Source organism: Pyrgilauda ruficollis, unplaced genomic scaffold (assembly GCF_017590135.1).
Source record: "Pyrgilauda ruficollis isolate IOZ18807 unplaced genomic scaffold, ASM1759013v1 scaffold158, whole genome shotgun sequence".
Lineage (NCBI taxonomy): Eukaryota > Metazoa > Chordata > Aves > Passeriformes > Passeridae > Pyrgilauda > Pyrgilauda ruficollis.
This window is the reverse complement of record NW_024514543.1, coordinates 749,303-877,909: the sequence shown is the minus strand read 5'-3', so window position 1 is coordinate 877,909 and position 128,607 is coordinate 749,303. Positions and strand designations below refer to the sequence as shown.

Below are 128,607 nucleotides of genomic sequence, written 5' to 3'. Positions count from 1 at the left end.
GATGGAGGCACCAGCCTTCTCTGCGGGTCTGGGAAAAGCATCTCTGTGGCACCCATTCCTCTGCCAGCAGTGCCGGGGATCATGACAGCTCACTCTCCCTTCCCTTCTGTTTTCCAGATGAGTTTGCCACACAGGAATACAGTGCTCCCTGCACCACAGGTAGGTGCACATGAACGACTGACATGCTTCAGCAGGGACTCTTGCAAGTTGTCTTGAACTAGAGTCTTTGCATACCTTGTGTTTTCTTGGCCTGTGTCTACTCTCTGCATTTTCCTCACTGTGCCTTCTGCAGTCCCCATGCCAGTACAGAGACCAAAAGCAATGCCACCCAACTTCCTCTTTAAGATCAGATACAGCTTTCACTTTCCTTCCCTGCATACAGCAGTCTCACTGTTTCTGCCTTTGTTTGTACAGTGGCAATTGTCTTTTCCTCTGTGTTAGTGTCACTGTATGCAAATAAGATTCAGGTCTCCCTTGGGATGGAACATCACACTCAGCCTTTTGTGTCTCTGCCCTTTTTAGGGCCACATCTGCTATGCTGCAGACACTGAAAGGTACTGAGGAATTGTCTCCCAAATACCTTGGTGAAATGTTAATGTTATTCACATCTCTTTAATGATGTTATTCACATCTCTTTCAAACTCTTCCCTGGGTTAATTTGCTTTCCCATGGGAAATGCAGCTGCTGAGAGAGAATGTGTGTTTGGATAGCTCATGTATCTTCAGGATGAATCTGCCTCCCCTCTCTGTAGCATAGATATTTTGAATGTGTCCAGTCATTCCCATTCTGTTATCTGTCTGCAACTGTGCATTTTTAGGTGAAGCAGTTTCTCATAGTTTAACAGGCTTGAACTCACATAGCCACCAGAACACAGAGATATCCAGGGCTCTGGGTACCACTCACCAGAATATTTATCTCACTTGTCCTTTTCCCACCTCCAGTTGAGGAAGAACAAGGAAATTCCTGAAGAATGCATCTTGTCGGAGCCTTGCTGTATCACTCATGTGTTTCTGCTCCTAGAAGATCTTGTTAAGGGAGTGGTATTGAAAAGTTAGAGGAGGACACCTCAAAAGCAAAAAGGAAGCAACACTTTAAATAAATTAATTCTTGATTCTCATCAGATATCTCTGACCTTGTTTTCTGTTACTGTTATGCTTCTGTTATGCTCTTCCTATCCATGTCATGGCCTGAGATTTCAATCCAGAGCCATCCATGGCAAGGTGGTGTTTGGGAACTCCTCAGGAATACCAGAAGGCAGACAGCTTTTGGTAGTTGGGAGATTTTTCTCCATACTTGCCAGTTGTTTAAGGAGAGAGGACATCGTATCTCATTCATTATGCACTGGGAGTTTGTCACTCTGCCTTTACAGAGGGTGTTTTCTGCAAGGTGATCCTTGGAAGTAAACCTCTAATCACATATTGCCTTTGACTGCACTGTGAAATCACTGCTGGGAGGTGCAAGGACGCTGTGAACCTGTCCAATCTGATCTTTTGCAGCAGCCCAGATAGAAGTGAAGACCTGTGGACTTTCCCATTCTAGCAGGTTCTGCTTGTTTCTAAACAGCTAAAGTAAAATCAGAGAGGGACTGGGACCTTAAATATGTCATTCATAGAATTTTTTAGGTTGGAGAAGGCTTTAAGGTCAAGTCCTACCATAAACCCAGCATTGCTCAGTCCACTGCTAAACCACGTAGGGTTGCATGGGGTTGTTGTGACCCAAGTGTAGGCCCCAGCACTTGGCCTCACACCACTGACCTTGATCCATGCATCCAGCTGGTCCAGATCCCTCTGCAGAGCCCTCCTGCCCTCCAGCAGATCCACACTCCCACCCAGCTTGATGTTTCCTTCAAACTTACTGAGGGTGCCCTTGATCCCCTCAGGTCATTGATAATTAAGCAGGAGTGGTCCCAACACTGATCCCTGGGGACCCCACTGGGGACCAGCTGGATGTAGCTCCATTCACCACCTGGGCCTGGCTATCCGGTTTTTTACCCAGCAAACAGTGCACCTGTCTGAGCCATGAGCAGCCAGATTCTCCAGGAGAATGCTGTGGGAAATTGTGTCAAAGGCTTTGCTGAAGTCTGGGTAACCTACATCCACAGCCTTTCCCTTATCCATTGAGTGGGTCACCTTGTCGTGGAAGGAGATGAGACTGGTCAAGCAGGACCTGCCTTTCCCAAACCTCTGCTAGCTGGGTCTGACCACCTGGTTCTCCTGTATGTGACACATGATGGCACTCATTTTGCCAAGCTTGGGCAAAAATTCAACCAAGAGCCACTTTATGAGCAAAAACCCCTTGCATTTTTCATAAGAACTTTATAATCTTTCTCTCAGTGGAGGTCCATAGATCTCCTCTGGGTTGTCTGAGTAATTTTTAAAACTTTTTTTTTCTCCTTCACAAGTAGGCTTACAATGCTTCAGCAGATTTCAGTGGGGAGGATCTGGATTCACATCTCGTAATTTGGGCTAAACATTTTTCATGTACATTTTCCAAATGATTATATTTTCTCTGGTCTAGATGTCTCACATGGATGCAGAGGCAGTCAGCCTCAGTTCAAGAGGTCCTATGGCACCATGTGTGTTTTACTTACATATTTCTATGTACAGAGATGCTTTTCACCCTGCCAATGTAAGCTTAAGCAAAAACACCTATAGGAGTCCCTCTTGTAGCTTATTTCACAGATACAGACCATCCTTTCTCTGGAAAAGAAATTGCCTTATGGTAGAAAAAATAGATGGTTATATTATTTCTAATTCAAAACAAAAGGCAATTTAGTTGTATTATAAATTTTGCTCAGCTGCCACTGAAGCTGGTTCATTCCACAGTCTCCTCTGAATATGAGGTGTCAAAAGGCCTTGAGTGTGTAAAGCCCAAACATAACAGAAGACAAAGTGACATAATATTAATATCTACCAAAATAGATGAAGAATTTTATTTGTTCTCAATGACACTGTTTGTGCAGGTACACTAAACCAAAAATTGGATGAAACAGCCAACTGTGCATACTTTGGATGCACAACATGCCATGATACCTAACAGTAAGCATTTAATGAGAATAAACAGGCTCATAAGATTTTTTGCATTCAAAAGTTAAAACCACAAATTCTTGAGACAAAACGAAGAAAGGGGGATCATTCCTGGGGGTGCCTAAGAGGCCTATAGACAGTTTCATCAAGGGAGCTATGTGATTTAAATGAATGTACCATTTAAACTAGGCTTAGGCAGGTAGGTTAGTGGCAAATGCCATTAGCTTCTCCTTGGGAATCTCCCAGAAGTAGCAGACATGAGACAATGGAAACTTCCACAAGGAGGAACAAGCATTGTAAGGCAGCAGCTGAAGGCATAATGCAGGCACACATCCCTCCTGTCCCCCTGGCACTCTCTAATCATTGAGGAGTGCAGACTCTGTCTCCTTCCACTCTTCTACAAACAAGAAACCATCCCAGGAGGGGTGTCTACAGGGGAGATAACAGAGGCTGAATTTCATGTAACATTAGTTGATCTTCCAGGCTGCCTAATGGCAGGAGGCATGGATAGGCCTCTGCAGAGACCAATTCAATGGAGGATATGGTTTGTAAGCCAGGGGAGAGAAATTGTTCCCAAGAACTACCTGTCCTTCTCCATTGATTAGACTGCATACAGATGATAACTTCAGAGATCATAACACAGAGACAGATACATTAGAAAGGCTGACCCCCACTTAGATAATTCTGTCCTCTTTTTTTCCCCCTCACTTGTTAGCCTTATTTCCCTGCACACAGGCATTGTTAGATGGGTTACTCTTTAACCTAAGAAGCCAGGGAAATTAAAGCTGTGACAGAAAAACGAGCAGGAAAAATCAGAATGGGGAACAAACTGTTCAAAAATCATTGGTGAGTACAGTTAATTTATTTGTAAAGTTCACTTTCCATTCCATGCAGGCATTATTAATGTCATGCTGTGGTGGTGGTGGTGGTGAGGCAGGCAGGTTCCAGCATCTGGGAGTGTTCTTCAGTCATTTCCCTGGTCTGCTTCCTCTGCAAGGATGAAAGAAGGTGGGAGGGAACAGGAGTCAGAGGGATATGTCTATCTGCTTTCTAAGGTTGAGAGACAGAGGGAGCAAGATGTGGATGTGGAAGCCAGGTTGTGTGTGAAGCACAGTACAGGAGAGAGAGCTGCTGTTTTACCAGGGGGGAGGGTCATCCACAGCACTCACTACTTGTGTCACCTTCAAGGCAGTGTGAGGTTGAGAGAGGCTGAAATTCCCCCTGACCCACCGGGAGAGATAAGCAGAGGGATTTGTCACAACTGAGATGTGCACAGGAGCAAACAGGAAAAGCTGGTCAGTGTAGCACTGAGACACATTCTGTTTATTTCTCTGCAAAGAGTGGAAGAAATCTACTGCACTCTACTGCTCTGCTATACAGGGCAGGGAAGGAAGCTTGGCAACTGAGATCTGCCTTCTAGTCAGTGCAGGCCACCTCTGTACATTTAGACTAGTGGACGAGCCTCTTAAGTAGCAATTCCCCATCACGTTTTCCAAGGAAGATAAAATCTCTGCCTTCTAACAGAACTGGGGAAAAGTAGCCTAAAATCTAAGGTCTCCCCATGAGTCTCACACTGGACAGCCAGACCACACTAAAACACCTTTTGGAAATGTTTTACTGTGCACTCAGTGTTTGGACTTAGGCACATTTTTCCATGAAGGGAGACTGTAGGTCCGGAATCAGCAGAAAACAGCCGTACCTATGGACACAGCTCAGATTAACAAACACTATGGAATATCAGTGTGGGAGTTCAGACTCTTCTGCTTTTTCAGTTAGAAACACTAAATGAGATAAATGCCACCATTTACCACCAGCAGAAGGCAAAGCTTTTGCCTTCTCCAAGTCCAAATCACTTTTTCTCTGTTTTCAGTTGTCACAGTCAGGTCCTGCAAAAAAACATTTCCCAGGAATTCTGCTTTCCAGAAGCCTCCATATTCCAAACACCTGAAAATGGGCAATGGATGGGAAGCAAGACCTGCCAGTCTTCATATTGGAAGACTCCATATAGGAGAGGAGAAATAGCCTTGGCCAGAGCTTTTTACAGAAGCTCCTAAATTACCTGGCTCCTAAGCCTTGCATTGCAGAGAATCCCCCAAAGATGACAGTATTCTGTCCCGACAGCTCAGCCTCCAAGTGGATACTGAGGGCTGCCTGCCGTGGGTTATGAGGCACAGCTTTCTCCTGAGAGGCCCTGGGGCAGCAGGAACCTGAGCAGGAAGCAGCTGTTCCTCCAGACAGTAGAAACCAAAGGCAAACTTGCCATCTCTGTAACACCTATGCTCTTTGTTTTACATGCCAGATCTGTGCCTGTAAGTTGGGCCAACATCATCCAAATTCAAACAGGAAGAGACAAGTGCTGGTTGGAAGACCAAAAATATAATGAAGAAGATGCAGAGAGCAGTGAGGGAAGCAGCACCCTACCTGTGGTGCAGGGAGCACTGTATTCCTGTGTGGCAAACTCATCTAGAAACAGAAGGATAGGGAGAGTGAGCTGTCATGATCCCCGGCACTGCTGGCAGAGGAATGGGTGCCACAGACATGCTTTTCCCAGACCCGCAGAGAAGGCTGGTGCCTCCATCCCCAGTTTCCCCAGAGATCCCAGTTGGGGTGGGGGCAGCCCCAGTCCCAGCCCTGTCTGGGGGCAGTGGCAGCAAGGCAGAGCCACCCGCACAGGCAGCTCCAGCAGGTCTCCTTGCCAGCGTAGCCAAGGGCTGCTCAGACACCTCCTCCCAGCACACAGGGCTGAGGTGGACACAAAGAGCTCTGTCACTGCCACCCTGGCACAGCAGCCAGGACAGCAGAGGCACAAGGAGCAGCAGGTCTGCCTGGAAGCACAGGCACAGCCACACTGCAGGGCCAGAAATGAACACGGGACCCCCAGCATCCATGGCTCTGTCCCAGCACCTGAGCACTCCCAGTTTCAGGGCAGGGCTGGGGTGGCAGTGCCAGGCTGGGGCAGCTGCGGGTCCCCACAGCTCCCGTGGCCCTCCCTGTGTCCCCCTGCCCAGCCTCACCCACTAGCACCACTGAGTGCTGGAAGGAGAGAGACCGATCTAGAGGTGATTGTACCGAGCTCCCTCTTGGAACAATAGGCACAGGATGGTACCCGTGTGGATCCTTAGCATCCCACTCTCTGGCCTAACAACGGTTTTACCATTGTGTATCCCTTCCCTCCAGGCCTAATAATTCCCAGGACAAATGGGCAGCCAAAGGCTGTTCCTTATCTTGAATCTCCTTTTCTTTTACATGTCTTGTTGTAATGGTTTTTCCCAGTTTGATTTAAAGACTGTGAAGCAAGGCTCCAATTCTTTTTCCATGAGAAAAATTCCTGGCCTGATTGTGTTCTGGGGTAAGAGGACCTCTCTGAAATACTTCCTTGCTTTAGGTGTACTGAATACTTGCTTTCCTCTCCAGCTATCACCCTGAGACTGTTCCGTGCTTTCACACTCTCCTCTATCCTTTCCTTTTTGTTTGTTTCCCCTTTTCCAGGGCACTTTCAAAAAAATTTCACTTGCTGAAAGTAATATAGATTCTAGTTTGCTGATGAAGTCTATCTCTGCACAAGAAAAAAAAAAAAGTGTGGTTTTTTGTATTTTCTGGATTTTTTTTGGTGATATTCACATTTGCAATGCATGTATTGGTCTAAGAGTCCAGCCACTACAGCGAAGTAAAATGTAGCTACTTTACATGCTGTTATGACTTACAGACATTCTTACACCACAAACTTTCAGCAAGACACGACTACTCCTCATTTGTGATAGAAAAGCTGTCATATAATTGAAAAAGTAGCTCTGCAGGGAGAGCATGCCATGACCTGAAAGCTAACAGCACATTTACAGCTTAATAAAGGGTCTAGAAGGAAAATACATGCTTTTCTGTTGCTTTGTGCTTTGAATTTCACTGTGTGTGTGCTGGAAGATGAAATCTTCTGTGATCCCCATTGGAGAAGCAGTTCAGCTGGTTTTAAGAAAGCAAAGAATAAAACCTAAATTGGTTGTGTCTATGTCTACTACTGTTTGTAAGGTAAATGTTGGGGAGGAGTGCAGTCTAATGACAGGAGGTCACAGTAGTGACACACATGCTAAGGACAGTGCTATTAAGGTTTTTATCAGGGTTTAATATGGTTTATTTTATAGAAATACTCTGTATGAGCCTTAATTACTTAAGGACTGTGCTAATCTTTGTTCATGCACCTTGACCTGAAATGCCCCCATACCCCACTCAGATTGTGACAAACCTCTTCCTTCACATTCAGTGGCAGTTTTGGTCTCAGACAGGGAGCTGGAAAAAATCCTAGTTATCCAGTATGGTTCTGCCTGAGAGCTTGGCTTCTAAACACAACACATGACAAAGAAAGGATGCTCTTCTGGTGAAGTTAGTGCCATCCATGTCACCTTACTGACAAAATAATGCCTTCTGCTTATTCTTGCTACAAAGGAAAAAACTTTGGACACAGAACATTCCCTACTACATTTGGAGCAGAGGGATTGCAACAGCCTGGCAACCACTCTGGCTCAGCAGTCCTTCATTCACAAGTTTTACCTGCACCACCACCAATTTGGAGCAGAGGGATTGCAACAGCCTGGCAACCACACTGGCTCAGCAGTCCTTCTGCTGCGATTCATTCCCCAGTTTTACCTGCACCACCACCGTTCTCCTCTATGAAGATGTGAGGCCGGGCCTGGGCAAAGGACTTGAGGACAAAGGCTGTGAGCCTGAAAGTGATAGAGGGAGCCAAGACATCCTGAGTAAGCCCTGTACCCATCAGAGATCATAAGGCCCATTTAACTTCATCTCCACCTCCATTCCAAACTCCAAATGGCCAAGTACAACAGAACACCGAGGAATAAGAGGGCATGAAAAACAGAACTGAAAAGCCAGAGGTACCGAAGTCTTACCAGGTATTTCCAACTTGCCCATAACGTGGCCCAAATGTGCTATAAGAACCATCCTGATGTTTGTACTTCAATTGCCTTTGATACCCTGAAATGAAGAGTGAAAATATATTTCAGTTGCCACAGTGCTTTTCAAGGGAAATGCAGCAGACATGGGACACACTGATCCCCTTGGCTATGGCACAGATGTGACCTGTGCTGCTCAGTATTACAAAGGAAGTTCAGAGAAACACCCAGCTTTGACTATCTCTATTCTTGTGCTCTTCCTGTCTCCAAAAACACCTGGAAGCTGCCTATCTGTGGTCACTGCTTCTCTCTGCCCAAGACTTAGGAGGAGAGATAAATGCATCCCAGACTTGAGAGAAATGGGAGAATGGTTCCCAAAGGAGAACTGATTAAAAATGTGAGTCCTACATAGGATAGGAATGCAGAAAACAGGGTAATTTTCTTTGGAGAAAATACAATATTCCTGCAAAAATAACTGAGTCACAACCATCCCTTGCTAATCAGCAGATGCCCATCCTGTGCCTATGTACTGATGTTGTGTCTGTCATCATGCCCTAGCTAATGTGGTAAAATTTTGCCCTGGTCAAAGGTGAGCAATACTTTCACACCTCAATCCCAAGGAGAATTCAAGATCTACATGAGCAGCTGCCATGATTAATGGTTATAGTCTGATTTATGTAGTTCATACAACCCTTTTCTTATGGAGGGAAATCCTGAGTTATTGCCAGCCCTGGACTTTTTCTGTGTTCCTGTTTGGATGCTGCTGTCTATCACCCTGTACCTCCAACTGAGCACAGGATTCCTTCTTACAGATACTGTATTGTACACCCCTAACCTGCCAGTACCCTGTTCCTTTCTAGAGACAGCCTCCAACAGATCATCCAGGCCAGTGGCCAACAGTGTCCTTATCCAGTAGCCAAGGGAAGGGATGAACAAAAGCAAAACTCACCGCTCACTAAGTATCCAGTGGCCTTGGATTTGATCTCCTCACTCAGCTGCCCTGTCTTGTTCAGATAGTCCAGGACATAGATGTTGGGTGCAAACAGGACCATGTTCTGCTCCCCACAGCCAAAGGGCATCTGGAGGAGCTGGTGCAGGTTCTGCATGGCAGTGCCCATGATGTCACCTGAGCAGTGGGACAATTCACAGCGTAAATTGGCCATTAGACTGAGCACAGCCTGAAAGTGGCAGTGTTTCAAAACAGCATGAGACACTTTGAGGAGGTTTCACTTACCTAACACTGAGAAATATGCTCTGGCTGAGCCATCCACCACAGTCTCTGGGAGAGCCAAGGAGACTGTCTGTGACACCGACTCTTCTGAGATAAAAAGCAGATTAATTTGGTTACAATTCCAGATGTATCTACAATGCATGGGTAGCAGCTATCCATGGATGAGACACTATCCCCTGAAGAGGGGTTTCCTGACTTCAACAAATCCTTTCATCTGTAATTTTGTTGAAGTTTCCCATCCTGCAAATTTTGTATTGGGCCTGCATCATCCTCACACACAGATTGTCATGGACTTCTACATGGCACCATCAACCAGTTTTGACTGACAAAGACACCTTTTCCCTCTTCCAGACTATGTTTCTGGCCTTTTCTGCTTTGGTGGGCAGACCTGGCTTACCACAGAGTACGGTTTGTCCAGATTTTACATCTGTCAGATGAAAGGCATTAGAGATAACCATATCAAATCCCAAATACTCTCTCCTTGCATTGACCTGGCCAGCCTCATTTCTTAAAAGATGTGCTTCTGCCTCTCTAATTGTAAACATTGTTACATTCTCAGCTCTTCTCCTACAGGAAGAACTGTTTTCACTAACAGTTGAACGAATATCTAGTTTGTTAAATTTTATCAGATCCCTACACCTTTCTTCTCACAGTGGAGCACTCACAAACCTTTTATTCCACCTTTGTCTTTAGTTTCTACCTTAGCAAAGAAAGTTTTGGAAAACAAATGGCTCTTACCAGATGCACAGAGCACAGAGTTATATGTGGTTTCCACTTCAGTCCCTTCCGGCTTGGGGAAAAGGGCAAGGAAAAAAAAAGGCAAAAAATAAGAAACAATAGCAACAAAGAAAAGGAAGAAAAATCAAAAGGGAAAGTAAAAGGCACTCTTTGAAAATTGCCTAGAAATTTTTCTCCTCCATGTGTGAAACTGAGGATAATTGAGAAATGTAACATACTGGCTAATTACAAGTATGAAATGTAATACATTTTGTTTTCTTTTCTTTCTTATTACTGAGAGAGGCTCTGCAGCTTCACAGGTTGTGATGGAGATAACATGCAAAGTGGTGTTACCAAGAGGGGCATGGGACCTGGTCATCTGAGTTGCCACTCACTGTGGTGATGGCTGAGTGCCTGGCACACGGGGAGAACATGTATGCAAGAACTTTGACTGGGGGCAGCCAGAGCACTCCAATGCACCTACAACTGACATGCTACAACAACCAAAATTTAAATGTGTGCCACAGTTAACCAGTTTATAAGTTCTAGTCTAGTCTTTGAAGTCAGAAAAGAATCCTTCTTTTCTGTTGAGATGGGTGACAATATTTTGCAGAAAACTCAGGAATCAAATGTTTACTAGAAAACTGGTTTTTGTCAGAATTTGTTTTAGTGAGGTGCCTGCACCCATTTTTTAACCTCTAAATAGGAGAGTTCCCATTGCTTCACTACTGGTTTCCAGCTTTTACCAGCTGATTTTTTTTTCCCCAGCATGTAAACAATGGTGCTATTGTCTTCACTTTCTCACAATCAGAATACATTGCCTCTTGTTCTTCAGTATGAAAAGACAGAAAAGTATTAAAAGAAGAGGAAAAAAAAAAAAAGAAAAAAGAACAAGTTTTTGGGATAAACTGTGACAGAGCTAAATGCTTTTGTTTGAAAAAGCACCATCTTGTTTGTTTCAGTATGTCATTCTGATATGCAACTAAATGAGAAATCCATTGTTTTGTTTGATTTCCAACAGGAAATGAAAACATACAAACTGTAATTGTTTGGAAGATTTTCCTTTCCAGATGAGAAATTCCTGGGTGAAAAAAATCCCTTTTCCCAAAGAGCTCTCAATGAGGCTTGGTTTCTTGAGGGGCAGGAAGATGCCCTGGGGCCTCTGGCACACTCCTCTCTCCCTCTGGGATACAGTGCCTGCTGCAGGGAATATTGCCATCCATGTGCTCAAGACAATGCAGCTTCACCCCAAGCACGTTGCACTGTATCCACCCCTGCTAATTAATTGTTCAGCCTTGGATGCTAATCTCCAATTCCATCCTGTCAGGGCTTGCTGTAGATTAATTGCCACATTACAATAACAGGACAGGATGAGCAATCTCTCAGACACCCTGACAGAAGTAACTCTAATGCTTGTTCAGTAATTTACATTCCCCTGACATCTGTGAGAAAAGACTTTACAGTGCTCTATCTTCCTGTATCTTCAAACAACTAAACAAACAGTCTTTTTCCTGAAGGGGTATGTGAATTTAGGAAAATTTCCTGAAATGTTAAACAGTTGTTCATGTATTATAGATTCAAATCCATTTGTTAAAAAAACAAAAAAGCCTAGCAGATAGGACTGTTGTTCCATCATTACATTCCAGTTAGCAAAACATTTCCTGAAGCTACATTAATCCTAGCTCTGCCTTACTGAAAACTGGAATGTCTACAATGTAAGGAGGACTTATTATTATATAAATTTCCCTATACAACAAGCTGGTACTTTTCATTTGCTAATAGCATTGCAGGAAATCTTATACTGAGGATTAATTTTATGACTGGCAACTTACCATGTGAAAAGCTATGTTTTTATCATTGCAAAACACTGCTTAAGAAGGAAGCATACAAAAGAATGTAAAAATAAAAGGTTAGTTACACTGTTTTGAACATTCTTAGAGGTGTAATAAAAACAATTCAATGATGGTAGTCATGATGGTAAAATGATGGTCAATGATGGTAAAAAAATTCAGTGATGGTAGTTTTGTTTAGAAATATTTGCAGATTGTAGTGACTTTTCCACATTCCAGAGTATTGGCCATGGGCTGGAGGAGAAGCATAAGTTTTCTGTCTAGTGTTCTATTCACAGCCTTTCCCTGTGATTTATTACAGGCAAACACAAGGATTTCTCATTTATCTCTGATATGATATGTCTCAGAAAAACCTGTCATTATTGCCTGCCTTATTATTCCTGTCCCTCCATGTAATGTAAGACCCTGCTTTGACTGTGAGATGGCAGCATTATGAGTTATGGGCTCTATTGGCCTGTGTTACATTTGTCAGCACTTCTTTTGTTACAGCTTGCAGAATAAGAGTCCCACAAGCCATTATTGCTGCTCTCATGGCTAAACCAGAAAACCTTTATCACACAGCAGCTCTGGCTGTCACTATTGCTACTTTTCTGTGCCACCAGAAGGAGCAGCCCACGTACCTCCACCAGCAGCTGTCTGATGACCGTGTCCTTACGCCCTTTCTCAGGGGTCTCCACAATGTAGTTCCCACAGGGCTGCTGGTTCTCTACGGCCTCGGTGGTCACTGAGAGCTCCACCTGCCCTGGAGGAAACAGGGGTCAGTCAGCCCTGCCAGGCAGAGCCAGGGAAAGACAGGTTTGTGTTTCTGCTGGGAACTCCATCATGCATTACAGAGAAGTTTTTCCAAGAGGAGACCTAAATCTGAGACAGGGTTTTATCTTGATGCAGATGCAGCCTTCCAGATCATCTCCTTTGTGATGGGCACCCAAGCAGGTGTTAGTCCATCAGCAGGAAGAGCAGTGAAGGGGAAGGTCTCATAAATCAAATGGTCTTTTTCTGGGAAGCTTCAGACAAAGCAAGCTTTGATTAAAAAATTTCAGATCCAAACACATTAAGACAGGACATTCTCAGCTCCACAGTTGGAATGTCTGAGTTCTTTGCATGCCTTAAGGGAATTTGTGATTTCTATAAAAATGTTGGGAAAGCCGTGTCCTGTAACATATAGTTTGTTTAGGACCTGGGAACACTACACCCAGAGTAGTGTCTGAACCTCAGGGCTGGACTTCTGACATTGAGAAGATCCTTCCAAACAGGTTTGGAGTCACCTAGCTCCTCACACCTGAGATCTGGTGCCATGCACTGCTATCCAATCCCAGTATCTTCTCGTCACCTGGTCTCTTACCTAGAGATCTTGGTGTTACTGCCCAAGCAACAGTTTTTCTTTCATTCACACAGATGCAGTAGGATTCCTCCTGTTTCCCCACAGGTACAGCCAGGAAATCAGCAGATTCAGCCAGAGACACACTGACCTGCCAGTTGTACAGAGAGGCGTTGTGAGGTCTGGACTTGAAGAGAAGCTGGAGTTATTGCAGACAATGCAGTACATGGAAATGGGTAGTGGAGCTACCTGTTATGGGTATTGCAGAGCAAGAGCTGCCTGATAAAGGAGGAAATGACTGAAATTTGTACAATTGTAGGAGATCAGGGAGGTAACTGTAGAGAACAGCATCTTTGGAAAGGAAATCGATTCTCGGAAAATGAATAGCACAGACCAGTTGTGCCATGAATTAAAGATCTCCCTCATGATTAGTTAGGTGAAGAAATAAAACACCAGCAGTGAGAAAGCTAGTAAGGGAACAAAGAAAAGTGGAATAAAGGGAACAAGGAAAAGTGGAATAAAGACCCTGAAAATAGCAAACAAAATAGGAAATACAGGGACATAAGTGAGAATGCATTGGAATGACTGGGTAAGCGCCCCTCCTTGTTTCAGCTTCATTCCTTTTAGAATAAAAATCTGTATTTATAAAAAACTAAGCAAAGGTGGTTGAGATTATGTACTAATCCCTTCCCAAATTTTCTCTTGTCTTTTTATGTTAGGAAAAAAATGCAGGTAAGAGTGGTGAAGCCATATATCTCTCCTCAGTGTTTTAGGGACAGACGCAACAAATTACAGGAAGTCTGCACATTCCAGCAAATCTTCTGTCAAATTTTGTGAGATGAGACTAAAGGCTGAACATAAATATCCACCCTGGTGAACCTGGAGTTTCTGTTTGGGTATGCAATGATTCTGTGATCTGTGAAGAACCCAGGTTCCCTATTTCTGTACAACAGTGACATAAATTTGTGATGACAAGGCTGGGGATCTCAGTAGCAGACCTTCAGGCTCTGAATAAAATGCAGCTTTCAAAACTTCAAAAGGAAAACACATTCCCTGTTCATTGAATGCAACAAGGATTTGTACGTACATACACCTATATGAAATTACATTTGCAGATCTGTCATCTGGCTTGGAACACCTGGTTACAAAAGGCCCCCTGCAGTCTCCCCATGGCTGTTAGGCTGAGCAAAGCTGTGAACATCCCTTACCCTGATGCAGGCAGGCAGGTAGTTGAAAACGGTGGCTTTGAGCGTGAAGGACTCCCCACGCACCACAGAGTAGGGCATGGTGAGCTCGACAAAGAAGGGCTGGAAGGCTCTGAGGGACACTGTCGGGGACAGGCCAAAGCCCGTGTCTGCTGAAGTGCAGAATGCATTGGCTTTCCACTCGGTGATGGTGTCAGGGATGGTCACTTCTAGATCAGCTTTTCCCTCAGAGCTGGTGAGGGACAGAGAACAAGATTTCAGTTGTATTCTGGTGTTCATCTATTCTCCTACTGAGCAACATCTGCTGACAGCAAACCCCTGCCCATCTGGGATATAGGCACTGGCTTTTGCATGTTCCTCTAAAGCATCCTGCACTTAATGTGCTTAAAAAATCCCTTTGTCTGCTAGAAATACTCCTCTCACTGAAATACCGATACATCCACCCAGGCTTTAACCTAGTCCAAGGTTTTGTTCTAGTGACCACACTCTACGTTCTCTTGAACACTTACTTCACTGAAACTATGTCCCAGATCCATGTCTCAGGGAAGTACTTCCGGACAGTCTCCATCGGATTGCCATCAACCATATCTTCCATCATGCTATAACTCAATTCTCCATGCAGATTCATTGCAGAGACTAGCAAATTTATTCAAGGACAGGAAGAAAGGAAAAGATGTGTCAAACTCCATTCTTAACCAAGACAACTACTTTCCCTCCAGGCAGTCGCTATTCTTAGGTCAAATTTTAAAATTGAAAGAACAGCTTTGACATCTTGGCCACTGGAAACATAAATTTCTCTGTTGTCATCTCAGTATTTAATTTTTCTTAATTTTGCTACTCTTCTTACAGAGACTGGACGGAGTTGAGCATTCTTCCCACACTGCCAGCAAACCCCTCAGTGCCAAAAGAACCATGCATGATGATATGAGGGTATATTTCTATAGCAATACAGAATTAAATATGAAGCTTATTGTCCCCAAATATTATCATGGCATACAGTTTAATAATCTGGTTGAAGAATTGGTTGCATTTATACATGACCAGAAACAGAAGCCACACTTAGCCCTCCATCTAGGAAATTTAAAAAAATGAACATGGGTCTTTAGATCTCTGGCCATCTCACAGTGTTGCATACTGTTACGCCTTATGAAAGGGTTTTCCAGCAGGCCTAGAAGACTTTACATCTTCTCAAAGCAGACAGCTGTCTTGAGCCATACTCTGATGACAAATCCTCCACTTCAAAACCAAAGATCTGATCCTTATGAGTAGGAGTCTAGAAGCTGTCACTGGATTAAAAGCTACAGTTGTTTAATTAGAGCTGGAGTACTGCACCATAAAAGTCAATAACTGGAAGTGATATAGGTGAGTCTTTTATATAGTCTTTCTAATCTCAGATTTGTTTAAGAAAGCAAGCAAAAAAAAAACCAAAAAAAACAAAGCAATATCATTCTCTCTATCTTCACAGTCACTGACCCTGCAGAGAAGTGACATGACCTACCTAGCCCCTTATAGTCATGTAAATGGGGAAACTCGGAACAGAACCAAATTTCTCAGCCCTCAGTGGTAAAATATCGACCCATGGGATTGTACTGCCTTCTCATTTGTCTTGGCCCACTTTTGCCCTAGCTGTTCCTCTAGCTATTGTTAGAATGTGGCTGCCTAGAAGCAGATGCTCCTTTTTTAGGTTTTCATAGCTGGACTCAGATCTGATGATGAAAAAACCCGTTTACTTTGTGCTGAAAAACTCCTTTAGTGCCTATAATCCCTCTGCTGCTGTAGGGGCTGGCATGGGAGTCACCAAGCACACACAGTTCTAGCCAGGCACATCTGGCTGCCTGGGAAGATGCAGTCAGAGGTGAATCAGTTTCATATTTCAGGACTAGGTCCAGAAGGGAGGGATCCTGAATTAGGTCAACATATCTGAAGACAATCAGATCTGCCTGTGTAATTAATATTCAAAGATTCAAAGAGGGAAGGAAAGAGACAGGGTGGTAAATTTTAGGAGGCTGTGTGAGAGGTAAAACCAAGAAGGTACTAGAACCACTGTAACTCCTTTCCATCATGTGTTCTGGGTAATGCTCGCAGAGTTCAGGCTTATGGATCTTGCTGCTAGTGAAGACTTTTAAGCCCAATTCCTAGTAAACAAAGAGAAAGAAGAACAAAAATATATGCAAAAAATTGTTTAAAATAAACTTTTTTTAGTGTGTCAAGAATGGATGTACCTAAGTCTGGTATAGATCAGAATAACAAAGGCTTGTGCGTAAATTCCAGATAGGCTGGTTTGACACAGATGTGGAGTCTCTATCATGTTATTCTCATACTAAGGCTAAATCCTGGCATAATCAGATGGAAAGGTAAGGCTACAGGCCTACCTAGGGAACAGCTGCCTGCATGAAAATGGTCTGTGTGAAATGCACTGGAGGGAGGGTACCCAAAAAACTTTGTTCAGGACACTTTGGGGGGATATGTGTGGATTTGTGGGTTATCAAATTAACTGACACTTTAATAAACACCTATTTAAACCAGAGAAAGAAAACATGATTGAATGAGGAGTTTCTAATATTATGGCACTAGAGGTAATTTCTCAGGACTGTTTCCTTATCCAAGCCCATTTGCAGCTGTCTGTACTATGGGGAGACATTTCAAAGCTTTAATGGTTTAGAGAAGGACTCAGTTGCTGTTTATGGGCTAAGTAGATGTGGGAACTGAGCCTGGTTATTTTCTTGCATACAAATATGAGCAAGTTTACAGCAAATGAGCTTATTTTTTTATTAAAAAGCCCTTCAGGGCAGGTGGGAAGAAGAGAGGAGACTGAATTAAAAAAGGGAACAAAAGAGAAAAGGAAAAGGCCGGTGCTTACTTTGAGAATGTCGTAGGCATCCCCTTCGCCATCAGAAGAAATGGGTATGTAGAGAAATCCATTTAATGACAGATTGTCAAGCGACACACATGGATTGACATTGTCTTCTTCCAAGTAGTATTCCCTGAAGCTGTAACCCTGGCTCTCCTTCAGTGGGAGAAGATTATACACCTGGGGAAATGCAAACAACAGGGAACAATGCAGCAGGTCACCACTTACAGGGACAGACACAACCTAACGCTCCACTGGTAAATGCCAGCTTCTAAAAAGCAAGAGTAAGGAATGCAACTGTAAAAATACATAGCCTCATGTCTATAGTGCTGTTAGTGAGTACTTGCTTGGTTCTTGTACTTGCTCATTACCAAAAGTAGCCAAGACTCACAGAGCTGGGAGAAAGCTCATTTTCAGGCTTCATAAGGAGAACACTCTTGTCCACTGCACGAAGGGCACACAGCGATCTTGGAGAGGTGTGGAGTTGCAGATGTGTGTTGGAAGAAGGAAGACCTTCCTTGGGTGCAAAACTCAATCTCACCTGCAAATCCAAAAGGAAGTTCAAGCATCCACTTTTCCAGACACTGTTACATTATTATTCTGACACTTCTAGCTGTGTGAACTGAAGTCGGCTTGTGTCTAATGGATATTCATCTTTGATCAATGTAATTAAGAAATGTAATTAATAGGGATGAATGATTCTTTTTTTGTTTCTGTCTTACTCCACTTTTTTTTTTATTTTTGTAGCTTTGTGGTTTATTTTGGTCACCAATCCTCAGTCAACATCTGGTCAGAACATTTCATGAACCCATTGCGAATTCTGCCTTCATTCTGGAAATCTAAACTGAGCTGCTGTCCACAAGACAAACATGGGTTGCATAAACCATGACTTGTACTCACTTTATTGGGGAGGCACATTTCCACCTGGAAATCCTGTGAACTGGCAATGACTTCCCCACTGGGTGAAGTGGTGTACACAAGCATCTGTGCCACGGGAGCAATTGCTGCCTCAACAGAGAAGCTCAACCGAAATGTCCCGTAAGCTGACGGAGAGAGAAAAAGGCTAATCAATATGCAAGGGGTTCCAATATATGCATTTGCCTTCCCCAGATAAAAAAAGTCATGTTCACTCCTGATGAACATTTTTAGTTATCAGGGGCTGGCAAACTGACACATGACTAAAACGTATGGCCGCTACTGAAGACACCTGCATTCAAAGACTGATTGTGAATTGACAAAGCACATGAGTTTGGAGGGCCTCTCCCTGCCTTCTAGATTCTCCCCAGTTAACATGTGGCATAATTTCTTGATGCTCCCAAACCTTTTTTTTCCTCAAAGGCTCCAAGATCTAAAAAAAAATAGTTGAGGCAAAAAAAAGTAACATGACTGTTGCAAAGGGTGACAGTAGTCAGGGTTGCAGAATGGCTGAAAGAATAACTTGGCAAAGTTACTGCTAAGCAAACACCTATCGGGAACACCAAACTATTGCTCCAAACACCATAGAAAATGTCCCTCTGTACTGGAAAACTCTATCAGGGCCTGAGCTTTATGTCACAATCTAGACAAGGTGACTTGGTACCAGCCCGGGTGGGAGTTCAGTCACTGCTCTTAGTGAGGATACAGAACTTTGTACAGCACATGAGATCTTTTACTGCCATAATCTGTTTATATCCACTGCAGTGCAAGTCCTTCTCACAGACTTAAAAAATGCCTCCCTCTTCTCATTTTCAAAAGACATTTAAAGTTGCACCAGAGCCTGTCTCTGGCACTGTAATCCTCTAACATCTATGTGAATAAATTTAAATGTGTTGATTGGAATACAGATATGCATGTGTTTGCATGCTTACAAGGCAGGAACAATACAAAAAAACAGGGGAAATGAGAGAGACAAAGAAATGGAGGCACGCTCTTCCTACTTGTTGTACACATGAGTCTCACAGCACTGGTAAGCATCCACAATCAGAATAGGGTAGAGTGGCCATCATAAAGTGCTGGTTTTAGGAAATGGCCAAAACATTCTACTTTTTTTTGGTTGAATTTTCTAAGAATTTGTCATTAAAAAAATAGCACCTGTTGGAACTCAGAGAAAACAAAACTAACCAAAGCCACGTCATCTAAAAAGGCTTAATTTTGAAAATTTAAACATTACGTACAAAGTTTGAATGAAATGCTAAATTCAGTGCTTGAATTGAAGTAATTTATCTATATTCCCCCTGCCCCAAATTACCATCAGAAATGCTAAAAAGGCATAGATTGCTCACCATCTCCAGGATTCACATTCAGATCATGGGTGTCAGCTAATACGATTTGTCCCTTGGCCATCACCTGTGTAACAGAGAAATCTTCCTGGAATTGTTGTCACAGTGTTGAAAGGCAGGAGAAGAAATCTTCACTGAATTAATTGTAAGAGTGTGAGCACTACCAAGAAAATGCTAAAGAAGTGCCAGGCTGGAATATACTGGGTATTTAGAGACAGAAATATTTGCTCCTAGAAGGACCACATTGATCATACTTATCTTTGCTTTTGTACATATTACATACACAGATCAGATTCAAATGCATTTTGCCTCTAACCACACATAAATCTGGGAGTCATCTGCACATTTCTAACAATTTGGAACAGACTGGAGGTCAAAAAGTCTCATTCCTCTCTCAGTTGCATTATGAAACAGTATGAAGAAAAATTTCACCAGGATTAGTTTTACAACTGCACAAAGCTGGGACAGAAGACCACAGGATGCAAAGAATAAGAGCTTGAACAAGGTACCTGTAGTCAGGTAGTAAGCAATAGCCTAAATGCTTCCTGTAGTTCCCTCATTCTAGAACAAGATTCCTTTTGCACTGTCAAAAATGTTTTTTATTCAGTTACTTTTGATATGGAATATTTTTCCATAATACCATATTTGAATTTCAAGATGTGGGATCCACGTCTGTAAAACTGGAGATTCTCTCTCTTTGTTTACCCGCTGTATGTACATCTTAAAATCAATTTTCCCAGGCAACTGAGATAAATAGGTATCTTGTCCTTCCATGAATTGTTAGAAGTCTTGAAAAGAAGCACATAGACATCTCTAGAACAGGTTTCTATTTCCATTTTTGACTATCAACCTAAGTCCCCTGATGGTCTGTGCAGTCCACCAGAAATGAAGTGTCTGTTCTACTGATATTTTTATTGTTCTCCAAAGCTACTCTCATCTTCTCTGCTAGTGTCATTAAATAGGATAACCAGAAAAACAAATTTAGGGAGAAAGACATTTGGATATTCATTTGAATCTTTCTGTTCTCCCAAGAGAGACTGACATGTCATTGTTTGGTCACAGTTCAATTAGTCTCTCTTCTCTGATCCCCAAAATGAACAAATTCATCGTTCTTAATGCCAGCATGTTACAGTCTGTTCCAATTACTGTGGTCTCCCAAAATTCTGCACACAGAAGACAGAGAAAAGAGAAATACTAGCGAAGTGCATTTAGATTGCACTGTTGCAGGCCACGCTTTCCATTTCAAGTGCTCTCCATCATTACTGGCAATCTAGTAGTGCTCTGGTTCCTCACCATGGAACACAGTTAGAGGTTACACAGTACTTTCTGTGGCCGTAGATCAAAGTAACCCCAAATATGTCTTACCAAATAATAAATGACAATTTTCTTCTGGTCCCCTATGGCCTCTGGTGTGAAGATATAGTGCACCTGGACCTCTGCTGAGGAGCCACAACTTAATGTCTCAGGCTTTGGCTCAATTTTGAGGAAGCTCTTACTGAGGGAGTAAGAGCGAGTTATTCTGCGCGTGGTATGCTCATAGGACGGTGTCATCCAGTCGCTGTCATAGCAGTTCAGCTCAGGTTTATGATCTGCCTGAGAAGGAAGAATAAAAGGTTCATAGCCAAACCAAATCAGGTATAAAGTCACATAAAAGTCCACACAAAAACTCTGGATATGTTCTGTATTTTGCATTCTTAGGCGATTGTGAATAACATGCAGAGAAGACACAGAGAAGTGAGGTGACCCACCAAGAAACTTGCCTTACTTTCCACTTGTCAGAAAAGACTGATAATCCATGGACAGACATTTCCCCTGTTGAAGAGAAAGACAGAGGCTTACCCCTGTCTCTGCCACTCACTCGGATTTCCAGGGAGAGTTCTGTGAAGCTGGTAGTGTCTATGGAAAACCAGGATTGTCCCTGCTCATCTGTAGTGTAATTCCCTTTGTATTTGTTTCCACCCACAGTAATCGTAATGGTTTCATTGGCAAGTGGAGCATCAGTACCATCGACCAGCTTCACCTAACAAAACAATAACAGGTTTTAGACTAGCAAGAAAAAACAATTCCCAAGTAATACATCCTCTTCCCTCTTTTCCTCCTTGCCAGGCAGGATATTTCTTGATAGAGAAGAACAAAGGAAAAGAATGTGGAAATATGTGAAGCATGCCCTGATGTGTCTGAGGGAATAACAGAAAATTCTCAGCAAAACAACCTGATCAGCCCATGGAAATTATCTATTAGGATCCTAAGTTCCTCAGCAGTTTTAACTCCCTTGGCCAGCTTCATTTGGGACCTCCACCACGTATCACCTGCATCTTGAACCATGTAACCCACACACCCCACGACTCCACCTGATGGGACTGTGCACTTGTGTGTTTGCTGTGCCACTCATTGCCCAGGGTCTCAGAAGTTCCCTACCGTCCCAAAGAGTGGGATCCCTGGTTTGTACATATAGTCCAACAGGTCAAAGCGGATTTTGCTCATGGTGGATGTGATACCACAGGAGCCTGTTCCAGTCATCTCTATTCCTGAGACAGAGCACAGTAAAGAGGGATTATTAATGAATTTCTAGTCATATTATTCCACCTTCCACATGTTTGCCAGTGCCTCCTGTTATGGCCTGCCATCACTTTGCCTTCTTCATGTCCTACGTACCTGTGCCATCTTCTGTGATTTTGCCTTGTACCTCAATGCTCATCTCATATCCCTTGCGTAGGAGCTGAAACACCTTGGTCCTCACCACACCAGAAACACATCCACGAGCATCTGCCTAAGCGAGGGATTGGAGAGAAAATTGAAATTCTGTGAAAAAAGTCTGTACATTGAGGAATGAGAATAGATACCCAGACCCAACATGATTGACTTCTGTTTATGAAATTCCAGAATTTTTTCAAGGGTTGTCTCCAAGAACTTATGTTCAGCCTGTTTCCTAGTGTTTCATCCACATATTTTCTGCGTTCTGTGAGGTACCTGACACACAGTTTTCCAAGGGCCACACTGGTTTCCTTGTTAATTCCCTCCTGCCTTAGTTCTGTTTTTCCTCCTGTTTCTTCCATTGTCTTCTCTCTTTATCATGTTGCTCTTTCTCCTGTACTTGACCCATATACAATACCACCTCATCTTTGTTCCTTGTTCTCTATACAGCCTTCTTGTTTTCTCCTCATCTGTGCTCCTTGCTCACAGTCAGTCCCTCTCACAGTTAGAAAATTCCTTCAAAGATTCTTTTCTTTCTGTGGAACAATGCCAAAGACCTCATGGCTGGCAGCTGGGGGTTTGTCACTAGCTTCAATGGGCTCAGGTTTTCGTAATCAGTTCTGTTTCCAGTTTAATGATCCCTCTGTTAGGAATGCCTTCCTCTGAGATTCTCTGCTTCTCCCTGGAGAGAACGCTATCTCGGATGCCCTACTCTCTCCCAACATATGTGATCTTTCTTGAGACAACATTGCCCATTAACCTTCAGAAAAACCTCCACATTTTGATCTTGGGACTCACCCGCCTAGTGAATTCTTCACACACAGATTCTGTTTCTTTTCCGTAACAACTTGAAGCAGACTGGGAAAATTTCCGGCATACTTGGACTTTCACCAAACCAGGAACAGGCTTCCCATAGGTGTACCTAATCACAGTGTGTTAAACAGTGTATCAGGTAGGGAGACAGTCAGTCACAGTCACAAAAACACATCTCCTTAAAGACCTCTGTGGATAATTTCCTAATACTTCTGAAAGGATGACTAATCTGACATTTCAATGATTTCCATCACTTCCATAGTGAGATTCTTCCATTATCCATGGAAGATATACTCATCCTGTTCTAGGTGGGACATCTCTGCAGAAAAAGGTTGAGTTTAGAAAAGTATTTCAGCCAGGAGTATGTGTATTACAAACTGCTCAGGGTTCAATGAAGAAATGGAAAGACAACCAGTACTCAGAAGGAGAGATTTATGAGTTAAAAATGAGAACACTGGGTTACCATCACCAATTTAAATGATGTCTGATCTGGCATCTTGGAGTATTTGAGGGTTCAGCAATGGCAGAGAAGCTCTAAAGCTCTAACTGAAGAAATGTAAAGACAGAAAGAGAAAATGTGAAATAAACTGGGAAGATAAAGATGCAGATTTGTTTGACAAAACCTTTTAAGGAACACAAGGAAGTCCCTTCACTTTGACTGTTCAGGCCAAGCAGCAGGTTCAGGACTGACAGAATGAAATGAGTGTTCACTATATGCCTGGGAAAAGTTTAAACACCCTTCCCGAGCACTTCTTTTGGTCCTTAGCAAAAAGGACCAAGAGTGAAGGAGAAGCAAGAGAGATTTACTGGAGCTCTGTGACTCACAGACCACAGACAGACACAGGAAGCTCGTTGTCCTTAATTGTGATCATCTCTGGGACCTTCACCAGGACCTCGAACCTGGGCAGCACTAGATGGGAGAGAGAAAGTCTGGTATGAGAAGAGTGAGTAAGAGCTGCTTACTACACAGCAGCCCAAGCATAGAGCCAGGATCATCTTCATATGAACCTCTCTGTGGTCTTCAGTATAGATCCCTACCCCTTCCATAGGTTTTCTCAGCCTTCACCACTCTTGGGTTCAAAGGCAATTAAGAAAATTTGTAGCTCATACCTTGCCCTATTGGCAGCACAGGCTTATGTGGCTCCAGACAGCTGAGCAGATCCCTCACCTGTGTCCATTCACAAGGACACACTGGTCCTGTGTCATGTCTTCACAATGCATAATTTGCAGGGTGGGACTTGGAGCAGTACAATCACCCCCTTTGTAATTTACCACATTGAAATGCCCCAGATCACTGATTCCCTTGGCTGATTCTTACTGTTCTGGAGATCCAGAGTTGCTCCTAGGCTCACTAAGATGCACTGTGGGATATTATCCTGCATACCCAGAGAGTTCAAGTGAATCTAGCCACAGACTCTCAGATCTATATTTTGAAGTGGAAAAGGCAGCACTAAAGCCCAATATAAAGGGGCACAATTAAAATACATATTTTTCTCCTGAGCATTAAGTTGCATCCCTCTTCCCATATTGCATCCTGCAGCCCTACACCTCCACCTCCTCATGCCGAGGACTGGACTGAAGCATGTCATGTCTGCTTCCAAATGGTGCAGCTGAGGGTTTTTCACAGTGCAAGGAAATAACAGCAGAGTGGGTGCACATCCAGGAAAGTGAAAACAACCCTGGGTTATACAGTTTAGACATAAATTTGCCTCTAAGATGGGAGACAAGGCTCAATGTTTCAACCCCAGGGCGCATTTCCTCAAAAGACTGTAAGAGAAATAGCAATAGGAGAGATTCATAAGAAAAATACTAAAGGACAAAGGAAAGAAAAATCAGGTTAGGAGGAAGCTAACAACGGGACTTAACATCTTTGATTTTATGGGGCATTCAGAATGGTCTTTGTGGGAGAAGGAACAGGCCATCTGCCACCATGACAGATTGAAGGCTATAGCCTGGTTTGTGGTCAAATTATTTACCATGCCTGACTCAAAGCCAAATAAGCCATCTCCCATGGACTTCAATGGCAATCTATGGGCTGCATATTCCAGAAATGGCAGGTCTTGATCAATGGATCTGCTGTTTCTAGAATAAACATCTGGTCTTCATGCAGAGGTAGTGGAGAGCCTGGGAGTGTGAAGCACTGGCCAATCAGCCTTCTCAAATGTTCACTATGTCAGAATACACATCTACACCTATGGCCAGAGTACACATCTATGGCCAGAATACACATCTATGGTCAGAATACACACCTCTGGTCAGAATACACATCTATGATCACCCAAGAAGCTTTGTTAGAGAGCTGAGGGTTAAAAGGCTCCCTGCAGCAGCATATTTCTTCTTACTCAGTCTCTCCTAGTGATCTTTTTGTAACATTCATGGATTGTTCTTCAATCACAAGTTTTCTATCAAACATGTTTTCTAAGCTTTCACAGAAACAAGGAGGAGCAAAAATAGAGAGGACTATGAATGGAGAAAGAAACCTTATGCAGATGATGAGAAAAGCAAAATAGAGCCACCAAAATAGTGTAATCTCTTACATTCATATCTAGTGCTACTTGCAACAAGCTGCTGGACTGGAATCAACTGAGACAAAGCCACTGAATTTGGTGCCACAAGCCATACATAGGAATTCTGGTATGTCCTGTGCTCCCCAGAGCACTCTGAGCAAATGCAAACTTGGGCAGGTTGCAGAGATGCCATAAAGTCAGCAATCACTTCTGATACTTAGCGCTTTCTGGCTCAGCCCCTATGAACCTCATTGCCTGTTATATTCCGTCCATCCCTTCTCCATGTTTTTCCCAGGAAATTCCAATTTGAGTGGCCACAGTAAAAGGCATTACTGTCAAATTCCTCTCCTTACCGAATTCCTCCACGTTGAAGGAGTGCTCCACATGGGATGAGAAGCTCTTCTGCACAACTATTTTGTAGAAGCCTTGGATGGGATCCGAGGTGAGGGGGAAGGAGAGCTGTGTAAAGCCTGTTTCTAGTTCCACCCCTTGCCACTGGTACACACGGTTCCTCTGGGGATCCTGCAGGTGAGGGTAACAGTGTCACAAGACAGTACAGGAGAGTGCCAGGGACAGAGCAGTGCAGTGCCCAGTGCAGGCACATCCCAGATGGGAAATACCTATCTGCAATTATTTAACAATCTGTGAGGTTCTGAAAGTACTTACCTGCCAATTCTGCATAACTTGCATGCAAGAAAGCTTTTAAACACTTTTGTGTTGTCTCCCCCTCAGCTGTACCTGCAAAGGATGGGGCCAGGAAGCTAGGCAAGACAGACTGGCAGGGTAACAGAAGGGAACAGAACTGGTATCAGAAGTGAAGCACATGGAGAATAGGGGGAAGTTTCAACTTCCTTGACTGGCCATACAGCATGCAAAAGTTTTGGTTTTCCCCTGGCTGGAATGAAGACTGCTGAAGTACCAGTATGCAATCTGCTGAGGAGTCAGACACCTGACCTATCTGTGGGACTGAGAAATGTACAAGTATAAGACTCCTAAGCCAGTGGTTGGGTGGGGGAATGGTGACAGCAACAGAGGAAAGTATACTTCCACATACAGGCATCCAGCTGAGACCCTCCCTTGTGTCTCCATGCTCCTAATGCTGGAGCTGAAGTCTCACCACTACTACTACATTGGTGTATTGCTCATTATTAACTGACCACCAATAATTAATCCACTCAGCCCCAAATTTCTTGTAGAAGTCACTGAAACAGCACAGTGGTTCTGCATAGTTTAATGCATCCTTGTACCTTGGCTGTCACCAAAAGTTTATTTACTCTAGATAGGTGTGTGACTCAAGGTATGTGACTATGTGCATTTACTTCACTGAGATATTATCTCAGGGCTTAGGGAAAATGGAGACGTGAGAGACATTCTCCAAGCTGGAGGTCATCAGTCAGGGGGCAGAAGAGGGGGCCGTGTTCCCAAGAAGCCACCTGGGAGGGTGGCACAGTCAGTAAAATGCATCCCATGACTCTGACAAATCCTCTTCATCATCACATTTCAACCCTGCTGAAAAGCTCACCACTTATTGTGAGGGACACCACTGGGCTTCCTCAGAAGAGGAATTCAAGAAAATGTTTACAATGAATGTTTACATTTCCAGCTGGGCTTGTGAACTTGTTGCTGTTTCTGTGATATATTTATAGGGAAGTCCTGAAAACCAGTTTGTTTTCTTCCTCAGAAAGGTGCTCTAATTTTTTTTTTTAATTACATAAGCAATAGGTCAGGATAATAGTTCAGAAGTAGCAGACTCATACTAATGTCTGCCTTTGTACTTTGTAAGGTAAATTAGTGACATCCAGGGTGTAGATTGATGGACATTTATTTCCTTAGAAGTGCTGACACTTAGGCTGTTACCTTTCTTCACTCCTGCCACTTTTTCCTTTGGTCCAGTCCAAATTTCACACAATCATGTGGTAAAGGGCACTGACTGGCCTGATCTGGCTGAAGAAAGTACTCTAGAGTAATCCAGTGAATTTTCTGCCCCAGCAGTTTCCCACTCTACAAGAGTGCCTTGTAGACAGCTGTGAAATCCAAACAAATGGCAGTACTGGGCTGAGAAGGAGGAAGGAAGGATGAGGAAGGGAGAGGGGATGGTGAAGATGAAGGACAAGACCTACCTAAGCTGGCTTAAACAGCACGGACAAACACCATGCTTTACAGACTAGAGCTGAAAACACAGATGGCCTTCCTATGGATTTAAAAGTGAAGGCTTTCATGGTATTGACACATGGTATACACACAAAGGTTATTAAATTATTCAGCTTGCTAGACAAGGACGTATTTCTGGAAGATGTATTTGTTCTTGCTCCTTTAAATGCTCCTTGCTCATTAAATTTCTGCACTCAGTAAAGTATCATTTCATTGAAAGGGAAGGGACCCCATGGGACTGCACCTATGGCTCTAGCAAAAGGTAGTTCTGGGATGCTCCCCTCGGCCTGCTAATCCACACCTCCCACTCTCTTATTCTTCTTTCTCCAATATTCACAGATCATCAGTGGCCCACCAGCTCTGCAGCTCTTTTTTGGAAGTTTGTTGATGGGAAGGGGGAATGACAACACTCTGAAAAGGGGATACAAAAAAGCAGCACGGCCTGGTTTTGGCCTACCTTATGCCTCCTCTGTTGTGATGACTGTCCAGCTCTAGACAGAGATGGTGCAGAATGGAGACAGCAACCCCACGCAGCAAGGAGCAGTAAAAGAACTGACTACACAGGACTCATTAATTGCATAAACCAAAATAAATTTTGTGCACACTAATTTCAGGGTCTGTCCATGAGCTCTCACCATAAGTTTTTTCAAAAGAAGATATCCCAAATAATAATTGTAAATTTTGTGTTCTCATCTGAAAAAGTGAGAGCTTGAATCATTGAAACATCCTTCCTATTAACTTTTCCTGCCACTGAAGTTCAACCATTAAAAAAAAAAAGCCAGACAAAAAAAAACATGCTTGGGAGGACGGGGATGTCTACGTACCTAATTTTGTTTCTTTGGTTTTGATAGCTTATTTAACACTGCTCTTTAATTTCAACCACACTTGGCAGACAGAGACCCAGTATTGACTGGGAAGAGGAATAAGAGATTTTGATGACCTCTAGCCAAGTGTAGTTCTGTTCACAGCATGGCTTGTAATGGTTAATTAGTTTCCTCCACAGCTCGTTCTGTGATCAAAGAACCATTATTGGAACTTATTTTGATTCCCAGCTACTCAGCCTTCCTTTAACCAAAGGGAAAAGGTCACAGGCCTGTGATTTTTCCCTTGCCCTTCAATCTGAAAACACCACTGCTGGGGACTGGTAGCTCTGTGCCTGCACATTCTTCTGAAATAATAATGTAGTTATCCACTCACCTCAACGTAGACAAAGGGAAACTGTGGGGAAAGAGCAAAAGAAAATCAGTGTTAGAAATATTAATCACAGGGGAGTAATTTCCAAATTTGGACTGAAGGGCAGAAGAAACTTCTAGGAAGACCTTTGAGTTGTTCCCTTTCTGTACTTGCTCTTTTAACCTTGGTTCTTGACGGCTAAGGGAATCTTTTCTATAATATTTTAGGGCCCTGACCTTTTGTCTTACCACTGTATGAAGATGTGATGAAGCACAAGTTTTCAAATAACTTGTCTGCATGAGGAACTGATTGTCAAATAAAACAAAAGGTGGGCTTGCACCCCTGACCAGTTCCATAAAAGCAAGTTCTTGTTATGCTTCTCTCTAAGTGTGGGATTGCACCCACTGCCAGAAACAACTGCACACCTGTCACTACCCATGGAAACTTGTCCCACACATTTTTCAGGAATGAGATCCCTGCCCACATGCTTAGCACATACATTGATTTTCAAATCTGGCTTTAAACATCTATATGCTTCTGAAAAGGGGGATTTTTTTCAGCCATTAGAGACAGGTGGAATGTGTCCTAGGACAGAACATGGAACAGGTAAAGCATGGTGTGAGAGAGTATCATATGCTTTAAAGGTTGTCTTCAGTGGTTCTGTGTGATGACAACAATGGTGTTAATTTAAAAATTAAATGGCCTGGCTAACAACAAGGAATTAAGGCTCTACCTTCTCATTCAGTGGGTAGAAGTCTTTGTCCAGAGAGACGATCCGAAACTGAACTGAAGAATGCAACAGAAAAAAAGGAAATTCCACTGTTAAATTTGTAGCCATCACCAGGAAATGATAATGTTTCAGTAATTTATAACTCAAATTCATTCCACAGATCAACAGGCTCTGAATTGAGATCTCTAAGTAATAGAAGCAATTACTTCAAGCTCTTTCTCTTGCAGATAGTGAGGGGCAGATAAATTTAGAAGGATAATCAGGTCTTGGCTGAATTGAATTATCTCTTGGGAGTGCCTGTCCTGCTTTGTTGATTCTGGTGCAGCCAAGGGAGACTATGCTTTGCAGTCATCCCAGCTTTGTGCCTCTACTTGAATAGAATTAATTGGAGCCTGTGTCTACATCTGGCTGAGATGCTGTGCCTGGAGAATGAGGACTAGGAATGATGAAAGTGCTGTGGACTAGACCTCAGCTGACAGAAATAAGATTTACTTAGATTCCACCACGAAGAAACCTGAAAACTTCAGCACAAGTATGGCACCTCTGTAGAATGGAGCCTTAAGATGTTTTGCTGTCAGAGTCAATACCAGCCCAGTTCCTGGTACCTGTCTGTCCGGGCTTGTAGATGGGTTTGTCTGTCTGGACGAAGACCAAGCTTTCGGAATTCTTGACCAGCACTGACTTGCGGCTCTTGAAGTGCAGTGTGTCCCCTGTCACCGTCACAGTGAGAAACGCCACTGATGTGCTATTGGATTTTGGAAGCTAAGGAGAATGAAGAGGATAACTGCTTTATTGATTCACCCCACTGCACTGAGAGTTGAAGGAAGAAGTGCTAGCTGGGTCAGAAAGTTCCCTAAAGGGACAAAAAGACTCAGTGCAAGGAGCAAGAAAAAAAACTATTACCTTCCTTCATTTATATACTTTTCTTAGAGAAATACTGAACCTGATCTTATTCCGTCACATGATTTATCAAAAATAAAATTAACCCAGATTCCTTAATTAGGGTACGGAACCTGTTGCTTACATTACTCACCAACCAGCCTTCTGCAGTAAAAACTGGGAATATGCTCCAGAAGCAGCCATATGACTTCATGGACCTAATTGTCTTTAACAAGCCCCCAGCTTCTACAGTTTTCAGTCCATGCTGGCATTTTTCATCTCAGGCTTACACATATCAAACAAACATGGGGCACATTCTGTCAGTCAAAGTTGCAAAAGGCTTCTCGAACATGTGTGCAGAGAAGTATCATGTGGGACACAGAATTTGGTAATGGGGGAAAATTGGTCCTTGAAAGACTACCACAGTCAGTCATCCACATTGAGTTAATTCTTTTGTTTGACTTAGCTTAGGGGTCTCTGATTGCAGTGTGTCTTATTTCTCATTTTTGGACTATTTGGATCTACTATGCCACGTCAATAAACACAAGAGACCATCCCGTGAGGATGAGATACTCACAGAGAAAGGGATGCAGGTGAATATGTCTTTCTCTGACACCACATCATCAATCAAGCTCCTGTTCTCCCCTAGGTACTCGAGTGTGGCACTCAGCGTCACAGACTCGTTCAGGTAGGTCAGCTGAACGCAGACTTTCTCTTGAGAATTTGTGTGGATCAGAAAGGGCACTAGCACCATGTACTGCCTGTGAAGGGAGGGAAGCAAGAAAGATCAGAAATGTGAAACACTTTTAAGGCAACAATATTAAGTGAAGGGAAATTAACAAATCAGCATGCCTAATCCATTGCCATCCCTGCGAATTGCAGCGCATATAACATGAGCATTCATTTTATTTTGGGGTTATACATATTAAACGGTCTAACTAATTAGCCTAAAAGCAGGAAAACGCTTGCAGTAGAAGGAACAATTTCTATGCTAATGGGGAGTGCTTTACAAAGGATGTTTTGTTTGGCTTCACAGCAGGGAGTAAGGATGGTTTGAAAGGTTTCAGGCTGTTAATTGAATTTTCTATATCCCACAATCTCCTTTTGACACTCAAAGGCATTAGCTAAAAACAGCTGAGGAAAAAACCCACCCACTTGTCTGACTCCTCCAGTCTTTGCCTATCCAGGTTTCCAAATCCTTCACATGCTGAGCAAAGATGTGAGTGCTTGCAGTTTGGGACCTTACTAAGATGAGCACACATAGGATTTCAGGGTGTAGTGTTTTATTGCACCCCAAGTGTACTTGCATCTTCAAAGAGCTTTTGAGAAAGGTCCCTCACAGAGGACCCTTAAACTAAGCTGCCATTCAATAAAAGGGATCATTTTACTAATAAATAAAATTATTAATTCTGTAATAGATTAATTGGTTGAAAGATAGGACAGAAAGGGTAGGAACCAGTGAAAACCTCCACAGTTTGTGTTGAGACCCCTATTCTTCAGTACATACCTTGATGATCTTGAAAGTACATTTTTCTCCTAACTGTGCAGGATAAGAAAATTCTAAAAATGGACTTAGATATTTGTGGAAAAGATTTTTTGTATGATAGAACTGAGTAGCAAAAATAACAAATGAACTGTTCATAAAGGGAAAATAATAAGTGAGCGCCTACCACTCAGACTTGAGCACTGTTGGTCAGCCTTGGAAAAGACTCAATCAGTAATAAGTAACAAACAGACTGTCGGGAAGTGTTCAGAAAAGAATAGAGGACAAATACAGATGCATCCATCCAGAGCTACATTTTTGCTTGGGCTCTGAGCTTTCTGGGGAGTCCTAAAGCTATTGTGGAGGCAGTGGGATCCCAGCAGCTCCTGCATTTCCTTCACCATGAGGCAGCACTGTAGTGAAATGTAGTTGCCTGCTGGCAACTCTGCTCAGCCAGCACTGCTGCAGAAGCTGTGAAACGAGGGAACTCCCAGACTGTCAGCCTCCCACAGACTGAGCTACAACTTGTGACTCTCTGCTTTCTCCAGCGTTTCCTTTCTTCCACAACCTTCTTACCATGGCTTCAGCCCATGCTGCTTCCCCCAATTCCATTCCCCCTGTCCCCTGTCAGTGGCACTGGCAATGTGACAATAACATCCAGTCTACAGAAAGGACAGCATGACCTAGTTTGTGGGGAATTTGGCCTCATTTCTCTTCCTGTTCACTGTTCTGCTGAAATTTTGGCCAACTTGCAGAGCTTCCCCTTAGGCTAGCTTCCCTGCCTTTGAAACAAAGATATAAACCATGCTGTTTATAGACCCCTCTTTAGGTGTTTGGGGATGTGTTGTTTAGAAGAGACAGATGAATTAAATTACCATGAGTGTTTTAAGCAACTGTGGTCACAAAACCCATGTATACACATTCCAGGACAAAAAGCATCTGGGCTGACAAAAGAGACCTCAGCACGCAAGGAGATGCTCTGACAGGAGAGGCAGTGACTCCGACAGAGGCACACATCAAGGAGGAATAGGAGACCCTAGAGATGGTGGTTGAGGCAAAAATGGCGAGTTTGTCTATACAGAGAAGGTAATACTGTAGCCTGAGGTGGAATGATATCTGTCTGTGTATTGACTCTCAGCTACTTACTAGAACAAGCACCCAGCCAAAGAAGGCAGTGAACTTCATCAGCCTAAATCCATACCTGCCAATTCTAGTGTCATTATGGCCTCACACTTAGGACCAAATGCAGAGTACTCCCAAGCATGTCCACTGCATTGTGAAACAGCTTACATGTACAACCAGAGCAGGAGAGCAATACCTTTGGCTGCATTCTTCCAAAATCCTTGAAGTTTTGGTTACAAAGGACCTCTGGATATCTCAAGCCCACTTTCCCTCCTGGAACAGGACTTTTGCAAAGGACACCAGAGATGAAGTTTCTACCATCTAGCTGGGTCACCTGTTCCAGTGCTGCACTAACTTGATTAATATGGATTTTTGTAGCATGCAATCTGAGCCTTAATTGTGTCTCCTGCCCAGCTGGTCACCTCTGAAACAGTAATAGCAGCAGCTATTCCTGCCCAAATAAGTGATACTCCTACTTGCACAGGGCACAGTAAGCAAGTCTTGGTTGGAAGTTTAATTTTTGTCTTCATTTCAAGGGTTGTTTCCTTTCTGTGTTGTATACAGCATCTGATCTATCCTGCACCCACAGCAAAACCACTACCCTTGTGCTACCTAGCAGTTCACTGCTCAGAACTGCCTCCCTACTGGGTTCCTGTCTTCCTTCTGGGCACCCCAACAGCACCCCTCTCTGTCCCACCTCTCAGCCTTTCTTTGTTCTTCCCTCCCAGAATGGGACTCGGTTAAGGGACAAAAAGCAGCCTACAAGAAAGATGGAGAGAGACTATTGCCAAAGACAGGACAAGGGGGAATGGATTCAAACTGAAAGAGAGTAAGTTTAGAGTAAATAGTAAGAAAGAGAGTAAGCTTAGATTAGGTAGAAAATTTCTTCACTGTGAGGGTGGTGAGGCACTGGCACAGACTGCCCAGTCAAGCTGTGGATACCCCGTCTTGAGATGCTTAAAGGCAGGTTGAATGGAGCTCTGGTCCAGAGAAAGGTGTCCCTGTCCATGGCAGGGGGTTTGGAGTGATTGTTAAGGTCCCTTCCAGCCCAGGCCATTCTACAATTCTATGTTGCCCATAGGTCTGAGCAGAATGGTTTCATTCCCTTTCCCCCTGATGTTGGGCAAGAATGAATTAAGATTACTTAGTTACATCAGATTACTGTAGGGGGACCAGAGAGCTCTGCCTGACCCCAAAGCACACTTGCCTGGCTGATCTGCCCCAGAAGCACCCAAACAGGGCAGACAAATGAGGGACTGACGGTACAGCGTGAGTCAAAGGTCCTTCAGGCTGACCCAGTTACAGCTTTAGCTCTGACCACACAGCAAGGGGCAGCAGCAGTGCTGCACCTTCTGCCAGCGCTGTGGCAGCGCTCGTGGGCACGAAATCTCTGCAGCAAGCATTACTGCACCCGTGCTGGTCAGCACAGCAAGAGGAACACAGCCAAGCTCCGAAGAGGGAGGCTGCTCCCACCCGGACAAGAGGCTTCAGAGCAGCACAGTCTGGCGGGCAAGGCTGGGGTGGGCATGCCAGGCTGCAGCCTGCCCGTGCCATGCCGGGCTGCCCCTCTCCCGGGCACCGGCCGAGCTCAAGCTGCAGCCGTGCTGCCGGGCCGCACGGCCGGGCCTGGCCGTCCCGGGAGCGCTGGCACCGGCCTGCGCGCCGCAGGAAGAGAATCTAGGTCACAGATCCTCTCTGAGAACAAGCACATCTGAGGCTGCCAAGGGAAACAAACTGGCAGCAGAAAGGGGAGCAAACTGGTTTGAAAAGCAACAGGAGAATGGGGAGAAGTAACTCAGTGATTGAAAGGAGGACACTCTGGGAAAGGTAAGCACCTGGATCCCGGCATCGTACCCACAACATCCCAGGCCCTGAGAGGTTTCGAGGCAGAAACATACTTGGGCAAAGATGTTGTGAGGATCCAGGTTTGGACTATCAGGCAGCCGCAGGGCAGGACTGTGGGCAGAGACTGGGGGAAGGATGGAAGCAATCCACTGGCAGAGATAGTGGTGGGGAGGGGTCCCAGGGCTGGACAGCCTGAGGATTACAGGATGGGAGCAGGGAGCACTGTCAGAGCTGTGCAGGAAACTCAGGAATTGGTTATTAGTGGGAAGGAAACTGCAGGAAAAAGGGAGCGAAACTGCAGGAAAAAGCCCTCCGCACGTGTAGCTTACGGTTCTGTGTTGAGAGGAGTATTTCCAGGAAGGAAGAAGAGAAGAAGAAGGAAGATGTTTGGTTTGCTGGGCAGCTTGTCCTTCCCCATGGCAGAGCAGGTCGTGCTGAGCCAAGCAGTGCTGCTGTTTTCCTGCACCTTGTAATTCTCCTCCACTCCGTGCTCTGTCGGCCTCTTTATAAGTGCTCTCTGCAAACAGCCCAGGGGCTGGAGGAGATAAGGGCTGGGGGCCAGGGCCCATCCGGAAACAGGGAGAGGCAGCAAGGAGGAGCTGGAACAGAGGGACAGTATTTGGCCAGAGACTCTGCAAGTGGGGGAAGGGTATTTATTTGGGTAATGCTTATATTAGAAATCTTTGAATGATTCATACCCTGTTTTCCTTAACCCATCAGAAATCTGCAGTGTTGGGGATATGAACTGTGTTCAGCACATGGTAATATTCCCTGTGGGCAGCATCCAATCACAGCAATCTGATTTAAATTTCCACAATATTTCCTTCACAGTTCCTCTTCATCCGCACTTTAAAAGATATTGTTTTGAGTTGGAATGACTGACACAGAAGATGAAATTAATAAGTTAATCCAGGCCATCATGAATATTGATAAATTTCAGTCACAGCGTGCCCCATTCTGCAAAGTTTCCACCGAGCCTTACAGTCCTCACTGCTTTGCCTGGCAAGGATGACACAAAAATTTGATGTGTCCTACACCTCCAAGTTTATGACCACTATAGAAAACACATTTTCCCTTGAAAACAAAGATATTGAGCTGTGTAATCTTAATCACTTTAACCCAATTCTGATATAGTTTCCTCTGATTTCTTTTCAGTTTCTATTTTTCAGCTTTGTAGGTGACTGCCAATTGTCCAAAAGAAGAGTGGCTCACTGATGACTGCAATTGCAGGAAGAAAAGGCACCTGTGTTTGGGTGTAAATACTCTTTGTACTATCACAACAGTAGTATATGTGGGAATCCTTGTCTGCCCCAGAAGTCTTAAGCTATTTTGGAACCTCTCCCACCAAAGGTAAATAATCCTAAGAAAAACACTTATTTCTCTAGTATGATCCTGTTCAGTCTCCTCAAGGACTGTAGGACAATGCTCGACCCTCAAGGCCAAAGTCAATAAACAAAATGAACTTTAACCTTTGGCTTTGAAGGACAGGCATGTGTGAAAAGAAAAAGCTGTGGAAATGTTTCTTGAAGACGCTGGTATCATACCTAAGGTGGTCCATGTACTTTCACCCAAGAACTCCTGCTGGAAACTAGCAGCTCTAGCAAAGGAATGTCTCTCCTTAATGCCTATATCAGCTTTGTGTGGTGACAGATGAGAAAAAACCCACTGTAAAACCCAGGACTTATATGAACAGCTCCAGTTAACAAATTGTATTAGCTCTTCAGCTAAAGACAGAAAAAAATACTACAGAAGAAAAAAACCCAAACATCGATATTGTTATTTTAAAGGAAATCAAAATTATGATATTCGTTTTCCCAGCCTGAGAAAAAGCAAAAGCAAACAAACCCAAAGCAATTTATTTCATATAACAAAAATGTATGACAGGAAAAAGTACTTAGATAAATCAATAGGAATAATAGCAACACCCAAAGACATAAAAAGGGGTTTCTCATTGTACAGGAGACAAAATGCTTCACAAACCACAGTGAAGGGAAGGTCATCTATTAAAAAACCTCAGACAATATGAACATTTTGCAAGTTGTACCAAGCAGGAACAGGAAGATACACAATGAAATGAAGCATCATAAAACAGCTTCATCAGCTACACTTCAAATGAAACTGGAAATGCCAGAATGAATAAAGATTATCCACTTTAGTTGCTTGTTGAATAATTTAACCTGAGAGAAGGGCCTGACAGCAGATGAACTGCCTTTCCCAGGCGTGGACAGCTGGGCTGTCAAATATAACTCATATTTCTGAGGTGTCATATGAACAAATGACTAAATTCAGGCATGGCAAAACCACCAATGAATTATTTTCATTTTAATGCACTTTGTAGATTAAATTGCAAACCAGATTAGTAGCTGAATTTTATAAATGGTCCTGTGACCATATTTTGTGTGATGTGAGGTGGCCACCTGTAGGGTAAGCCATATACAAGGCATAGAGAGGTTTTCTGCCTTTCTCAGCTATGTTATAACAAACATCCACAGTATGTATAAATTTGGTCTTGCCTTAGAAGAAATGTATATTGTATGCTGTAAAAAAGGCTATAAATAAGGTTGTTTACCCTCAGGCATGAGAAATCCAGTGTGTGTGTTTGATACTTACAGTACATAGCACACACAGAGTAGGATAAATTGCTGAAATCCCATTATAAAATCCATCTAAGGTAACTAGTGAACAATCCCTAATAATTTTAAAATGTGTAAACAGAAAACTGCTTGCATGCTAGCAGATATTTTTTGATATTACAGAGAATTGAAGATAATCCCTGATGCAGTAACAAATGACAAGCTATTTTAATTTATGCTTTTGTACTATTCAAAATTTTACCAAGCAGGTGGGTAGAAAAAGCCAAAACATTTACAAATGTGTCTCTGACCAGCACTCAGGACAATCAATTATGCTTTTTTTGAGTCATATGACTCTTCAGATAAAAATTTACCATATAAAAAGATACATTAAATGCATATAGACTTTCTGTTTAGCTTTGGCTGCTAAGTTATTGTCAGGACTACCTCTCTCCTCAGCTACAGGCATCTTATGAAGGTTCTCCTGCTGGCCCTGAGGTTATGTTCAAGTCAGGTTGAACAGTGTTGGAGCCAAGGCTTTCCTCAGAGGTGCACAGTGGCAGGAGCAAAGGTAAAGAGGCCAAGATTCATACAGAGAAACAATGAGCACATGGAAGGAAAAAAAGTGTTTCTCCCAAGGGTTATGTAACATCAGAACAGGTGCCATGAGGCATCCATCCCCAGAGACCATCCACACTTCATTGCACAAGGCCATGAACAGAAGTGCTAGTGTAGAAAAAACCCCGAACTCATAGTAGGCATTTCAGAGATTTCTCCCATTTAGATTTAAAGTTCACTTAGCTATAAAACAGCAAAACTCCAAATCACTGCCTCCCTCTGGCAGGCTGCTCAAAGAAGGCAGCAGAAGGCTGTGCCAATGCCACCTCCCTGTACCTATGCTGCACCCACCTGGTGTAGCACCCACTTGGTGTAACACCCACCTGCTGCAGAGGAATGCAGGGGCTCTCGCTCCTCTCCTGTCTCCCAGAGCCTTCTGAGTGAGCTGAGGTGGCCAAGGGGAAGGGCTTTGTGCTTAGCTGGGTTCCTGCCTTGCTGGGTAACCTGATGCAAGGCCATTGGGCTCTCTCTGTGCTAAGCCAAATGTTTGATACCCAAGACATGAGTTTTTTCCCAGTGCAGACAGGAGCTGGGGCTCAGCTGGTGTGTTTGTCCAGGTTTTTTGAGAGTGAGGATGCTATAGGAAAGTGAAACAAGAAAGTCCTAGTGGAGCATGAGGCAAGGAGATCAGATATTGTTGCATTTAATCCTTTCCCCTGCACCTCTGCTTTGTTCTGTTCCAACTTGTTAGGCAGGGCAGGGCTGACGTTTCAGTCAGGGGAAGGTGTGTGAGCCATGACAGTGTAACACAGCTGGAGAACACATTTATCAGGAGCCTTTTAAACACAGTGTGCTGCTACAGAGCCTGTCCTGGGAACAGGACAGGACCTCTCCTAAGCAGCCATGGGCTCTGAAGAGAGAGCCAGCTGTGCATCCCAAATCAATGCACAGGACTTCCCAGATGTGCTTTACCTTGCACATACCTTGGGGACACACCTTGCCTTGACAGCAAGGACAGCAAAGGGAACTGGTGGGACCTAGATCTTATCACTTCTAGAGAAGTGAAGTAGAAAACATCTGGCACAGTTATGCAATTGCTTCCAGTAATAACCCAGCCTTAGCCTCCCTATGGGCATTGAGTCAAAGGGTAGGAGGCTGAAAAAATGTGTGAGGTTAGCACTTTAGCAGCATGCACAGAGTCCTGTCATTGCCAGTGGTGATTTTTATTCCCTTCACCTCTGACTGTCTTGTTCATATGTCTCTCTTCCCTCTCAAACAGGAATTTTTAAATCACCCAGCTGCCAGGTTTAACACACACAGTGTGACAACATGGGGTTCAGAAGCCCTGCTGAAATCATGTTCTTAAGGGAGATCCTGGTTTGCCCAGCCGGAATAGTGGTGTGCCAGAAAGGATATCAGTGTGCTGAGCTGCAGGAGGAGAGTGAGACATTCCCTTGAAGGAGGCCATTAGGTCCTGTATTCAATGTAATGCCTTGCTTTTAGGATTTTCTTCACCCTCGAAAGGCGACCCTTTACTAGGTCAAGCAGAAAGAAGCTTTTTATTGTTGTGAGCTAGAGGATTATTTTGCACTGTGTTGCGTTCCCACTTGAAAAATCCTTGAGGAACCATTTCATTGTTGCTCTGAATAAAAAAATCCAATGTATGAATGATGTTCCTCAGGAAGCCCTTCTCTGATGCTCGGTGTTTCACAGCCAGTGGTGCCAGAGATGTGACCACGCTTCTGTGTCACCTGGCTGATGAATCAGATGGTGGGGGTCACTTTAGTGCAGACAAAGCCCTACCTCCCTAATTGTCCCTCAGGTACAAATGAACTCAACAAAGAAATAATCAGAGAACAAGGCTGAGTTGTTTCCTCAGGTCAATTTGACATCATCATTTGTTGGCTGAAGGGTCTTCTGACATATTTCTGGTCTTCTCTGATCATTGAATTGTGGTCATTACTCACACTCTATGTTTGACACAGCTGCTGAGAAGAAGACCTGAACAGCTAAATCATACAGGTGGGGTCTTGCTGTGCCTTGTGTTGTCTAATAGCTTGGGACTATTACCTGTGACACTGGAGGGATCACAGAGGATTTTAGTCAAAAGATGGAGCAACCAAACTCCCTGGACTGAGGATTCCTTTGTCTGACCCTAGCTAAGCATTTGAGGGGCCTAAGCAAGAGAATGCTTCTACACTAGAGCTTATTTTTCTGGAGAGACCCATTTTTTTCCTCTATATTTTGCATCCTGCTGCCTGCACTGTAGATGACACTCATCTTCTACTGTCAAAATGTTTATGTTCACTTTTCAAAGCAGATATGATCATTTTAGGTCTTCTTAACTAGGCCATAACATCAGTCTTTTGCAGATCCTTGAGTGTGGACTCCACGTGAGCAGCAAATCAATTCCCACGGTACAATTAAACTCTACAAAGAATTACTTAATACCAAAAGGAAGTAACCTTACAGAGCACTTCAGTCAAAGACACTATGACATGATTAACACTTTTTTATCAATAAAGTTTGCATTTCAGGACAGCTTTTTATGTACTTCTAGCAGAGCCATGCATGGACCCACAGGACATCCAGAGCAGGTACAAGGGCACTGGCCAATACCCACAGTGAAGCTGGGAGTTTCCCATTTATTGCAGTGTTGCTGACTCAGTCCAATATCCTGCACAACAATTTCAGCTTTTTTAAACTGAGATGTGCAATACCAAGCACAGTAGGCCAGTGCATGTCCCTTTGAGTTGGCAGCAGTATGGTACCTCGTAGCAGCTCTTGGGCCAGTGAGTCTGATTTTATCATGTTTGGACAACATGGTTTGCTTAGTCTGTTTGTCTAAAAAATTACAGTAATTCTGCCTTCTGAGGCCTGGAACACTCCCCAGATACCTGGCACCTCAGGATTATCAGATGACAGAGGAAGAAATGACATTCAATCTGGTGGGTGTCCCTGGCTTGTTCAGCCCACAATTAATATACTTGCTTCAGTTTCAGGTGTGTGGCAAAAAACCTAGAGCTGAAACATGACACCAAGGTTCCAGACATCTTGGAAGTGTTGGAATGTGTTTTAAAAATCTTGCTGTTCCCTGTGGGAGTGGAAGCCAGGGAGACATGATCTAGATGTAAAAATCTGGAGGGAGAGTGTGAGCATGGAATATTTATTAGATGTGACTGCAACCAGCAATTATCTGTTTGAGTTGAAGGATAAATCTGGGTAACAAACATTTCATTTTCAGCGTGCAAAGGAAGAGAGTGCGGTGGGAAATGAGCATTTCATGTTTTAATAGTCAGGTTTGACCTAGCAGGAAGATAAGATTTCAAAAGTATGATAAAAATGCATTTTATTTTTTTTTTCCAGGACCTGGTTTCTTCCCAGGAAACTATGTTCAGCAGAACAGAATAACATATTTGGCCAGACCTGAGGGGATTTTTATGAGTTCCATGTGAGATGCTGAAGCCTTAACTTAATTTGCCTTACATTCCTCAGGAATATATACATCCCATATCCACATCCACTCGGTCTGCTCTCCTTTTCAACCTTGTTACCGTAACTATTGATTTCTCTTGCTGTAGTCCAGCTCCAATGCTCATGTAAATCAAGTCAGTTGCTACAACCTGGGCTGTGTCAGGAATGCAAAATTCACAGCCTTTCTTGCTTTTCTCCTTTTCCTCCCACGGCCAGTGATGTTTTAATTTTGACATTCTGCATGGAGATCAGAAATGTACCCAAAGCTATTTCATGTCCCACAAATTTCTTGTCTGTGGAACTTAAGAAAGTGGCTTTTTATAACATCAATATCATGAGTATCCTGCATAGCAAGCCCTGTGGAGCTCTAAAACTCAAATTTTTTAGTTCACTTTGAAAAAAAAAAAATTGTTTTGGGGAGAGGAATAACCTCCGTTGGCCTGATGATTAATTTTCACTGGGAAAAAAATGCAAGCCTGCGTGCAGCTATTAGCAAATGTCCTGGTGGAATGGATCCTGGCGAAACACACCCTAGCCCTGAGCTGGATGTTAGCCCTCGGCACCTGAGCAGTTTGCACTTAAATTCCTGCTGGGACCCCTGCTCGGCGGGTCCCGTTGTCCCCCGGCTGCACACCCTGTGCCTGCCTGGCCCCATGCCAGCTCCCGGGATGCGGTGGAGCGGAGCAAGCACTGGGAGCCCTGCGGGATGGGCCAGGGCTGCCGGCGCCGCTGCTGCTCCCGGGAAAGAGGAGCAGCGTCCGTGTTTCTTTCCCCAGCCCTCCCAATGCTGCTCTGCTAGTGTGTTAGTGTTTGCAGGAACCACCACGACTCCAAGTGTGATGAGGTAGGGGATGAGCAGAGGTGCGGGAAAACGGGGAGGCTCGCTGCTGGTGCGCACCATGATCCATCCTGGACTGGTTTGGACAAACTCTGGACGGACTTGTGAACTGGAGGACCTGGCAAGGTGAGATGGAGGATGTGGGTCCAGGCACTCACAGGTCCGGACTGCAAGCTGTCCCTTTCCTCACCCTGTCCCCTGCTGAGCATCGCTCTGTGATGTCCACACCTAAACACTTACTCTTATGCCACAGGGGCAAAGGCAGTGCTGTCTCAGGCCTGGGGAAAGGTGAGGGGCTGTCCAGCAGCCATGAGCACTGGGTGCCATCTCTGGATGTGGGGGCACTGAACACCATGTGTATTGCAGTAGTGGCCAGTGGTTGTCAGCTGTAGCTGAGGGACGAGGCAAATGCTGCAGGCAAGACAAGCGTATTCCTCTCCTCATCCTCCCCCAGCCAGCAGTCATGACATGTGGACTATCATCAAAATGCCTGTTCTGTGACAGTAAAAAAAAGCCAGTGCCCAATGTAAAAGAGGTTTATTGGTGGAAAGGTATACATGATTGTGCTACAGAGCTGGAGAGATGTGCTGTGAAAGGAAACAGAGAGTCAGACTAGCTCAATCAACGTCACGGAGTCCCATTGTGAGTCCTAAGTCCCACTGTGATGTTATGGCTCTTTCCAGGTCTTCATGACAGAAGAAAATAGGGTGCTTGACCACTTGTTCAACATTTGTGGTGCTCCTGAAGGTGAAAATCCAAAAGAAAATAACCTCAGTGAGAACCAATAGTTGCAGGTTGCAAAACACAGGCATTTTTTTCAAGATACAGGGTAGTCAGTTCTTTCTGTGTGAAACAGACAAAAGCAGGACCAAGGTCTTGCAGCAAGCTGTGCCTGGGCTCCTGAGAAACTGCTCATGAGACAGCAGCCAGCAGAACTGCTGTGCTGAGCAGGATGCAGACCTGACCTGTACAGCCAGGCAGCATCATACCCCTGACTAGTTAATACACTGCCTCCATGATTCATGTCACCTCGTGCTCTCCTCAGATAATGTATGTACTGTCCCAGAAAAAGTTTCTCTTAGTCCATGTGGAAAACCCTGCTGGAGCCTGGGAAGCATAGACTCCAGAGGGAAGACTTTCAAGGATGGCCATAGGTAAATGGTTCTTTGGTATGTATCTGTGTTTTTGAGGAAGCTTTGAAGGTATTTCCCAGTCTTTCCGTTATTCTGCACTTCGGTTTTCATTCTAGATGCTAATCTCTCCCCATGAACAGCAACGTGGTCCCTACTTCTGGATTCCACCGGTGTCATGGGATAGGATCTGGCCAGGCTCTCTCATCTCTCTGAGAAGCCTCATGGAGACTTCATTTCTTCGAGAATGGTTACTGTTCTACTCGCTCTGCTTTTGCTGCTTTATAGTTGGCTTTCTTATCTGCCCATTTGGTTATTTTCTGGCTTTCACTTACCTTTTTGAACCCTTAGTTCATTTCTGCAACAACCTCTTTGCAAGGTGATGAGTATTGAGCAACAGCATACTCTTCTGGAGAAGAAGAATAGAAACGTTCTTGTTACCCTGGAGAACACTTGTGCCTTTCCCTGGAGGTGGATATAACCTATGCATGCTTAAACTGGAGATTCTTGAAATATTCTTTATTCTGGTGCATATATTTTCATAATTTCTAGTCATGCCTATTGATCACCTTGCGCATGAGACCAAGGTGAATAAAGTGAAATGAGTCTCTCCCCTGGCCCTAGATTCGGGTGCTGATGGAGTCCAGAGGGGTGCTGGTTGCAGCAGGGCTGGTACAGGCTCTCCCTTAAGGTACTGTTTCTGCTGTCCCTGTCCTCCCCTACACTTCACACTGGTTAAAATCAAAGACATACCTGTTTCATAGTAGTCATAGATCTGCACGGGTGCTGGCTTGGGGTGGGTCACTACAAAGTCCTGCTCAACTGAGAAAGTGATTTCTTTCCTTTTCTTCTGTGAGATCTGGAACGGAAGGTCAGAGATCACATTAGTTTTTTTATTTGTACATTACCATCTAGAGGGACAAGGGTGGTAACTGACAGGCTGCATATTCCAAATCCCACTGATGCCATACCTACAGATATGGGACAGCTGTTATCCAAATATGTGGAGAGTCCAAAGTGAAACTGAACTGAAAAGTTAATAGATTTTCTGTCCTGCTCGTATCACCTGATTCTGTAATTATTGCATATCCTATTGCCAGAGGTGGGAAAATTGTCCAAAGGACTGAGTTAAATTTTCCAGGATTTCCCAGTGGTCAGGATGATAAAATCTGGTATTTCAGTCCCTCCCATTTCAGACATGAACATTATGTGCCACCAAGAAACTGTGAATCAATTTACAGTGTACATCACTGGGTTATTAGCTTCTGTTAGTTTTGCAGTGTCCTGAGCAAATTATTTACTAAGTAAATTCTGATTCAGGGATTAGATTACAAGTAAAATTTTGCAATGATCTAATGTAAGAGAAACAAAGAAAATCTTTCCAGGGGAAAATGAAAGCAGTGTTTCCTGTCATGTTGGAAAGACCAAGGTTTATAAGAAGCCTACCAAAGAGGCATGCACACAAGGGAACCTCTTTTCTGGTGTTTGTCTGCATTTTACTGAAAGGAGAAAGAATTTTGATTAATTTCAATGTGATTTTTTAAAAAAAACTTTTTTTGATTTTTGATTTGCTGGTAGGACAGGTGTCAGTTTGAAGCTGTTTGGAAGGTTGGGAAGTTACAAGCAGTTTGGGAAGTAAGCAGCTTAGTGATAACAGTAGAAAATTGTTGAGGAAGAGAACATGATAAATGCACCACATAGGGTATATCCATACTGTGGTTATACCTATTGCATGCTGTTTCCATCCTTTGTGAAAATCAAATAGACAGTGACCAGAACTTACATTTTGCAGATAAAGGAGGACGTGATTTTTCTTGCTGTCTACTTGCATCACTGTTCGACTGTCAACGAGCTTTGAAACAAGAAAATGGAGATAAATATATTTGTAAAACATTACAAAACAAGTGCTGCCTCAGACCCTACTGCTGCATGTCTGTGGTATTCATTCTCCTCCTAGTCAAGTTGCAAGAGCTGGTAGTTGATTTTTAGAGTCCAAATATTGCTGAATAGATTGAAAGGATGGACAAAAACCTACCCCTTGACTCAGCTGGGGGTATGAGCTCTTTCCAAATGCACAAGTCACTGCAATTTACTTGGGGGATTCTGCGGACTCTGGTGTGATCTGAGAGGTTTCCCACCCTTTCCCTACCTGGACAGGGCCAGCTCCCAGTTGCAGCTGCCAGCTGCTCAGGCTTGAGCTGATACCCTTCCTAGTTTTAAACATGGGAGGGTCTGTGTGTTTGAAGCTCCCTGGAGGGCATTCCCTCCACCCAGTAATGAACAGTGCAGCCACGCGAACACCTCACAGGGTCTGTGACTGAATGGTTCTTAACCATGCCTCTGGTAATTTCACCTTGCTCCTCTAGGTTTACCTTATCCAGGGAAGACTTAACAGGAACAAAGCCAGAGAGCATCTTCACATCAATAATGATCATGTTGGAGCTGTTGCGTTTCCCCGTGTAACTGAAACAACAGAGGGCCCTGTCAGTGGTCTTTGGGGACACTGTGTCTTACAGGCTGATACCATCAGCATATTGATCAGCCTGGGGCTCTTGACTTCATAAACTGAAGTGAAAACACACAGCAGTGTTCTCTGCGTGCCTTGTCATCTGTGCAGCTGGTTTGCTGGTGGCACATTACCTGCTTTTGAGGACAATATCAAATTTTGCTGGTCTGTCCTGTGGGCAGGAAGCATTTGATGTCTGTACTGAAAGCAGAAATCCAGAGGACCCCTCTGGAAGGTGAATGTTGTATCTCAGTGCTGTCTGGAAGAGGAAAAAAACCCTTTTGTTCAAGAATGCCAAAGATTTTCTTTGCATTCCAAAAAAAAAAAACAGACTCAGTGAACTTTTCTGGCAATGTTGCACTTGGTTTTATGAGGAAGATGCTTGTTTATATCAATGATGAACACATAAGATTTCTATGCTTTAGCAATGAAGGTGCTTGTACCCAGAGTCACCACCCAGAAAGAAACCAGATGTTGATCAGAAAGGACTCTTTCTCCATGCCAGAACTCCCCAGGAGTCAGAATGTGGGATGGGACAAAGAGTGTTTAAATGGTTTAGGAAAATCAAGCAATTAGGAAAAATAAAGAGGAGACAGCTAGAAAATCATCAAAACAGTGGCTATCTTGTATGCAAAATGTGAGACACAATGAAGAAGAAAGCAGACATTTACTTGCATAAATACACATCCACTGCCATTCACTGTCAGGCTGTATTTCCCAGGGACCTCTGGAAGGGGAGTCTGTTGCACCAGGAGCCTGTTCTCATTATTGACAAAAAATACCTTCTCAAAAGGCTTTTTGGAAGTGATCTTGACTTCGTTTTGTGAAGCAGAGTTGTAAGTAGCCTCACCATAAGCAGCGAGTGCTTGAAGGGCAATGACCGTGTCCTGAAGAAAAAGAAAATAATAAAAGACAATTGGCTACACAGCATGACCAGTGCAGAGGAGATCAAAGTCACTGCTGCAATGCCCATCACAGTTGTTTCTTCCTAAATTTATGTATAATTCCAGGGTTCTCATACAAAAGGAGACATTTCATTCTCTCATGTATGCTTTAGGGTAGGAGAATGACTCTCCTGACAAAAGGGTCTCAGAACATAAAATCTGAGAAGCAGAGTGCACTTCTAGAGTTTTTCATAGTGGTGAAGCCTATGTTTTCTGGGGAGCTACACAGAACTCATGGTCATCTGACAGATGGGACTTGGTGTTTTCTAGGCTCATCCCTGACACAAATATCTGTATTTATTGCTAGTCAAATTACTCTTTCTATAGTTAAGAAGAGGTTGGGCATGGGGGGGAAAGTATTTTGGTCTCCTAATATAAAGGTTTGGTTTCTCTCAGGGACAGCAATTAGAAAAGAGAAATAGGACTAGGTAGTCAGAGCCCTGCTGGAACCCTGAAACAGTGCCCTGATTCCTAGGACTAGCTGTGGAGTGGAAGGCACTTTTGGCACCTGGGTAGACGAGAAACCTCCATAGGGATTCTGCTGCCTGATGATCCACTGCACAATCCCTGAGGCCTTTGTGAGATCCTCTTTACTCCGGTTGGGTTTGTAGAGCAATGCCAACAACACGTAACTGGTGATCTCAACATCAGCTGAAGGGGCATGGTCAAGGAAGGAGGGAGATTTGTCTGATGGAGACCTCTCCTCCTGCTCCCAGTGCTGTGAGCCATCTGAATAAACAAAGAGAGGAACCAGTATTGATTACAAGTGTCACTGCTCTGTATTGCCTTGGAGTCTCACTGCATCCAGGCCTCTCTCTCAAAAGGACTCCCTGCACATCAATGAATGCACTGCAGATTAACTCCAATGTGGTTTGGCTCATGTGCCCACTCGCTCAATATTGTCAAGGTTAGATCATCAGTAAGATCTGTTCCATCTTCCCATTTCCCAAATTCCCCAAGTGACTGAAACTCACCAACTTCCTTTGCTGATTTCTGTAACTCTTCAAGGAATGATTCACATTTTTCTGCCTTGCCAGCTAAGCAGAAAGCATAGGCCATGAGTGCCTGAGTGTAAACTTCCCTGATACTCTTCTCAGATGCAGTCTCCAGACAAAAAATGGCATTTCGGATTACAGGGTACTTAAAAACAAAAAAGCATATGGGTTTAATTCAGGACGGTAGTCTTCACCTGCTCAAAAATTTATTTTCTTTAAACTTGTTCCTCATCCTGTCACTATCACAGCAATGAGAGTGGGACTTTACCTTGTATAATGAGTTCAGGAGAGAGAATACAGAATTATTCTAGGAGCGATTTCACAGGAAACACCAAACAAATCAAGTAGCTTTTAATGGTGTTCTTGACAAGGTTGGTCTGCAGATTTCACAGATAATTCCTTCTGCTTACCTCCATGATAGTTATTTGCTCTGCATTTCTATAGTCAAGAGTTTGTTGTCTTGAACAAATCTAACTTAGTGGTTTCTATCCTCACTGACATTGGTGTCACTTTAATTCTACGATGTTGTACTAGGTTTACACCCACAAAAAGTTTACTATTTTACTCCATGTCCCCAGAAAGAATACGAAAAAGTGGAGATTAACTCATGTATTGAAGTCTAACATCTCCTCTCTAGTCACCTTTGTACTGCCAACTTTTTGAAAAGGACAGATCAGCTTTTGCTGTGACAGACATTTGTTTTTCCCACATACCTTCTAGTTCCATTTGTAGATTTTATAGATTTACCTGCAACAACTTACTTTCTTGACTGAGCTGTCTTTGAGGATAAGCGAAAGTGTGTGGGTTACTACCTGTCATGTGTAGGTTTCTACCTGTCAAGTCTATTTATTGGAAACTAAAGGACATCACTGAATGCTTTGTGTCTCACAAATAGAAGATGTAATCCCATGGAGGTTTGTACAGTTTCTGCTCAAAGACTGGTGGTCTAAGAGGTGTAGAGATGGGGACTTTCTCTATCACAGCAACCAGTGCAGATACAGAGCATGGTCACCTACTCCGGAAGCTCTCTCCCTCTCTTTGTCTCTCTTTACTACCTAGACAATTTAGCAGATGCTGGACCCAAGGCAACAACTGGGGACCAGTTCCATCTGAGTATCAGGCAAGTCTCCTTACCGAACTGGAGTGCCCAGCTTCCAGCATGGCAATGGTGGTGTAGGCAGAAAGAGACAGCTCGTCATCTACTCCTCCCTGGAAACAACATGGAGAGAGGAATAATCTGTAAATGCCACAGATGAGAGACTTTAAATATCAATTGTTATGTCCCAGCTGAGACAGTATGGACAGTTCTGGAGGCAGCCCAGAGGGAAAGAGAGCATTCACATAGCTCTTGAATAGCTCACAAATCCAGAGAAGCCCTTTGCCATTAAATCCAAAAACATCACTCCTTCAAGCTTACAGTCCTGTAATCCTATCTCAACTGCACATAACATGTAAAGTAGGTGTACAAAAGCTGACTGAGCTGAAAATACTAATTATAAGATGCGGAGAATTAGTCCTTGGAAGAAGGCAGGCATTTGGAGTGAAATATAGTTTTTGGCAGTAATAGAAGAATATATTCTTAATGAAAAAGTATAAATTTGACCAAGTAGTAATTCTCTGCTACCTTCAAGGCATTGTTGAAGAGTGTCCCCACACTCCGGAAACAGCCATCTAGCTTCTGTTTGCTGGACAGCCACATCAGGGTTTGAGACTGGACACGCTCATCAATGTAGATGAAATGACCAGCTTGTGCAAATGATCTGTACACAAAGGCAGTGAGCCTGCAAGGGAAAGATGGAGCTGTGAGATGAGCATTGGAAGAAACAGAAGAAATCAGCCCTCCCATTCATGCTGCTGAAGAGCATGAAGAGTTGCAGCCAGCGTGTTGGTGGCTTGCTTTCTCTTTGTGTGCTCCTCAGAGAGAGAATAGCTAAAGGAGTAGTAGCTAGATGGGACACAGGAGGATGTCTGGCACACTCTGTGGCTGGTCCTGTCTGCAGAGCACCACAGTGCAATGGCTTTCATAGCAGACAGCAGGAGAATGAATCAGAAAGGCAGCTGGGTCTTTAGGGATCAACTTCTTTGCATGCACCCAACCTGGCAGAGGATGGAGAGACATTTCCTTTAGTACTTCCCAACGCCCAGTCCTAGACAGCTCTGTACATCTGATTCAGCCAGTAAAGCTGCCTCTTACCTGCACCATAATAATTGAATGTAAATTAATCTCTGAGCCAATTCTGCTCCCAGTCACTCACCAGGTGTTCCCTTCCCTGTCTCTGGTGCCAAAGATGCTGTAGGACCCATCAGGACGTTTGTATGACAGCTGCTTCTGGTAGCCTGCAAGAACATGGAAAAGGAAGTGTTCTTGGATGTAAAAGCAAAACCCTATTTTGTTTGCTGACTTATTTGTCTGGGAAAGAATAGAAAGGCAATGTATATCTAAGAAGCAGGAAGGGAGCTCTGAGGGATCCTATGAATGGGAGCATGGAATATCTTGTTTGGCAGAAACACTGAGAGAATAAGCAGAGCTCTATCAGCTCTATGCTCCAACTAAACATACAGGATCAGGATACATGCTGTGCCTGAGTGGGAAAAGAGAAGGGGACTGGAAGACAAAACCTCAAAGGAAACGTGGCAGTTGAATGTCAGCAAAAAGGCATAAGATAAGAAGATAAAGGAAAATAAAATGTCTTGTTCAGGGCAAATCCTTGGGTCTCTGGGCAGTGCTACATCTGTGATGCCATCTGCCAGGGTAGCCATGCTGCTGCTGCTGCTTCTGTTCTTCTTGCCCTCAACAGGAATTTCAGCACACATTGTAAGGGAACCACGAAGCTCTCACCGCTCACTAAGTATCCAGTGGCCCTGGATTTGACCTCCCTGCTCAGCTGCCCTGTCTTGTTCAGATAGTCCAGGACGTAGATGTTGGGTGCAAAGAGGGCCATGTTCTGCTCCCCACAGCCAAAGGGCATCTGGAGGAGCTGGTGCAGGTTCTGCATGGCAGTGCCCATGATGTCACCTGGGGAAGAGGAGATGAGAGTGGGGGCATCAGCACAACTCATGGCCACTGAAATTACCAGTAATTTCCATCCCACAGCCAGAGTCATAAAAGCCTAGCAGGGGTTGGGAACCTTCTGAACAGAACTTTGTTCTGCTTTGCAGCCAACAAAGAATCCTTTCCCTGCCTCTCCTTTCATAGTCTAAATTGCCCTTACCAGAAACACTCCTTGTTTTGCTGACACTTCAAGCAAATACTTCTTGTTGGAAATGAAAGGAACTTACAGGAAACTTCTGTTTCCAGAGGATGGAAGGGAATAGCCAGAGCTATTTATTGCAAACATTTATTGCAAAATTAACAGCTAATGCTGAAAAGGGATGTTGATAATGCAGATGTATCACAACCCACTTCTTAGCTGTTATTTCTAGGAAAGGTAGCACAGACCCAGCAAAGAATTTCTGGAAAGAGCTTCTAAAAGTCACCAGCATTACCAAGCAAGGATTTTATGGCTAGTGAGTCATGTAACCAAATCCCTGTCCTGAAAAGACTGAATAGACTCTACTGGCATCTCTGATTTGTAGGTGGGTAAGTAGAAAAATGCCATAGTGATATGAATCTGGCTGAGATCATAAGTCAGAACTGTGCTGCTGCTTCAGAGAAAGACTTTCAAATGAGCTAAATTTAAACAGAATAGTGAAGAGTGATGCAACTGATATTTAAACTTCATCTTGCTGATGCACAGCGTTGCTGGACAAGATGAGAATCAGTCTCTTTTCTCAAAAGTTTCCCACACTAGGAGTGGAAACTCACATTTTGAATCCTAAAAGAGCTTTCATGTTACATTTTCTATATCTTCTTTTTTTAAAAGTGTTTTATTAATTATATATTTACCAACAACAGAAAAGGAGGCTCTGGCTGATCCTTCAAAGACATTTGTAGGTAGCTCTAGAGATATATCTTGAATAACTACATCATCTGTGGAGAAAAATATTTGACATTTGTATAGGAATACTAATTATAACAGTGAAATGCTTGTGTACAAAATTGCACACAAGTGACAGCAATAAAGTGAAACAGCATTCACCAAGAACACGAAGAGAGAAGGGGACACAGCAAAATCAAAATTGTGAAAAAAAGATCAAGTGGTGTAGTCACTGTCATTGCTCAATAGAAACCAGTAAAACAGGCTAAGGTTGGTGCTCACAGGTTGTAGTTTCTGTGACCCTTGGGGATTCCCTCAGTGGCACAACTGGTAGAGCTTGTTGGTGAGTGTCAGAACAGATTTTTTGCCTCTTTCAGGTGAGTCAGGAAACCTTAGGTGCTGTTTGCTGTCAGCACTGAGATAGTGTGGAAAGAAACATTACATTCCCTCTCCCACTCCCACCAGAGGTGGAAAGCTGTAAGCTACAGGTGTCCATGGAATAGAGGACAGCACTCAACATAAGTGAAAGAAACACAGAACATAATTTGCACAGAAAGGTTGTCTCCCTTTGAGAGCTTCATAGCAGCCTTCCTGCAGCACCTGAGCACATCTGGGCAAGGCACAGATGCTGCCTCAGTGATATGCACCAGACGACACAGGAATTTGGTAGCAGGGAACTGAACTATTACACTCATACTAGCTGTCCTATGGACAACTCTGGGAAAAAGGGAAGGGAAAGCATCAATAAATACTGCAGGAAAGACTCCAAACTTCCTTTCAGTTCTTCTCAAGACAGTGATATATAAGACCCTTACCTTCTGTACAAATTAAAGAGTTTTGAGTCTTTTCCCTTCTGATTCCTTCAGGCTGCAAGGAGATGGAAAGAAGATACACGCAGTGGATGAGACAAAAGTATGTAGAAGAAATTCGGTGTCAAAATGCCACCGCTTCCCTAACCTCCTACATCACAAACAGGTGGATTGAAGCAATAGTTTACAAGACCATGTATGATGTGGCTGCTCCTAAAAGGGACATCTCATCAGATGGAGCCCCTCATTTCCAGCTTCTCCTCTGCACGAGGGAGACATGTCACTGATCCTTATGGAAGAGGACATCTCATGGGAGTGGACTTGGTCTTCGATTGAACAGCCATACCCTGTCCCAGCCAAATGAATGTGGACCCACACCAGGAGTTCTTTAGGGACCCTGAAAAACTTTTACTTGCTTTTGATACTTCTGATGTGTTTTAGTTTCCTCATGAAAGGGAATGCAGGACAAACAATAGGAGCTGCCAGCAGTACCTCAACCAGCAGTGTTCTGATCTGGGTATCCCTGTAGCCAATACTGATGTTCCTGGGAGCTTTGTGTCCACAAGCTTCATCATCCTTGGCCTCTGCAGTAATGCTGAACACCACATTACCTTAAATAACAGCAAAAAAAGGAAAGGAATGGACCTCTGCCATGCAGGATGATTGACAAAGTAAGAAATTTCATCTGATGAATAAGATGAAGTAGTTCCACATAATGAATGGTCAGTCACTGAAGGTGAGACATATGGGAAGAGAACTGATCTCTAAAAATGGCAATGATAAACACACTGAAGCTGTGGAGAAGCTCTTTAACCCAGAGAACTGGAAAGAACAGTGGTAGACCAAGCTCTCTGGGCTGGAAAAGGATTAAGTTTTTTCAGGTGAGATATAAATTAGTATAAATCTTGGAACATAAAACCAAGTAGATTCAAAACACTTACCGATTTCTTTGGGGAGAATATTCCAGACATAGGTCTTTCTTTGCTTGGCACATACACATCCATCATCCTCCGGGGAGATGAGTTTGGCTTGATAATCAAGGGAATCCAACAGTGAAACATTAATCTGAGAACAGAAAGAGTAGTGTAACGGGATGAAGGTTTTGTACCGTATTGCAAATGGTGCTTTATTGTTAGAGGGGGTGAGACACTATCTGCTTACATCTGGGGTTAAGTGCAGGGCAGATTTAAAGCCTCAGATGATGATGATGTTTGATTAATCATCCATCAGATGTAACCTGAACGGTTTTCCCTCTTGCTTCTCTCAACAGTCTCACTGTTAACACAGGATGTTAAGCATCCTATGCACACATGCTTCTTAAGGAAAAGTGAAACCATTGATGGCTTGCATATCTGTGGATGGTGAATGATACTCTGCAAAGCACTTGCTTCCTTTCTCTATGGATCTTGATACAGTTGCTTCACAGATCTGCCCTAGTCACAGCTCACAAGATCTCCCTTTGTACTGTTTGTTCTGAGAGGACAAATTCAGAGGACAAAACAGAGGATAATCTGTTGTCATCTGCTAGAATGAGCAGTCCCTCAGTCAAGAGCAGATCCAGCCACTTGCACCATTTTCATTGGAGATGTGATAAGGTCTAAGAATAAGGTCTGGGCAGAAGTACACACCTTAATGCACTGATCAAGGTAGTTGAAGACAGTGGCTCTAAGCAGGAAATCTTCTCCTCGTATGATGGAGTATGGCAAGGTCAAGTCAACAAAGAAAGGCTGCAAGGCTGTCACAGTGGCAGGCACAGACATGCCAAATCCAGCCAACTCTTCCACACAGAAAGCACTGGCTTTCCATTTGGTGATGGTGTCAGGGATGGTGTATGAGATGCTGGCTTTTCCAGTAGAGCTGATGGGAATGGAGAAAGGATGAAAGCTTTCAAAAGGGTAAATTTCAGAAAACTTGCTTCTCAGTAGGTGAAACAAGTTTTGAGAATCAGAACTACCCCTATTCTATCTGCAGAAATACCACATACAGTCCCTGGAATTTATCACTAAAATTTGAGAAAAGTCCATTTAAATCTTCCTCTGCCCATCATATCCTTGAGTTTGGAAAGACAATTCAGAATTCTTGTTCTGAAAATCCATATTTTAAATAGAGGTGTCCTTTTTCTGAGGACGGGAATATGACTCATGGTATACACATTGTGGGAACAGGTGTCTAGGGACATCTTTGGTAATTTGATCATGGAAAAGAGAAGGGCAGATGGGCAGCTGATGACTGAAAAATGAGGTCTTCTAGGCCAGAAAGGAAGAAGAGTTGGCAAGGGATTGCCATCTTGCAGGACATCAGAGAATATATTCACTGATTCCTAAAGCAAGGCACAGATATGAAAGAAGCAGTACTCACTTAATTGGAACTATATCCCAAATCCAAGCTTCAGGAAAGAATTCCCGAATAGTCTCAAGGATGAGTGTCCTCTCTTGCTCCTCCTGAGCATCTTCAGCTGGTAAGAGATAATGGGAATTTAGGAAAGCCTGGTTCATATAATGGAGATGCCCAGAAAGGACAGGTTTGAATGTGCATGAGCCAATATGAAGGACAATAAGTGTTTTACCATTACCTTCTAGCTGAGAATCTACAATATTCATATATACACACATGCCACACAAATGTTATTAAATGTTGCTAATATATCCCTTACTTAGGTATAACCTGGTGGTTATACTTAACGAAAAAGAAAACATTGCTTTAGTCTCTCATGAGACCTAGGGCTGGAACACAGGTCACTTGGCTCTTAGCTTTGATTACTGTTCCCACTGTCACACAGTCTTTTCCAACTAGCTCTGGTCAGAAGGGAATCAACAGTGTTAGTTTTGTGTGACACTGCCAATTGTTAACAATTCCCAGTGTGAAACTGGACATGGATCAGAAGTGTAGACCTGAAAGACTCTTTTGAGCCCTGGCCATTAGTTTAAGCCATCTTATTTGATGCCAGGCCAATATTTAATATCGAAACCTAAGTGGTTAATGAGTACTGTCCATGTCTGATAACAAGAATACCTCTTCCTTTAAGAAGAAAGGTAAAATCTCTTTCCTGTCCTCTGTATTACCTGATGATTTGACATGGTGTGCAGAAGCCACGTGTCCTGCATTTATTCCGTATGGTTGACGCCTTACAGTCTCACCAGTGCATACAACTGGTTGTCGAACCTTCGAGTTGGTAAAAAATTTAATTCCCATATCCTGTAAAAACCACATTTTAACATTAGCCGTAAACACATTGTTGTGGGGTTTGTTCCATTCTTCCCTCTTTCCCATTACTGTGTTTCCACCACAGAGGTGCCCAGAGACATGTATGCAGAGACTTTTGGGAGTTTTGGGTGTTATCTGTGGAAAATCACAGTAGGTACCGGAATCAATTGAGAATAGAGGTCTAAGAGGAGAGTTTGTCATGTATAAGTTTTACTTTTAGGGCTGTTTGCAGAATCTGACACTACATAAGCAGAAACTCACTAAAGCATATTTAAGTAATAAGGACATTTACCCTGAGGAATTGATACACATCTGGGCCTAATCCAGACATTACAGGTGTGTAATACAAGCCTTGGTGAAAAATGTGGTCAGATGAGACACAGGGGTCTTGGGAGTCTTCTTCTAGATTGAACCCACGGAAGACGTAGCCTTGAAAGTCTTGTAGAGGATGCAGGCTGTATACCTGTGAGGGGAAAGGAAACAGGAACTGTGTGTATGTAAACATCAACCTTACTTACACCATCAAGTACTGCAAATTGCCAAAACTGAGATGACAGCCTGTTTGAAACCATGCTCTGTTTCCTGGACTGAGAAATAGCTGAATGGCTGGGATCAGAGGGCAGTGATCAGTGGCACAGAGTCTAGCTGGAGGCCAGCAACCAGTGATGTACCACAGGGTACTCCAGTACTGGCTCTAATCTCGCTCAATATCTTCCTTGGTGATCTGGATGTTGCAGCAAGGGTCTACCCTCAGCAAGTTTGCTGACAACACAAAACTGGGAGTAGTGGGTACGCTGGAGGGTTGTGCTGCCAGAGACCAGTCACAGGTTAAACTAAATCCCAGATGAAAGAGGATTTACAATCCACAGGAAACAAAATCTGTTTATTGCCTACTAAAGATGGCTTATGACTGGCACATGCCAGAAGCCATAAAACTCTAACTCAGTCTAATGATCTCATGTGAAGAGACACTGTAATGGAGGAGGAAGAAGCAGTGGAAGGAGGCAAGGCATTTGGCAGCTTACCATTTCCATGGACAGCTCTGCCTCTGGCTTGAGGAGCAGCACGCTCTGATCCACTGCCCTCACAGCACAGAAGGAGTTGGCAGCAGCTTCAATGACCAAACTGACATTGGAAGCTGGGTGCATCTGCTTTTCAGAGAATTCCAAGTGGACCTGAAATTCATCAAAGAGATGTTGGCATGGCTGAGCCATGCTGCTGGCGCTGCTCTGGCTGTGTGTGTGAGTGCAGGGCAAGAAGGACAGCAGAAGGATTTTCTGTTAAAGCACAGAAGATGTGCCTGGAGGAGAATGTCTGGTCTCCACTGTAGCTGTTGGCCAGGCCTCTGTTATAACAGGGACTTGTGCAATAAGCACACTTAGATTCCTGTAATAGCTTAAATGAAGGCTACCTCAAGTGATTGAAAACAAAGTGTGATTCTTTTGCTGTCATTACTGAATCAAATCAAACCTTATTATCACTTGACTACATGTAATAACCCCTACAGTGAGCAAATAATATTTTTCCTAGGTCCATGACCCATGTTAGCAAACGTATAAAACAGATTTTCAATCTATTCAGAACAAAATCTGTTTCCCATTTGTTTTAGATAGGAAGAAAAAAATAGGAGGGGCAACTAGAAACATTTTGTTTAATGTCACATGGCTTGTTTTGCTCTATAGTTTCATGCATTTTAGCTTTTAGGAGCTAAAGATTAGAAAAAATATTACTGGTGAAATCTGAGTTTATAATGATGAATGAAAATGTACCATAAAAAAAAGAGGAAAAAATATTTAACCCCAGACTGCTATTTTGGCTTTCCTTTCTGTGTGTATTTAGTTCTGCTAAACCTAAACTGCATTTTTCAACCAAAAAATGTAAAAAATTAGATTGAATGATGAAGTGGGATAAGTCTAAAGTGTGTTCACTATTTTGAAAGTTTAAAAACTGAATGGAACACTAGTAGAGTTTAAGCGAGGCAAAAATTATTTGGGATTGATGTGGGTCTCCTGAAAAGTTTTCAATGTTAAAAGAAGGTATATCATCTGACAATAAGGGCAGGAGGTAGTGGTAGAGGGAAGATATAAGGCCAAAGAGAAAAAAGAAAAATAAAAACAGTAATGTAGAGAGAAGGGGAAGGAAACAAGAAACAAAACTGGAAATCTCTTGTGGATGTATACACAAAGAATTTGTGTTTATCTGACAGCAGGTAAGGCTTGCTATACCTTAGTGCCTCTCACCTTGTTTTTGAAACACTTCTCAACTGGCAATTGAACACTGTCTGCCACCAGCTCCTTGTCAGGGTGTAAGGTGTACACCAGCAACCGAAGGGCTGGAGCCATTTTCTGCCTGACCACAAGGGGAATGGTGAAAGTGCCATTTTGACCTGTTAGAAGAAATAAAGGCACCAATAAGGAAGGAATATCAAAGATTTACTGTAGCAGTAGCCAAACTCGACAGATATGTAACTTTACCAGTCAGTGGAGCAATTTGAAGATGATAAACTGAACAATTTTCCAGGAGGTGATTTGCCTAGATTTAATCCAGGAGGTCTCAGATTTATTACAGATTTGAACATGGAGCCATATTCAGATAGGACCCTTACACAGACACTCTGCATTCCCTATGTCATCCTTTGGGAAGATCTTTAGAGAACATTATTTGACTAATATTAAATTCAGTAACTGCTGGGCTAAACCTGACTTTATAGTGATCTTAGCGGTAGTGCTACTGTCATGCACACATTCATGGGTGGAGAGAGATACAGCCATTCCTGTTGCTGCTCTGTTTAACCAAACTCTTGGTGTTTGGTTGTTTCTTTGTTTGTTTTAATGCAAAAATATGGATTGGCAACTTAACTTACCAGCTTGGACATTAACTTTAATTTCCCCTGTAAGGACAATCTTGCCTTTTGTCATGCCCTGTGTAGAGAAGACCAAGACATGTATGGGTTGGCAGAAGTTGGAGGGAGAAAGCAGCAATCAGGTTCATTGTGCATTAACAGGACAATCTACAATGAGATGATCTCAAATGCTTAAACATAAACCTTAGGGCATGCTGAATGCTCCTGCTGCTGCTGCTGGGGACCTTGTTGCTGGTCACAAAGCAGAAGCAAAAGGAAGGGAAAAGGGGGACAGAGAATACCATGAAGATGACTCACTGCTGTAATTCCTGTGGATGGATTACCAGATAGATGCTCAATAAGGCCCGTTCAGCAAACCAACCTACAACCTCATACTCACCACATAGTAGAAGTTCATGGTGTTGGTTCTCTTGTATCCTTCTGTGTTTAAGACATAGTGCACAGTGATCATCCTCTTCTGCCCACATTTCAGATCTTTCCACACGGGCTCAACCCTCACAAAACTGCTAGTCCAAGAGTAGAAGCGTTGGACGGAGAGAGACGCTTCTGGGTAGTAAGGCTCTATCCAGCCTTCATAGTGGCAGTGGTCACTGGTTTTATAAACTGCCTGAACAGGAGAGGGAGTGGGGAAGAAAAGGAAAGCAAACATAAATCACTAGGGAAGTTGTCATCACATTCTGACATCAGAATGATTAGTTCACGTAATGCATCTAAAGAAAAACTGGTAAGGAAAGAGCACCTTGCAGCAAGCCATTGCATTGCAACAGCTCAGATGTTTTCCTCACTCCTCTTATAGTAGTTTTTGAGAGCTCTACATAATGAAGAAAGATGAAGGAAGCATATTTTTATTACCAGAATTAAAACCTCATGCCATCATTTTTTGGGTTCAGTTTGAGAGCAGCCAACTCTCTCTTTGTCTCTATTCAGCCTTGTTTTGTACTCACTTTCAGATTGATCTCGGGATCAAACATTTCGGATGTGTCAATGCTAAACTCAGCAACACCATTATGATCCGTGGTGAAGTTGTCTGTATTCCTGTTATTGACAAATAGCTGAATAACCTCATTGGAAATTGGAGAGTTGTCTTTGTCTACCAGCTTGATCTGTAAAAGGGAATGTGAAACATGCTGAATGTGTGAATGTATTTCTGTATGTAGATACTTATATCTTGCACTCCTTTGCTCTCCAGACAGCAGAATTACTTTTTCATCTTCCTTCAAAGCAATACTTGACAACTGAAATTTCTGACTTCACTTTCTGGCAACTATCTGAGCTGTCTTATGAGGTTTGGAGCAGGAGCTTCCTCAGCATCTGCTACACCATTGATAATATCCTCTTGTGGAGCAAGAACTTTCATGTCTCATCTCTTTCCTGATCAGTCCCTTCTGACTATATATTTCCAGTTTAAAAATATATTTTCTTTTCTCCCTTCCTTTTTTCCTTCCCTAATCTCGAGAGTCTGCTGCTGCTATTGTCAGTGTCTGAAAACCTTTTCTCCACATCTTTGTTTTGAACATTTTTCTGATTCTGTCTATACTGTCTCTGCTGTGTATGTGTTAAACAAATAACAGATCCCACTAAGAAAATTCTATGTTGCTAGAAATGAACATTAATTTTGATTTTTTAAAAGAAAAGAACCGAATGGGAATGGGAATCAAATAAGAAAGTTATACAGACTTTACAGAGGGGAAAAAACCCCCACCCTTGAAACACAATCTCGTCTCCTTTCAGTGTTATTGTCCCACTTATTTTTTCCTCATTGGCAAAAGATGAACTGAAGTAGAGCAATTTATCCCTACACTTTAAACAACTGACAGAGTTATGTAGGTATTGTCATGAAACAAAATAACGAAAAACCTTTCCGAGACACAAACTCTTGTTATTTCCCTGACTTTTTGTGTGCCCTAAATTCCTCTCCCTCTTTCTTCCTTCATCCACTAGTGTTTCTATTCTTGTCTGGCTGGCATGTGATGGTCAGTTCTGAAGAGAGAGGCAGTGATTTATAGCAAGCTTAAAATGCAAGTTAGAGAAATGTTAGTTAATGAATTGTTCTGATTTCAAGTATTTCTGGCAGAATCAAATTCAGAATAAACTAATAGTCTTCAGCACTCAGAATTACCAGTAGGGCATTGCATGTAAGGGAAGAAGACTGGGGAGACACCCCAAACAGTCCCGTAGATGCTGCCATCATTGTTGTTATGTGATTGCCTGTCAACCACCTTCAACACAAGCCCTCCAAGCTCTTGCTTACCTGTCCAAAGTAAGGAATTCCTCTTCTGTAGTGGTGGTCCATGTTCTCAAACTGTATGGTGTTCATCACCCGAGTTACAGAAATAACATGAGCAGCTGTAAATTGCAGGCCTGGAAGACATGCCCAGAGTCATGAGAAGATACACTTTGTCCTGCACAGAGCATCAGCAGAGTTTGCCTAGAGATGGTCCCTGGGCTTGTAAAAATGATCTTCCTCAGGGAGACATTCTTGTACTCAACAAGCAGAGGCTATCTCCTACTCTCCTTCTTGACCACACAGCTTTTACTGGTTTTGTCTGTCTGGAAGGGATTACCTGTTCCTTTCTCTGTCACAGTGGCTTTCACGTCAAGGTTCCTCATGTAACCAGTGCGATGTAACTCAAAGATGTTGGAGCTGAAGATCTGGGAGAGGCAACCATCTGTCTCCAGCTGGACAGGGAAGAAAACAAATCCTGTTGTCAAGGATCATATCTTGCAAAGGGTGTTGACAATACACAGGACCCTTCTTCAGTGAATGAAGCCTTTTCTCAGTACTTTTAACATGTTTATACAAGATTTATACATGTTTATGGGAAACTGAGTCATGAAGAATAAATGTGTCAATCCTTCAGGCCTGCAGGAAGCCAAGAAGAGAAATTAGGTGCCCCGAGCTCCTAGCTAGTCGTAAAAGCAAAGAGATGAGTAGGGTGAGGAAAAGTATCAAAGAGAAAAAGCAAAGTGTGATGAGCAAAGGGAGAGAAACAAGAACACAAAAGAGAGGACAAGCATGAAGAGGAATAGTAATTATGTATCATACATTTTTGGTAAATGATTGACAAACTGGGCTTTTCTTGCACCTCCCATACGAATCAAAATCCCTGCACACACTGAGCTTGACTTTCCCTTCAATAGGCTGGCCATAGGTGTACCTAGGGGAAGAGGAAATATGATCTGATGAGCTCTATGTGCTAATGCTTGACAAACAATCTTAAACTAATGGGTGCAGGAATAGTTTCAGGACAGCAGCGAGCTGGGAAGCCAGAGCATGGAATAGTTTCACAGGTTTTTCCTAACTCTCCTGCTTTAACAAAATAGAAAATACAACTCAGGAATCAAAATTAGTTCTTTTTCACAGTTAAACCTATGAAACAAAGCTACACTTTGAATGCAAAAACAAATACCTTTATAAAACTCCTCATATCTACTAGGGGATTGGGATTTCAACTCCCAAATTACAAGATCTTGGTGTTGGTGTAAGCAAGGTCCTTCTGAAGGACCAAGCTTGGAGGGGGAGTTCGACAACTGGAACCTTAAGATTTCTGCTAGAATTTACTGTGGCTCTGCTTTATGAAGATCTCCCTCTGAAGTGGGTTCTTGGGAGTGGACACATCCTACTTTACCAGGGAACCTCTCAGAAGATTTATCTACCTTGTACAACACCATGTGGAATTGAATATTTATACAATAAAATGAGATGAGCACACAAATAAGTGAAAGCTCCAGAGACCAAGTCAACCCTCACCAACCTCTTCTGGGGCCCTACATATTTTGGCTTCTTCTCTAAACCCTGGCTCTTTACCCAGTCCGTGGAAACTTCTTCAACTTCAGCATATTTCCTAACAACTCTGCACGTGGTACTTACAACCCACAGACTTTCACTGTGAACTCCGAATCCAGGACTGTAAGGCTTTCTGGTGCACTGACTGTGACATCAAACTTTGGCAACACTAGGACAAAGAAGAAAAAGAAAAAAAACCAATACTGGCATATTGTAAATTTGCAGACCCTCCTAAGATGAAAGCAAAAACGAGGATATATCTTATTAGTCATAGAGGGAATGGGATCTCAGAACCCAGCTGGCAATATGATTAAGAATTGGCCTGATCTGCAAAGGCTTACTGAAGTATTCCTGCAACACTTTGAAGAGAAGACAGAACTTCTGAAATGAATCCTGTGATGTCTAGATGACTTGTGGGGTTTTGACAAAGTTCATAGACATAGCTGGGAAAAATTTAGTTTGTCTCACTGAAATTTGCAATCAACTTCCTGATTTCTTATGCAGATTATTTTGCTGACTGAGTGTGTGAAAAATTGTAAATTTTTCTTGGGTTTTTTTAACTGTTCTCTTTCTTTTTTAATCTCCCCAGTTCTTAATGACAACTAATTGAAGCTGCATTTGTCAGCAAGCTGTTTGAAGTTTTAGCAGTCAAAAAGGTTGCTTCATATGGGGTCATCTCTAATAATGTTTCCTACACTGAATTTAAAAAAAAGGGTCGTGTTTACCGTATTCCTCCACAAGGAATGAGTGATTTGTTCTGTCTCCTGACTTCTTTGCTACAATAATTTTGTAGTTCCCCAGGATAGGCTCTTCAGTGAGTGGGAATTCTAGCTGAGTAATGTTCATTTCCGACTTCACATTTTGCCACTGCAAGATCCTGTTGCCCCTTGGATCCTGAAGAAAAAAGAATACAGACTCACAGGTTTTTTGCCTTGGAAATATTTTGCTACTAGCACACAAAACCAGCAACAAAGAAGAAAACAGAGCAGGTTGCTTTAATGCACTGGAGAAGCTGCTTAATGCATGTGCATTGAGCTAAATTGCACCTTTGTACTCTGATTATTCATGTTATTATTACTGTTGTTAGATTCTCATCTATTGTTCCAAATTTAGGCGTTCTCTGCCAGCCTACTTATTAGTCCCAATCATCAGGGAAAGTTGCACAATACTGCTCTTTCCTGCTCTTTAGTATATGTTGCTCTAGATTTGTGTCAAGAGGGGAGAGAAAGAAAATCTTCTTTGTGCTTTCTCTTCAGCCAAGTTTATCCCACACAAATCTTGGCCTTTAGCAACCCCAGCTTTTTTTTTCAGCTGCCAGAAGAAGGAAGGAAACCTTCTGCATTCACTGGGGTGGCATTTTCCTCTCAGTATATGTTATACTAGCTAGACTAAAGAAAACTCATTCACACCATTTCCTTGACTCTTTACAGCAACAACTGGAAGAAAAACAAGTGGAGGGCTCAAAAGATGTATGTTCTCACTGCAAAGAAAATAAAGTCCCCTGACTTTACAGTGTAACATGAAAATTTGTAAGTATGCTGTCTAGACGTGAACTGAAATTGTTTTAAAAATCACCAGAAAATGCCATGAAAATACTGACATAGTTAGTACTTGTATTCACAACCTATATTTGTTCATAGTTTTTAACAGCACTAGAGTTACAAAAAGATATAGCCCAAAATAAGCTGAGCAAATGGGTAGAGGGGAGGGGGGGTATTAAAGGCAGACATAAGAACACTACGAATTTTGACTGCTGGAATGATTATAGGTGTGCTTTCCATGCCAAGCTCAAAGAGCATCCTTGTTCTGTGTTAAGGAGTTTCTGTTAATTTCTGCTGTTGTACTCAGCAGCAAGATTTGTCAGTGTATGGACACATTCAAACCCACGTAAGGACATGTGCCCAGAGTAATGCAGTACAAAGACAAAAATTTCTTACCTGAATTGTAATCAAGGGGTACTGAAAGAGGGAAAAACAGAATGGAAGAAGATATTAGGTGGCTGATCAAACACAAATTATTTTTCCTCAGGACTGTGAGAAGTATATAACCAATATTCAGTATAATACCATTCATCAGAGGCCCTCATCTCTTATTTTAATCAGTTTAACAGCAATTTTATTTCAATAAGAAGCTTGCATAAAGGAGAGAGTCGAAATGAGAATGGTGGGACAGTTTCATACTGGTTTTAGCACCAGCTCAGAGTGAGCAGAGTCATAGAGGTGCACACAAACCATGATTTGTGCTTCTTATTAGCACCAGCTCTTTTGCTACCACTGTGCTGTCTCCTGCATTACGAGTGCAGGAGAGAAGGCCAGTGAAGACCCTTCCATTAATTTCCCTTATTCACTATGAGCATGAAGAGAGACTGCTGGCAGTGGAAAGAATACCTGTGAGGACATAAATAATTGTGGCAGCACTTTTTCTTTAATTTCCCCCATTTCTAAAATGGGCAAAGTGCCAGGTGGATGATTTACTGATGCCTGCAAGCAACATTTGCTGAACTGTAAGAGCAGGAGACTGAACCGTGGGTTTTCTGGTCAGAGCTAAGATAATGTCTGTGGCAACAAAGTGGAGGGGGTTTTGAGTCTCTTTCCCAGTGACAATAGAAGATGTTGTGTCAGGAATTCAAACTACTACACACTTGCCTTCTTCCCTGTGACTCTAACGAAAGTCTGGATGACAGCATGTGCTTAGGAAATCAGGCTAATTCATTGGCATTTAGTCTCTGTAACATCTTATTTTATACCCAGTAATCCTCTATGCAAAATCTGGCAAGTTGTCTCCCAGCAATTTTAAATGCAGGGGAATATTACTGGTCACTCACCTTCTCCTGAACAGGTTTAAAATTTAAATCCAGGGCAACAACACGAAACCTCACTGGAAAAGCAAGAAACAGAGTGTTAGCATTGACCATAGTTTGTTTGGCTGAGCATGTTTTGTATTCATTAGTACTCCAGTTTCACAGGTCTTCCAACAATCTTGCTTGTACACGATGCACATAATTAAGTGCATCTGAAGGTAGAAGAACCCTATATAGTCTTTGATTAAAGATCTTTTCCCTAGCATCAAGCTCTTGTACTCTTTCATAAAAGTTTCCTTTAATGTTAGTAATGAAAAGTTTACTTTCAGGAAAGTTTAACCTTACAGAAAGGAATGACTGAAGAAATAAGAACTGCATTACCTTTTCATAATTTGATTTTGTCTGCTGCTTGCCGCAGCTCAGAACCAAGCCCTTTAACCAATAAACAACCCATATCGCACACCTTAGTGGCATGAAATTCCAAATGGTAAGCTTTTCTTCTTACTGTGTATCTATGTAGATAAAACTGATCTGAACTGAAGTAAAACTAATCTAGTCTAATAGCTCCATTATGTGACTAATCTCTGGGAAGAAGTCTTCTTCTCTGGTTTCCTATAGTGTGTGCTAGAAACCTTAAAGCCTAGAAATTAATTGAGGAATGGATCTAGAAAAATGGAGCTCTGCCTAATGGCCATGTGTGAAGCATGGATGGGGGGATAGCATAAGTGCAGGAATACAACTCTGCAAGAAAATGAAATGCTAGATGAAAATCTAGAGTCCAAACACATAGGAGGCCAGAAGGTAAATAGCATGATTTTGTCTTTAACAACTTTTAGTTCATTTTAAAGTAACAGATTTCCCTCTTGTTGTTTAGGCTATTTTGATGTTGACCAGCATCACAGAGGGAAGCATTGTTTTATGCCAGGTATTGATCTAATCACCTCTCCCCACTATCCTGGCCTGTCATCAGTAATGAAACAGCAGCAGTAATAGCTTCTGTCACCTCGGAGAAAGGGACAAATAAAATAATGGAGATGATGGGATGACAGTCTCCTGACATCCTGAAGATGACTCCCTAAGCTCCACAGCAAATAACTGTAATAGTTTTAACAGGAACTCTGAAGAAACTGCTAGCATGTAGCTCAGCCTGAAAAACACCAGACAGAGAAATTCTGCCTGAAGAAATTGCCTCCTAAGGCCATGTTATGGACAAAGTGGACATTCACCAGTCTGTCCTGGTTTGTAGATGGGTTTGTCTGTCTGCACGAAGACAATGCTGTCTGTGTCCCAGATCATCACTGACCGCCGCTCCTCTAAGCTGATGGTGCTGCCCTTGGCAGAGAAGGAAATGAAAGCCAGGGGTGCAGAGTGGACAGGAGGAATCTGTGAAGAAAGAAGAAACATGGGGAGGTTGTTAGTCTTGAAGTCATTTGCTCCAGAACCTGTTGAACAGCAATACCTGTGGCCTGGGCTCCTGCAATGAGACACAGTCTCACTTCAACCGGCTTCATCACCTTTCTTGGGCTTTTTCTTATTAGTTACATCTACAAAAAAAGGCCTCCTTTTCTGTTACTATGTTGCTCTCCTATGCTTCCTTTTCCCTTTAACAAGTCTTATTTCTTTCCCTGTTTGTTCCTTTCCATGCTCTCTGATTTAATTTTCTTGTCCCTGTTTACAATCCTTTTCCATGGGGACATAAATTAAAATTAACTTACCTTGAAGTCGAAGCATTGTAGACCACTGCTTGCTGTCATGGTTTTCTTAAAAATAGTGGTATTAACAGAGCTGTATTCTAGGATTGCTCTGACAGATACTGTCTCATTGAGGTTATGGAACTGCAGGCAAACCTGACCTGGAGAGTCATTTTGGAGGACAGCAGGCACCATCAGGACATACTGCCTGTGGAATCCCAACATCAAAGTGATCACATTCATATGTAAAGGAGAAACAGCCTCAACAGGATAAACACATAACACTGTTATTATTAAGTACCCACCAATTACTTTAGATAAGTAAAGGACATAGAGGACACACTGCCAGTGCTCCTTACTCCATTCTGCATCTCTGAACTAGCCCAGTCCTGCTATTGCCCCCAGCTCTTGCCCTTTTGCTCTTTATCTGAGCCCTGGGCCCAGATAAAACTACCTGGTTTTAGCAAAGCACCCTGCTGTCACTACTGCTATTGCATTATCTGGACACACATCAATTACCATGGAAGTTCTGCAATAGGTGGAAGGTCTGATCATATTAAATGAGAATTGTTCACTTGTCATCCCCATCCTGCTTTAGCTCTCCAGATATAAAAGATGAGCCCTGGCAGTATTTAAATTTTAGAGAAAAATCAATAACATCGACTAGCACTGTCTTCAAAGGCTTTTCACAAATACTAATATTAGTAAGAGGGTAGTTCTTACGGCTCAGGTTCCTTTTCAGCTGCTACATGCCAGAGAAGAATAGCCAAAAGAAACTTCAGCCACATTTTTCTCACTGGGAGACAGAAGAAAGAGATAAGTTCTCTTCCCATGAAACAATTCCTTGCCTACTAGTTTAACGGTTCTGCAGCATTCCTCACCCAGTGCTCCAAAGGAAAGGAGTTTGCTGTCCTCCCTGGCTCCTTCCTTTGATGTTAGTGCCTTTATAGCTGCAGCAAGGGGTGGAGATCCCAGTCCTTGCAAGAACCTCCCCTAACACTACTGCAACCAAAATCAACCCACCATCTCCAGACTGCAACATTTCACTGCACTTCTCTGAATGTCTGCACAAAATACCTCCAGTGGTCTTGCTTCGAGGAAAGGGGCTTTGGGTTTTACACTGAGACTTGTCACAGTAAAAAGCACAAAGAGACCTAAACCCAAGTAAGTCTGTCAAACCCAATTAACATTTGAGGGTTTTCTCCATTGTTCTTGGAATTTACCAACTGGATTAACAGTGTGGGTGAAGTAGACCAATTTTCTGTATTTTGTCACCAGATTTTGGCTAAAATAATACATTGACTTCTCTTCCCTTGCTTCATAGGTGTTTTGAAAATTGACAAAATGAAAAAATAGAGAAGCTAGAAACAGAAAGAGATCTAAAAGGTCTTAATTACTTCTACCTTAGCCATTGAGCACTTGACAGTTTTGTTGAAGTTTGATTCATTTCAGCTTGGAATTAGCCAGTCTCTGGGTCTATGGGAATTTGTTAGCTCCCCAGGTTTCCAGTTTTCACACCTGTGTGGAAGCTAATGGAGTTTTTTATTAGGGAGCAGGAATTTCTTTTGTTCTGTTGTACTCTGAAGAAAAAACAAAGCATTCAGGTGGGCTGCTCCCTACAAGAAAAACAACGCTGGAAAGCAGTTATTTGATAACTGTAAATAATTTTTTCCATTAATGTTGGCACTGGGCACTGGGTCAGTCTGGCATGAGGTCATGAAGTCAGCTTTCTGCACAGTAGCCTGCTGTGCTTTGCATTTGAGGCTAGAACAGTGCTCGTAACTCACCAAGAGCATTTTGGCTCTTGCTGAAGAGTGCTCGCAGAGTGTCAGGGCTTTCTACCTCCCCTACTTCCCAGCAAAAAGCCAGGAAGCTTGGGGTGGGCAAGGGACTGTGAGGGGCCACAGCCAGGACAGATGACCCAAAGAGGCCAAAGGGATGTCCTGTAGCTGCCACAGGACACCATGCTTAGCAATAACAGGTGGGGGAAAGGAGGAGGAGGGACAACATTTGTGGGTAACAGCATTTGTCTTCCAAAGCAACCACTACCTTTACCGAGGCCTCATTTCTCAGGGAGTGGCTGGACATCTGCCTGCCAATGGGAAGCAGTGAATAAATCCCTCTTTTAGCTTCTGCTTTCCTTTTAAAACTCTTATTTCAACTCACTAGTCTTTGACATCCTTCCTGGAAAGTGGGAGTGAGTGAAAGATTGGGTGACTGCTTGGCTGCCAGAGAGATATGGGTCCAAGGGCAGAGTACCTGTATGAGAGCACAATTTTCTCTAATATCCTGATGTGCTCTATGACTGTCTATTCTTGCTTCTTACTAGTCTGTGAAACTTTCTCCAATAGAAACATAGGGCACATAGGGTTGCTATGAAATGTTTTCCCTCATGCCCTCAAATTTTTCACAGAAGTATCAAACCACATGGAAACGGAACACAGCAGAAGCAGCAGGTGGTTCCCCAGAGGTCTCTCTGAGTCATGGTGTGGGTGCTTAGAACACAAACAACAGACTGAGGCTCCGTTCTGAAAGCCCACCTCATTGTAATTTCTGTTGCAGAGGATCTCTACAGATTCTACAGTTAAAGAGCTTCCCAAAGGATCAGGCTTTATTTTCTCTGCAATGAGATACCCATACCAGCAGCTGCCAAGAACAGAAATTCACTGCAAAGGCTTGAACTTGAGATGACATTGTGGAAAAAGGAGACGACCAGTGTTGCAGGTTCTTGCTTTTCTTGGCTTTCTCAGGTAGTTATAAATTTATTGCAATGTAATGGAGGATTCATTCCAAACAAGTTAATTTGATAATCATCACAATCCAGAAGCTTTCTGAGTCTACTTTTGAACATTTAATCAGAGGGTGGAGTGGGTTAGGTGACATTCAAAGGTTGTAAGAGGTAGAGAAGGGTAGTTGTGTATAACTGACTGTTATAACAAGCAGGCATTTTTGCCCCAAATCTAGGCTGGATTGTGGCTTTGGTCAGAAAGTGCACTATTGTGTCTCCAAGCACTGACACTAGTCACAAGGTCTTCTGTGCACAGGTACCTTCTGTAGAGTAACCAAATGAAGGAAAAAGATTCCCCATTCACCCTGTATCCAAATAATTCACTGCACTAGTTTAAAATCTCCACTAATCACAACGAAGGAGGTGTGTCTGGTAAGGAAATAAACAAAAAATGCAATGGGTCTGTAACAGAGAAGGTATTGAAATAATAAGTTTGCAACCAAACAAGTCCCCTTGATGAAAAAAGGCCACTGTAACCTTATCATAACAAAGGAAAACAGAGGTCATCCCATCTTCTTGGCTATAACATACAATAACTTGTCTTTCACAGGAGAATCAAACAACATTCCACTGGATACAACAAAAAAGTTGTTTTCAGGGCAAATATTTACAAAACCATTGACTTTTTTAAAATGATTTTTTATTCTTATTATTTGCTGACTGCATGTCTTTGCTTTTGAAATCCTACCCATTCTTTTTAACTCAGCTGCATATGCTCAAGAAGCTTGTGAAGATTGCTCTGTGGGGAAGTTAGAGAGATGATACTTCATCACCAGGTCTGTATTTCATAGACTCATGGAATGGTTTGGGTTGAAAGGGACCTTAAAGATCATCCTGTTCCAATCCCTCTGCCATGGGCAGGTACACATTCCACCGGAGCAGGCTGCCCAGAGCTTCATCCAGCCTGGCCTTGCCCCGGAGATGGGGTATCCACAGCTACTCTGGGCAACCTGTGCCAGTGTCTCACCAAGTTCACATAAGACATTTCTTGCTAATATCTAATCTAAACCTGTTCTCTTTCAGTTTGAATCCATTCCCCATTGTCCTGTCACTCTATGGGCTTTTCAGTAGTCTCTCCATATTTCCTGTAGCTTCAGGTACTGGAAGAGGTTCTTGGTTTTGGGCAATGTGGGAGAAATGTCTGTATACAGACAGATTATCTTGCATTCTTGACTCAAAGGGAGTTTTTTGCCAGCCTAACTTTGAATGTTACCTGAGCCATAACTTCAGACCTCAGATACTTTTGCTTAGCTGTAGCACACTCTGCGAGAGATCTGTGCACTTGTAAATGGAGAGCAATGAGAGGGAGCCTTGGCAATTGTAGAATCAGCTATTTGATTCAGTTACATTTGATTTAGTTATCTTTGTCAAAAAATGTCCCACCAGCTTAGTACAGATATCTTTCTGCTACTGAAACAGCCATAGTTCAACACCAAAAACTGTGCCTTTATGGTTGTGATTTGGTTTATTTGAGGCATTAGATATGTTCAACCAGTACAAGACTATCTTTACAAATAAAATCTGTCTTGCTGTGAAAAACTAAATTAATACTACTTGACTGCAACTAATTATTTCATATCGGGCTGCTCAGTCACAGTAATTTCTGTGTCTTTCTGTGTGGTTCCTTGATCTCAAATTTTACTCACTATTACTGAAGAGAGCTGTATTTCTTTCCTGCAGGAATCATCAAATGGCTTTAGGAAAATTACAAGAGTCTCTGGAGTTTCATGGTTTTTCCTGTTTTTGATGCATTTCTGGCTGCTAGCATTTAATATAATTCTAGTAGTCCTTCTCATTCATGCAGTCTAAAGCCAGCTTGGATGTGTCTGCAAGATCTGTATCCATATATTTGTGGTGTGGGCACTCTCAGCTTTCTTGAGAACAGGTTAATTGCTGCATTCAGAATAAGGTCAATGCAAAGAAACTTGGTCATTACAGCTACAAAAATTAGTTGAAAAGCACTGAGTCAGTCTGTGATTTTGGCTATGACTGCTTCCTATAACACTGTCTTTTGGAAGATTAGATTGTAATGATTTGTTTAGACATGGTAAAGGTCGAAATGCTTGGTTTGACCCAGGTGTTTGGGGAACAATGCTGAAACATGGTAACTATAGATAAAGTTCTGCTTGGTCAATAGGGTCTCTAGTCAAGCATGCAAGATTTCTTTCATTGTTCTAAGATGTGTGAACCTTGGCAAAGTCCTCTAGCAGCTGAAGGGATGGTGAGGTCATAAAAGAAAATACGTATATCTGTAGTGGAATAGTCACAGCTTGCAGTGATTTTGATGAGTGATGGAATTTTTTTCAACAAAATGTGGTGGTGGGGAGGACTGCAGTTTATTCCAGTGGTCTATGATGCCTGGAAAAGGCAGCCAAAGAAAAGTTGAATGTTAGCCAGTTGCAAGGCTTCAGTGACTCTGTTGAGTGCGGGTGGGTCATCCATAGCCTGTTTTCAAAACTGAGACCTTTCTCCACATATGTGTGGAGGCTGAGGTCTGAGCAGGAATGACTGTGAGCTGAAGTATTAAGCCTGTCTTTGCTGTGCAGTTTTGGTGACAAATGCCAGTGAAAGGAGAGTGAAGCTGGCATCTGACTCCTGTCACTGCACCTGCACAAGCCTCAGAGTGGATACTAGTGGATATAGAAATGAAATTATCTTTCCTAGTTGTACACAGATTACCTGACAGCTTTGAGGCTAAATTATGAATGCAGTGCTACAGTCAGGCTAATAAGAGTCTGCATTTCTTTTGGGAGTGCTTCACAGTTTTTCTGTCCTTGCATGGACAGGAACTAGAGTTTTTCAGCCCTCCTTTCTTTGTGGTTTTTCTAGGCAGCATCAAGTGTTCAGTTCAAAGGTCACCAATAAAATATCTGAATAATTCCCTCAAAAATGTTCTGGTACTCAGTAAGTTAATTTTCACACTTGCAAATATAAATCAGGCTTTTATTAAAGGAAGAAAAGAAAATACTTAACAATGAGTATCAGGGGGGAACATTTGACATGTAATCCATGAAATGTAACTAGTCAAGGTGGGACAACTAGTCTGACTTCATGTTCCCCCCTAAACTTCCCATGCCAGCAATCAGCTCATGAGTGGTGCTGAGAAATCATCTTGTGTACCAAGGGCTGATGCAAGCTGCACATGACGTTGTCATGGATTGGCTTTTCTGGCTACCAGAAAGGTGCCTGAACCAGCCATCTCTAGCATGCTGAGGGACGCCCAAAGCATTCTCTGACCTTTTCACCTCAGATCAAACCCCTAACCCTTTGTTTCTATTTCACAGCTGTGCACAGCTATCCTCTCTTCCTAGCTGCAGCTTCTGCACTCTGAAGGTAGAAGCATTTGCTTTCATTTCAGGTGACAACTTGTGACAGGCACATGTAGAAAGATGTAGCTCTCTGAGGCTTTCATATTACAATGGCTTTTCTCTGCATTATGGAAAGGCTGTTTTTTATTTTCATTCTGCAGAAATGACTCATAAACGCATTGCAGTGACAGATTTGTAAGTGTTTGAGGCTCCATTAGTCCCTCTTATTTTCTTCTCCTTCCCTCCATCAGTTTAGAGTGGAACAGCCTTCCCTGGCTGGCTGCCCTTCTTCTCTGGATTGACTTGAGAAGGGTCATATACTTCTGCTTTCCCTTAGGAATTCAGCCTTCAGCCTACAGATCCTACAAGAGTTTTACTGAGGTAATCATACCCCTAAAGTATTTTCCTGCAGTTTCAGGCAGTGTTGACATAAGAGACTTGAATGATCTGTCTGAACTGCAGGCTGGTCTGTGAGAGGAGCACTACAGAGGAGCAGTTTTACATGTGCTTTCGGATGCAGTTTTATGTGCCAAAGGAAATTTTGTATTTTTTTGGGAAATGTTATATGTCTAATCCAAGTGCTCTGAGAAGGGAAGGGTTGATCTCATTTTAAGCTGTAAAATTTTTTTATCAGAGTTCATAGGAGATGAGTGCAAGACATAAGACCTACATCTTTTAGAGCAGGGACTACCTCTTCTTATTTCTTTGAAGTCTGTCTTCAGTGTAGGCGTGATGCTGCTAGGACTTGAATGGGAAAGGGAGCTTGGGGTTAGGAGTGTTTCACAGCTGGCTGATAACACTAAATGTTGGAGGCTCAGTCTCTTTTTGGGTGCTTTGATCTTTTTACCATTGACCAGCATTTTGCTTCTAAATCCATTTTTTTTGTTGTTACAAAGAATTTTTCTTTCCACTACAACATCCCAGAAATTGAACTTGTTCCAGACACATTATGGAAGGCGTGCAAATCCTATTCAGAGCCTGCAGCTTTCTCTCCCTTGATCTGTTATTATTATCTACTTGGCAGCAAAACAATACCCTTGTGTTACCTGATATATTAATTGCACTACTTTAAGGACGCCCCCCAGGGAGAGCCTTTTTGTGCCTTCAACCCCTGACCTTATGCCTGAAAAGTTTTTTGATTCATTCCCCTCACATAAAGGCTATTTTTCTTTTGTCTCCAGTGAAAATATATTCTGCAGCTATATATTGAACTGCTGAGCACTGTACTGAACAAGCTGGAGGATGTGTCCTTGATGAAGATTGTCAGTCTTTTTTAACTTTTATTATCTTCCTAAACAGTGGAGGTTTCCAGGTTGTCTCAGGGCAAATAAGCTGACCTCAGGCAAACAGAGAATAAGAGAAAGTCCTGATTATCCTCTTTTGAAGAACTAGGTTTTTTTATTGTTATTGGCCCATAAATGACCAGCACTAGGCAAAACTGTCTGCCGGAGAGCACTGTGTGGAAAAGAGGGAGTGACTGGAGCATCACATCCATGCCTAGTGTCACTCATAGTTGCTCATAGCACGACTGCTTTGTTGTTACACAAAACTGTCAGAGTCCTGGCAGCTTATAACTCTGGGAAAAACTTCCAGAGCCTGTCCTGGCACATTCCCATGGGCTACAGCAGATGGGGCCCTATAGAAACTGCACCGTTTTGCACACTGAAAGTCAAAGGGAAGACTGATTCATGGTAATTTCAGAGTTCTAGAGCATCTTTCTAACTGTAGCAATCAAAGAAAACTGAGTGTAAAAGTATTTTCCATTTTTGGAGATGGGATGTGGCCATTACCATTTTCTGATTGATTCACACTAGCAATCAAAGAAAACTGAGTGTAAAAGTATTTGCCATTTTTGGAGATGGGATGTGTAGAAAATGTACCATTTTCTGATTGATTCACATGGTCCTACAAGGTCAGTATCTAAAGCTCCTTTCAATTGTTACATCTTTTCATCTGACTTGCACTGAGGTTAAACAAACTGTATTTGTGAAGCAGCAGCGTCACATGATGTGAGTTCCACGAGAAAAAAAATTGGGTCACAAGTTGCACTGCAGTTAAAAGTGTTAAAGAGGTAAAAGAAGGCTGTAAAATGCAGATTTTGCTAGGAACTGCTGGCATTGTCCCATCCACTCCCTCTCAGCCTAGTGTTTTGGAAATTTGTAGTAAAATTTAAATGCTGTGCTTTTGAAAGCATCTGCATTTCATATCAGTTTCCATCTGACCAGGCTTGCAGTTGGCCATTCACTGGAATGGCATTAAACAAAGGCTTTTGTTTAGCAGCAGGCTGAGTTTACACAGCTGAGGAAGGTGGATTGAAGTAGTCTGACTGACCCCTCTTGAAGCTCACACAATCTTTTTTGCTGACAGGGATGGGAGAGCAAGGGGGAGTTTGGGGTCAGTTGGCCCCTTAACATCTTCAGAGTCATAACTTACTTCTCAGCATGTGTCTGTCTGTAGCAAAAGTCACCACAGGTCTCATGCAAACATGAAAACATTGCTTTCAGTGTGATTTTTTGGGTCAAGGGTTGTGCCCAGGGCTTGCTTCTGATGGGAAGAGAAATGCTGGGGATAGAAACTCAATGTTTTGAGCAGAATTGAAAGACTTGAAAGCCAATCACTTTACAATATCTTTTTTCTCAAAATGTCATTATTTTTTTTCACAAGGTAGACATTTCACCAGAATTGTCAGGGAATAAACTATTTTTGTTTCTCAGTAAACCAAGCTTATATGCAACTTAAAAAAAAATTAAAAAAAAAAAAAAAAGAGAAAAAAAAAGTCGAGAGCTCCATTCCCATATTTCTGTACATCCTAATTAGAAATATGGGTGGCACATGTTGTTTTATGCATTGAAGTGCCCCTTCAAGCTCACCTGCATGCACAGCACTACCACATCAAAGAACTGCTCTGTGCCTGGTGCTTCCACATGCCAGGTGGCATTTAGAGAGCTGAGAGAATCAGGGCCAGGTTCTCAAGGGTGTTAAGGCACTTAGCTCACATCAGCCAGAACCTAAACTCACAAAGAGCCTTAGGTTCCTATGTCAAATTCCTCATACGTTTAGAGCAACTCTCTAGCTGCTTGCCAAGGTTTCCCAGGTCCTGGTGCTGCTGAATTCTGCTTTTTTTGCCGGACCCCAAGTGCCACTCTCAAGCTGAACACCCTTCAGCTGGTAAGTCTCTGTTGGGCAGTTCTTAGAACAGGAGGCTGCAGTTGGTGACCTCCCCAGGTCCTTCCAAACCAAGATTAATGTTCTCCCACGGCTCACAAATTTCTTTTGCATCTTTCTGGGATTACACTGAGCCTGAGGGTCTCTGTCATGACTTCTCCCTGTCACAGAGGCTCCTGCACTGTGAGGCAGGATTAGTTTTACTTGAGCTATCTCTGGGCAAGCCTGGCATCCTACTGCTCTCAGGGTGTGCACTGGACTGCTCCTCTTCTACCATATCCTGGGCTGTTGTGTTCACCCAGTTCTAGACAGACCACGGAGCGGAGGCCAATCAGAATGTTTTATTACAAAGGGCAGTAAAATATGAGATGCTAATCTGAAGAAAACATTTCTTTCTAGATAGAGGCAAAACTTGCACAAAAGTTGTCTTCCTGTGATTAGACTTCTGTCGTCTGTAGGTGATTCAGTTCAATTGCTGAAAAAGCTGAGGATCAAAGTAATTTCTTCAGGATTTTCCTTCTGCATAATGGAAAGACCAAAACAAGTAAAAACTACAGAAGCAGCAGCAACATATTATTCTCTGAGATTAGGATTCCTTAAGAGGAATCTATGGCCGAGAACATACATTTCAAATGAGTACCTTTACACAAATCTCCCACTGGAATATGTCATAAGTTTCGAAACAAGATGGATGGTCAGAGTCAACATTTGCACAGTATCTCCCTTTTCAGGAAAAACATTTTATCTGCAGTTCCTAATCCACACTGAACCCAGTTCTTTTTGAAGTGCAGGCCATAATGGGTCATTCTGATCTACAGCAATATGGGATTCGCTTATTCCTCATTATTCTACATGGTTTTCATTGTGGTCCCAGAAAAAAAACCCAAGTATCTTATCCTCTTCTTGTTCTACAGCTGCTTGCCTGATACTTTCTGAATCATTACCTCTTCTGGCACACATGTGATTTCAGCTGGAAGACAGGGAGCAGGGAGTGTTGTACTCTGACAGGGCATATTCATCTGGAAAGAGGAAAGGAAGAAGACATTTGTATGAGAGTGAGAAATCATTCTGACCCCAGTCTATCTGCATCTGTCATTAACATGCTACAAATCAGAAGACATTTGATAAATGTTGTGGTATGCTCCCAGTTGCCAAGGTACCCAGTTGCAGGGCTGCATAGTCAGAGACCAGTGCACTCTGACCATGTTTGTCAGGACATATCATTGCTGTCACCATGCAAGACGTGGCTCAGGTGGCAGAAAATGCACTCCGCGGTCAATTCTCTGACTGCTGCTGCTGCTGCTAATCTGCTAGGATTCAGTTCAGGAAAGGTGATCAGGCACTTAGTTTTCTAGTTCTAGTTACTTAAACTCTTCTTTTGTTAAGTGGGGCTGTCATTCATGCTTTATATATAAATTCCACCAAGGAAGATATTTTTGCTGCAGCCTACAATGACGATATTAAGTAAAAAAAAATTAGCTAATGCAATTCAGGGAAGTCAGGAACACTGCTGCTTTTGAGTTATTGATTTTAACCATCATGTCCAAACTGTTGAAAGAAAGTGGAACAACATGTCTTTTTGTGTGTGTTTTGTAAGAAAGAAGCTCTCATGTATCACTTTCTTATCTGCTTTATGCTGAAATGAAGCAAGAAATGTAAACATGGGAGGGCAGGAACTGTTTATGCTCTGCAAAACCTTTGAAGTCTAGCAATCAAAACCAGCAGAATGGCTAAGTGGGTCTCTCCTTGTCCCTCCTTTGTCACAGGTTTTACTGAGACCTGCTGGGTCACCTACCTGTTTCATAGTAATCATATATGTGCACAGGCACTGGTTTGATGTCTGAGACTGGCAGGCTTTGCTCCACACTGAAGGAGAAGCTGATTTCCTTCTGGGAGACCTGGAAATGGCAAGAAAAGAAGATGCATCAGAACTTTTCATAACTATCCCTGAGGCTAAGGTTGAACAGTTTGAACAGGTATTAATTTCTGAATCAGAGTGTGTGACAATGTGCTATTCTACAGTTCCCTCCAGTTCGTAAACTTGATGTTAAATCAGATAATAGTTTAAAAGCTGTTGCTAAATATGTTTTGCTGCTAAATTTGTGTGCTCTTTTCTTTTCTCCTCCTCCTATTTCCATTGCCAATTACCCCAACCTAATTCCCTGTTAGTGTGGTTTTCAGCACATCAGCATTCATCCTGTAACAGAAAATTGCTGTTAGTTTCTTTCCTTGCCCTTTCCCAGCTAAAATCACCTTCAGTATCCCTAAGAATCTTATCCCTACTTTTCTCCCTTTAATTGCTTTGATCACAAGATCTCCATTATCCCGTTATATTGGATTGTGTGAAGTACCTTTACATCTTTAAGGCATGGGTATTGTTAATATGCTATTAATAAGATTTTCCTTTTATCTGGGAGCCTGTTTTAGACTTCCAGTTTTATTAAACTGAAAGGAAACCTCCCAAACTTACTTTCTGAAGGTAGAAGAGTACGTGGTTGTTCTTGATGTCTACACGATCCACAACGGAATCCTCGAACCGAAGCTTTAAACAAGGCAAAATACAGCAATGTTAGCACGGGAGACTTGCCAAGGAGACTTACAGATTCCTCAGCAAAATGCGTTTAAAGCGACTGCCGTGCTCCTTTTATGCCACCCCGCCATCTAGTCGCCAAAAAAAGAAATGCAGGTTGAGTGTTTTTATAACCGGACGCGTTCAGACCAGTCAGAGTGGTAAACAGTTCCACCAGCCAGCTTTGATACTTGTGACTTGTGACTTCCATCATCAACCTAAGAATTCTCTCATTTCAAGGAGAATTTATAATTAATTTCTGCCGCTCAAACTGGCTCACTTGCTAGTTCATTGTATGCTTTAAATAAAAGTTTAAAAACATTTAGAAAAGAATGTGAACAAATTTATTTTAATATCAAAACATACAAACCTAAAATTTTCCAAACTTTAAAAAACAGCTATTTTTCCCCAGGTGTATATGAAGAGGGGTAGGATGCCAAACAGAATAGCATCTCAGCAGAAAAAATCTTCCAAAGAAAATTTATTAATTTCATACAGTTCTAGCAAAAAAAAAAATCAGGCCTGAATGCTGAATGATTATAAATACACAAAGGTATGAGCAGACTCGACCAAGAATTTCATTCTTCTTTTTATCTGCTTGAAAATTACAGCTCATGACTTGAAGGTAATTCATCTGTTGTGAACCTAAATTGTATTAGGAACCTAAATTGTATTAGGAACCTAAATGAGGTGCTTATCAGTTTTGTCCCCACAACTGTCATCGTGATAACTAAATTTCTGGATAGTAAAGGAGGAGGAGGATCAAAAAACGATCTCCTTTTTTAGGCTGTTTGTTAAACTGTAGAGGAAGAAATAACCCTTTTCAAAGGGATAATAACGAAAAATGCCAATTAAAGCAATTTAACTATGGCAGAAGTATTTCTCACATGGATTCTGTCAGGCTGTGTGACTACAGACTCATGCACACAGACACTAAGGAGCACAGGGAAACCCCAGTAACCTGAGCAGAGCCACTGGAGCCCGCTGACCCTCTTCCCCTTGGGGCTGCCACTGGGCAGTGACCAGCCCATTGTCAGAGTGTGAGACCCACCAGGGGAGTCAGCAGCAGAATATCCCCAGATCACCTTGCAGACTGAAGGGGAATGCTGCCTACAGACCATGTGGCTGAGTATGGGATGTTGGGACTCAAGAAAGAGTTTTTATTGGGTGTTTAGGGGAAGAACCAGAAGTAACAAAGAGGGATAAAATACAGTTGGAAGGAAAAAGGGTGGAAAATGAGATAAAAGAGGCCAGTTGCACATGAACAGGTTGGTGGTCAGCACACTTGTCTGCCCTGCACCTGGTCACCACAGCCTCTCCTACCTTCTTATTAATCTCTCTTCCTGGCAGTTTTCCAGGGTGAAAGGCTCTCTATTCCATGTGAACATGTGTGCAGGGAGTGCAAGTCACTGAAGAGAGGATCAGAGATCACAGGGACAGCGTGCCTGGAGTGCCAGCATCCTGGGACACCAGGCTGAAGGATTGTAGTGATGGGGGTACATATGTCAGCATGTGCTCACTAGAGAAAAACTGGAATAGCAGCCAGCTACTGAGTCAGGCATAAACCTGACCCAAATGTTGGAGACAGGAGAGGATCCAGGACAGCTACCAAAGGTACCAGAGTGTCTGAACCTGTTTCTGGAGAAACCATACAGTCTTGGAGGTGGACATTGTTCTGGAGCAGCTAGTGGAGACCTATTTGCACGTCTCTGTGTGTATGTGTCTGTTTGACATCACTGTGAACCAGAGGACCCCAGCTCACCTGCTGCATGTTTAAGAATGCTCATAGAGGCCCTCACCATGCATGCATGTGGGTGATGGGGACCCCAGTTTACGGCACTGAAGTGAGGCTCAGGCCTTGAAGGAGGCACGTGTCCAGGTGCCAGCAGCTCAACAGAGCAAGGGTCCAGGGGCAGCTGCTGGGCAGACTGAGTGCCTGAGGCCAGCTACTGTGAGGAGCCACACTGTGCATTTGCATGTATATATGTGCTTGTGTATATTTATGTATTTACTTATTTCTCTTTTCCACAAATGAGATTGTAATCTGATGAGGCAGAAAAAGGGAACAGGATAAGGCCATTTGTGCTATCTGTGTTTGTGGAAGTGCTGTCTTTTCTCTCTACTGATCTGTGTGGCCCATATATTACATACATATGGCTATATATGTGTAGTGTGTATGTCTGCTTATTGGGAATGTACACTGAACTTTGCTGTTGGTTGGACCTAGGGATATGAAGTCTTAGCTCTCCTGGGCTAATCTCCTGGATTTAGCAATTCCTAACAGATTTGTCTTCAACACATAAACAGGTACAAATTTGAAGCCCAGAGTATGTGAGAGATGGCTATACCCAGAGACTTTGCAGTATTCCCATGGGCTCAGATTTGCTAATCAGAGACTATGTTTATCAACTTCCTATGTTCTTAGGCTTTGTCATTCACATTGGTCCCATTTTTTACCTTTTTCAGGGAAGATTCTTCAGGAACAAATCCTGAGAGCATTTTCACATCAATAATAGCCATGTTGGAGACATTGCGATTTCCTCTGTAACTAAAATGAGAGAAGTTCTATTAGTCTGGTCTGCAAATGGAAAGGAGACGAGTGAATGACATTTTTAGCTCCCAGTAATCCCGTTTTTTTCCTACATGTACAGAGCAGCAGTTAACTGCCTGTACTTAGATCCTTTCTTGGATGCATTACCAAACTGTGAATGCAAGGGGGTAGGTCAGTAAAAGGAAGTTACCTGGCAGAGAGCACGAGGTCAAACTTTGGTGGATAGTTGCCTGTGCAAGACACATTTGCTGTCCTTATGGACAGAGAGAATCCTGCAGCTTTTTGTGGCAAGTGGATGTTGTATCTCAGGGTGGTCTGAAAGAGGTAGAAAGTGTGGGATGGTCACAGACGTAAAGGAGAGCATGACATAAGGGGAGGAATAAAGCGTGGAGAGCCAGCCCCCTGCTTAGTTCCCAGAGGGTGGTGCTGAGTTCCCAGCTTGCTTACCTGCAGATAGACACAGCCAGTGCCATTCACCTCCACGCTGTAACTCCCTGGAATAGTGGGTAAGGATGCCTGCTGCAGTAAGAAGCGGTTCTTGTCATTCACCTGGAAAATCTTACCGGGAGTCTCCATGAAGTGGACTTGGACCGTATTAAGATTTTTTTTGGAGAAGGTGAGATATCCATACTGGGCTAAAGCTTGGAGAGCAACCACGGTGTCCTGAAAAGAATAACATGATCCCCAATTAGATACCCAGGTGTAAGCTGGTGTGTGAGGTTAGCGCAGCTCCTGTTTCCCTGATGCCTTGTCAGTACTCATGAATGCAGGGGGCTTTGCAAAGAGCCAAGGAGACAAGACACAAGTTCTTGAAAAACTCGGCCTGGTGGACAGAAAGCTGTTCTGAGCCACTACGGTGCTCTGGTGACCAGTAAGTCCATCTGTGATGCATTAGGAAGGGCTTTGGCAGCAGGTGGAGGGAGTTGATCCTGCACCTCTACTCAGCCCTAGGGAGGTGTATCTGGAGTGCTGGGTCCAGTCTGGGCTCCTCAGTACAGCAGAGACATGGAGCTCTGGGAGCAGGTCCAGAGGAGCATCATGACTAGAATGATTAAGGGACTGTATCCTCTCTTACAAGGAAAGGCTGACAGGACTGGGCCTGTTCAGCCTTGAGAGAGACAACTGAGAGGGCATCCCACAAATATCTGAAGGGAGGGTGTCCAGAGGATGGGTCCAGGCTCTTCTTGCTGGTGCTAAGCAATAGAAGAAGAAGAAGCAATGGGCAGAAACTGATGCACAGGAAATTCCACCTGAACATGAGGAAGAACTTCGTCACTGTGCAGGTGACTGAGCACTGGGACAGGCTGCCCTGAGAGGTTGTGGAGTCTCCCTCACTGGAGATGTTCAAGAGCTGTCTGGACACAATTGTGTGCCATGTGCTCTGGGGTGACCCTGACTGAGCAGGGAAGTTGGACCAAATGATCCCCTGTGGTCCCTTCCAGCCTGACCCATTCTGGATTCTGTGATTCTGGAGCAGCAGATTTTAATTATTGCAGAAGACCTAGGATAATGTTGTATCAGCAGTGACTGCTGCCCATGGCTAACTTCGAATTCAGGTAATTTCTCATTGCGTAAAACCAAATTATGTGTGAAGCTATGCAGATCATGGTGTGCCTTTGACAAGGCAACCCATGAAAGCACCAGTTATCCAGTATTACTCAAATCCATATGCAGTCAGAAAGATTTGTCATTTATCAAGATCCAGCTTGCAGACTGTACTGCTCCAAGACACTTTCTTTTTACCACACCGAGTTGTTACCTGGCTGGAGGAAAAGCCACCATATGGGTTCTGTTGTTTGATAAGCCAGTACACAATGCGGGAAATATAAGATAAGTCTTCTGGAGTGAGGTTGGGTCTGTTGAGCAGAGCCAGGAGCACATAGCTGGTCATTTCAATCTCAGCAGAAGGGGCACGCGAATAGAAGTCAGAGAAACGTTCTGCTGGTGGCTTGTTTTCTCTCTGCCAGTGAACAGACCCACCTGAAAACAGAGAAGTAGGATGTAAAAAGCGCAGAAAAACCAAGGTTTTTTAGATCTTGGTGACCTGAACTGGGTAAATTTTACTTCTGAGCTGGAAAAGGAAACAGGAAGGAATGGAAAGGGAATTAATAAAAGCAGGCTGTGTAAGACAAAGAGAGATTGAAGTGAAGGCAGTGTAGTAGAAGGATGCAAAGGCTGTTGCGAACAGGAGCACGTGACATAGCCAATTTGTTTGTTCAGCATTACAAGAGGAAACTAATTGAAAAATTAGGTACAATCTTGGGCTGAGACATGCAGGAGACTCTCTCTCTCCCTAAATTATTTCAAAATTTCAAAGATCAGGCTACAGCTCAAACTTTTGTGAAGCCAAAAGATACAGATAGAAAAACTCCTAGAGATAAATTCAGTAGCATAGCAGGCATGAAAGGCAAGGGAAGGGAGAGCATTCCTGACAAAACTGTGCATCAGAAGAGCTCACATGATCCAACAGGCAGTTTCATCAGCTGCACTGCTTTTGCCATGGCCGTGCTGCACTTACCAGCCCTGACAGCTGCCCCATCCAGCTGCTCAAGGATGAACTGGCGTCTTTCCTCTCTGCCAGCTAAGCCATAAACATAGGCAAGGAGGGCCTGGTTGTACAGGTTGTGGACCCCACTGTTAAATGCAGTCTCCAAACAGTTCATGCCACTCCGAATGACAGGATGCTGGCAATGCAAAACACAGGGGGATGTCAGGTACTTGGATGTGTGTCTCCAAGCAGTACTTTTAAAATACTTCCATCATTGCTTAAGCTGCAATCTCTGACTCTTCATGCTAGAAATATACATGATCCATGGCATGTTTAAGGGCCTACAGAGTGTATCCTGTAAAAAAACGCCCTTCCAGTCATTATGCTTCCTTTCTAAATTTATTTAGAGGCAGCATGGCCAAAATAAGAGAGCACTGTATCTTTTCCTGACTAATGAGATGACCCTATTCAAGTGAAACCTTTGTCCCTAGGTTTTGTCACAATAAAATGTGGACCATTTTTACAGAACTATGTAAAGTGCATTGAGACCTCATGATTAAGCAGGCTCTCTCAAATGGATATTGCTCATTTCCTAGATATAGCTACCAAGGTAACTCTTCAGACCTTTTAGCCTTATTGACTATCTCTGTGAACTCTGCTTCCTCTCAGACATCACCAGCACACTACTAACCATGTCAGGTCTTTGCAGCTTCACTTAAACATGTGACACCAGGTTTTGGAGCTACTTATGAAGATATTGGAAACTCAATTCATGTTACTATAGAACTGTTTAATTCTGCACAATGTTTTCAACCTGTTGGTCTCGTGTATCTTGATGATGGTCCATACCCCATGAATGAGGGATGTTAGAAAAATCAGCATATCTAGAAAGTGTTTGTCAGATTTGGAACAATTCTCCTCCTCCCCATTATATAAATAAAAAAGTCAGCATAAAAACAAGGTCACAAGGATATGCAGGAAATATATACAGAGAACAGAACTTGACTCTCATTTCCCAATGCCTAGTACTACAACCAGCAGCTCATAGTTTCCTTCCATTATTGAGATTTCCACAGGGAAATGAGCATTGGAACCAAATGTGCAAAGTCTGAGTTTGTAGACTTGTAGAAGATTTGGATAGCTTGAACTTTGAACTGAGCAAATTCAGAAAAAAATTTCAAAGTGGACTTTGGATGGAGTGGGCAAATTCAGTCTGGATTTTGCACCATCTTAGACTACCATGGTCTAAAACAGCTGGATTCCTCAGGGGTGTTTCAAGTGAATCCATAGGCACTGGATATGTAACTGAATTGTAACACTCATTAAATACTTGCAGGGGGTTGCAGGTTTCTGAAAACTACTGTCTACAATTAACTACTGTCCCACAAACAGTAACTGAGCTCCGCATTGTAGAGGAAAGCTCATGTGAGGACTGTGACTTGAGCAGTTTGACAGATGTCTGACTGGGCTAACAGCAACAAAAACCTACTTCAGCAGAGTGTCCAGCCTCCAGCAATGATGCCACAACATAGGCTGTGAGGGAGTATTCAGCTTCTTCTCCACCCTGATGAAAAACAAGGAAAGAACAGGTTAGGACTAATGTCCTAGAAATAAACAATATATGAATTAATTGATAGTTCATATATCAGTCAGATTTGAAATCAACAGTAATTTCTGTCTCCCTGTGTGCACAGGAACAAGAAAGATCAAGTTCACAGAGGATAAAGCCAAAGTAATTGACTGCATCTTGGCTTTCCTACATGTGTCGTATAGCAGACAATAGTTTGTGGCTGAGCACAAAATGCAATGGTGGAAAATAAAACCTTAGACTTAGAAAGTTCTACTTGTTCTTACCTCATCATCAAGAGCACACATAAAAATCATGCCCTGCTTATGTAGGAGACACACGAGATAACACTAGCAAGAAGAGTAAGGGTGTGGTGAAGAGTAAGCTTGTGTCTTATCCAAATAAATCCAGATGGCAAGACTGGAAGTTTGTGGCTATACTTATCTCAGTTACCTTCAAAGCATTGTTGAAATGTGACCCAGCATTTTCAAAGCAGCCATCTGACTTCTGCTTGCTTGCCAGCCAGATCAAAGTTTGGGACTGGACGTTGTCATCAATGTAGATGTAGCGTTTGGCTTGCTCCAGTGACTTGTACACGAAGGCAGTGAGCCTGCAGGTGATCCAGAAACAGAAGGCAGGTATGGAGTGAACAAAACCGAGGACATTTACCAGTGCACAGGATGTGCATAGAAAATGACATAAAAAGAACTTCATAATATTTGAGGTAAAAGAAGAAAGTGTTTTCTAAGTTTTAAATAAATAATATACATAAAATCCTGATACTAAAAATTGACCTGATATGTCTCCATTACTGTGCTGAACCATTCTTTTAGAGCACTGGTAAAATATAGACACGGCTTGGTGACTGATGTTAGCAAATTCTAGTCTTAGTTAATTGAATTATGAAACAAACCAGGTTGGAAGGGACCTTTGGAAGTCTCCTCTTCAACCACCTGCTTAAACTAAGGCCAATTTCAGAGCTGTATCAGGCTGCTCAGTCTTTTGTCCAGTGATGTGAAAGTCTCTAGGGATAGATATCCACATCCTCTCTGTACATTTGTCTCAGTGCTACAGCCTTCTCCTGGGGAAGATTTTTATTCCTTCTATTCCTCCCACTTGGAGTTGTCTCTGTAGCAATTTGAGTAAGGACAAACTCTTGTCCTTACTGTGTGCAGCTCCAACAAAAGTCTATTTCCACAGTCCTCATCTAGGCAACAAAGAAGTTTACCAACGTCTCCCATGAGTTTCTTCTTCTACAGGCTAAACAAACCCAGTTCCTTCAGTTTCCTGTTGAACATTATGTACTCCAGCTTCCAACCATCATACCACTCTTTGGTTGCCCACTTTCCAGTTATTAATTTCTCATTTATTAGGAGATTCAAATCAATTGAACTATATTTAGTCTATTAAAAATAAGAATCACTGAATACTTGGATCTTTTTTCAAAGCCTAAATATCCTGTGCCAGGAAAATAGAAAGTGCCATCACTTACCATACACTCCCTTCCGTATCTTGTAACCCAAAGGAGCTGTAGGATCCATCCCGGTGTTTGTATGATAGCTGTTTCTGGTAGCCTGAAAACACAATGAAGAAGACAATGAAGAAGTTTTCTAATCCCAGAAAAGGATTTGTTCTGCTGTTTGTTCAACTGAAGCAGTAAGACTTTTGGATTTAGTATCAGGTAATGTATATCTGGCGAATAATGCCAACCACTATGAATTCCAGCTGCTTTTGCTCCTGAAAGAATGACATGCTGCTTTTGGGGTGCTCTCATTGCCTACTCCTGTGTAATTATTGTGGTACTGGAATTCAGAGATCAGTGTTCACCATGTAGAGCTGAAGAGTTCAAGGCAAACAATCACAGTACTAGATCACAGGATCACAGTTTATTCTGAGTTGGAAGGGACCAGCAATGGTCACCAAGTCCACCTCTTAACCACGCAAAAACCACCTCTTAACCCCAAAAATCACACCATCTGCCTGATAGCATTGTTCAAATGCTTCTTAAATTCTGTCAGGCTTGGTCCTGGGAGCATTTCCCTGGGGGAGAAGATGGAAGAATCTGAAAACCTCTTACCTCTGGATAAATAACCCGTACCCCTGACTCTAATCTCTTCAGTCAGCTGCCCAGTCTTATTCAGATAATCCAGGGCATAGATGTTGGGTGTGAACAAGGCCATGTTCTGTTCTCCACAGCCATAGGGCATATGGAGCAGGTTATCTATGTTCCGCAGGGCTGTGCCCAAAATGTCTCCTGAAGAGTGAAAAATGTAAGAAGTCAGCCCAGTTCAGACATGTTTTTATTACATAGCATTATACATTGCTGTATACTTTATTATTATGAACCAAGGGCAATCAATAATATAGAGTAATCATAGCAACCAGACACATCATAGAAGAAAAGTGCTGAGCTGTCACCATTTTTCATTTCTTATCTGGATGATGGACACCTGAGAGAAACTGAGAATTCGAGAGAAAAAAATGAGCACCAATACTGGCTGGCATGGCTTCTGAGAAACAGCTATGAATCCTTGGAAGGCTTAGATTTGCCTGCCCTTTACAACCTGTTTCCTGTTTTTGCATGTACTTGTGAACATGTTGTGAACGTGTTGGCAACAGGCTGTGGAGGCTGTAATTGCACAGCATCACACAGACACACAGACACAGACACAGATATAGACACACAGACACAGGCACCCAAACCAACTGTGTTCAAAAAACAATCTGAGTTCAGAACCTCAAAAAATTTTCACTGAAGAGAACCCTCGAGTCTTACTAATGACTTTCAGATTAGTAGAGTCGATTGGGACCTGAAACTTTTATTCTATGGGAACTTATTGACTTACAAATGTTTTGCATTATGCAAAATGATAAATTTGAAATTACGCAGTCAGCAAAGTTCTGAAGATTTCTTTCCAAGAAATTAAGACAATTTTTTTCAAAGAAGTCTGCCTTATGCTACTTTTCATTTGAATCAGCTGTTTTACTACATTGAACTGGATATGCTAATGCAGTATAATCTGAAATGCAATATAAATGGAAATTATTGGATCATTTTGTCCTCTCTTGATATGAGAGAATTGTGAAATTTTGCCTCCCACTGCCATTTTGCAAAGTAGAAAACTTACCTTCTAAAATCAGGAATAATTATTTCTTCAACTTTACTTAAGGTTTGTGTGTGAACACATGATGGCACTTGGTGCAGCACAAGGGAAACACCGTTTTGCATTCAGCATAAGTACTAAACTTACCAATGACAGAAAAATAAGCTCTGGCTGATCCCTGCACTAGGTTTCTTGGCACGTCGAGAGACACTTGTTCAGAAATCGTTTTGCCTGATGTGAAAATGTGAAAAGAAGAATTATTGTTTTTTTACAGAAATCTTGACTATTATAGTGTTCATTCTGGAAAATGCCACAGAGACTTGCCAAATGAGCCAAAAGTATATGAAAATCCTGAATTTCAGCCTAGCATCCTGACCCTGTGTCCTAGTCACCCTAGGACACCCTGAATATCTTTTTCCTCCCCCAGAAGGGTCTCTGGCTTTGTAGGACAAGATCTACAAGACAGTGAAGCAGTTCCACTTAACTCCCTGGAATGAATGAATGAATGAATGAATGAATGAATGAATGAATGAATGAACGAACTTGCCTTACCTTTTGCACAGACAAGGGAGCTCTGAGTCAACTCCTTTTTAATACCTTCAGGCTGTTTGATTGCAGTGAAGTGGTCAGGAAGAGAAAGAAAAGTTCAGAATATCGCCATGAAACCATGACATTTAGCAGTGTAAGACAGTATGTGAATATGGCTATCCAGGCCATGCACCTCTTGTACCCAGTCCTACCCTAGCTCCGCTAGAATATCTCTTAACTCTTAACTCCCTCTCTTAACTAAGATCCTTTCCAGAGCACCTTCCTACTCAAAAAGTGGTCAAAAAAAAAATAGGTATTTCTAGCCTCTGAGAGGGACCCTGTCCAATTAATCCTATGTAGCTGTTGCTTTATGATGCTCAAACCCTTTTCCCTCCACCCTCCTCCCTAATATTTGAGTCATGTGCAAAAGGTGCTTAAAAGCAAGATATGGAATCTCCTCCCTTCTGGCACCGTGGGCTGTCAGGACACATGCTCATGGTCCCAGGAAGGAGCCAGTGGGAGGAGGACGGTGGATACTGTGACCACCAGGATTTCACTCTTATTTTGATATGGAGAAGCTTACTGTACACAGGTACTGTACTCCCTCCTCACTGTACTGCACTCCCTACCTCCCTCCTAACAGCTTCTAACCCCCAGCCACAGGAATTCCAGTTTCCACCAGGCAGAAAGCACCTGCAGATTTCACAGCGTACCTCAACAAGTAGGGTTTGAAACAAGGTGTCCCTGTAAATGGTCCTCTCTTCTGGAGATGTGCTGTTTCCAGTACCTCTGGTGTTCAGTTTGGCCTCAGCAGTAATCACAAATTTCACCTCACCTGGAAAGACACCCACCAGCCAAGAAATGAAATTATATTCAATGTCTACAATTACCCCCGGTTTTGACTGCCTCTTCTGGGCTGATGAACTGCTGAGAAATGTATTTTCTACAAAGACAGCTCAGTAAAACCAAATTTCATCAAGATTCCATATCTGTTTGTTAGTAGAAAGGAGTGCTTGCCTGGGGCCCTGGGATGAGGAATGAAAGAGGGGTCATCCTGGCCAAAAACCAGAATTCACTACCAATTTCCACCTCTTCTTAGCCTTGTACTGAGTTTTCTCTGGCATAGGGCAATGTTGCAACAGTTTAATTATAGCTTTTCTGCCTTTATTCATATTTCAACTTTTGGAGCACTTACACATGCAAGTAATTAGTAACTGCTTTTAAAAAAAAGACAGTGTGGACTTGAAGGCAGTGTGGATTAACACAGCTACAAAACTGGGAAGGACCAGCGTCTTTACTGCCCATTGAGAATCCAGTCCAAAATTTTTAGCAAATTTATTAGCAATTAATGGAGCTGTCCAAAAATGCCTGCTTGTGGATTATTGATGCAGCCCTAAAGGGTGGGGGTAGAATAACCAAACAGGGATATATCAAGGTGATAAAAAGACAAGCTTACCCAGTTTTTGGGGGCTAACAGCCCAAATATATGTTTTTCTTTCATTGGCACACACCGTTGCCGTGTTGCCCCCTGATGAAAGGATCTCTGCCTCATAGTCACTTGACTGTGCCAGTACAGCACTGATCTGGGACAAAGAAAGGAGCAAGATTACAAATGAAAGAGAATGACCTTAAAATCAGGCTGCAGAGCAAAGGAGGCAGCTGCATTAGTATTTATTGTGTTTTGACAGCACAGTACTCACACCCTTGGCTGAGGTTCCTCCTTCAAGAACAAAAAGATCTCTGGGAAGTAAGCAAACCACATAGGAAGTAAAAGGGAACTTGATGTACCTGGACACACTTGTTGAGGTAGTTGAAGACATTAGCTATTAAATTAAATTTTTCTCCTCGAGTGACAGAGTATGGCAGGGTGAGGTCCACAAAGAATGGTTGGAATGCTGTCAGGGAAACAGGTGAGGAGATGCCAAACCCAGCATCATCCTGAACACAGAAAGCGCTGGCTTTCCATTCTGTGATGCTGTCAGGAATGGTGTAAGAGACATCCATCTCTCCTCTGGAACTGAAGAGAATAAGAAACACAGAATGAGAAATGATCTTAGGAATTTTTCAAGACAAATTATAAAATAGGCTTCTGCTTGAGTTAGAACTTCTGTTTTCACTTCACTTTCTGTAAGATACCTTTCCATATATTAAAAAAAAAGTTATAATGCTTGAAGTAAAGGTGCTGGTTAACTACATGTTAAAGCACTCAAATACTCAACTTTTTAAATTTAGAAATATCAATTGTTGAAAAACCAGAATGCCCAAATACACAGATTAGAATCAATAAATTTAGATTAATGTTCTAGAACAGCATCTGAAGGCATAGTTAAGATGGAAATATTATAATTGAAGATGCTGTGATAGCCTGAAAGAAAATAAAATAAACTGAGTTTTTTGCTGCTGAATTAAAAATTGGCTGAAAAATAACAAGCTCCTTCTCTCTCCTTAAAAAATACTTTTATTTCATTGTTAGCCCCTATTTATTTCTCCCCACCAGAAAGACAGGGAGCAGGGCGCAGAATATTTGTCTGCAATTGTCATGGATTAAGATGGGAAAAGTAGACCCACATCTACAAAGCAAACATATGTTCCATGGTTCCTTCCCAGAGTCCATTTTAGCTAAATGAATCAACTCAAAAAGGAAGAAAGAAGTGAAGATAAACATACTCTGTGTTAACCAGTTCCCAAATCCAGGTCTCGGGGAAGTATTTCCGAACAGAGCTGAAACCACCACTTCCACTCATAATCCTTGACTCATCTGGAAGTGGGGATATGATTAAAGGATAGTAATAGAGACACCATGTGAGAAGAATCTGAACTTCTGTCAGACACACTTCACCACCACACATGAACACTAAATATCCTGTTGGAGCATTCTTGGATTTCCCACCCCCCATATAACAGGGACAATTCCAAGAGATATGTGAAGAAACAATTTCTTATCTATTCTCTTTTCCCATGGGAAAATACTGGAAATATTAGCTATTTTAGAAGACATTTCACTTCATTTCATACTGAAAGGTCTTGTCATTCAGTTACAAAAGTGTGTTCCCCATCCTCTACAACTTGCTCTCTTTGATTTGCAAATGGCCACCAGCAGCCAGTATCGTCATCAAGGCTTATAAATGCTTTACAATGACTTAGAATCACAAAATCAATGAAAAAAAAAAAACTAAGTTGGGAGCAACCCCTGTAATTCTCTAGTCCAACTTCTTGAAGTAGGACTAACTTCAAAGTCAGATCAAGTTGCTTCATGTGCAGCTCAGTTTTGAAAACCAGCAGTGATGGAGATCCCAAAACCTCCTGGAGATCCCCTTTTAGTGTACTACAATTCTCATGAGGAAGATATTTTTCCTAATGTTGAATAACACTTTCCTTTGTGGTAAATTATGACTGCTACTTTTGTTCTTTTGCTGAGCAATCTGACTTGATGGAGAGAGAATCATAACTTTTGCTGATCTAGAAAGGCTTTTGAGACTATGTGCTAAGTGTGCCATATATTGTGTGAAGTCTTGACTTTTAAATATTTAATTGAATTATGATTTGATGAAAGATTCTGACCTGAAAACCCTTGAAAAGCCAATATCATTTTATAAAAGAAGCAGCATCACAGTATTCCCTGTTTTTTCTACATGCACCTGCACTTGAAACAAAATTGATTCTACTGCAAGGACTGCCAGAAGGAGATTATAGGGTGCAAACCGGGACACACAGGCCTATTTCCCAAAACCCTCCACTACACTGGTAGTAGTAGTGTTATTTTAAACAGGCAACAGTTTTAAGGACCAGGTAGACTGAGACTGGAGATACAGAATGAACCTTCTTTTACCTGAGGCCTTGAGATTGGCGTCATAATAGTGCGAAGGGTAATTTTCCGTATCTGATCTCTCTTCATTGCACAGAACTGGTTTCCGTAGCACAGAGTTGGTGAACACTTTCAGACCCATATCCTAAACGTGAAAGAATCTATCAAATCACTCAGGGCATTCACTAGCTGCCAGTGCATATCACTGATTATCATTCCTCATTTCTCCCCTCCCTCATCCCAATTCATCCCGTTCTTTCAGCCTTGAATGTCTCAGCTGTACCTCGCCAGCCTCTGTGTGTTTCTTATGGAGCAGTGACACCTTGTGTTCTGCAAAGAGTAGCAATGATCAGTCTGATGTTGGCCTTATGTCTTAGGGCACAGGGCCAGTGGAGTCCATATAGGAACCAAGTGGCCTGCATCACAGACACAGATCTTTACAAGGAATGCCTGGAGTCGCGAGCCAAGGCCACGGTCCTGCTTAGGTATTGTCTACTGAACCATGGGCAGCAGCCCAGTGATTTTCTAGCAGTGATTTTCAGAGCTCCTGAGTAAGTGATGAGGGAAAAAAGGGCAGAAATGGGGTGATTGCAGGCTTTAGGCAGTTTCAGGCATCAGCTGCCTTCTCCCAGCAATAAGAACCACCACCTGAGAAAGTTGAATGCTAATGGTGATGAATTCTTCTGGAATCCCTCACACTTAAAGAGTCTCCCACACAGACTACATACCCTGAAAATCCTGTAGACATCTCCATCACGACTGACATTCACAGGTTCAAAGTACAAGCCATCAGAAAAGATGGTTTTGGATGGGGTACACTCCTGTGGCCTGTCATCTTCCAGGTTGAGCCCGTTGTAGTAATAGCCGTACAAATCACCCCTATGAAGCTGATAGTACACCTGGAGGTGAGAATGAGTAGTTTAAGCACAAGGAAGGTCTCAGGCACGTGCAAAATCACATCTGTTCAAAGCTTATGGTGGTCCCTGAGCAATCCTGTAGACTTCAGTGGGCTTAACTAGTGATGCTTACCTAGAGGTGAATAAGCAATTTGGACTGAGCGGTACCCTCCTCCTTCTGAGCCACAATGGATTTGTGGAGTGAACTTGAGCAGAAAGCATGGAGATACACTCGAGTTAAGCAAAGAGGAGACGAGTGTTACAAGACACTAGCTGTCATCTCCAGCTTTTGTTCTGGGCCCAAGGCCTATCTGAGCAAAGTAAATGATGCAATTATGTAAAAATTAAGTAAAAATGCAATTTTGACATAATCACTCCTCAGTGAGGAAATGTGGCGTCAAGGATTTACATAAGGCATATTTTTGGGATATATGTTACACTGCCATGCTTCCCAAAAGCAGTGCTTTGCTATCTATTTCTGTCTTTGAAGCATACAATTGCCTTAGACCTCCCTTTAATCACAGATGTCTGTTTCCAAAGGAAAAATAAAAATACAGTCAGCAGCAGAGACATCACAGGTGGGAACTGGGTTGTTCCTAGCTCAAAAGAATCAGGATTGGAGATGTGACTTACACTCTCAGCAGATAACTCTTGCCCAGACTGAAGAAGGACGCTCTGAATTGCTCGCAGGGCACAGAAGGAGTTGGCAGCAGCTTCCAGGTGGAGTCCCACTTTAGAGCCCGGGAGACCTTGCTTCTCAGAGAATTTGAGTTGGACCTGGAAATTAGCATATCCAAGACAACCCCACGGAAATTAGGGGAATCGGATTGGCGCAGAGATCTGAATCTCCCCTTTCATCGGCACTCACTGACAAAGCTCCCACCGCTAGATGGCCCTTCCGGATCAGTCTGTAAAAATTCACATAAGCCCCCTAGGCACCCTTCTCTCTCCACTGTGAGGAGAGTTTTATCTTAGGCTGACCATATGTGCCAATTCCAGGGATGGCTTCTCATGATCCCAAACATATCTGCACCTTTTCCATTCCTAAATGCCATGCCCAGTGCAGGGCTCTTGATGAGATAATTTCCTGACCATTTTGCAGCAAACCCCAATATATCCCTTAATGAGAAAGCAAAGGTTTCCACCTTGTTTTTGAAGCATATATCACTGTGTATCCTGGAGCTGTCAGCCACTATCTCTCCATGAGGATGCACCGTGTAGAGCAGCAATCTGGAGCTGGGGGCAAGCTTCTCAGTGACAGTCAGTGTGATGGAGAATGTACCTCTGGAAGCTGTGGAAGGAGGATGGATCAGGGAAGGACAAGCCAGCAAAAGAGCTTAGATAAACCTCAGCTTTGGTGGAAGGACCACATATTTATTCATAACCTATAAGCACCTCTAAAACCCAGGGAATTGGATAGTGGAAGACTCATCTCTCAGTGGCTGAGGCATAGTAAGATAACACATGCAAACTGGAGGATGCTGAGAGCAGGGTGCCTTGCAGAGAGAGGTCTACACTGGGGAGAAGTTAAACATGGAAATCTGTGCACAATTGCTACAAGAAGAGCATAACGTTGCCTTTGGGTCTCAAAACTAGGACCTACTACACCAGAGGAAATAGAGCAATATCTTGAGTTGAGGAGAGTTTTCTTAACAGCAAGAAATAAGAAACTCTTCTCTACATGAATGAAAACCACAAGTACATGGACAGGGAATTGAGCTTAAGACCAAAGATGGTAAATATGAAACAAGTCCTATATAGGGAGACAGGCTTTCTTAAGCCACCTCCTGAAGTGTGCAAATAGGCCATGTTCTGCAGGAAAACTGATTTTTAACAATGAAAGAATGAAGGTCAGGATTACTGTCATTTGTGGGTATTTGGAGACTTCTGAAAGGGCAGTGAATTTCAAGAGTTGACTGCTAAATATCCCTTTCAAATGGGACACCTATTTTTCCAAACTTTAAAATGTTTTATTATTCCAATTGGTGAAGACTAGGATGTCACACAATAACTGTGAGAACATAAATATTCCTTGGCATTATAAAATAACACAATAAAACATATGAAGGTTGCATTCCATGTGTTTGATCACAACAAAATATATTAACAAGATAAAATTGATTATGATATGGGGGGTTGGCTAGAAGCTGCAGCAAAAGAAAATGATTCTGTGAGCAGTAACAGGCCATGGGATTTAGGAACTACCACCTGATTTAGCCACAGTTCTCTGCTTTCATCCCTTGCAAAACTTACTGTGCTCTAAAGTACAAGCAGTAATATGGTCTGGAACTTACCACCAGAAATGCTGACTTGCTTCTGGCCACTGAGAGTAATTTTTCCTTGTGTCATCACCTGGGCACAGAAAAGTCTCATGAAAGGGGATCAAAAGCACCTTCTCCCATCCACCATGAAATCATTGATTTTGAGTATAGTTCTGAGAAGCCTTGAAGGCCATCAGGTTGAGCCATGATCCTTAACCACTGTCTGATCATGAGATTTCTGCCTTATAGGTTTTTGAGAGAAGGTGAAAAAAACTGTTTTAGGAGTGACATTAGGACTTACGACATAGTAGAAGTTTGTGTGTGTGGCATTGCTGTAGCCTTCTCTGTTCAGGACATAGTGAACATTGATTGTTCTCTGCTGGCCACAGCTGAGCTCCTCTGTCACTGGCTCAATTTTCAGAAAGCTGCTGGTCCGTGAGTAGAAACGCCGGACAAGGAACGAGGCTTTGGGCTCATTATCAATCCCCCAGATAAAGTCTGCGCATTCATCTGGTGCCTGTTTGACCTACAAAATGGAAAACCATACATGTGGAATCAACAGTGTGGAAAAAAAGAAAATGCAAGGCAGGTGAGAGGCAAAGGTATCTTTTCTGTGAAATATTCTGTTGGGAAACCAATTTTGTGAGGCTGTTTAAGCCACGAGCAAGAACTGGTGTGAAAAAAATTGTGTTTCACCAATGAAGAGTGAGCAGCCTTCTGGACACCTTTAGGCAACCAGATGCCTGTGGCACATTGCAATAAGGAGGTTATTTTAGTTTTTTCAGGCTTGGCACCAGTTGCATAAACTGCTGGGGCTTACACTGAATTAGAATGGCATTGTTCTAAATGACACACTTTTACTCAGCTCTGTCCATCACACGGGAATAAAGGCATGACAATACAAGAAGACCATGTGATGATAACAGGTGTGAGTTTGTGCCAGCACAAATGCAGGGAAGCAGTCAGCAGCAGTGAAAGATGCTGGCACGCACACAGGCTAGATGGGGAAGGAAGTGCAGTCTCTGAGCAAGGTTCTCACAGAATAAAGAGAAGGAAGATGAATGCGCTTCTAAAGGGGAGGGAAAAGCAGGGAGGGACTGAAGATCACTACAACCCAAAACCACAGGTGGGGTGCAGTGTGCCTCTTCTCAGGCACTGGTGTTTTCTCATACAAGTTTCACAGTTTGCAGGTATTCCTTCTATGGAATACCCTCTCTCACATGAAATATTTATTAATGAATTGGATTGTCGCCTGCGTTTACTTACTGTCAGCTTCAAACTGGGATCGAAGAAGTTGGATGTGTCAATGGAAAAAGCAGCAGTGCCGCTTCTGTCCGTGGTATAGCTGGCCAGATAATCTCCATTGAGCTCCAGCAGGACAGTGCTGTTGGCAACAGGCTCGCCATCCATGCTTGTCACAGTGATCTGAACACAACAAGTACCCAAGGGATTCAGAAAAACACAAAGAACAACAACAAAAGAAAAGCTCTGTTTGCTAGTGGATGGTCACTTAAACACTGAGGACTGTTGCAGGGAGTAGAAATCAAGAGTGAAATGTAGAGGCACATGCTCCTCAATATTTTGAGGGACCGGGAATTCTGTGACAGGAAAATTCCCATCAGTGGGAAATTCCCATCAGTGCAGAATAACTATGTGTCACAAAGGGAGGAGGAATATTTATTGAAGAACATTGATTAACACACCTAAAACAAGAAGATGACTTCATGGCCACAGGCTACCTGTGGAGCTCAGTAGCACCTTTTAACTCCTACACATCTGTGCACACCCACAATCTCCGTTGCCTGTCAGGATGATGCTGTACAGGTCATCAACCTTTTTGTGCCTGGTTTATCCTGCATGTGTAGGTTGCTAAGAAGCAAGAACGTGCTCCATCATCTCTACTGCTGTAAGTAAACATCCCTGGGATTGTGTGGTGCAACCCAGGGTGAATTCTACCTTTAGTTTAGGCATAACCGTTCCTGAAGAATTTTCTTGAAGACTCCTCTTCCCCACTCATACGACCTTCCACTTACTCACTTTTTAGGCATCCTTTGAATACAGCAGAAAAGAGACCCTGACATTCCAGGTGTGATACAATTTTCTTTTTCTCTCTAGGAGTATCAAGAGAACTATACAGTCAATGGTATGCAGCATTATCTTGGGAAGCACATTTAGGTGACAGCCATAAATGGGGCAACATGGAGATCATCATGCTGGACCTCAGGGAGTTTGGGTCTAAAGTATTCTCTCATGTACCTACCTCACCATGGTAGGGAATTCCCCTCTTGTAATAGGAATCCATATTCCTGAACAACACTTGGTCATTTCCTTGGTTGACTGAAACATAGTCATAGGCCTTCTTCTGGATACCTGTGAGACACAGCCAGTGCAAAGGAGAGGAAAGAGAAATCAGACATGGGCAGAAAGCTCTTCCTTTTGATAAGCTCTTTGCTGTGGTGATGCTCTGGAGGGAGAGCTACGCAAAGGAAACCATAATGGCTGCCTGATTGCCACACAGATGGTGATCCAGGGGATTCCTCTCAGGAAGATCCACGCATTAGCTTTAATCAGTCACTCCCAACCCCAGCTGGTGTTACCTGTCCCATTTTCAGTGACGATGCTTTCTATGTTGAGGCTGGTGTACATCACGGCATAGCTGCGGTAAAGCTGGAATTTTTTGATGGAGATGACAGTGTTGAGGCAGCCATCCTTTCCCAGCTGAAATAGCAGCACAAAGGGGAAAACCCATTTTTCTCAAGGTCTGCAAAATTGCTCCTCATTATGTATTAGTGCATCTCTGAAGAGGTCCCTGCCTGCCTTACATTTCTTGTTCCCCAGCTCCCATCCCAGATGACTGTTTCAATATTATTTACTCTAGCACCTGGAAACTTCTCTCCTTATCCCCTCTAGTCCTCTCTATGCTCTTGCTCCTTCTTAAGCCCATTTTGCATGAAGCTTTTGCTCCGTGACCACAGCACATTGAGTCTGAGCTAGTGGACAAATTATTCATTCATTTAATATTAAGTGCTCTCAAAGACTCCCAGCAGAGTTCTGCTGATTAGATTTGGTAAGAACACATCCCCAGTGTTCAGAAATTATTACAAATTTACAGTTTCATAAGCTTCCCTCCTTCCTACTGATGGTGAGGTCTTTCAGCATTGCCTGTAAGATAGTGAGAAAAACCACACCACTGAGATTGTCTCCCTGCTGTTCCCTTGGAAATTAATGAGGCCACTGAATACTGTGCTACATGCTGGGTAGTAAAGCTGACAGGAAGAAAGGACTTGTTATGTATCATACCAGTCCAGTGACAGCTTCACAGGTTTTTTTCCAGTTTTGTACACACAGTGGACTATAAAAGCGCTGCTGACACACATTAATTTGGGCATTCCCTTGCACTGGCTGGCCGTAAGTGTACCTAGGAGAGGAAGAAACACAAGAATTCAATCATGTGGATTTAACATGAGACCTGCAAAAGTTGCAGAGCAATGCAGACTCTAAATCCCTTCGCAGTATCCAGAGCACAGACAGAAGAGCAGTTGGAAATTACAATCAGTCAGCCCTAGAAGAAATCCCCTCTATTATTTTTAGGCTATTTCTGCCATTTTGTTAAAAAACCCCTGTTTCACAATAGTTTTGGTGCAATCATTCTTTAAGGTCTGACGTTGGAAAGCAGTGCTAGACTCAGGATATCATTCCCTGCACCTTTTTCTCCTTGGTACCTTACACAAGGCAGAACATATTGACCTATTCACCCTTTTAGCTCCTGGCACCCTGCACTTTGGCAGGGCCACAGCCAGCAGTTTTAATGACAGACTCTCATTTTCGGTAATAATAAAACACAACAGCTAGCAAGTAGGAAGTGCTTGATTTGGACACACACAAACTCTCCCTGTTTTAATTCCATTGTGTAGCAGGAGAAGAATATCATAGACTCATAGGAGAAGAATATCATAGGAGAAGAATATAATGACTTTCATGATATTTTATGTCATAAAAGTCACAGCTAAAGGAATTGCTCTAAGCCATATTCTGAACCAGCAGAGCACACCATCCAATGCCCATACCATCTGTTGTGCAAAATTGTGCTGTCTTCAGCTCTGATACTTACGAAGCACAAACGTTCACCCTGACTTCTTCATCAAAGAAAGAAATCGTCTTTGGCCCAGTGGTCGTCACTTCAAATTTTGGCAGCACTGAGAATGTAACATGAATATGACTGATCAGCAATTGCATGCCATACACAGGTGTGTTTGTGTGTGTTTTTGTGTGTGTGTGTGTGTGTGTGTGTGTGTAAGACAGTAAAAAAAACCACAAACAAACAGTTGGCAAAGACATTTTCACCAACAAGGGAGAGGAAATGGATCAAAGAAGAACCTAACTAGGAACTGGCTGTAGTATATTACAATAGAAAAAATAACCTTCCGTGGCAAGATGAGTAACTTCTGTAAAAATAAATAATAATCATACTAATAACTGTAACAGTCACAGCAAAACTCATGGTAAATCACTTTAATCTCCTTTCTTAAAGAAAAATGAGTAATGCCAATGTCTCAAACTAGTTAAGCCCTGGAGTACAAAAGTTATTATGCAATCTGGTTGCAGTGACTGAGAAAGGCAACAGATTAAGTGAAATAACCAGATCAAATAGATTGCTGACACCACCTCTCTTCAACTTATCTTTTATCCCATGTCCCATAGCTGGGAAAGGCCTGTGTCTCATGCACCAGTCCACCCAGCTCTGTCCATGTCTTTCTTTTCCAGGCATGATGTGGAGAATTCAAAGGACATTATCTGACTTAGGCAGAGCCTCACTGCTAGCACAGGGCAGTTTAAGAGCCTTTGCTTACCATACTCCTCCACTCTGAAGGACTGGTACTCTTTTCCACCTGACTTTGTCTCCACAGTAATTTGGTAGGACCCCAGAATGGGCTCTGGGATTAGTGGAAAGGAGAGCTGGATGATTCCGTGCTTCGATGTCACCTCCAGCCACTGGAAGATCTTGTTTTGCTCTGGATCCTGGAAGAAAGAGATGTAGCAAAACCTTTATCACTGTTTCTTGCCTTCTTTCAAGGTCTGTCTTCAGACATATTTGCTAAATGAGTCACAGGCTAAGAGTGCTTTGGGGCTGATGACGTGTGCTTTGACTTTCCATCTCTGCTTGTGGATTTAACAAAACTAAGTTTATGTTTAACTGTGAATTAGCTACACTGACAGATGGCCTCAGATCATTCAGAAACAGTTCCTGATTGGGACACAGGTTGCATATGGGACACAGGCTGCCCATCTAGAACACTCATAGCATAAATCTTTCTGACTCAACTGCCTTTGTAAAGCAGGAATATTATGCTGGCCTCTCTCAGAAAATGCTTGGAGATGAAGTGATGTGAAATGTAGTAGAAGATGATTCATAGTTAGCCCGTCCCCATGAGAACATGGCATTTCAGAAAGTCACCATTCTTGTGCCTATGCATGAGAAGGAGGCTATTTCACCAGTTGTTTGCTGTAGTCCTCCCAAGGTAAGCCGGGACAGAACACTCCTGTTTGAAGGGCAGAGCAGCAACCCCACGCTGCCTCTGACTAACAGCTCCAGTTCTGCTGATTTCTTCTCTGGTGCTGGGAAAGGATATTGCCACTGCTCAACCTCAAATCCAATCCATTGGCTTTAAATGGTGTGCTCTGGATGAGTCTCCCTCAGCTGTTGACTCTGTGGGAAATGATGAAGTACAGTCTTCCCAAAGGAGCTTGTGCTTTAATTTCATGTTGTATCTCTTACCTCAATGATGATTCTGGGATACTGGAGGAGGAAATAAAGGGAGAGAAAAAAAATTGTCAAAACGATAATCTAACACTGGAGGTTGATAAACACTAGAACATAAGGAAAACTGTGAACAGCTTTTTCTGGATAGAGAAGACTGAGCCAGGGAAACAATTTATAATTCACGTCTGTAATTAAAAAGATAATTTTAAGAGGATAACCTGTTGGTGAATTTTTTCTGCAAAAATATCCATTCTTTTTCTACATATCTGGGACTACAAAATCTGTGTGCTGTGAGAGATTTTCACAAGTGCTTTCAGAGCCCTGCCCTCTACAAAGGCAGGGAAATGATGGAGTGCGAGAGTAAGGAGTTACAGCAAATATACAAAATGCAAAAAATACAAAACATAAATAATATCAGGAAGTCTGTTTCAGGCCCTTCTTATTCAATATCTAAGTGAGAGAGTCTCAGTGAAGAGGTACCTCAAGAGGGTACTTGAAAAGTTTTGACTATCACTCCCACTTACCGTCTCCTGAACAGGTCTGAGCTGGGTGTCCAAAGTGACCACACGAAACATCACTGAAAAAAAACAGGACAAAAAAGGATTACAGAATCATCAGGGTTGGAAGAAACCTCAAAGCCTGTCTAAGCCCAACCATCAACCTGGCACCAAGCGTCAGATCTCCAAGTGTCACATGCAAGTGCGTCTATCATTTATTTTATTAGCAGTGATAAATCATTTTCAATACACAGCTTTGACCAGACTTTTTTGGAAAACTAAGGAGTGCCCAGAGAACATGAAAAGATTATCTTAGCCAGTGAAAAAAGAAAACCAAAATAAATGTCAGCTGAAATATCTTAGATAATTACCCACTTGGACTAAAGTATAATTAAGCTAAAGAGATAGCTAACTCCACCACAGCTAGTATTGTCATTTAAATATTGTGATGGAATCAGCACTTTGAAATAGATCAACAGTTCAGAAGAAAGAGTTGTTGACAGGAAATGAGGTGCTTGCTCCATTTTTATAGTAACTTTATTAGCTCCAAACTTAACCTATTATTTTCTGTATTTTTAAGGATACTTTTTATGTGACTCTCCTCAAGTAAACCTGACAGAACCCAAGATCCTGTAAATTCAATTAACTAAGTACAAACACATGAATTCTACTATTTTGTTGCACTGTTGTGAATTGCTTCTATTTTTCACTAACTTTGATATCTCAAACTAAAATGAGATTTCTATTCCACAAGAGTAAGTTTCTGTCATCCTTGACCCACCCTTTCACTCAATTTCTCACTTTTCTAGCTGACTCAACCCCTTCATCCACCTGTTTGTCCTGGCTTGTAGAGGGGTTTGTCCGTCTGGACCAAGACAGCACCATCCACATTCTGAATTGCCACTGATCTTCTCTCAGCTAAGTCAACTGTGGCACCTTTGGCTGAGAAGGAAACGAATGCCAGTGGATCAGAAGTAGCAGGAGGAACCTGGAGAGGAGCAAAACCCCAGAGGAAAAGTGGTAAATAAGACATGCTGAGGTTCCCTGATGCCCAGGGTTTTAGAGTAGGACACTGTCACTTGAGTCATAAACAGCTTATGGAAAGCCATGAGAAGCCCCACCTTTGTCAGTGAGATAATTTCTGGGAATTTTTGCTGTGGAAGGCGCATAATCTGTCATCGGGTAATAAGATTTGAAGCTGTGTTCTGTCCTATGCATTTCCCTGCTTACATGCAGGTTGCCACAGCCATATACCTTTAATTCTGAAGTGTTTTCTCCTGGTGCCTTCTGGAAGACCTCACCTTGGACTCTTATTCTTGTGTGTACAGACCTTGCAGAGTCATGGGAAAGGGAATAACTGGGATCCATATGGGACCTATCATCTTGCTTGATACTTCAACAGTTCCATAAGGAGCATGCAACTATGGTAACAATCTAAGGCTTTGCTCTATTCACTCTGGGAATGGAGATGGACAGTCTTTCTCTAGCTCCCTTCTACAATCCATAGGTCTTTTTTTCCTGTTTTGCCAGCCTTTCCAACAGTTTATTTTATTTTAAACACTTTGTCATCTTTCCCTCACTGACAAGGAGAGTTGCAATCAGGGTTATTTCTAGCTACTACACCCTCTTCAGTAGTTTCAAAAGAGAAAATACCTTGAACTCGCCACACTTGAAGAAGTTATTATCTGTCACGGGTTCCTCAAAGAGAGTCCTTTGGACACTGCCATATTCCAGGACGACACTCATGGACAGAGGCTCGCTGAGGTTGTGTAACTGCACACAAGCCGTCTGTGGGGCGTCGCTCCGCACAACCGATGGGAGCAGCAGCACATACTGCCTGCAAGAGCAATCAGAAAGGTCGGTCATGCAGGAAAGTCAGAGCAAACAGAAGAGGAAAATACCACAGAAGTGCCATAGGTGTGAAGGAAGACATGATCCAAAGCGTGCTCAAACCAATGGAAGGATTTCAATTTCTTTCAATGGATTTTAAATACGCTAAGAAAGTAAAAATGTCAACTTTATAATCCCGCACAATACTTTCTGAGCTGAGGGACTAGCATCATTCTGTGCAGGGTCTTACCCAGTATGATACTGAATCTCTCCATTCCAGATATTTACACAGCTCCAATTACTGAAGTGGCTAAAGCATAGCTGCAGTTGTCCTCCCATGACCTACGTGTGTACTTAAACCTCTGCAGCCTCCCATAAGGAGGAGCGATATTTAGCTTCTTCTTGGGACCAATGACAAAAATACTAGTTAAGGGTTGCAACAATCTTTAAATTTCTCATTCTTTGGATATCTCTTGGATAGGAGCTGACATAATCAATCCACTTAATGCACAAGAAGTGATCTTGCTTTTCCATTTTAGCAGAAAATTCCAGGGAACGCTCAATCTAATCTGCATGCTCAGTTCTGTTTCCATGCTCCTGTTTCCATGCTTCTCCCTGTCTTGTTTGCTTTGTTTCTTTCTTCCATTTAAGTTTTTGATACTCTTTTCTCTCTATAATTAGGGCAGCCTTCCTTCCCTGGAATACTCCTCTGAAAAACATTCCTTCATATTTGCTATATTTGTCTAAAACTCTGTTGCTGTCCAGCAGTTTGCTGCCCAAACTACTCTTTCTGAATAACGTATGACAGAATTCATGAGCTGGTTTTGTAGCACAATATGAATCACACAATCTTTCTTTCTAATCTGATCCTTTTCATTTTTTTTTTCTCCCACAGCTTTGCCAGCTCATATTGTCTTTATTTTTATTTTCACTTGCCCAGTTCAGGCTTCATGAAGTTCAAAGACCAAAATTAAAACTATTAAAATTGACAGTGTATTAGAGAAAGCTAAGCTGTCTTTCATAACGTTTTCCTTTAAAATTTTTGAGAAGAGGGTTTAAGCTCCAGTGTTGGTGTATTTTTGAATACTGTGGCTGAAATCTTCCATTTGTATAAAGCCATGGAGACTGACAGTGCTAATACGAATTACTAATTGTACTGGGTTTGCCATTCAGCATGGTCTCAGTCCCAGCCGCTGCCTGGCCTCCAGCACCTCCCCATACACCGTGCTCTCTCTGTGCTGCTGATGCATATCAATCCTAATTATCAGTACTACTTGTTAGTCTAGTCCTGAGCCTCCTTGCCACTTTACCCACGCACATCACACTTCAGCTATTCAAGTTCCAGGTTTCTGTCATTCACACTAGATTTCACAGCAGTTTCATGATGGAGAGCACCATTCCAAACCATCCTTCAATGTCATCTACTTCCCAGTCAACACATTTAAGGATCTATGTCTCAAATATCCTTTTTATCATATAGCAGTGTCCCAGAAGAAATAAGCTGGTGGGATATACAATAGCATATGTTATCTTATAGATACAGAATGTGTGACCACTTACGTTTCAGAAGACACTAAGGGAAACCAGTTCAAGGACAGAATACAGAGAAGAATCCTTGACCACATGTCTGTGCATGAAGAAATAGAGAGACTGATCTCAAGCTGACAGCCTGTCCCTGGTTTTTAAATTGGCCTGAAATGGTGCTCCTCCTCCATGGCTTCAATCACAGTTAACAAAAGGTATTAACATAAAATTTGCATATGTTCAATTTCCTCACTACTGTCTGTTCTCACACTCCTTGAACTCCCAAATAATAGCTTTGGAAAGCTCTCATATTTCACATACCTCTGTGAGGTATTGCAAGCCAAACCGGTTCCTGCCGATATGATTGTTTCATTGAAGCTTACCTCTTTGATTATAGTGTCACTGGCTGAAAATTCCTTAATGTTTCAACTTGCTACTATTTGCCACTACTTAAGTATTTCCTTATTCTGCAAAGATGTCCTGTAGACACGTCACACAACAGAAATAATCACAATACACTGCTTTTTCATGTCTGCGTGGGTGCCAGGATGGGTAAAAATACACCAATACAGCTACAGCTGCATTCAGAATGGCACTAAAGCAAACTCCTAATGGTAATCTGGATTTCTTACTGTAGACACTAGCATTTGGCAAGGAACGATGCTGGCTGGTGGTCTACCATTTTTGCCAGTGGTCAGGACAAGTATATTTCTAGGGAAAGAAATCGGATTGCATTATTTCTTTTGTTCACTCTGTCTGTGAGTCTATGTTTTCGCCCTCATCCCTGCTCCCCCCATTAAATGACTTGTTAGTCTGTTGGTGAATTTTAGTAAATCTGAGAAGATGTTTCAGAGTAATTAATACATAGAATCACAAAATAACTTAGATAGAAAGGAACTTCCTGACATTTTGTGCTCAAATCTCTCATTTTAAGCAGGGCTATCTTCAAAGAGGTCATGTTTTGAGTATCTGGAGGAATGGAGAGTCAGCATCATCTCTGGACATCTGCTCCCATGCTTAACCATTCATGCGGTGAGCACTTCTTTTCCTTAAATCAGAATTTCCCAAATTATAGCCTGTGTCCATCTTTTCTTGCCCTTTCACTGCGCACCTCCAGGAAGAACCTGCCTCTTTTCCATAATCCCACTCTACATTGTGGAAGACTGAAATTATGTCTCCACGTAGCCTTTGTTTCTCCAGGCTGAATTAAATTCGACTGTTTCCTTCTGTAGGTTTGTCCCAGTCCCTGATCATCCCAGTGACTTCCACTGGACTCCTTCAGTCTGTCAGTGCCTTTCTTGCACTGGATGCAGAGCTTCATTTTGGTCTCCCAAGCACTGAACAGAGGGGAAGAACCAGTTTCTTTGACGTGTTGGCTAAACTCTTGATAATGCTACCAAAGAAACAAAATAATCTACAGTAACTGGGGATTGGATTCATACCCTTACATAGGAAATGGAAAAAAGAGCCAGTCTGAAACAAAATAAGGTAGGCCAAACAACAACAGTCTCTAACTGCAGCCCCGGGGAAGTAACAGGCAATTTCCTTCCTACTTTGTCTTCTTAACCAAGCAGATAATGAATGGGAAGAGGAAGCTGAGTATACTCCAGGAGTAATTAGGAACACTAAAAAGAGCTGGGGGCACTGAAAAGGTGTTGAGCAATGCAGAGAGGGCATGAAGTTATTTCAGGTAAAGAATATGAGGAGGAAGTGAGGACTACTATAGTAATGTGGTGTAGAAATTGATGTGTGCCTGTTAAAAGCCTGATTCTACCAATTTCAGATTTGATGGTAAAATATGTTCTTTCAACCCTCTAGCTAATGATTCAGCCACACTTATTTATTATTAAATAATAAATTTAATAATAAATGAAATTGCTCTTCCCATCAGCATAGCTGATGTTTAAAACATTTAAAAAATGTTTAAAATGAAATTGCTCTTCCCATCAGCATAGCTGATGTTTAAAACTACCTGTGCCTAACCAGGTTACCTACTCATCTTTCCTAAAATCCTTCTGATGACCAGGTTGGGACACAAAGGGGACTGCCCCAGATGCTTCTGGAGCTATGGGAGCTATTCCCACTGTGTTACTAGTGAGAAATATGACACAAAGCTTCCCAGAATGATGAGGCCTCACAGTGACAATGCTGAATAGCAGGTGTGTGGCGTGCAAAGAGGGCAGTCACACTGCTGAAAGCAGCTGCTTGCATTAGTTGAAATGATGTCAGAAGTCAGTTAACAGCATGTCATAGATATTTGCAGCTTTGAAGTGCCTCAGACCCTATCTCTTACTTTAAACAAGTTCTAAGTAACAGGCAAAAAGAATTAAGGAGGGAGGAGGAGATAGCAAACAACCCCAGGGTCCTGGTGTAAATTGCTTCAGAAGCTCACCCTTTATTTAAGTGCAGTGTGCCTTTAGCAGGATAGTAAGAGGGCCTTCTTGTTAACAGCCAAACATGGAAAAGAAAAAGATAAAGCATTGGGAAAACTGAAACCCTGGAAGAATCTATGTTCAGAACAATAGAAAAGCACATGTTTCTCTGGAAACAAGCTATTGAATTCATTACTTTAGTGAAATTACTGATTCCAGAGGACCTTTTTGTATTGTAGCAATGTTGTGATAAGAATACATCAGTACCAAGACAGGCATAATTCTTAACATCACAGTGCAAGGAGGAAACTATTCCAGGTGCCTTTGGTAGGAAGGGAAAAATAAGAAATTTTTAGTTGTATGATTAAGAAACTAGGAGCCAGAGAGGATAAATCCAGAAGCGCAGAGATCAGGATTTAACATGGAGGGATAATGAACCTCACACTAAGCAGCAGTTACAAGACACACAGAAAGTTCCTTGATACTGGAAATCTTAAACCAGTCTGTGGATCTGCTTTGTTTTGGCACAAGGAAAGATGTAACTGGATATCAGAGTCTGGCCAGAAATTTGATGAAATGAGGAACAGTGTCAACTTCAAGACCAAAGCAATGCAAATACAGATGTATGCTTGCTTTTCAAAGTAGAGTCGTGTCACATGCCTTTTGGACAGCAGAAAATCAGCATGTCTTCAACTCACTCTGTCCAGACTTCAGAAAGTTACTGCATTATCCCTCTGTTATTAAGCTATTTTATATACACATACTTTTCCCCACCCTTCATTCTTTCTCTAGATGAGTCAAAGTGGTGATTGGAGTTGCATTGAGAACGTGTTTTTCAGAAGTTAATTTTCTTTCAAATAAAGTCGAATTTGCCAATCCATTTTATCAGACTAAATGCACTTGATTTTCTCTTTCCAACTGGGCACACATACAGGCCAGAGCAATGTGAAGTTTTTCAACCAAAGCTGAATCCACTCATTTTCTGTGAGTATTTCAGTGTTTAGGATGTACACTGCTCTAACAGAGCATTGTGTGAGGCTGTGGCTAGTCACACACAATACCCGAATTAGCTTCTGTAGGCCATGTCAAATACCCCTACACTGTCCCAAAATGCCCAGCATATCTGTATGTGCAGGACCTAGGCACTAGATACAGTCACAAAATAGAAAATAAAGCAGTTGAACAATATCCACCTGGCATGCAGAATGCTGCATAGTCCGAATGTGGAGCTGAGACGTTCAAATTCTTGGTCAATAGGGATCTAAGTCATGCTTGTTTTCTTTTTTGTCAGAGAATCAGCAGGAAGTTGATGAGAAATATGAGCAGCTCTTAGCAGTGAGGCCTTGGATTTTCCAGAAGACTGAGTAATATATAATTACTTATTTCTGCTCTACGGCTTCACTTTGTATTTGCATAACACTGCACAGCAAGGACTGTAAGTACTTTCTAAGCCATTACTTCACCTGAGATGACGTACAGACAATCCACCACACCTCACATATTACAATACCTGTTTTATTGCCTGATTTCTTTACCTGAAAGAGGTGGATATGGGATCAGAACCCCAGCTTCCATTTGACTTAGGCAAACACTCTCACAACAGTCCCAGGCTACTTACTAGACTGTGATTTTCTCAGGAAATTATAATCTGATATATGCTTTCCCACAACACATTCATCAAATGCTTTGTGATGAAACATCTTGTTTTAAAAAGCCAACATATCTCTGAAAAGTATTGTGCATGTCCTAAAGTTTACATATTTTGGATAAATTTTCCCATACGTTTGTTGGCAAGAGGCCACAGTGTAGAGAGTTCGTAGAGTATTCTGTATAATTTCATATTGAATGAATGGAACATTTTTATGATATTGCTCATTTTCTGTAGTAGCAAAGATCAGGTAATTGTAACACTATTCTATTGAGAAGAGCAAACCATAAACTATTCAGTACCTGAAAGGTCTTTTTTACAGATGGACTGTTAGTAAATAAAATTCCTAGCTTTCAACACCATATTTATTGAATATGTTTTAGTTCTGCTTCTGAAAAATTAAGTATTACAGCCCCACATGTAATGAAATACCAATATTTGAAACACCAACAATTTTTCTTTATCTATGAAGTAATGCAATGTATACAGACATCCTTGAAAAACGCTTGCTGTGTCCAAAAGATGAAAATAGGATAGTGTAAACATAGCAGGGCAGGCTAAGAAAAAGAAAGTTTAAAAAAGACCAGCAAAGACAATCAAAACCAGTCATCAGTCTTTCTTCAGAAACAAACGAAATGGAAAGCCTGCCAGAGAATCCACGGGGCCATGAAATGAGAAGAATAGATGAGGTCAAACAGAGTGCAGGAACAGTGCAAACAATCACTATTGTTAGTTTCTGGTTTAGTTAATCTAATTATTAATGAATATTACTGTTTTTTTTAATGAACAACTTGATATAAAACATTCATTTATCGTAAAACAAAATACCCAACAATATATGAAGAAGGCAATTTTTATGCAGTAATAATGTTGCTGACATTCCAGATTAGCTCAAAATGATAAAAAATGACATATTCAACTTTAAGATTTGATTGTCACAGACCTTTGTCATAAGAAACCATGAACATGTATTTAATTTGATCACAAAGGACAAAAATGTGTGACAGCGAGCCTTTTAAAGAGTAAAAGTAATTTTTACTTCACTAGAAAAGCTTTCCTGTCTTCACTGTTTTCCTTGCTTCCTTATTCGTACTGTTCTGCGTGCTAGGTCAACATGGGCAGACTGACTCACCAGGCTTTAAAGCACCCAGATAGTAATGGAGCTAAAATAAAGGAACCTATTTGACAGCTTCTTTTTGAAATGTCATCATCTCAAATTTTGTATTCTGATACAAAGAAAATGAATCAGTTCACTCCAGAGTGAGGCTCTGAAAAATCTCCCACTCCTTGTGGTTAGGACCTCTCCTGGGTTTTACACCTTTTCATTTTTTAAAGAGAGCAATACACAAGCCCCCACACTAGTCCACTCAAACCCATCCCATTTCATGGAGTCCTCTGGTTTTACCCTTTCAGAAACATCCAGACTCTACCAGTCAAAACAAAAGTTTGCAATCTCAGGAAACTGAGACTGATACCCCAGAAACATTGCTGCTTTTGCCTCTTTGAGTCTATCCAGATCTGGGTCCCTCAGTTCAGGAAGGACATGGAGGGGCTGAAGCGTGCCCAGAGAAGGGCAGAGGAGCTGGTGAAGGGTCTACAGCGTATGTCCTGTGAGGAGGGGCTGTGAGCTGGGGTTGTTTAGCCTGGAGCAAACACGGCTGGCAGGAGACCTCCTCACTCTCTACAGCTGCCTGAGAGAAGGTTGTAGCCAGGTGGGGGTTGGTCTCTTCTCCCAGGCAGCCAGCAATGGGATGAGAGGAAATGGCCCCAAGTTGTGCCAGGGGAGATTCAGGCTGGACATCAGGAGGAATTTCTTTGTGGAAAGGGTTGTTAAATATTGGGATGAACTGTTCAGGAAAGTAGTGGAATCACCATCCCTGGAGGTGTTCCAGAAACAACTTGACGTGGCACTTTATGCCATGTTCTAGTTGACAAGGAAGTGGCCAGTCAGAGGTTGGACTCGATGATATTAAAAGTGTTTTCCAGCTTTAATGATCCTATGATCCTTGCCAATAGACATTCCACAAGGTCTGCTCAGGCTGAGGCTGTAGCTGCTCCATGAGCCAGGAAAGATCTGCTCACTCTAGAGCATCAGATAGAATTGAGTTGGAACAAGAACCTGTGGGCAACTGTTCCTCAGATGCAACATCCAAAGAAACAAAAAGACAAGGGGACTAAACCATGCAGGTAACCAGGCATCTTGATAACGAAACTTCAAACTGTAAACACTACAAATCATTTAATGGATAGCCTGAGAACTAGTTAACGTGGTCTTATGTGCTGCCAGTTGTTGAGGAGAATTGGTAGTTCAAAGACAGAAGAGATCTCGTGTAAAGTGAGGTGATCCCTCTTTGCATGTTAGACCTCAATTTCCAGTCTTTTATACAATGTATAAGTAATGGCTCCAAGACAGGCCTTGCAACTCCAAGATTTCCATTTGGTAAAAAACATTTTTCAGGGATGTTATTCAACCTAACGAAAGCTCATAGGCTTTCTTTGGTGATGTGAAACAACTGCCACGTGCAGTTTGAAGTCACATGCACCTGCTGTGTTGTCTGCTGTAATTCTGCAAGGGGCAGCACTTGATTTAACTAATCAACAGGAAAAAGATGTTGGAGAAGTCTTTAAGAGTGACTCTTCAGGCAGCACAAATAAGTCTTTTGTATTCCTCCTCATTTTTCTGAAATTCATTCTTCCAGTCATTCTTCCAGGGACCAAAGACCCTGCAGATCAAATCACTTTGTGTGCCCATCTCACTTTTTCCAACCAGTAAGATCACACTGCAGGCCATTGCTCTGAGAACTTTGCATTTTCTAGGAAAATCACTTTTGGTGGTACAAAGCCCTGACAGCTGTTGATGCATTTTTGGGATCATGGGAGTGATGTGTGTGTCTGTGTAGAAGATCTGTGTGGTGGCCATGCATTTATGTGTGTCTGCGGTGTGTGTGTGCGTGTCCCTACTAGGAATAGCAACCTCAACCTCACTACTAGTTGAACCAGGAATTTCACCTCTGTTGGCTGACAAATTCTGCCATTTTTAGCACTCTGCTGCACTGTGTCCTTTAAAACACACATTTAAGAAGTCAAGCACAAGAAGGGGGCTCTGTCTTCTATCTGATTAGGGAAAACATTTTAGTAGAAGGGATGCTGAAGACATGATCAGAGCCTGAAACCATGTCACATTATTTGCAGACTTCTGTGTAAACTCAATATTCCGGTCTTTTCCTAGGAGGAAAAGAAAATGAGTAGAAGCATCAGTGTCCCAGTCTCTCTCTACTTACCCATGTAAATCTTAGAAATTTGTAAGCACTCCTAGCTGCTGAGTTCCTAAAAATAAGGCCACATAAAAAAAAAAAAAAAAAGAAAAAAGAAAAAAGGTTTCATAAATTAACAAAGGAATGCTTTGATATATAATTTGTATTTCCTCACATGTATGAACATGGGGAGCCCTTACATTGAAGACCACATCTCTGGAGGCAGCATAGGGTTTTACGTTTTTGTAGCCAAGAATCATGTCAAACCTTTTCAACAACAAGTGGAATAAGACAATAAGTCTAGGTGTGGCCCAAACCTGCATTTTTTTAAAATGCATCTTTACTTATAGTTAAAGTGCCTTTAATTGTATTATCAAGACCCATTCCCTTCACTTATATTAGTAATTGCTCTGATTTTCTGTGTGCCTGAATCTGAATCTGAAAATGATCTCTCTCAAAGCAGTGAATACAGTTCAATCAATGCTAAATGCAAATGCTTTGAGCCACTGATACTTAAGGAAAAATTGAATATACCAAGAAAAGGCCTATGTTACCTTCCAGTCTACAATCAATTTTTCTTGGTACTGGTGCAGCAGTACAAGGAGGGCTTTCCTACACGCTCCTGTTAATGCCAGATATATACTTATTAAAATCCTGGATCACACTGTTGTGTTGCAGCCTTCTGACCCTAGTTCAGGCTGCACAAGAGCTAATAAAAATAGCTGTTCCTCAGTGAACACGAGAACAAGTCCAGCTGCATAGCTCAGGACTCGCTTGAACAGGTGGGAATGAGATCCTCCAACCACAGACCAAAGCAGAGCTGGTTTGGAGATGATTCTGCAGTGAAGTCTTCTCCAGGCCTAGTGAGCCGCACTAACAAGGTGTGCAGGAATAGTATCAGCTCGGGATTATAGTCTCTGGATGACTACCTAGTAATTAATGAGCAATCACGCACAGCTCTTGAAACGTCCCCAGCCATCCTGGTGCTGTCAGGAATCGGGAGTGGTGCCCATGGGTGTGGTGAAAATGCACAGATGAGAAAAGATACTAAATGCACAAAGAATTGACAGGGCCAAAAGCTGCTGTTAGGCCTCAGTTTTCCTTGGCATTCCCACCCAAAACCACAAACCCAGAGTTCTCTCTCTGCTCTAACACCTAACCACAGAGGTGACCGCAGCCAGCAAGGAAAAGGCCAGCTGCCAGCTAAGGCTTACACAATAGACATGGTCAGCCCTGAGCCTACTGCTAGTGACAGCCCATTCCCTAGTCCCAGCCAAACCAGGGCTCTGTAACACCAATCATCACTATCACCTCAGCCTGCTGAAAGGCTACAATGTCAAGATGAAGCACCTAAATGCACCCTGACTCTCTGCAACTCTCCCCAAATTAAGATCCAAAATTGAAAATACCCGGCAAGTGCTCCCACAGAAAGGTGCTTGAAAGGTCTTACTGGCTTTTGCTTTTTCCCCTGTAGCTTTTCAGTGGCAGCACCAGCACTAAAGGCTCCATGCTTGCCTGGCCAACCAAGTGTACAGTCACACTCTGACTTCAACAGAGATAGAGCTCCAAAACTGGAAATTCCTGGTGACTGCTCCAACACAAAAGGTGGCGGAACAGCTGTTCCTGGCCATATCCTTCCCCTAGTAGCCTTTCAACAGTGCATCCAGATAGGAATATGAACTTGCCTAGCCAGCTAAGTGCATCTCAACACCAAATAAGCTCAGATACTCAAAATACCTGGTGATGGTTCCAAAACAATAAGTGACAAATCAGAAAGGTGTTGCTGGCTTTTACCTTCCTTCTGTAGCCTGCTCTTTCCCTGTGCATCCTACAAACTGCAGCACCAACACTGGAGCTATGCACTTGCCTTCCTAATTTAAGTGTACTGTCACATTTTTTTTCAGTTTCAAACGATTTGTGGCACTGGGTGAGCTCACCTGGGACCTTAGCCTGTGCTGGGAGTGCAGTTTATCAACAATTATAGCAGTTTACAGGCTGCAATAGGAGAATGAAAGCCAGCAAGAATTTTGTGTCCTGGCACTTTTGTGTGGGAGCAATCCATAAATGTTTACCATTTTCAAGCTTAGTTGCAGGTGATAGTAAATTAGGGTGCTCCCAAAACCTGGGAAATTATTGGTATCTGACTCTAAGGCTTCAGAATATTGAACACTTGCTTTATTAAAACTATATTATATTACACTATATTATATTATAATTATACCATAAAGAATACTAAAGAATACTTACTACTAACTAGTGAAAAACTCATGACTGTCTGCCGAGAGTCGGGACACAGCTTTTGTGATTGGCTAAGGAAACAAAACAATCTTCAGCAGAATCTAATTACCAAATTCTTTCAGGTAAATAATCTCCTAACACATTCTACATGTGCAAAACACAGGAGCAGCAAATGAGATAAGAATTGTTTTGATCATTGTTTTCTCTGCTTCTCTCACAGCTTCTCTCTGTTCAGAGGGCATGTGAATACCACAGCAGGCTATTAAAAGAACAGGATTGCACATTTAAGTGAGAAGGAAAGCACATGGCCCCACTGTTTCTGGTGTGTTTTACAGCCTGCATGAGGAAAAAAAAGCACGGAACAGCTTTCTGGCCTGGCAGCTTTCTGTGAGAGCAGTCGCTGGACATTTTCAATTTTGGAGCTGGAATCTGACGCCAGTAAATAATGTTGTGTACACTGAGGTGGGAAGGAGAGCGCATAGCCCAGAGCTGGTGGGGCGGTTCGTAGGCTGCAGTGGATGGAGTGAAGGTCAGCACTGCCTTCTGCCCGGGTGTTTTCTGCGGGGGCAACGCGTGATGCGCTCGGGGTCGGAGCTGCCCTTGGCTCCGCCGGGGAGCATCGCGGTACCCGGAGCGCGTTCCGCGGGTGCCTCGCCCCATCTAGTGGCTACATCGAGCGGAGCCGAGGGGAAGGTAAAAGCCAAAACAGCTTTCGGTCCTGCCACGTTTGCTGGGGCTGTGCTGCAGCTCCTCAACAGCAGAACACCAGGACACCAAGAACGCCTGCCAAAGCCAGGGTTTCCATTCCCACTCCAGGACAGCACAGGTAGCTGTACGAGACCTTAGAGTGTCTTCCAGTACCTGAAAGGGAATTTCAAGAAGGCTGGAGAGAGACTTTTCACAAGGGCAAACTATGATGGCACAAGAGGAAATGGTCTTAAAGCTGAAGGAGGGTAGGTTTGGACTACATTATTACATTCCTCACCCGCCCTAAGCCTTCCCCCTGAAGCTTTTTGGAAAATTCTGCCAAAATTTGGGATAAGTTCAGAGGTGAACAAAATTATTTTGTCTGGTGCTTAAAATTATTGATAATACCAATTTCCACATTTCAGTCCCTGCAGTACATAAACATAGAATCAGAATTACACAGTGGCTTGGGTTGGAAGGGGAACGAAAGACAATCCTGTTCCAAGCCCCTTGCCTTTGGTAGGCATGACACCAGGTTGCTCAAAGCCCAATCCAACCTGGCCTTAAACACTTCCAGGGATGGAACAGACACAGCTTCTCTGAGAGACACATGCCAGTGCCTCACCATCCTCATAGGAAAGAATTCCTTCCTCATACCTAATCTAAACCTTTCCTTCGCCAGTCTGAAGCTGAGGAGCCTTGTCCTATTACTCCATGTCCTTGTCAAAAACCCCACTCCAGCCGTCTTGGAGTCTCATTAGCTATTCAAAGAGGCTCTAGGGTCTCTCTGGAGCCTTCTGAATAATCTCAACTCTCTCAGCCTATCTCTATAGCAGAGGTGCTGCAGCCTTCTGATCACCTTCGTGTCCTCCTCTGAACTCACTCCAACAGGTCCACATCCTTCTCGTGATGGGCACACCAGAACTGAACAGTCCAGTTTTATGTGATTCTTAGAGTATCACATCCTCTTGTGCAGTTAAGTCCTTCCCAGGATCTATGGTGAATGTTTTGGAGCAACCTGTCTTTTCAAATCTCCTTTGGAAAAGGCTTTGTCCTTTGCAAAGCCTTTTTTAAAGAGGTATGTTATGAGATTGATCCTGTCATAGACTGGTGTGTGCTCCCTGATGGTGCCAAGAATTATTTTGTTGTTTCCTCTTTCTGAGTGCACCTCTGTGCTTCTAACAAATGAACTATTGTAATTCACACAACTCAGGTTTATTCAGCACACTCTTAGACCTGAGTGCTGTCAGTCTTGTTTATTGTTTTATGTCCTTTCAGGCCTTTTGTAGGAAGACACAAAGAGCCTCTCTTTCAGCACATACACCTCTCATATCAACAAAGCGTTGAGTAACAATGTCGTCCTTCCTCTCCGTGGTGGCTTGTTAAATAAAACTCATGTCTTGCTTTTGTTCCTGAAGAATTGGTTTTGCCTCCATAGATGAAGAAGACCCAGACAAGCTGGCACATTTCTATAACACGTTCAACACTGAGATATGTTAGTTTGCGTGGCATTTCTCAAAAAATCATTTGTAAAGGAAAAGTCTTTTTATATAGTCTTCTAAAAATCTTTCCTGCTGGTCAAAGGTTCACTCTGTTTGAGTAAATGCTTCAGATGAATTTCAGTAATCACTTCAGCTGTGCAAATCTTTTGAGTGTTGCTCTTTCTTGAAAGAGGCAGTGCTGAGATAAAATAAAGATTTATTTTTTCAAGGGATCTACAGGTCCTTCCCCAAAGTCTACAGCAAGATTTGTGCAGATCCTTGAACTAAAATAGAAACACACTCCTCATCCCCTCCACAAGTCCTCCCATCACTTGCACTGGTAACCTTTGGAAAGTAGGTTTGAAGAAGGATGGTTCAGGGGGTTTGGCAGTACATCTTTTCTGACCTTTACTGAGATGCTGCTTGCTGTTGAGCTGTCATCACTGTGCATGTTCCTGCTCTAGGTGTACATCACCTGCCCTGGGAGATGCTCGTGCTTAAATCTCTCCTCCACCGCCTGTGTCAAAATGGAGTTGTGCTCTTGCACATTGAGGCCACGCACAAGCCAAGTACCAGAGCTCAGCTGACAAGCTGTGACTTCCTAACCACCCACCTGAGCATATATAACTGTTTGCCCAAGGGCTTTCATTTAGTTTTTGACCCCCTGTGCTAGTGATAATATTAATGCATTTTGTGTGCATGAATGTCTGATGTCAATTAGCCCACTCTGATAAATGAAGTGTAGAACATAAGTAAATGTTTGCAGGAAGAAAGTTTAGATCCTGTTTATATCTTTCTTATCTCTGAAGGAAAATAAACTATTGTCTCATAAATCAGTGGCTATGAAAAGCTCATCATATCATTTTGCTATTGTGCAATAATATTGCTGCTGATGTGGCAAGAGGACACAGTCTGAGAGCATGAGCAGTCAGTCCTAAGTAGAATTCATTCTACAACATTTAAAACTGGGTCAAAAATGTCCAGAGTGAGGGAAAAAGTGTCCAAAGTTCAGACATTGAGAAAAACTTTGGAGACATTCAAATTAGAACTTACTGATGCTGGAATTTACCACTGCATTTGGTTTTGAGCTTGTCTGAGAAATATATGTCAGGTTGCCAGCATGTAGTGTAAAGATAATATGCTATCAGGTGTAGAAATGAGTGGAATAAGGGTTATATTTCTTCTTGAACTGTGCTGAAGTGCTCATTCTAGTAATGCCTGTGATTTTTAACCCAAGAGGCACCATGCAACTGAAACTGTGGTCACCCATTTTCTGATGAGACTGATCTATTTCATCCCTGCTCGTTTTCAAGAGGTCTATTTAGCATAATGTTGTGAAGGACAGAGAGAGAAGTAGTTGACTGTATTAATCCCTGATTTGGCATTTTGGTGAATGGGTCAGGGTTATAATTCCTTTTCCATACATACAGGAAGAAATCTTTGCCTTCTCCAAAGACTAAATCTATGAATTGCTTTGACTTTTATATGTTGCACTCATTTATCCATTCAACTTCGTTGTAAAAATATGTTAGAAGGTGATCTTCAATATATTTTAAAATTCAAATAAAATTGCTTTCATCCCACTACTTTATTAAATACTGTCTGTCAAAGCCAGACCACAACTATTTTCACTGTTAGAAATTTTCATTTTGACAGTGGGCATACATGAAATTTCTCTCCTGGTGCAGCTTGAAGAAGCCAACTGATTTATAGTCGCATAAGTTGCTGGAGAGTGTGTAATCTTCAGTTCTACATTATCATCCTCTCCTCAAACCTTCCACCTACTCAGTGCTAATCTTCTTCTTGCTTAAACATCTGGTCTCTAGACAACGAGAAATTGCACTGAAATATAAACTGTGAGGTTGCTCTCCAACCTCTCACATTATCACTCCATAACAGATATCAGAGAGACTTTACTCTGTATAAATATTGTATGCATTGCAATGCCTTTGGAAATCTTTGTCCTGTGCTAGAAAGTAGGAGATACCCAGCTGCAAGATCAAAACTGTAAATATTTGAGACTAAATTGCACAAGATGTGCTTTCTATTTGAACTGTAATGGTGGGATTTGTTAGATTAAATACAAACATATTCAATGGTGATGTTTGTGACTGAGCTCACTTTTTTGCTGTTGCAGAGAAAGAGGCACTTTTAGAGACTGATTTTAGAGGACTCTGATGCAGTAATTGGTCTTTATTCCATACAACGCTATAGAGATACAGACTGGGAAGGTCTGGAAGAGGTTACCTGAGCCCCCATTCAGGCTCTTAGGGTGAATCAGGCACTGCTGGATCTTCCTTTGGAAAAGTTTGTCTGAGCTGTTACTAATGAAAGGTGCTGTGTTGACTTTGGTAGAAAAGACTCGCACAGATGGCTTAATCCCTCAATAACTGATGATTCTTTGTATCTGACACTTCATTTCAGCTTCTGAAAAGTTACATACCTGCTTTTAGTTGTTCTACTACTGGCCACGGAGAGAGAAAAGAATCTCTGGAGAACATTCTTTCTGCCCCAAAGTAGGTAAAATAATTTCTTAGTGATGTGACTCCACTGGAGGCACCTCTTTCTCTCTGTTGGTTATTGGCCAACACCTCAAATTATCTGCCCAGTTGTAAGCATGATGGAGTGAGATGGGATTAATCTGACCATTATGTCAGAGCCCACATCTGAAAAAAGATTTTCATAAGATGAACCTGAAGGTGATCAGATTCCAGACTTAATTAATTAAAAATTTATTTTAAAATGTTAAAAAAAACGTTAAAAAAAGGAAAGTATCCTTTACCAAAATAAAGACTTAAAATGTGTTTTATGAACAATGTGAGCCCATTGTAGCTTAGGTGGAAGAGATTATCTGTATGTAAGGAAAAATACCTGCCAGCGGCAAACTAAGATGAGATCTCCTTAAGTGGTTTATTTGATTCAAAAGTGTCATAAAAATTCTTGCAAGGTAGAGAGCAAATGGGAACAGCTAAATGACCAGAAGATCATCAGTCTTCTCTCCCACCTGCTATTATTATTTTTCCATCAAAGCCTGATGGATAAAGTGCATCTTAAAAATTCAGCACTCCACTGTGATGGCACCAGGAAGAGTTTTTCTGTCATTTGCATTGTACACCAGGATATTATCTTGACTCTCAGGATTGTAAATGCTGCTGCTGTCATATCACAGCTTTAATGGGCACTTAAAGGGACCACTTGGGTAAGCTGAATTCTGTGTTTGAAAGGCCCTTCTGAGTTCTGGTTATGTCACTAACTACACAAAGTGCATAAGAAAGTAAATATTGTGGAAAGGAATAAGAGGACAACCATTGTGTAAATAAGGGAAATGCTTATGTGCCTAAAACAGGATTTCAGATGATTGATTGTTCAGCATTACATTATTATGCAATTTCTAGTTATCATTAACAGTCTCCCTTTGTAATCTGCATATTTTTCTAATATAAGATTCCTTTGATGATAGTCCATTTTATGAAGCTTCGTGATTTTTCTAGTTACCAGAGTCAGTGCATCATTATTTTTGCTGTTATTACATTCATTAATGATCTGTGAAGATTTTTTTTTCCTTTTGGATGTTTTTTCCAGCACAACACAGCACATTGTTGTAATGGGAAGTATTTTGAAAGCCAAACTAGTTTTCCCAATAACTGTATCCTGATAGTTTCCCATTTTCTTTTGAAGCCCACACAAAAGTCTGTAATCTCTTGGTGTCAAAATGCTGTCTACATGTTCTGGAAATGCTGAGAGTGAATACATTCTCCAATAGTAGTGGTGCAAGGATTTATTCTGGATCCTTTTGAGACTGACTCTTGGTGCTTTTCATGTGCTCAGCGAGTTGTGCTTGAGCTTAGGTGAATCTCAGGTCTTCTGCAAATCTCAAGCGATGCTTTAGAAGTAAATGGGATACTTCAAGTGTAAAATGGCATATCTTGAGACTGGAATAGCAAAACTAGAATGCAATAAACCTGAATTCATTCAGGAAAATATCTGCTAGGAGTCAAACTGAGAACAGACATTCCCAAGCACAGACAATAAGAGAAAAGAGAAGAACTTAAAAGGAGCAATGAGTATGGGTCTTATATTGTTTACAAGAAAACAAATCCAAATACAATGTTTTGGATATCTCCTTTATAAAAGAAGCACAAACCAAGTTTGGAAGCATGGATCCACGCTCAATTCAGTCTTTGAAATATGGATCAAAGTTGTCTGTACCATGGAGGCATCAGTCAGCTCTGCTCTTCTTATGTTTCTTGAAGGCATCTGCTTTTATCTCATTGGGACGACTGCAAAATTGTTTTCTGCCATAAATTTTGAGTGACCTTTTTTCTCCTGAAAATGAAATACATAAGTGGCATCTTACTAGCAAGCCAATAATTCCTGGGTCTGGCTAAGGCTGTGCTACTCTAAAGGATGACTGCTTCTGTCTAGAATGGAGCTGGTGGAGCTGTGGTTGATAAAGATTAATCCTATCACACGTACTGCTGGTTCAATTACCAAACTAGAAACTATGCAGATAAGTTATATCAACTTGAAATGAAAATTTTAAAGTAATTTTCTGTTGAGGTGTTCAAATAAAACAGTTGGGTTGAACTCTACAATTTGATCTATTTAGATCAGAAGTCAGCAGAAACTTAAGGTGAGGATTATGTGCCATTCATGAAAGATGGGAGCAGCTCAATATCAATTGCGGGGAAAAGGAATATGCCTGGAATAAAGAACAGTGGTTCAAATGCCCCATTCCAAAGTTTTGGATGTGTCCTCAGTGCTCTGTGCCATTCACTGTGCTGAGTTGGATGGAGGACACAGGCAGCAGCACAATCTCTTCCCCATCAGTTAACCATGATTAAGAGGTTCATGGGTTAAGTGACTCTGGACTGCAAGTATAGATCCAAGGTTTAAATATTATTTGGGACAAAGAAACCTGTTTTTCCCTCGCAGGCCTCCTTCAGAGAGCTCTTCTTCAGGATCATCCTTCTTCTCCTCCTGGCATGCACCGCAGTCTGGATTCATGCTTGGAGATGAGAGATGCGCATCAGGATGCTGTGTCTGCCATCCTGTGCCCTTCTTTGCCATGAGATGTGGATCCCTGTACCAGGCTGCTCCATGACAGCACCTCCATCAGTAGCACCTGGAAAGCTGTCACATGAGTCATCATCAGTCACCAGTGATATCAGTAGCTTCCTGCTTGCTCCCTGTGGTTATTCATGCAGATTTTGAAATTTGGCAGGACATACAGCCCAGGTGAAGCCATGATTTCAAGGCAACCTGATGCATTTTTAGAAAAAAATAAATAAGCTATCTTCAGTCTTGTTAGAGCCATGTGTTTATGCAGTGAGGCTTCTCAAGTCCACAAGCTGTGTGTGATCAAAGCTCCGTTCTGCTTCCTCTTCTCCCAGCTGAGTGGGAGAATGCACAATGACCTTTCCCTTGATTTTGCTGAATGGCACATGTGTGAAGCCGCACGGGAGGTTCTGGGACCATGTTGGCACATTGGGCTAAGTCAGTAGGACTGAGGCTGTTATTTCTCCTCGTCTCCATGGTAACCTGTCACAAACTGATATTTTACCCACGTGCAAATACTTAACAAAGAGCATATGCAATTCAGTGGTACAGGAGGTTATGTTAAAAAACCTCCTATACAATAACCATGGTTGTTCCACTGTAAGCTACGCTCCACAGCTGGGGCTCAGGCTGATAAGCTTTTGAAATCTTTTGAAACTGTAATTTTCTATCTCAGGTGAAATGGGCTAAAAATATCTGGTTCCCGTGGTTCTCATAACAGCTTGTCAATGTCTCACTGGAGGAAAGGGATGTCATCCAAAGGGACCTGGTCAGACTGACGAGGAGGGCTTTGTGAGCCCTTTGAAGTTCAACAAGACCAAGTGCAAGGTCCTGGGCTCGGGTAGGGACAATTCCATAGCACAAACAGAGGCTAGGTGGAGAACGGATTGAGAGTAGCCCTGAGCAGAAGGATTTGGTGGCACTGATGAACAAGAAGCATGACATGAGCCAGCAATGTGCACTCACAGCCCAGAAAGCCAAGCACATCCTGGTCTGCATCCAAAGCAGTGTGGCCAGCAAGGCAAGGGGAGGATTCTGCCCCTCTGCTCTGCTCTTATGAGACCCCTCTGGAGAGCTGCATCCAGCTCTGGGGTTCCCAACACAAGGACGTGGACATGGTGAAGCAAGTGACAGTACAAGGAGCAATGCTTCATATTGAAAGAGGGAATATTTAGATTAGAAATTAGGAAGAAATTATTTCCTGTGAGGGTGGTGAGGAACTGGCACAAGTTGCCCAGAGAAGCTGTATCTGGTCCATCCCTGAAAAAGTTTAAGGACAGGTTGGATGAGGCTTTGAACAATCTGGTCTAGTGGAAGGTGTAGATTTTCTTTAAGGTCTCTTTCAACCCAAAACATTCTATGATGCATTCGTTGTACCTTATCAACATGAATGCCTTTAGAGATCTTAAGCAAGTACAGTGTGTGTACAAGCACTGTTCTTCCTTTTCTGCATCAACAGTGTTCTATTGTCTGGTTTGAATTTGGAGTTCCCTTTGTGCTCCTTTAGCTTCCTCAATGGGCTCTCAAATTTCCTGTCTGACCTGGCATTGGTGCCCTGGCTGGACTCTTGCCACTCTCTGCCAACCAAAACCCCACACAGCCCTTTTTTGGTCATGCCATCAGTTAACCTTTTCATGAAAAACATCCTCTCCAACAAGCAGAATGTTTCAAACTCGGGATGTCAGATGACTGCTAGTTATATATATTGGTTAGTCTTTAGAGTATTTATTTCTCTGATGTTAATTATAGATTGCTGTTTATTTCTACTGGCCTGGCTAAAGCTGCCAGTTTTAAGCAACTGAAGGTCTGAAAACAGTACAAGCAATACAAACAATACAGGGAAATGAGAAATTGACTGTGACTCACAGCTTCTACTTTTAGTTTCCACCTACACTGCTACATTCAATTAACTCCTCCAAGGCTCAGTGCTCTACAAGAGCCCAGTTGTGCCATAGGAGTGTGATGGTTTGGGCAATCTTAAAAGAAAGGGACATAGATATTCAGACATTGATAATTAATTTAAATACTGTAAATAGATGAAAAATGTTGATTAGTTATTGATTTCTACTCTTACCTAGTGATGACAGCTACTTGCTCTCCTCTGGATCTCTGCCCTCCCAGCAATAAAATTCATGTGAAATGTGATTCAAGCCAGAATTTATGGGAAAAATTAAGAATAGAGATCCTTTTATCTCTGCAGTGAGAGGCACCTGAACATGGAGTAAGGATACAGGAGAAGGGAAGCTATGCCAGAGGGGAGGATGCTTAGTTTGTCTTGCAATCACTGCTAATAAATGGGTAGAGAAAAAAATGGTGACAACAGGAAAAAGAATAAACAAAATGTCCTGTGCCCTATGTCCACAGGCACACCAGTCTGCACTACCTGGAACTTTTCAAGTAGAGGCTGAAGACTGAAAACTAGCCCAGGAAACGAGAGTCTCCTACTTTACATGATCTTTGCCTGCACTCCAGCCAATTTCCCATGCCCATCTGGGCATTTTCCAGACCACCCCAATAGGGACAATCCTCCCACTGTGAGAAAAATATAATATTTGGCTTGTTAAATTGACTATCACTTCTGAAGCTGATAATCAGAGAACTACTTACTTGTTAATCTTCCCAGTCAGGGGCAGGCAGCTAAAGATTCTACTTGAGTTACATTGCTGAATCAGCCAAAAATCCCTCCTCTGTGCTGCTCTATGACCTTTTCACCCCTCCCAGGCTATCTTCCCTCTCCAGCACACAGAGAGCCAAGGGCTGTGGTCTGTGCCAAGGGACTGCTTAAGCTTGTCCTATCTATCTCTGTGCTCTGCTGGAGTGTAACCACAATATTGCACAGAAAACAAAATCCTGTCGAGGTCTGGGTCACTCTTCCCCAGTGGGAAGAAATGAACTGCACCTAACACAGTCCTTAGGCTGCAAAACTAGTTCCATCCTTACTTGCTTCTTCATCCCCAGGCACCAAATATAGTTTTCTCTGGAGCATTGCTATGCTGCAAGTACCACAGCTTTCTCTAGAACCCCAAAGGGAAACGCTTGTGTTGAGCATGGGTGAGACACAGCAAGTCCTTATCCCTCACACCCCAGATGCCCATCAGCCCAGCTGTCCTGGGGTTGTGATGTTAGCAGAAATCTTCAGACCATTTTGCAAACCACGTGTTGTGAGGCACGCTAGCACACTGTGCTGCCCTTTCTGGGGCAGCTTCCTTACACTGCATAAAAGCAGCACTGACATCAGAGCAATCTGTCTGGCTAGGGAGCCATTGCTGCCAGCCAGAGGGGACCAAGGGGCTGCATAGCTAATTCCTAATTTAATAATGTGGAGTCCTGCAGGACAGCTTCATCACCTCCTGGCTCTTCAGCCTTTGACTTCACTTTGGCTTCTCAATGCAGAGATGTGGTAGGGCATGAGCTGACCCTGCCTGGGGCTGTGCCCATGAAAGCTCCTGGGTGGAAGCTGTGAGCTCAGGCACACAAAGCCATCCAGATCTCAAACAGAGCTGGGGTGAGGGTGACCAGCTGAGCACCAGGGTAGAGCAAATATACAGCTGTGTGTAGCCATCCATTCAGAGTACCACCATGGAGGCCAAAGAGAGCTGCTGGCAGGGGTTATCCAATGCCTTTTCCCCAGAAGCATTTTCCCTGGCGCAGGATTTGCCTGGAGCAACCCTCCTCAAGTGGCTGTTTCTTTGATGGAGGAATGTGCTCATAGCCTGGTACAATGCTGAGTGATAAAGACATGATTTATTGCACATGTTACTGCATGAAAGGACAACACCGAGGAGGCGGGGTCTGGGGAGACACGATTTGTTCCCTACCACTGCATCCAGAAGCCAGGGTTACACAGATATTGCTAAACAATGGAAAGGTGCTTTCTCTCACAGCATCCCAGGGTCCAGCTCCCTTCTGGCAGCCACATGTGTCCTTTCCCAACCTAAGGGAAGGATGAAGACAACCATCCGAACAGCAGAACAAAACGGGGAAACCTCATTCCACAGAACTTTGGACAGGGAGCAGATTGTTGGTCTAGCTGCTAAACTGGAAACCTGAAGTTTAGCTTCTATTTCAGCAGATCTAGAGAGATGGGGAATGGCTATTACAAGGAAACTCAGTAAAGATGCATTGAGAGTAGTGCAGTGCTCCTGCCTTGTGTACAATTTCATTCTTGGCCGAGGAAAATGCTTTTTGTTGCAAATATAGTGTGTGAGCTACTGATGCACACTGCAGGGTGAGAACAGTGTGCAAGCTATTTACTGTACATGGATGCTCCAAATGCAGTCACCTTGTGCAGTTTCTCTGCATCCTTGGAAACACTAATTCAGGTTCTCCCTGTTAACACAGTCCTTAGGCTGCAAAACTAGTTCCATCCTTACTTGCTTCTTCATCCCCAGGCACCAAATATAGTTTTCTCTGGAGCATTGCTATGCTGCAAGTACCACAGCTTTCTCTAGAACCCCAAAGGGAAATGCTTGTGTTGATCATGGGTGGGACATAGCAAGTCCTTATCCCTCACACCCCAGCTGCCCATCAGCCCAGCTGTCCTGGGGTTGTGATGTTAGCAGAAATCTTCAGACCATTTTGCAAACCACGTGTTGTGAGGCACGCTAGCACACTGTGCTGCCCTTTCTGGGGCAGCTTCCTTACACTGCATAAAAGCAGCACTGACATCAGAGCAATCTGTCTGGCTAGGGAGCCATTGCTGCCAGCCAGAGGGGACCAAGGGGCTGCATAGCTAATTCCTAATTTAATAATGTGGAGTCCTGCAGGACAGCTTCATCACCTCCTGGCTCTTCAGCCTTTGACTTCACTTTGGCTTCTCAATGCAGAGATGTGGTAGGGCATGAGCTGACCCTGCCTGGGGCTGTGCCCATGAAAGCTCCTGGGTGGAAGCTGTGAGCTCAGGCACACAAAGACATCCAGATCCCAAACAGAGCTGGGGTGAGGGTGACCAGCTGAGCACCAGGGTAGAGCAAATATACAGCTGTGTGTAGCCATCCATTCAGAGTACCACCATGGAGGCCAAAGAGAGCTGCTGGCAGGGGTTATCCAATGCCTTTTCCCCAGAAGCATTTTCCCTGGGGCAGGATTTGCCTGGAGCAACCCTCCTCAAGTGGCTGTTTCTTTGATGGAGGAATGTGCTCATAGCCTGGTACAATGCTGAGTGATAAAGACATGATTTATTGCACATGTTACTGCATGAAAGGACAACACCGAGGAGGCGGGGTCTGGGGAGACACGATTTGTTCCCTACCACTGCATCCAGAAGCCAGGGTTACACAGGTATTGCTAAACAATGGAAAGGTGCTTTCTCTCACAGCATCCCAGGGTCCAGCTCCCTTCTGGCAGCCACATGTGTCCTTTCCCAACCTAAAGGAAGGATGAAGGCAACCATCCGAACAGCAGAACAAAACGGGGAAGCCTCATTCCACAGAGCTTTGGACAGGGAGCAGATTGTTGGTCTAGCTGCTAAACTGGAAACCTGAAGTTTAGCTTCTATTTCAGCAGATCTAGAGAGATGGGGAATGGCTATTACAAGGAAACTCAGTAAAGATGCATTGAGAGTAGTGCAGTGCTCCTGCCTTGTGCACAAGTTCATCCTTGGCCAAGGCAAAATGCTTTTTGTTGCAAATATAGTGTGTGAGCTACTGATGCACACTGCAGGGTGAGAACAGTGTGCAAGCTAATATTTACTGTACACGGATGCTCCAAACGCAGTCACCTTGTGCAGTTTCTCTGCGAGCTACTGATGCACACTGCAGGGTGAGAACAGTGTGCAAGCTATTTACTGTACATGGATGCTCCAAATGCAGTCACCTTGTGCAGTTTCTCTGCATCCTTGGAAACACTAATTCAGGTTCTCCCTGTCTGTGAGAGGAACCAGGTCATGATCCTCTCCAACCATTTTTGGTTGTGTTTGACTGGAAGCTTTTCAAACATATTTTGATACACAGGACAGTCCTGATTCCTGCAGTCAGTGGGACTGTAATATGGACAGGTTCTCACTTGAAGCATGAAAAAAAAAAAAAAGTTCCTTTTTCTCTACCTAGGTTCAAAGAGAACACTGATTTATAAGTGAATTTTATGTAGGTTCTGATGAAAAATTTTCCTTAAAAGGAACTTCACAGGTTTATAAGTTATCATTGCTGCTTTGAAGTCCTTTACATTTGCTACAAATAACACACTCCATGACATGATGGATGAAAAAATGCTTTCAGCTAGGCTTGGTGATCCAAACCCCTACGTTGTAGAAATCAACAGGTTCAGAAGAACATGTTGCTAAAGGGGAAAAAATTCCCATGAATATTTGACCTTCTACCTTTTGAGTAGGACTGTGGTGGTGTTCTTGTGCCTAGACTATGAACAGTCAAGACTAGAAACCATTTT

General features: G+C 42.6%; 4 protein-coding genes and 1 long non-coding RNA gene across 5 annotated transcripts in view; 1 reads left to right on the top strand and 4 right to left on the bottom strand.

The window, feature by feature from the left end:
• LOC121350536 (alpha-2-macroglobulin-like) overlaps positions 1-1,117 on the top strand; it is a 6,451-nt gene extending 5,334 nt beyond the window's left edge. The window contains exons 10-11 of the mRNA XM_041461937.1: positions 118-159; positions 942-1,117. Coding sequence (XP_041317871.1) covers positions 118-159; positions 942-967 — 68 coding nt within the window. The 3' untranslated portion in view covers positions 968-1,117. The remainder of the gene's footprint in view (positions 1-117; positions 160-941) is intronic.
• A 1,791-nt stretch (positions 1,118-2,908) lies between these two features.
• Positions 2,909-6,000, bottom strand: LOC121350540. The gene is made up of 2 exons (XR_005954679.1): positions 5,448-6,000; positions 2,909-4,016 (listed from the first exon to the last, which is right to left on the bottom strand). It is a non-coding gene; the product is annotated as an uncharacterized LOC121350540 (long non-coding RNA).
• A 1,647-nt stretch (positions 6,001-7,647) lies between these two features.
• LOC121350535 (alpha-2-macroglobulin-like) lies at positions 7,648-35,270 on the bottom strand. Its single transcript, XM_041461936.1, has 26 exons — positions 35,084-35,270; positions 30,882-31,065; positions 30,031-30,187; positions 29,429-29,481; positions 28,720-28,740; positions 25,725-25,893; positions 23,690-23,774; positions 22,850-22,973; positions 22,013-22,127; positions 21,776-21,885; positions 21,216-21,377; positions 20,723-20,950; positions 19,361-19,424; positions 18,000-18,142; positions 17,491-17,640; positions 17,109-17,279; positions 16,284-16,383; positions 14,758-14,884; positions 14,252-14,480; positions 13,068-13,194; positions 12,346-12,467; positions 9,897-9,948; positions 9,162-9,245; positions 8,877-9,053; positions 7,925-8,009; positions 7,648-7,741 (listed from the first exon to the last, which is right to left on the bottom strand). The coding sequence occupies exons 1-26, from the start codon at positions 35,170-35,172 to the stop codon at positions 7,648-7,650; spliced, it is 3,222 nt and encodes a 1,073-aa protein (XP_041317870.1). The 5' UTR covers positions 35,173-35,270.
• An 8,404-nt stretch (positions 35,271-43,674) lies between these two features.
• On the bottom strand, positions 43,675-67,679 carry LOC121350525 (ovostatin-like). The gene is made up of 35 exons (XM_041461914.1): positions 67,567-67,679; positions 66,868-67,051; positions 66,379-66,535; positions 65,177-65,229; positions 64,290-64,310; positions 63,078-63,246; positions 62,437-62,521; positions 61,612-61,723; positions 61,130-61,244; positions 60,817-60,926; positions 59,510-59,668; positions 58,945-59,172; positions 58,566-58,623; positions 57,943-58,088; positions 56,728-56,877; positions 55,995-56,165; positions 55,561-55,693; positions 54,857-54,953; positions 54,127-54,355; positions 53,440-53,563; positions 52,991-53,109; positions 52,505-52,556; positions 51,659-51,742; positions 50,612-50,788; positions 50,028-50,109; positions 49,397-49,553; positions 48,907-48,981; positions 47,752-47,917; positions 47,286-47,506; positions 46,505-46,720; positions 45,968-46,092; positions 45,700-45,790; positions 45,111-45,179; positions 44,081-44,186; positions 43,675-43,736 (listed from the first exon to the last, which is right to left on the bottom strand). Exons 1-35 carry the CDS (start codon positions 67,674-67,676, stop codon positions 43,675-43,677), a joined length of 4,413 nt encoding a protein of 1,470 aa, XP_041317848.1. The 5' UTR covers positions 67,677-67,679.
• A 9,391-nt stretch (positions 67,680-77,070) lies between these two features.
• Positions 77,071-105,586, bottom strand: LOC121350528 (ovostatin-like). Its single transcript, XM_041461923.1, has 35 exons — positions 105,522-105,586; positions 103,785-103,968; positions 102,963-103,119; positions 102,159-102,211; positions 101,650-101,670; positions 100,724-100,892; positions 99,985-100,069; positions 99,174-99,291; positions 98,471-98,591; positions 98,134-98,243; positions 97,140-97,298; positions 96,175-96,399; positions 95,907-95,964; positions 94,758-94,903; positions 94,246-94,389; positions 93,445-93,615; positions 92,731-92,861; positions 91,579-91,659; positions 90,700-90,928; positions 90,368-90,494; positions 89,625-89,746; positions 88,936-88,987; positions 88,531-88,614; positions 87,357-87,533; positions 86,772-86,853; positions 85,733-85,889; positions 85,202-85,276; positions 83,743-83,908; positions 82,984-83,204; positions 81,672-81,887; positions 81,415-81,539; positions 81,131-81,221; positions 78,575-78,646; positions 77,900-78,002; positions 77,071-77,123 (listed from the first exon to the last, which is right to left on the bottom strand). Exons 1-35 carry the CDS (start codon positions 105,584-105,586, stop codon positions 77,071-77,073), a joined length of 4,350 nt encoding a protein of 1,449 aa, XP_041317857.1.
• Between the last annotated feature and the right edge of the window lie 23,021 nt (positions 105,587-128,607).

Bases quoted from the DNA above. Each gene is read 5' to 3' on its own strand.
- LOC121350535 (XM_041461936.1), bottom strand. From the start codon at position 35,172: ATGGGGAAGGACAAGCTGCCCAGCAAACCAAACATCTTCCTTCTTCTT. The intron at 21,378-21,775 runs GTAGGGAACTTC...TTGTTTTGTTAG, and splicing joins GGATCCCACTCTTTGGGACG to GTGAAGCTGGTCGATGGTAC. The intron at 9,054-9,161 runs GTAAGTGAAACC...CCCACTGCTCAG, and splicing joins AGCATATTTCTCAGTGTTAG to GTGACATCATGGGCACTGCC.
- LOC121350525 (XM_041461914.1), bottom strand. From the start codon at position 67,676: ATGGGAAGAGAACTTATCTCTTTCTTCTGTCTCCCAGTGAGAAAAATG. The intron at 62,522-63,077 runs GTAAACACGACC...TCTTTGTCCTAG, and splicing joins ATTCCTTGTGGAGGAATACG to TGTTGCCAAAGTTTGATGTC. The intron at 56,878-57,942 runs GTGAGAGGCACT...GATGAATTTCAG, and splicing joins AGAAGTGTTTCAAAAACAAG to GTCCACTTGGAATTCTCTGA.
- LOC121350528 (XM_041461923.1), bottom strand. From the start codon at position 105,586: ATGTGGTCAAGGATTCTTCTCTGTATTCTGTCCTTGAACTGGTTTCCC. The intron at 101,671-102,158 runs GTAAGTGGGAGT...TTCCTCCTCCAG, and splicing joins TCAGACCTGTTCAGGAGACG to TATCCCAGAATCATCATTGA. The intron at 94,904-95,906 runs GTAAGTTCCAGA...CTCCTTCCACAG, and splicing joins GCAAGTCAGCATTTCTGGTG to CTTCCAGAGGTACATTCTCC.